Source organism: Megalops cyprinoides, chromosome 3 (genome assembly GCF_013368585.1).
Source record: "Megalops cyprinoides isolate fMegCyp1 chromosome 3, fMegCyp1.pri, whole genome shotgun sequence".
Taxonomy (NCBI): Eukaryota; Metazoa; Chordata; class Actinopteri; order Elopiformes; family Megalopidae; genus Megalops; species Megalops cyprinoides.
The window spans coordinates 32300751-32444929 of NC_050585.1; the positions used below are offsets into that span (position 1 = coordinate 32300751).

At 40.4% G+C, this 144179-nt stretch overlaps 8 protein-coding genes across 12 annotated transcripts in view; 3 read left to right on the forward strand and 5 right to left on the reverse strand.

Annotated features, from left to right (window-relative positions):
• Nucleotides 1-19088, forward strand: part of LOC118774465 (arrestin-C-like) — a 20009-nt gene extending 921 nt beyond the window's left edge. Inside the window, exons 2-14 of the mRNA XM_036523807.1 lie at nucleotides 15265-15345; nucleotides 15607-15667; nucleotides 15821-15865; nucleotides 15967-16160; nucleotides 16475-16534; nucleotides 16663-16739; nucleotides 17045-17180; nucleotides 17314-17398; nucleotides 17870-17942; nucleotides 18196-18333; nucleotides 18550-18633; nucleotides 18800-18823; nucleotides 19004-19088. Coding sequence (XP_036379700.1) covers nucleotides 15265-15345; nucleotides 15607-15667; nucleotides 15821-15865; nucleotides 15967-16160; nucleotides 16475-16534; nucleotides 16663-16739; nucleotides 17045-17180; nucleotides 17314-17398; nucleotides 17870-17942; nucleotides 18196-18333; nucleotides 18550-18633; nucleotides 18800-18823; nucleotides 19004-19088 — 1143 coding nt within the window. The remainder of the gene's footprint in view (nucleotides 1-15264; nucleotides 15346-15606; nucleotides 15668-15820; nucleotides 15866-15966; nucleotides 16161-16474; nucleotides 16535-16662; nucleotides 16740-17044; nucleotides 17181-17313; nucleotides 17399-17869; nucleotides 17943-18195; nucleotides 18334-18549; nucleotides 18634-18799; nucleotides 18824-19003) is intronic.
• Nucleotides 19089-22228: 3140 nt separating this feature from the next.
• Nucleotides 22229-30282, forward strand: LOC118774343 (ras-related protein Rab-6A-like). Of its 3 annotated transcripts, none has more exons than XM_036523658.1 (8): nucleotides 22229-22637; nucleotides 24293-24351; nucleotides 24766-24819; nucleotides 25291-25396; nucleotides 26927-27038; nucleotides 28448-28541; nucleotides 29014-29080; nucleotides 29358-30282. In XM_036523658.1, exons 1-8 carry the CDS (start codon nucleotides 22562-22564, stop codon nucleotides 29420-29422), a joined length of 633 nt encoding a protein of 210 aa, XP_036379551.1. In that variant the 5' UTR covers nucleotides 22229-22561; the 3' UTR covers nucleotides 29423-30282. The 3 variants fall into 3 exon arrangements, with proteins under 3 accessions (XP_036379551.1, XP_036379549.1, XP_036379550.1); XM_036523656.1 differs by lacking the exon at nucleotides 25291-25396 and adding an exon at nucleotides 26289-26394; XM_036523657.1 differs by lacking the exons at nucleotides 25291-25396; nucleotides 29014-29080; nucleotides 29358-30282 and adding exons at nucleotides 26289-26394; nucleotides 27902-27995 and having other exon boundaries at nucleotides 28448-28535.
• A 9082-nt stretch (nucleotides 30283-39364) lies between these two features.
• On the forward strand, nucleotides 39365-53819 carry LOC118775714 (arf-GAP with Rho-GAP domain, ANK repeat and PH domain-containing protein 1). Its single transcript, XM_036525757.1, has 24 exons — nucleotides 39365-39460; nucleotides 40033-40105; nucleotides 40333-40415; nucleotides 41010-41484; nucleotides 42014-42124; nucleotides 42610-42744; nucleotides 42887-42947; nucleotides 43082-43202; nucleotides 43454-43611; nucleotides 44024-44130; nucleotides 44566-44765; nucleotides 44902-44987; nucleotides 45126-45308; nucleotides 45754-45928; nucleotides 46037-46120; nucleotides 46580-46703; nucleotides 46895-46994; nucleotides 47926-48118; nucleotides 48619-48664; nucleotides 50065-50243; nucleotides 50638-50847; nucleotides 51261-51366; nucleotides 51714-51861; nucleotides 52328-53819. Exons 2-24 carry the CDS (start codon nucleotides 40035-40037, stop codon nucleotides 52379-52381), a joined length of 3210 nt encoding a protein of 1069 aa, XP_036381650.1. The 5' UTR covers nucleotides 39365-39460; nucleotides 40033-40034; the 3' UTR covers nucleotides 52382-53819.
• Nucleotides 53820-54247: 428 nt separating this feature from the next.
• LOC118774466 (complement C1q and tumor necrosis factor-related protein 9A-like) lies at nucleotides 54248-64825 on the reverse strand. Its single transcript, XM_036523808.1, is given in 9 exon segments — nucleotides 54248-54267; nucleotides 55224-56018; nucleotides 56637-56699; nucleotides 57125-57262; nucleotides 60633-60751; nucleotides 61300-61402; nucleotides 62326-62500; nucleotides 64242-64474; nucleotides 64747-64825. Coding segments are annotated over 9 exon segments (1725 nt in total).
• On the reverse strand, nucleotides 60221-65699 carry tagln3b (transgelin 3b). The gene is made up of 5 exons (XM_036523962.1): nucleotides 65542-65699; nucleotides 64242-64474; nucleotides 62326-62500; nucleotides 61300-61402; nucleotides 60221-60751 (listed from the first exon to the last, which is right to left on the reverse strand). The coding sequence occupies exons 2-5, from the start codon at nucleotides 64419-64421 to the stop codon at nucleotides 60610-60612; spliced, it is 600 nt and encodes a 199-aa protein (XP_036379855.1). The 5' UTR covers nucleotides 64422-64474; nucleotides 65542-65699; the 3' UTR covers nucleotides 60221-60609.
• A 7531-nt stretch (nucleotides 65700-73230) lies between these two features.
• abhd10a (abhydrolase domain containing 10, depalmitoylase a) lies at nucleotides 73231-80514 on the reverse strand. Of its 2 annotated transcripts, none has more exons than XM_036525236.1 (5): nucleotides 80389-80514; nucleotides 78141-78324; nucleotides 77778-77889; nucleotides 74702-74839; nucleotides 73231-74346 (listed from the first exon to the last, which is right to left on the reverse strand). In XM_036525236.1, the coding sequence occupies exons 1-5, from the start codon at nucleotides 80477-80479 to the stop codon at nucleotides 74005-74007; spliced, it is 867 nt and encodes a 288-aa protein (XP_036381129.1). In that variant the 5' UTR covers nucleotides 80480-80514; the 3' UTR covers nucleotides 73231-74004. The 2 variants fall into 2 exon arrangements, with proteins under 2 accessions (XP_036381129.1, XP_036381128.1); XM_036525235.1 differs by lacking the exon at nucleotides 80389-80514 and adding an exon at nucleotides 79160-79505.
• Nucleotides 80515-83921: 3407 nt separating this feature from the next.
• pan3 (poly(A) specific ribonuclease subunit PAN3) lies at nucleotides 83922-105323 on the reverse strand. Of its 2 annotated transcripts, none has more exons than XM_036525534.1 (18): nucleotides 104702-105323; nucleotides 102678-102799; nucleotides 101634-101700; nucleotides 101314-101384; nucleotides 100132-100282; nucleotides 98784-99025; nucleotides 95462-95566; nucleotides 94537-94594; nucleotides 91066-91227; nucleotides 90152-90268; nucleotides 88830-88931; nucleotides 87384-87549; nucleotides 87111-87198; nucleotides 86853-86992; nucleotides 86467-86596; nucleotides 85310-85374; nucleotides 84763-84901; nucleotides 83922-84547 (listed from the first exon to the last, which is right to left on the reverse strand). In XM_036525534.1, the coding sequence occupies exons 1-18, from the start codon at nucleotides 105039-105041 to the stop codon at nucleotides 84407-84409; spliced, it is 2406 nt and encodes an 801-aa protein (XP_036381427.1). In that variant the 5' UTR covers nucleotides 105042-105323; the 3' UTR covers nucleotides 83922-84406. The 2 variants fall into 2 exon arrangements, with proteins under 2 accessions (XP_036381427.1, XP_036381426.1); XM_036525533.1 differs by having other exon boundaries at nucleotides 83924-84547; nucleotides 87384-87552.
• A 17291-nt stretch (nucleotides 105324-122614) lies between these two features.
• gsx1 (GS homeobox 1) lies at nucleotides 122615-123705 on the reverse strand. Its single transcript, XM_036525689.1, has 2 exons — nucleotides 123229-123705; nucleotides 122615-123018 (listed from the first exon to the last, which is right to left on the reverse strand). Exons 1-2 carry the CDS (start codon nucleotides 123608-123610, stop codon nucleotides 122669-122671), a joined length of 732 nt encoding a protein of 243 aa, XP_036381582.1. The 5' UTR covers nucleotides 123611-123705; the 3' UTR covers nucleotides 122615-122668.
• Between the last annotated feature and the right edge of the window lie 20474 nt (nucleotides 123706-144179).

Here is a 144179-nt window from a genome sequence, read left to right on the forward strand (position 1 = left end):
GTCCCTCTGGCAAATAATAATGTATTTAAGAAGTCCTTCATCCCAAGTGCCATTAATATTCTTAACTCTACAAGTGACTGATAAGATTCAAGCCAAAGACACTGACAAGAACTGTTTTTATTTATTTATTTTATTTATTTATTTTTTAATGTGTAATGTGACCTTGTTTACCTGTTTGTTTTATTAACTGCCTGTCTGTTTCTTACGTTGTTGTTCTTGTGTTTTGGTGAGCCAGACAAATTTCCACCCTGGTGTACAATAAATATATATTCTATTCTATTCTATTCTATTCCATTCTATTCCAATTAAATGTCTTTGAGTGTCTCCCTTTCCCTACCCAAGCCCAAAGGTGTATGTCAATGACAGGACAATAACAGGACAAAAGTGCAGAGTGAGGAAGGTCAAACATGAATAGCGTGATGCTCTCCAGATAGAGGTGTTTTAACCTGTTACCCTAGCAGAGCAGGCTGTGTCACTGGTGTTCTGACTCACAGAGGGATAAGAAGGTGCATCCAGGACTGGTGTGCATATTCAGAATGGTAGTGGGGTAGGGTTTCTGGGATATTACACTGGGATCTTGAGCACAGACAGGATGAAATATGAAATCAAACTCTCATCTCAATTACAGCAGAGTTTGGTGAAACACTATTGAACTAACAGTGCAAGGTGTGGTGAGTATGCACCACTTTAACTGCTCTGCTATTCAGATGCAGTTCAAATGAGTGAAGGCCTGCACAGCAACACCTGTAGAGGGAGACAGAGAACTAACAGAGATCATCATCAGCCAGAAGTCCAAAGGTGTCCAGTCTGATAGAGAGGGACAGAGGTAGAGGCAAGAAGAAGGTGCTGCTGACTGCTGAGAGGGATAGAGAGGAAAGAGGATCATGATGAGAATGAAACATTGGTACTTCAGGATAGAGGCAAGCCTATCAAGCCAGCTTCAGCTAACAGAATAATAATTTCTAAAGTCTTTATTACATCAAACTGACTAGTGGAAACTTGATGGACTGCCCCTTCATCAGGAAAAGCATTCATCAGACATTTTGGTATTGTTTAGGACACCATTGCTAAATCTACCTGCGTTGTTGATGGGTCTTCTCACTGCATCTGCATGAAAAGAACAAAATTAACACTATGGAACAGCAGGATTTCTTAAACCTAAATTTAATTACTTCCATTCTTTTTTTAACAATTATGAACAGCTTTGTCCATATGTACCATTAACTCCAAGATGTTCATCAGTTTCTCCCCTAGCACTGGACACTGGGATTCTGCTTTATTTTTTTGTTTATTTTTTTCTGGGCACAAACACAAACTCAAGGCTGGTGGGAAGCAAGGTGAGGTGAGGTGAATGCCTAACTCCAGTACTGTTGTGTTTTCTGCCTCTAGGGGTATCCCCAACTGTGGATATACACCTCATTAGTATGCTACGTGCCCCTCACACATCAGACTGACCTTGGGACACCAGACGAGTGTTCAGGAGTAAGTAGTAATAAGACGTGTCCCATTATCATGCAGCCAGTTCCAATAACCCCATTACATAAGGACTAGCTGGCTTAATGTAACAGAGTCCTTATGAGCCACCAAACCTCACAACTCTGGGAGTCTTTCTCTTTGAACCGACGGAAAATTCAGCCTCTGCCACTATAAGTACAGTATGATTCAAAAACGTAATCACTTAAAACAGGGAACATATGTTTAGTACTCAACTTACTGTAAGTCCGTTGATTTGAAATATATTAGCCTCACTTCATTTGCTCACTGTCATTCCCCGTTTTGAGCAAAGGCTCTGCATGGAAATTACATTGTTGGCGCACACGTTTGTGTAACTTCCCCATACTTGCCTCACCCGTTTCTTACATGACCACCATCACAACTCATTGAGTACATTAGACATGTAAACATTTGCTGCTTTCACTCATGTGGAATTAGGTTTTATTTAGTTGTGTATTTGATTTGAACCATACCCACCACAAGGGTGGGTGCCTTTCGTTAGGACTTCCAGAGTACAGAATCTAACCATGACAGTCTGATGATATGCACGCACATTGAAGAAAGGAGAAGAGCCATAAGCCCGATACATACAGCATGTGAACACGCGAGCCTATTTCTCATTTTATTTTTAGAAGTTGTGACAGCTGCCCTTTAAACCAGAAACACTAATGAGCACATCGAACTGGGTAGGATTACACTTTAAAAATAGGGGTAAGGATGAGGAAAGCTGTTATTTTTAAAGATGGATGAAGGAAAGGCAGGAGAGCAGGTAGTGATACTGTGGCTAGAAATACCATCTCCTTCTCATCCGCACGGGAGGGCACAGGCTGTGTTTAGAGCACGAGTGACATAAGATGAAATCCAACGAATGAGAGACAAAAGTGTATGGCTTTTCCTTATGGACCTGATGATCACAAAAATTTTATTTTCATTCACTTCTTGTTTTGTCGGAGCTGTGGGAGGTTTGTTTTGTCCTGTTCTTCTCTGTAGTGTTTACAGAGAAACTAACAGGGAGGTGAGGTTGAAGAAGGCCTTCTACCTATGTACCCTTCAAGCCTGACAGTCAGCACTGACATGTGACATACATACACAGTCTTGGTAGGCTGTGCTCAAGACTTGCCCCAACTTGCAACATGGGGTAATATATTAATATACTGACACTCTTAAACAGACACATAAAAACAGTGGAGACAAAATTAAGAATAGAGATGGAAAAACGAGATCAAGCTGAATGTTTTATATATCAACATAGCACACAATAATTATGTGACAAACATGATTGTGAAAGGCTACAATGTAATTGAAAATGGGGAAATATATGAAAAGCTGTTATTGAAAGTGCACACAATGTAAGTGACTTTGACTGACCTGTAAAGCGCATGAGAGAGAGAGAGAGAACAGAGAGAGGGAGCTAGACTTCGTCACCACAATGTGGCCCTCACTTGCTCTACCCACTCACTCCCATTCCTTGGGTTCTCAAATTACAGGGTGTCACCTAGGTTATTCCACCTGTGCTGAGGCAAGAGGGGCAGAACAGTGCTACACCCCACACAGAAGAACCTCATTCACATTCCACACGAATGATATTCTAAACTGTCAAATTAAAAACCATAAGGTGTCCATTATAAACAGTCATTTTTGTCGATTGCAGTTTGTCAGGTCCTAATTCAAGGGCGGTGAATCTACACTAACCAGGACAGACAAGGTTGAGTCAGTCTTGAAACATTACTCAAGCAGACCCATGATTGTTATTCCTCCAGTATATGAGTGTACTCATACATATATATATTTTAATGAGAAAGTTTAATTTTGTTCAATGTAATTGAACAAACACCTTTAAATCAGATCATTTCACTTGGCAGATTGAACACAGAAAGCTTTTCTTGTTGTCATTTGGGTCTGTTACTGGTTGCACCTGACTGGATCTCTGACTCGTTGTCATTCTTGCAAAGATTTTTAAGGTTAGTTACGTCATGTGAAAGAAAAACAAAAAGAACTGCCATCATTTTGCAGAGTTCCTTCAGCTCCTTTGGCAATTTATTGCAATGGGGAAATATATTCCAAGGTTTTTACAAAAGGCTATCAAGGTCATTGTGTAAACCAATTACATTTCTACAAGGGTTACATATACTGCCAACACACATCCACCAGTTCTTGGTAGGCAAACTGCTTGGTTAGTAAAGTCTGTGATGCATGTAGACTAAGAGGGTTTTAAATAAGCAGCTCTATGCACACAACTCCAGTGCCAGAATTTGGCTCCTGATTATCTTGAAATCCCTTCTCGTTTGACTGGGATTAGGAATCCCTTGACCTTTTTTGAATGTTCATCCAGGAATAGAGGTATGGCGCTGTCTATATGAAAGAATGATATTCCTCTGACATGTTGTAGGAATTTCAATTCTATATTTAGAATGGCTGTTTTTGTGTGTGCATGTGTGTATGTGCTGGCACTGAGGCCCTGAGGCCTCTGGAGAAAGATTTGGGGTCAGATGACCTCATGAGGCCCAAGGGGGAGAGATACTGAACTGGCAATGAGCAAAGTTGTGTTTGGACTCACATTGCACCTCATGCCTGGCTCCCCATCCTTAAAATCTGCAGGGAGGATGGAACAGCAGAAATGAAATATTATTGAAATGAGCTTACTGTGTGTGAGAAGGGGTGTTCCTAGGTGTGTCTGGAGAAATGCATTGATTTAGTTTGGATCCACATATATAGCATCTTAATGATTTCCATAAGTAACAGACCCCAAGAGTCCACCTAGCTACTAGCTGTCAAGAAGAGGACATTGAAATGATGGAAGTCCTGGTCTGAATAAAAAAATAATCAGTAGCCTAGATACAATGGTGTCACTAAATGAATACATGTCTGTCTGTCATATGACACAAACAATATCCTGTATAGTAGAAAAAAGAATTCCATAGTGGGACAAAAATAAGGATCAGCATGAACTGCGAAAGGAACATGAGCTGAAGACAAAGGATAAAAATTGCTTGTTAAAAATTTAATTTCAACTAAGTTCAACCATCTTCATCTAAAGACTCAAGGCACTTACGTGGGTAGGAAGTCCATGACCATACTCTGACTAATAATTAAACATAATATGCAACACAAGGGGGGAACTACCCACAGATATCACCTCAAATAGCCTTCATCACCATATACAAAAATGAAAGCATTAAAGTCTCTTAACACCACTGGAACATTTACACTGAGTTTTCAGCTTTGAGGTTTTCAGGTTTTATATGAAAATACATTTTGACTAAGAATATTATGAATAAGACAAATCAACACAACAAATGACTGTATTAATAATGTAAGATTACTTTTTAAAATCAGAAATAAACACCCTCCCAAAAAATAAAAATAAATCTAAAAAATTGCCCAGCATCCCGCACCCCAACAGTATGATTAACAATTGTGATGCTTGATGGGCTGCATTACCATGTCATGTTGCTATAAATGTTTTTCATTTGCTGTTCATTTGTGTGTTTGTGTTTTTCAAAAAGTACTGCACTTGCATTCTAAATTGTGTGGTAAAAACAGATCCAACTTTCTTTGATCCAGGGGTGAGATATGTATGCTGACCACATTGATTATCAGTCATGCCTGTAAGCTGGAACCAGTTTATTAATGGGAATCACACCTGCAGAGAAATATTTTATTTTATGGACTGTTGCTGTTTGTTTTATTATATTTAAGCATGATATATATGCAGAAAAATACAGGATATTAAAAACACTTATTGATAGAATGTTGATGTTTTGTATGTAAATGGTACCATATATGTAGACGGATATTTGTATTTAATAAAATGTTGATGTTTTATTTATCAATGCATTAAATCATATGTGCACAGAAATATTTTTATAGTATGGAGTTTGTATATTAATATCTATGTTTGTTACTAGTAGTTATACACTAATTGTTAACACTATATTGTGTTAAAGTATAGGGAGTGCACCAAGTCTTTATTATTACTTTTTCCTAAAGCCATGGTACAGGTTATGCATAATACAAACAGGATACACATGGTACATTATACAGGATGTATCATACATAAAAGCAAAATTGGCTATTGTCTTTCTTTGTTTAATTTGCTCACTGCAACATGTGCGCCACCCAATTCATTCATGTTCTGGCACTGGGACACGGTGTAGAAGGGGAAGAGAAAGCAATTGCCAAAAAGCAAATACCTGCTCCTCTCACCGACTCACTGAAAACTTGGCACCCCTGTTCTGTGATCTCCTAGAACACTTTTCTCTACACCCCAGTGTAATCCTATTACAAGGTGATGGAGACAACTGACAGGCTGGTTAAGATTTATCTATTAAATTAATGTATCAAGACTATAGACAGATATATATCGCAAGCACTCAGACAGGATCAGGGTTTAATTAAGTTCCCCCTTTCACTCTGGCTGGAATCTATAGACTGAATCCCCTACACTGACGTATGCCACTGTTAGCATCACTGGCACCGCGGCAGGATGGCAGACAGTGTGAAGGCACAGGCTCTGGGCACTAACTCACTGTGACTCACTATGCATCTGCTTTTCCTCTGCATGTGAGACAGTATGTCCTCTGTGCCTGTCTGGTGTCCATACTGCTGTTACCAAGGCAGTGCCTTTACTCAACAGCCCAAACACACATGGGTAAGGGGTGAACTGGACCAGGTCTGGTGTACACTGCAGCTATCACTTTCAAAGTAGCAACAGAAGCAAATTATACACTGTTGTGACAGTTTTGGCAACCATACAAGCAAATCAAGAAAGTAGACTCTTAGGAAAACTCCATATTATACCACCAGGTAAAAGATACTCTATGTGCTAAGAAAATGAGGTACTTCCACCTGAATAACTACTGAAGTACATTATTTTTGCACATCAGTTGCTGACAGTAGCACATTATTGCACTGAAGCCTTTGTATGGCCCTTAGGTTCACTCACAAGCACTTCACACAGTGACCAAATAGCGCATGCTTTATTCAATGTGTTTTTCCCTAAATGATGCACGTACTTCACCACATGTACTAATCTCAGATAGCTGTTAATTTTCACTTTGCTTATATCATGTCTTCTCTTCTGTCTGTGATGTGTTCAGTGGTCCAGTCAGATGTATCCTACTTCAGGTTAGATTTACCTGGTGAAACAACAGAGGAGATTGTATTTCAATGTATGTACGTAATGACACAAAAGCTTATGAGAACTCTTAAAAGTCACTCATTAAGGGATACTGTGGCACAAAACATTTATACAGTACCCTAAAGCTTACTATAGGCATGATATATAATAAAAATATCAAAATAATAAATAATTCATCTACCAGTTCCACAGCCATCACAGATGAGTCCACAAAATATGTGTTAAAACATTAGTTTTTGAGTGAAATTCAGATTAACTTTAAATTGACTTCACTAAAAAGCTTACTAAAAAGTTTACACTTCACACTTCTGAACAATCTATGTAACAACCAAATGGTACAAGTGTTATTATCATTTTGTTCCTAAGACATCCTTGAGGTTGGTACTGACAGTCTCCACATACAGAAATATTCAGATATCCATAAACGTAGGTAATAGTACCTGTTCTAATGTTTTATTTGAAAATCAATTTCAAATAAAGAATTTTTGCAATTTAATGTTTTCTATTAAAATGTTCTTTTCTCTTAAGACTGACATAATAATTTCTCAAAAAGCATTGAATTGTATAACTTCACATGAAAAATCAGTACAATTAATGTCTATCATGCTATAAAACAAATGCATTAGTGTTCAGACATCTATCACTGCAACTGAATGACATCTTGTTCAGGTGGATAGCTAGCCTGAATAAAAGACCAGTTGTACAGCTGTGGAAACATCATTAGATAACTTTGTTTGTGAATTTGTCAGAAAGGCTAAACTGACTAAGTTGTTGATGGTGTTTTTGGTTAGCATAGCTGGCTGGCTTTCATTTAATTTGGTTCCTTCAACAGCAATTTCTGATGCATTAGCTTAAGACACACACAACAAGATTGCAATGCCCATCTCATTACATCAATGTTTTAATTGAATTAAAGTAATCATGTTTTGTTTGAAAGCTAGGTGGCTGGCAGTAAGATTCCAAATTGCATTTACATAAGCTCATAGCATTTTGGTAGACAATCAATTAAGTCTCTGATTAAACAATGCTCTCGATATTTTAGAGTAAAACCATTTAGAATCTGGAATTGTCTGTTTGATTTAGTCATTATTTGCTTCTGTCATTGTTTGTATACAAAATATCTGGGAATTGGATAAATATTACCATCAATTTTATAAATGTAACTGACTATATTCAGGTATGTACCACAAAAGGTGGTACCTTAATAAATCATGTTAAGTGGGGGGTAAAGTACAGCTAAGAATAAACAGACAGGCTTCTTGGAAAGTGATAAGGAGTCACAGCCAAACATAGTTTGACACTAGTGCTGGTGTCCCCTTTCTGGCTACAGGTAAAAGGAGGTGAATGAGCACTGACTAGGGGCGTACACATTGTTCCAGCCGGTGAGAGAAACTGTACATGAGGAGAGACAGCGTCACTTGTTAATCCAGGGAGGTTGCAGTACAGAGAGAGCACAGTGGTTATTACAATGCACAGAGTACCTTGTGCTAAATTTGTGACCTGTGTGATCTTTATCAGCATTTTTAAACAAACTATTGCTTTTGGAGGTGGACATATGGCCATGTTACCTATATATATATTTTCAATTAGAAGTTAAATATTCGAGGGAAATATACAAGTTGTCTTAACAGTTATTTTTGAGCATTATTGAGTTTTTTTTTTTTTTCTTTTTTCAATGAAGTACATTTTATAGTAAACTGTTAGATAACACTGGGGATTTGGTAAACCATCATGGTAAGTGGAGACTGCTCATAATTACTTATTGTACACGTAAATAACATTTTGACTGCACTATGGCTATTTCAGAGAGAGCTTAGCAGTAAGGTGATTAGAGTAAGTAGACAAAGGTCTTTACAATCACAATCCCCTTTGCAAAAACAGAATCAAGACAACCACAACACACAGTCAGGTAACCATAACGTCGCTCACAAAACAAAGAAAAGGTGACTCTTTCTTAGAATCCACCAGCGGAGGCTGATAAACCATGAGGAGCAAATGGAGGATGATTGTTGAGGGTGGCAGAAATGTTATTCAACCCTCAGAAATTTCTGTTGCTGAGGCATCACTGCCTTGCTCTCCTCTAAATTATATCCAGTCCTCTGCTTCAGAAACGACTTACTTAGTGTGTATTCATCGGAAGCATCTGATTGCTTGCGAAATAAGTTAACAAAGCCATCAGGAGGGAGAACACTAACGTAGCTTAAAAAGGAGTACCATACTGAAGGGACCTAATCAAGTTATGTAATCAAGAACTGAACCATGACAATGCCCAGAATTTAACACAATGTGCATACACTGCTTTAGAGCACTTGTATTTCATATAAGGAGGCAAAATGTAAAGTGTTTTTGTGACTCAATTTGCAATTAAATTATGGCAAGCTGTTTTTTATTCTTATGCTTTTTATATTCTTGCATTCTTTTCTTATTTTTTCTTCTTCCTTTTTAAAAGAATACTTTCTCTGCAAAGTTTCAGTTATGTCAAGTTACAAATGACATGTTTTAACTACTGAATCATATGTGTACATCCTACATTAGGATATACTACTGATAGTTTTAATTGTATAAATGCAGGAGTCAGTTATCATGTTATTTATCATGTTATGTTCTGTTGGTTCATTCAAGATCATTAGGTTTGTTTATTGTCCTTGAGTCAAGCAATTTTACCTCCACTGCTTTTCAGAACCCGATGGAAACCTTCAGACTGCAGGGGTTCCATAACTAAGCAATTGACCAATAACAAATAATCCCAGTCACCAGCTGATCCAGTTTGTGACCTTTTCACCTTTCGTGCATGAACTGGCTGGATTGTAAACTAACAGCAGGGCTGGTATAGTTAAAGAGATAAGTGACAGTCGTTAAGAGTTTCTGATGTGGCTAAATTCTTCCCCTATGTGAGTCAGTTATCATGTTATTTATCATGTTATGTTCTGTTGGTTCATTCAAGATCATTAGGAGGTATTTTTTAGCTGTGGGCAGTGGGTAAGTAATACACAATGTAAGTTAGAGAACCTGATTCAGGGACTGTTTTGTGTCTGTTAATTTGTTTTATGCCATTTGGACTCCAAAGCATTACTGTTACGTTTCAATAGTTTTTCCAGTTCCTGTAGTTGCAATTACATAATTAGCAGTTTGTTTGATTTCATGGAACAACATATACAAAGATTAGACAGTAATATAAAGGACATGACCAGCAAAAAAGGTCAAATTTGAATGCAAAGAACCTTGTACATGCATCTTGCATTAATTGCTGTAACCATACACTAATGCCTACAACATCCATGTTCTTCCTCATTCCTTAACTGTGTAACTGAACGTCATGACTCTCCTGTTGGGTGCAGCCTGGTCTTGGGAGTGAATATTGGAGGAATAACTCTAAACCTAAGATTATTGGAGGGGACGTGAAATTGGACCAGGTCATTAAGGTAGATGGGGGTATCACATGTATACATTTGAAAGTGAGTAGGAGGATTTTGAGATGTAAATGGAAGCTTTGTTGAATTGGAAGCTAATGAAGAGTTTTTCAAAACTGAATTATTAGGGAATTACAAGATGCTTATTTCATTATTAAGAAGGGTACTTCATCATAAAATCTAAATGGGTTATTCCCACGTAGGACTAACCATAGGACACTGTTATTAGAACAAACTGCATGCAGAGATATTATTAAAGAGAAATTGAGTAATTGTTTAAGGATATATTCTTTTTTGTGAACATGCTTTTGTCTTTTTTAATCATACACATTCAAACCAGGATTTTTCAGCCCTCAGATTTAAATTTAGGTTTGTTTATTGTCCTTGAGTCAAGCAATTTTACCTCCACTGCTTTTCAGAACCCGATGGAAACCTTCAGACTGCTGGGGTTCCATAACCAAGCAATTGACCAATAACAAATAATCCCAGTCACCAGCTGATCCAGTTTGTGACCTTTTCACCTTTCGTGCATGAACTGGCTGGATTGTAAACTAACAGCAGGGCTGGTATAGTTAAGGAGATAAGTGACAGTCGTTAAGAGTTTCTGATGTGGCTAAAATCTTCCCCTATGTGAACTTATTGTGTAAATCTGTAGCACCATGCTGTACGTATGGGTGTTACCTTAATATAAAGAGAATAAATACAGTGGATGGAACACACAGAACAAATATACTGTAACTCTCCTTGGGTCACTTACTTATCTCCTCAGATGAGATTATCCAAAATGTTGTCACCCATCATAACTGACACTTTCTCAGACTTGGCTGCATAGGTCCACTATTGTGTGCATTGAATGGGATGGAGCTACAGACTATCTATAGACATTGTTAACATGTCAAAGAAATATTGGCCTTATAGGAGAGATGATTCTTTTGTTTGTGAATTCTCTATTCAGTCAAATTAAATATGAAGGGTAAGTCACTCATACAGTATAATAATTTATGTCTAAATCTACAGATCCTGCAAAATATTCTGTAACAAGGTTATCTTGCTGTGGGGATTACCAAGATATCAATTCACTTAAGAGGCAATAATCTCACCAGGACTCACTGCCAAATGTACTACCTAAAGGTGTAAGCAACCTCCATCATCTGAGAACTAAACTATGAGACAAATATTATGAATGAACTCTTTGGCAATATAGATGACAGCAAAATGAGTAACATGAAATCCATTCTATGCCACAGGTAGCATACCCATTCACTGGAACATCCATCAACGTGGGCTATCTTATGATAACATAACTTTTATTGCTGCAAATAGTCAGGACCTCTGACGTGTGGCTCTGTGCAGCATCAGGATGATGCAGAGACTGGTTGTACAGCTCAAAAAGCACAGGATTGGAATGTGACATGTGGTACCCACGTGTTTGATGATTGGAACATGAGCCAACCTAACCTATAAGAAATTCATCACCACAGTGAATATATTCACATTACTATCAGTAGCCACATTTCAGACCATGCAAAAAAAAAAGAAAAATCCTTTGCATTTTCGAACCCCAGTTTGTCATACGTGTAACTGTGGTTTTATTGACTCATGGATTTTCATGTGTACACCTGGACATGTGTACAGGGAGGGATAAAGGCTCATGAGCCTCAGAGTCTTTTCCCCTTTTTAGCTATCACTGCAGGTCCTAAGAGGTGGCCAACTTAGAGGTACTTTGCTAGGCCTGGAGCTCATGACCTTAAATACTCTGTTATAGTATATGTTGTCTTCTTTTAGTGCATTATCCTTTCTGTTGCATAGTGCAGCAAGGGCTCACGAGAGAACAAAAGACTTGACAGGTGCAGCAAATAGGAATTTATTATGATATACATTCATTTAAATATACCAGTAAAACATTTAGACACATACTCATAGAAACAATTTTCTTTTTTTTTTTTTTTACTATTTTTCACACTTTAGAATAATAGTAAAGACATCAAAATTATGATATAACACAAATGGAATTATGCAGTGACCAAAATATTATATTTCAGATTCATCAAAGTAGACAAAATTTATTTTGAAAACTAATATTTTTTTAAAGAAACTTATACATAGGCATCAACTTCACTGTTTATATTTGTCTAAGGAGCTAATTTCAAGCATTTAAGCATAAGTCTTTAGATCAAAATGTCTTCAGATGCATGTTTCCTATTATCTTAATTAGTTGTGTCCAAACTTTTCACTGGTACTGTATATATATACACACATGCATAATAGTGCTCCTGGAGCTTGTAAACATATCATACGTGCACCCAACTGTTATTTTCCATCTAGCTGGTCAGAGCACTGCATCCATTTCTGCGCTCCCTCCCTTATATAAGTATCAGAAAATGAAAGGTGCATGTGCATTGTAGGCCTTATCTGGCCATAGCTACCCTCAACTCCTTTTATTTTCATACTGTGTTTATTTTTAAACACGAAGTTGCCGTAAAAACGTGTACTGATAATTGACAAATAGGATTGTGAGGGAAACAACAGAGACTATACTGGGCCAGGTAAGCCTTGGGGAGGGGGGCAGAGATCACCGTATAAAGACAGAGGACAGGGAGCAGCAGGCACACTCACGAACCACAAAAGCGTCATCACCTTGCTGGAATTACAGGGCCATCAGGAGTGCACAGTGACTGTGAGGAACAGGTAAGACCTCTCCTGGCCCATGTGTAGCCTCTTGACTGTTGCCCAGGTTGGGAGGAAGGAAAGGTGATTGGGTTTGGATGGATACTTTAAAAGCGAAGAGAAAGTGCGAAGCAGTGAAGCTAATTTAGAGAACGCTGATGAATCATTACATGTTTTCATTTGGGAATGTTGGATTATCCAGTTGCCGCAGCACACACATATTTCTATACAAGATAACATGTATAAATATACTAAATGCACATGCATGTTATTATATACGTGATGACATGGTTGAATTTGATATTTTCAGGACTAAATTTATTTAGCAAGGACATAATTTGAGAAATAACGTTTTCCAAAAAAGAGAGAGCCCATAAGGGATGAATGCTTAAGAAGGGAAATGACCCTGAACTCCTGAGATAGCCAGCACTTCAACTGATTGGAGAAGAGGCATGTTCACTGAATACTTATATGCAGACAAGAATAACAGTTTAACTTTTTCTGATACAACAACTAAACAACACTTTCTCATCTTCATTTTATTTTAAGACTTGGACTGTACTTAGGTGGTTGTTGTTTTTGAAAGTGAGACTTAGCTGTAATCCTCTAGTCTGCTGCTACCTAAATGAGAGGTTTACTGCTGACAATCACTTAAAATGTCATGCATGTCAGCCCAGTTGTAGAAATTCTGTATATTCTACCTACTTGCACATAGAACTTGTGTACACTTTGCAGTTACAGTTACCAAAGATGTGTTTTTTTTTCTCTTGCAGTCATTTAGCTATGTATCATGTTAATATACAGATTTCAGAATGTGCTTGAATATTTTTTTCAGGTTTTCTATATTTTTTACTTTATTGTAGTATATTGCATATAGTATTATAGTATAGTATATTTAATATATTTAGTATATTGTAAATTGTAGTGTGATTTTGCACATTTAAACTAATCCCAGATATGCTTATGATGAAATGCCTCTTTCATTGAAGAGATGCGGAAAATACATCAAAACATTTACCAAATATGATTCAGGGTTTGTTTGTTGATGCCATGGTTGTGTGAAAGGGAATTATGATAGGGTAGAGGCACCATTTAGGTGGTCACAATGATTTATTGCTATAGTTCTGTAGTTATGAATAAACTGAGGATGCAGGGGACAGCTATCCTCTTACCTGTTAAATAAATTAATACTGAACATATTTGTTGATATAGTACGTGCGTCAGGCAGAGATCTAACAGACAAGCGTTTATGGTGACATTGAGCTGGAATGGCAGCATGCTCTTTGACATAAATACAAGACACATACTCAAGGTTCATGTGTTACGTGCAATATTACCCAAATCCTCACAGCCAACGGGTCCTGCAAAGCATTTGTCTGTAATTTTGTTTGTAATTCTAAGATGGATCAGAGTTCCATGTTAATTCAGCTCTACACAGTAAAAAATAGTAATACTGTGGAAAATGCGGAGACTACTCATAGGGCCCTGTGCAAGTATGCAGAGTTGCACGCACCCCCCCCCCCCCCCCCCCCGCCCCTCCCCTGGCCGGTGCTGGTTGGCTGATTGAAGTCATAAGGATAAGTCTGCAGAGATGAGACAAGGTAATTCCCACTGTGACCTTTGGCTCAGATTGGGTGAAGGGAGTTCAAGGTTGTAATCACATTAGGGAGAGATTAGCCTCTCCGGGTTTATCTTTAATTCTGGAGGAGCTATAGCTGATTGCTGGGCGACCCTCTGCTGTGTTGCCTTTAGCGTAATCTGCACATGCCCAGATGAGAAGTGGGTTTATTAACATTTCTCCTGTTCCCCATTACATTAACCTGCTTACCTTTACCAATATTCTCATAATCATTTTTCCAAAGGGAAGGTACTAACAATAGTTTTACTCTTTTCACAGAAACATCTCCAAACACACTCAAAAAAGACATGTCAAAGTAAGTCTATCTATCTATCTGCCTGCCTCTCTGCCTGCCTCCCTGTCTGTCTGTCTGTCTGTCTCCATACACCATTCCAAAACAACATCATGCCAGTTAAGTTTCAATTCCTGCACGTTCCACTGCCTGTGTTTTGTTTCTGCATCCAGGCAAATGAGCACCTGCGATATTACAACACTCAGGGCTGCTTTTAAAGTAGCATTTCTAAGTCTGCTGCGTATAATCTGCTATTGACAAATTTGATGGGGTCTTAAGGGCAAGGCTAGGAAAGCCGTTGGATTAGGAGTAAGGACGGTGCAGGTCAAATGGTACAGGGTCTGCTCACGGGGTTAGGTAACACAGGGTTATTAATTCAAATGTGGCTCTAAGAAAATCAACTCTCATGGACAGTACTTTTGTTTTGCCTGCCCATTGCCTCTCTTGCACAGTATATATGGTATACATTCAGCTGGATTGCTCAATATCTTATTTGGTATTTACATGCCTGAGAAATACATTTTGGGATTATCTCACAGCTGTTCATTTGCTAACTGTAAATGATAAAACTTCTGGCAGTTCCTTTCTCTAAAACATTGGTAATGCATCATCTTGAGTAGCGCATGGCTCCAGACATTAAAAGAGCACTTACAATTCATCTCACCTGTCTCCGCTCCTTTCCTATTTGTTCAGGGTCTACAAGAAAACAAGTGGCCACGGCCAGGTAAGAGAATATGTACATAATTCATAAGAACCGACAACCTCCTTTCTATCACTAAAGTGAGGTTCCATGGTCCTAAAATATTGTCAGCTAGACACAAAACAAAACTGAGGCCATTGCCCCCAGAATTCCACCTCAGCCAGCATTCCAATCATTCAAATCACACACTACAGAATCTGTGAAAACACACATTATGGTATGTTAATAAGCATTCATGCATGTGACTGTATAATTGGTGACATTTGCCATCTCATCTTCCTCCAGCTCACCCTCTATCTGGGAAGGAGAGACTTTGTGGACCATGTGAATAGTGTGGATCTTGTTGGTGAGTCAAGCACGGTCATGCTTTCAAAACTTGCTCTTTTTGTAAAGGCATACATCTCCCCTGCTCAGCATGAAAATGGCAATGCATTGGGTACCTTGTTAACACTAAAGGTGGCCTATGTTTGATTCTCTTGTTCTTTGCTCTCTCTGGCAGATGGCGTGTTAAAAGTTGACCCTACAGATCTTGGTGACAAGAAAGGTAGAGCTCCCCCCTTTGTGATGAACAATTGAGGTTGGAGAGAAATTCATTGGAAGAGTATTCAGAGTAAAACAGACTGATCACACATCTTCTCCCCGTAGTGTGGATCCAGCTGGCTTGCGCCTTCAGGTACGGGCGTGAGGATTTGGACGTGATTGGGCTCTCATTCAGGAAGGACATCTGGATACAGCATAAGCAGATATACCCTCCCACTGGTGACAAGCAACCTAACACCCCAATGCAAGATGCTCTGATGAAAAAAGCTGGTGAACAAGGCCATCCCTTTGTATTCAATGTACGACATTCTTCTTATTTCTGTCCCTCTGTTTCTCTTTCCTTTCTCATTCTCTACACTCTCTTTTGTAATGCCAACCCTGAATTTAGCTAATTCATCAACTAAAACCATAGAGTGCATACATGGGCAAACACAGACACGCATATACTGTAGACACAAACCATTGACACAAGATGCAATTTCCAAGCCTGTGCTTGTTCCTTTTAATGATTCTATGATTAGTCATTTGAGAGATAAAGTTATGGTGAACACAAAGCGTGACCAACAGCTCTGTCTGAGCACAGGGGAGAATAACTTTGCCATCTCTGTTGTAGCTTCCAACCAACCTGCCCTGCTCAATCACCTTGCAGCCTGGACCAGAGGATAAAGGCAAGGTATGATCTCCACATCAATCTCTCTCTCAATTTCTCTCTGTCTCTCGCTCTCTCTGCTGGTCTCTGCTGGCATTTACGCAAAGACATAAACTTCAGGAGGTGACCACTTGTGCTCTCTGTCATTGCAGGCCTGTGGTGTTGACTTTGAAGTGAAGGCATACATTGCCAAAGAAGCTGATAACCCTGATGAGAAGATTGATAAGAAGTATGTTATGCCCAGGACAAACAATACCTCACAAGACATACAGACATACATACAAATGATGTCACTACACACAGGCCAAATCAGAGAGCCCCATTCCTTGCATCATGTACTAGATGGCTACTTCATATAACCAAGCAAGCGTAGACTTACCACTCCCAGTCCATATAAACCCCTCACTGTAACTGCAGGGAATGTAGAAATGGAATTTTTACACAATATCCATAAAACATTTTCTCCTGGCTCAGATAATATGAGAATTACCCCTTGCCCACACTTTATAAGAGTTGGCATATTTGCCCCTGTAGGGACACTTGCCGTCTTATCATTCGCAAGATCCAGTTTGCTCCTGACCAGGCAACCGCTGGGCCCAAGGCTGATATCTGCAAGCAGTTCATGATGTCAGACAATACGGTCCATCTGGAAGCTTCCTTGGAGAGGGAGGTACGTTGTTCAGTTGGGCTGCAGTGTGACAGGGAAATAGGCTCTCCTGCTGCAGCCGCCACCCTCTCAGCTGCTTCAATTCTTTGTTTTCTCCATTTATCCAATTCTTTTTTTCTCTGTTTGTCCATCCCAGACTTATTACCATGGGGACCCTATTCCAGTCCATGTAAAAATCAATAATGAGACCAATAAGGTGGTGAAGAAACTCAAGATTACTGGTAAGTAAGATAATAGGGGGCAGAAAGACAGAGGCCATTGACATAAACATAACAAAAGAATAGACAGAACAATAGATTAAAAAGGTTATGCCCATAATAACTTGTTGCGGCCATTTTACAAGTCAACTTATTTTATATTTACTCTTAAAACTTTATTTACACATCACGTCCTCATGCTGTTTGACTCACTTGTACTAAGAGGTTGTAGACTATTCAATATCGTCATGGATTGGAAAGGGAGTTAAAATTCAACTTATATTTTGCAAATATTTTGAAGGCTAGTTACTTGTGGAAGTTATGTTCCATTAAATTATCAAAGGAACAGGATAATTAAATCTGATGCCTATGGCTCAAAAATAACAAAACCCAAAGCCTCCCTCAGATGAATATATTTATGAGAGAGTATGTTTCTATACAGGGATAAAGGTAATTTGATTCATTTCTGTAATGGCCACATTTCTCTGCCCTCAGTTGACCAGACCACAGATGTGGTGCTCTACTCTGCTGATAAATACACCAAAAATGTGCTGACTGAGGAATTTGCGTAAGTAACCCATGTGTCATTGAATTACAATCAAAGGAGTACTCATATTTAACTTTGAGGTGAAGTATTGTAGGAGCACGTGTATTAAATTACAGTTGAAAGCATACATAATGTTATGTAAGAATCATCTTTGAAAGCATTTGCAGCATTGTCACACCTGAGTTTGCAGCTTCTGGCTGAGGTTCTTCAAGCTCTGTCAATACTGTATAATAACTGTTATCTGTTTCCATGTGAACCTGAATGTCCACAACAGGGAGACAATTGAGGCAAATTCAAAATTCGAGAAGGTTCTTTCAATCACCCCACTGCTGAGTAGTAACAAAGAGAAGCGTGGCCTGGCCCTGGATGGAAGACTGAAGGATGAGGACACTAACCTGGCATCTACTACGATGTTAGTTGCAGCTTCTTTGTACACCTGTCATAAAATGGATATGCCTAAGCATGTTCTTGTTTGCTCAGAGGATCCCTGTCACCTGTGAACATAAATTGCTTACATTCATAACATATCTTTAATTTTTTTAACATAACATTTTCCTGTTTTATCCTCTCTCTTTCTCTCATTCTCTGTCCCTCTTATTCTCTTTCACTTGTTCATTCCCTCTCTCAGCTTGCGAGCTGGCACTGATAAGGAAGTGCTTGGAATCCTGGTCTCCTACAAAATTAAAGTCGCCCTCATGGTGTCCCGAGGAGGGTGAGACACTTCTCCTAATTATTCTGAAGTGCATTTTTCCTTTAGGGTATTTTTTTAATTCATATATCAACACACAGAAGCATATAACCAAATTTACCAATGGTGAACACTGTATTGGGATATTCTTAAATATTGCCACTAATTTGTAATGGTATTTTTCCCTCAGCCTCTTGGGAGACCTGACAGCCAGGTAAAATTATATTTTCACTAAATGATTAAGTCAATTAATTATGAAATGGAATTATGAAATGATACAACATTATGATACCAATAATTATGTAGTATGATAAAAAGGGTAGCATTACAGCATTTAGGCAAGTATTGAATGTTTATGATGATATCTCACTGCATGCCTGCTCTGTTCTAACAGTGATGTTGTTGCGGAGCTCCCCTTGGTCCTGATGCACCCCAAGCCTGCAGGTGAGTGTCAGCATCAGGGGGCATGGGACATCTAAGGATTTGTACATCTTTCTAGCATTGTCTTCAAAAATCTCCTAATGCAGGCTATGGTGCTTTTCATATCTCGTTTTGTAATGATAGATTACATAGCTGATGATGAGTTGATCAAAACTGTAATTGGTGAAATGTTGCTGATGACATTGTTCTCTCTCCCCTTCATCCCTCTGCCACGTTAATCACCTTCCAATGAGAAGAAGTGTAAGTACAACATAAATTTTGTGTCAGAACCAAATATATGTGACTATTTTTTCAAGTGTTGCGCTCCAGCACACAATAAAAATTCAGAGTTGACAGACTGCATGGGACCATTTGACCTCTACAACATTACAGCTGAGATATGAGATTGAACTCATTTGGTTCATGGTTCAAATTCTGTAGCTTCTAAACATTAAAATAGCATGGAAACTTAAAGTTGTTTCCACGCTACGCTGGATGTTTTACTTCATTGGAGAGTGTGAAAAAGCTGTGCTCAACATCTTCGCATTTTCTTAAGATCAAGAGATTTTCAGCAACTGCTTGCATGTTGGACCTTTCCTTATTAAATCTTTAATTCAGTAACTTAATAGGACAGTAAACTTAATACTCCATAACATATTTTGAAATACAAATTATCTGAATAAATCAGTATTGACAACATTGCTTTGGTGTGTCTATGACACACAATTGATGTTTTCTTGTGTGTTTATGCATTTCACAAACTGCAGCAAACTGGAGTAAATTGCCCTCCCAGTAGTGAAGGTGAGGTCACTTCCATTCTGAGACATTTCCAAGCAGCTCTGTATGTTGTATCTTGACATTTCATTAAGTAAACAATCTATATTTTCTCAATACAACAAACTGAGAAAAGCCCAGACGGTAGAGATGGTGTTGATTGACTGACAGTTCACTGTTACTTTTGTATGTGTTTTTATATTTTATGACCTCCAGGTCAGACGTTATAATTGAGTAGAAGACAGATGAAAGAACAACAGTGACAAGAAGCCAATCAAGGAGATGGACAGATGGAAAAGACAGGCGGAGGGACGAAGGATGTCAAAAACCAAAACAAAGGAATACTGCCTACAGTCTAAATATGTCAAGTTACTGAATCCAAAAAAAACGAATAAAGTAGACATTTGAAACAGAGGCATCTTCCCTAAGACATCTTTCTGCCTTGATTGTACATCATTGTCACAGGCAGTGGTGATGCATAATATTATTGGTTTGTTATAACCATTGTGTAAAAACCATTAAAGAGTATGACATCAATTATTGGGAGATGGTATGTAATTGTGACTGACAGTTTTGCAGGACAACACATTGTGTCTTTACAGACTGGCACTATTACTGTCACTGTTCGCTAACAATGTTCTGTTTGTCTTTCATCATCCATCCCCTCATATGTAAAGTCAGGCAGCTCAAATGGACCACATCAGTAGGTGGTCAGTGTGTATAGTTCCCTGAGAAAAAGTAGCACAGCTCCTGGATAGAGCAGAGACTGTGGGATTTCAAAGTGGGTGAATTCATTCAATGGAAAAAGAGCCAGATGTGTGATTCTACAGTGGAGCTGGTGGGCATGGATTTGATGCTTTAGTTATTAAATGTTTGTCTTGAGAGCAGAAAGTTAGGTAAATTGTCAATATGACTGTGTAATTTGAAGAAGAATTTCATTTATATCTATTTTATTATCGTTGTATAAGAGGTCTTTTGGAATGAATCACTGTCACAAATAAAACATTATACTGTTTATCTTAACTTTTCATTTATTTCTTAATCCCTCTTAAAAGGGATTTCACAGTTTGGCATGTTGCTCAAACTGTGAAATGCACACTGAAAAGCAATGATCTGGTTTTTCAGAGGAGAAATCTCCATTTCCCTCCATAATAACATCATGTTCTGACAGCAGCGTGTGACATACCCCCTCTCTAATGCATGGGTCTCCACATGAACTTTCAGAGCATGCACAGGTGATTTCCCTGAACCTGAAGTTCATGTTGCCACATAAAAAACCAGACCACCAATAAAATGTATATACATTAAAATTCTATACAATAATACACAAATCTGATTAGTTTATAAATAGTAAACTTTATCTATAATTTATCCACCATATAAACATTTGGAGTCTGTAGGTCATAGGGATTATAGATCAACAAAAATTAGTAACCACATTGTCCTTTTCAGAGAAAAGCCTTAGATGCTTTCAAATAAAATGCATAATGGGAATAGTCTTAAATTATTTTATAATATAAGGATGAAAGTTCTGGCTGAAAACCAATGAAAATGTTTAAGATCTAAACATAAATATTAGCTTGTGAATATATTAACATCTGAATGCTGTAAAAATGAACAGCTATAAAACAGAATAGCTTTTAACAAGCTAGCTTGCTACCTATCAAGAGAGTTAGATAGTTTTGTAACTAACTAGTTGAATATTCAATTGCTGATATAAAAAAAGGCGTTGAACTATCAAATCAAGCTAGTTTGATAACACTGATTAGTCAGTTGATAATGTACTCCATTTCTCAAGGGGTTTGTTGTCCTACCTCTCAGTGCACAAGACTTGTGTTAGTGTCTTGTGTCAGTGTCTGTGTTACAGTGGGCTGAAAAAGTCATGGCTGATTGGGTAGTTCTTCCTCAGATTCCGCTGTAATGGCAAATAGGGTGCATCAAAATATCTTCACTGTCTTCTTTGTTTTGGTGTTGAGCTCAGGCTACTCTGATTGCCTGCTCCTATTTGGCTATGGTATATTATCATGGCTGATGCTCTGGTTTTGTGTATCTGATATCCTTCTTGGCAGGATAGAGGCCTTGAGTGAGAAGATATAGAAGATATAGTATTGTTTACTTCATGAAGAAGCCTCTTGTGTGATTTAAATAAAGGAGTTTTGGGTGGTTCATATATATAAATATATAAATATTCATGCAAATGTGTTATACATATGAAAAATATATCATTTTTACCAGTGGGTATCATGGCATGTTCTGTACTTAATTTATTTGTGATAGATATCATACAAAATATTATGCAAGAGTTATTAGATTTATTTTGTCAAGACTGGCGCGTAAGCTTTGTCTGTTTCGCGTGCTAACTCCAGGACGGTAGGTGGCGGTAATGCCTCTATCTAAATGTTATTAAAACGCCATTATTCCACTGAAGAAGACTGAAGACGCATACACATTCGGAGTGTTTCTGTCTCGCGTTTTCATTTGAATTTGTACCTTGTGTGTTTCGGTGAATTCTGCCCTGCGTGGGCCCAGTCTGACCCACCACAGTATTTCGTTCGGTTTGTGCTTGGCATCCTTTCCCTCCCTGCTGTACGGCGATAACTGGCATACGCCTTAATACGTGTTTCGTAGGTTGTCCTTGGCCGTCTTTTTGTTTGAAATCATAGCTGGCTAGCAAGCTAGCTGTCTAGATAACTGGCTTACCTGGCTAAGGTTATAGCTATTTAGCTATTGGTTAGCTGTACAGCAAGCTACATAAAACATGTCAACCACTGGCGGCGGAGAGTTCGGTAACCCCCTGCGGAAATTCAAGCTTGTTTTCCTGGGAGAACAGAGCGGTGAGTCTAAGTCGATTATTTCCACCCAAACGTGTAGTGTGAGTGTGACGTTAGCCTTGTAGTCTTAACATCGGCGGTAGTAAAGCGACCGCTTGTCGGTGGTTTGGAGGAGCGGCGAGTGAGGGACAGACTGTGTAGATGTCGATGCTACAAGCGTTATGTAGAGTAGGTTGCTCTAAATACCTTACGTGGCTGTCGGAGGTGCGAGGCCTAGCTAGCTTGCCATCGTTAGCCGCATCCGAAAGCCGATGAGTGACAAAATGAGGTGTGGATTGCTTCGCTCATCAGTAAAGGGTGGCTGAATAATTCAGGCTGGTACAATGGGTGGGGATGGCCCCTTTCCACCAAGACAATGCTAGGTGACGGCGATATCAGGTGAGGGCTTCATCTTGACCGAAAATGGTCCTAACACGATTTAATGATTGCTACCTAACGCTAAGTAATTTAGCGCACTAACTAGCAGTGTGTCTAGGTATGATTTTAGTTGTATTGTTAGCTAACGCTAATACCGATTAAATATAATAATTGTAGCGTCCCATCTAACGTGAAGTGGCCAGGTTGTTAGCTGTCTGGATGGCCATGCATCCTAGGATATTGCCAAGCTATCCTAGCAACGTAATATAATGGCGTGTTATTGTTTAGCTACTTAACGTTAGTTCTCTAGCTCTATGATATAACATTAGCTTAATTGGAATCAGATGATCTTGACAGGATGCAGAACTGCACCAAGTGCTAAGCTTGTAGCTAGGTAATGTCAGTGGCCTTCACAGCCTCTGACTACTGTAATCGGTTAGCAAGCTCCCAAACGTCATTTTATTTTATCATTGTGATGGTTGTCTGCCAGTTATATTATTGATACAGTTTTTAGCGTTGGTTAAAATTTGCATATTGTAGATTGATGTATTCAGTGGCTGTGGTCGGTGATCACCTGTGAAATGCACGTACGTTGGTTTTAGTTACTAGCTTGAAAAACATCTTTCAGGCTGTCTTGCCGTGACTCTCCATGCTTATTAATAAAGGTGACGTCACTGTTATTGTAGTAGTTAGCCAGCTGGTTAGTGGCCGTCAACCTCTACCAAGCGGTAAGAGGGTTTAAATCTTTAGCAAACGCTTTGTCATTTTCTCCAGATTTTCAAATGAAAGGAATATTTTTTTCTGCTCTTTCTCCCGTTTGTAGATCAATCCTTTACGTTACTCAAGTTTGGAGCGATGTAATAGTTGTAATACACGGGGTGTGTAATACAAGAACGTTTGCCTCATCTTTATTTCCAGTTATGAGAGTAATGCTAATATTTACAATATTACAACAGCTAACCGATTTCATTAGTCATTTTTTGTAAGGAAGCTTTTAACCGGCCGAAAAAACACAAATGAGATTTGTAGTTGGAACGATAATTGCGAGTGCTGTATGTATAATTACGTGCAGCAGGATTGGATGATGATAGCTACCCAGTTTAGGACAAAGGCCTAGTCTACAGCTGGTATTTCACCCTTTCAAAACATTTGTCCACCTACCAATTATCATTTATTACGTTCCTGATATTATTTGTAGCATCTTTAGATGACTAGTCTAACTGGTTTTTAGATAGTGCTTGGTTTACATAGAAAGAATTCTGCCTAATACACGTACTGTAACTTCTTTTTTTCCTTTGCAGTGGGGAAGACTTCACTCATAACTAGGTTTATGTATGACAGCTTTGACAACACATATCAGGTACAGTACAAATGTACTGCATCTAATGATGTGCAATTAAGATTGAGATCGATACAGTTTTGCTGCTCTCAGTTCAGTAATTGCCGTTGGGCTGTTTGCTTAAGCAAGTGGTTGCTAAATGCAGCCATGTTCAAACACAGCACACCTGGATGTTTGTTACGTGGGTTTGTTGCTATACCTGTCTGAGCCCAGTGTCTCCTTTCATAACAGAGCTTGAAAACTGACGGCTCACAGGGCCAGGCCTTTGAGAACAGCAGACATTCTGATGTGTTGGAGTAGTAAGGCATTAAGTATTGAAGCAATGAGAGTGATTAATGCTACCCACCTGCAGTGTTAAGTGCTGGGCATGCACGTTTTGAATGTAGCAGCTTTACTGTATACTTATTTCTAATACAAAAACTACTTGTTTTTCAGGCAACTATTGGCATAGATTTTCTGTCAAAAACCATGTATTTGGAGGATCGTACGGTAAGAGCCACATTCATGATGGTTTTTTGGTTTGTTTCTTTGTTTTTTCGGGAGTAGTGGTATATTTGGTCAGTCAGAAGAAAAAAACACACTGGTCAGGGTCTGAATGCTGCTGGCAATAAAGAGCTTTGATTGTGACCATTGCAGCCCGAGACAACGTCCAACTGTGTAGCTGAGAAGTTGGGTGTTAGGCTTCATGCTGTTTTCTTGCCATATTGCGCTATCCTTCAGCACACATTTTATGTATTATTTGTTTATTATTTGTTGGTGCCATTCCTGCCATCCTTTTTTTTTTTTTTTTTTTACTCGAGTGTTCATTTCTCATTGTCAATGAGCACCTAAGTTCCCATTGCTTTGTTTTTTTTTTTTTTTCTTTTGTGTTTGAATTTGGGTTTTGTCTCTGTGCTCTCCCCCCACTGTGGCTGCTTGCGCCCCGCGTCACTGCCCCGCGTGTCCCGTGGACGGCTGCAGATTCGGCTCCAGCTGTGGGACACGGCCGGGCAGGAGCGCTTCCGCAGCCTCGTCCCCGGCTACATCCGCAACTCGGCCGCTGCCGTGGTGGTTTATGACATCACAAGTAGGTACCACCACCCCACCCTGCCTCACTGGCCCCAGTCCCGAGGGTGGGGGAGAGGGGGCGTGCTCTGCTGCTGCTGCTGCTGCTGCTGCTGCGTCTGCTGCTGGGGGTGGGTGGTGTGGTTGCAGCCCTCCGAGCACACCGGACCCCTCACTGCAGCTTGCTGCAGCTCGCCCGCACCTCGTGTCATAAGGGAAGGACCTGGCACGCAGAGCGGTGTGGGACGTGCATAGCGCTCAGCATTCGCGCTGCAGTTAGCGGCCACAAAAGCTTGGCAGGTTTGACGGTTTTCCAGACTGCTGCCGTTTCACGGGAACGGAGGCTTTTTGAGAATAGCATTTGGGAAATTGGAAAAAAAAAAAGACAAAGAAAATTGAAATGGTTATCTTGTTGAGGCTGCATTCCCATCAAGCATCAACCATTTCTTGTGTAGTGATGTAGATGTTGAAATTTGAGGTGACTTTCCTTCTAAGTTCAGTGTGTCCAGAGGAACTTCTGCTGATGGTCTTTCCACCACCTCAATTTTGAACAATGACTGCTACCATGTTCACACATACAGTACAGTTTGGCCTATTCCAATGACCTATTCCAGGACAACAGCCCCATTATCTGTAGTTTGATATAATACTTTAGCATTATGAAATGCTTCAAAGGATGAAATCAAATTGGGCATTTGCAGTCTCTTTCTAGCTCTCTATGGTTTTCTCCTAATGCATTTCTCAGTGTCTTTCTGTTATTTAACCGATTCCTCTCTTCTTCAGAGGAAGAAATATAGCAGAAACTTTACCATTGTCTTCTGAAGGCTGGCAAACCTTGCCATACCTGTACAGCACTTTTACCTCTATGCTCTGTCTTTCCTTTTTTCCCCCCTCTCCCCTCCCTTCCCCCCCAGGTCCGGCTCCAGCTGTGGGACACTGCAGGACAGGAGCGTTTCCGCAGCCTTATTCCCAGCTACATCCGCGACTCCACCATTGCCGTGGTGGTCTATGACATCACCAGTGAGTTGTAGCTTCGTAGCCTGGAGACAGGGCCTCTCAAAGAGTCCTCAGACACGTGTGTCAGCAAGGGAAGACCGCTATTGCACAGCAGCGAGGCTGACAGCTTACTAAATGTAGGATGTATGCGTATACATTAAGGCCATGGTTATGTTATTTTTAACACCTGAGCTACCTGTGGGTATAATCTGACTTGATTCAAACTGCGGTGCAGTTTTGGTCATTTTAGCAATGCAACTGTGCTTCAATAATCTGGGGGGGATTTTTCTTGCATTCCGCTTTCTCAACAAACTCTGTCACCGTCTTTTGTTTTACTTCTTGCCCCTTTGTGAACATCTTTGTAACATCTGCAAAAATCTTGCTATATAATGGCTTCAGTGAAGATACCATGTGACATTGGGGGGCTCAAACTGTACTGTATGGTCTGTTTCTCTATTTATTATTGAGGAAGCATGCTGAAATATCCGTACTGTAAGATATATGCTGAAGTGGTCAGTATATATTTATATTGTGAAATTTTTTGTCTTTTCCTTAGACCTCAACTCCTTCCAGCAAACCTCAAAGTGGATTGATGATGTCAGAACAGAGCGAGGAAGTGATGTCATAATCATGCTGGTTGGCAACAAAACAGACTTGGCTGATAAAAGGTACAGGGCTTTTCTGATTAGGGGAAGAAAATAGGCCAAGCAGTTGGACATTTAGTTCCTTGTTGGTTGTTGTGTTGCTTTTTTTTAATCCCAAGATTGGTAAAACACTGGGCAGTTCATACCCTCTTAGTATGAGTCTGGTTCTCCTCTCTGCCTCTATTGTAAGCATGCTTCAGCATCACCTTATCCATCCTTTGATTTCACGATTCATTTGTCATGTAATTCCAGTGATCATTTTGAGCATGTGTTATCCAAATTGTTTTTGTGTATAATCTTCATATATAATTTACATTTTGTCCTTGGAAACAGTTATCTGTGGCTTGGATTCACTGTATTTAAGTTTGCTTTTTTTTAAATGGCTTCAGCCATTCATGTTGGGCAGAAGTACACTGTTATTTACTGGATTTCATAGCTTACCTATATGATAGCTTTACTTATCCTTACTTCTGAAGTGCAGTGTTCAATGAATCAAAATTGTCTAATGTATCACATAACCTAATTAGCACATGGTGAGCACCTCTCCAGAGTTTTTTTTAATTGACAGATAAGGTCACCTGAAAACACCACCCCAAAAACCTAACCAGCCAATGTGACATCATTTGCATTTGCATTCCAGCCAGACGGTGAACCGCCTTTTGTTTTATTGCCCAAATATGGATGCAGAAGCTATGGCTTTAGCAGATAACCTGAAACAGACACGCTCTTCATTGCTGCCATTGGTTTTGTTTGTCAACTATGATTTGATTTTCTTTTACGATTTTTTTTTTTTTTCATCCTCCCCAATTCTGCTCCCTTCCCCCTCATCTACCTATGATTTGGTGTCTGGCCCATCCCCCCCCCCCCTTCTCTTGGGCTGCAAATAGGCAGGTGTCTGTAGAGGCTGCAGAGAGGACAGCTCGGGAGCTCAATGTCATGCACATTGAGACCAGCGCCAAGACAGGATATAACGTCAAACAGGTGGGTTTCCACCTGTGTGGAAGCAGACGCGGTCAGGGGATGAGGCGCAGCGACAGAGGGTGTGGTTTCCCGTACAAACATGCCTCTCGCTGTCAGCTTTCTAGCCTCCACTTGATCTTGTGTTGGATAATGTGGATTGATTTGTGACATGCATTCAATCCCATCCACTTACCTTCTGGCTCGCGTTCAAGGCATAGACTTAGAAGGGCTGAATTAATTGGTTGTTCTTGCTTTGACGTTTAACCAGTTCCTTCCCCTCTAAGTGAAGGTGCCTTGAATGTTGCCATTGCTCTTTAAAAAAAGTGGAAAAGTTGAAGCATTTTCTTTCCGCTGACTTTGGCATCCGTTCTGAGCTCATATTTCTGCCTGTCTCCCTTTTTCTGTCTCCCCTTCGTCTGGTTATTTCGTCTGTGTCCCTCTGTCTGTCTGCGTCTCTGCTCTGGTCGGAGCAGGCAGATCACTACAGAAGAGGGTGAGCAGAGAGCTAAGGAACTGAATGTCATGTTCATTGAGACCAGCGCAAAGACTGGCTACAATGTCAAACAGGTAGAGACTGGCACGTTGACACCCCGGACACCCAGACCCCTGTCACCCCCAGCACTTTCTCTGAACTTTGTCTCTTTGAACTTCCCTTCTTCCCCCCTTACAGCCTCTCCCCCCATCCCTTATTTACCTCAATGCTGTGATGTGACGTGCTCTAATTTTCCACGTGCACCATTATGCTGTAACAATGATGACTCAGCAGTTTTGTCTCAGCATTAATGTAATACCCAAGAATCTTCTGACAGTCACTTTACAAAGGGTGAAAGTGACCCCTTACAATTGACCTTATGTACTTTGATTAGGAGACTCAAAATAAAAAATTACCTTATTGTTGAATGTTGTAATTTGAGATAGTATGAACTGAAATATAAATGGGACTTTACTGCTAAAATAGTGGAAGCATGCCAAGCTGTATGCAGACTGTTCTCCCGGTAACCACATACTCTTTCTGTCTGTCCCTCCTTCCATTGGCTAGTTGTTCCGCCGAGTAGCTGCTGCCCTGCCTGGGATGGACAGCACACCTGAGAAGAGCAAAGAGGACAGTATCCTTCAGATGACACTGCTCAGGGAGAGAGAAATGTTTATAGGATGGTGGGAACTTTGGGTGTCTCAGGCATTTTCATCTCTCAAATTATACCTTTAACAAGTTCAGTGAGGACTTGGGCCATTCGTTTTGTGAGAGTGGCAGTATGATGAGATTTAGACATCACTGAACTTTGAGTAGGCTTGTGTTCATAGTGGGTGTTCAGCACCAGTCAGTAAAAGTCAGTTGAAGTGTTTGTTTTTGTTTGTGTGCATTCCTTAACCACACCCTCACAGTGATTGACATAAAACTAGAGAAGCCTCCAGAGCAGCCTGTGACTGAGAGCAGCTGCTCCTGCTAGTGCCTGCCTCCTTTCTTTCTCCAACAGCTCGTCTCTCAGTGGCCACTTGCACCAACCTCGTAAAAACGCCGTTGGCGAAAGACCCTTCCCCTTTGATTCAATGACTTTTCAGAGTAACCTTGTGGATGTGCTATTAATTAAACAATCAAGACAAAAAAAAGTAAAAAAGCTGAAGTAGTTAAATCACAGGATAAGTTAAATGCAGATGTGCTCAAACTCTCATCTATTACAACTGCATGGCGTATATAGGATTGAGACTGAGATAGCTTCTCCCGCCACTTCTGAGTTCTTGCACTTTTATGGCGCAAAATCGGTGTCGTCACACTTGTCATTGTTGTAAAAATAATGATCGTTTTTGAATATATAGACACATATTGTGAACTTCAGTGAAGGCCTCTGCTTTTTATTTGGTTGGTGAGGAGGGAGAACAGCAGGTGCTGTAGTCACATTGAAACTAACGAAAGCTTTGGTCACCATTACATTTAATGAAACGTCATTAGCTTTTCTGCGGCCAGACTCAGGCTGACTGGAAATATTGGTAGTTTAAATGGTAACGGTTAGCAGCAAGTGCTTCTGCACCTTCATTAGTCTTGAGTGGTTTGAACCACTGCACTGCTAGTCGTTCTGTCCTGTTTACAGCTGAGAGAGGTTTGGATCCAGTCGTGGTTGGCATATTAAATTAATTAGAATTTTAAAATTGAACTGTAAATGGTCAATAGGGCTGTACAAAGTGGTACCCTGTAGAGGAAAGCCCATTGTCTCATGGTACATTACCTTAAAAAAGGGTATGCTGAAAAGAATGTATATCAGAATAAACAGAAAACCAGATGTGCATTTTAGATATTAGACATTTAGCCCAAGTTTGCTCAAGTTTGACATTTTCGTTTATATTAAACTGCTTTACACGCCCATTTTACAGTAGTGCTAAGGCATTTGTCCTTGTATTCTATCTTGTATAACTGGGAGATGTTTGTCAGTGGAATGGACAGCTGGTCCCTCCATCCCTCTACTCACATTTAAGGAAATTTACTGCGTGGACCCTGCTGTCCCCTTGCTCCATCCCATGGTCACAATGACAGTCTTTGCTGTTTTCATCAAGCTAATGCAGGGATGCATGACAAAATGGCATGATTTGTAGAGGCAAATCACCATTGGGTCTGAAAAGGCTTGCTTTGTTTGTTCACCTACCTATTGTCGTGACATGGAATATTAGATTTTGTAAGCAGCCTTAAGACTTGGAGTGTGGATTTTTGATGTTGAGATTGTGGACTGGTGTGCTTAGTTCTTAGATGCAGCTCCTAGGCATTGCTCTAAACCATTGCTGAAAAAAATCAGATGCGTATTAGCCAGCGAGGTATTGCTCATGAGCAAAGCATCAGTTTTAATTTGTTGTTTTGTCATTGTCCAAAAATAGCATTGTTTGCTTGACCAAAACAGTTTTAAAAGTTGCTTGCATGTGAGGAGTAAATATTTTCATCGTTATTTGCATAGTCTGTCTTTGGACACTGTCGAGCGTGGGAGCCTGTTCTGGTTATGCTGACCTTAGTGGTAATACTTGAACACATGGGCTCTCTCTCGTCCCACAGCCTGTGTAGTCAGTCACATTAGAAAGCAATGGTTCGGTATCAGCCAGTGGGTCTTCAGTGGGCAGGAACCAGCACTTGCATTCTGCCATTTTCTCACATTCATCATGAATATTCCCCACTGCCACTGACACAGGCACCAGTTAGCTAGAGTTTGCAATTGTTGAACTTTGAAAATAATGGGAAAAAATGTACATAAATATTGAATTATCTTGTATGAAAGAGCCCTCTTTATCTGAATAGGTCACTTACTGTTGTCACTGAATACTCAGCCCTGTGCTGTTCTGGAGTGTGTCTGTCCATTTGAAACATGCTGTCTACTAGTCTTTAGCAAAGTTTGTGTGAATAATGTACTATTGCTATCGGCTGTATAAGAACACAGAAGTGTATCACAAAATAAAGTTACGATTTCACCACATGTGTCTTCTCATCTATATTTAGATGTAGAATATTTTGGTGAATGAGGAGATGACAAATTTGCCAGCACTTTGTTAGTGTTTTTAAAGACACATAAGCAATATCATGCAGGTCCCCCCCCACGACAAAATTTAACAGCTACATATGCAGGGCCAATGCTATGGGGGTGCTTAGGAGTATATCGCACCCCCAGTCAGACCTCAGTGCACCCCCAGTTGTCTCCTTATATCCCAATGTCTACATAGTATTTATTACGTTTTGTGCCCCCAGGGATTGCAGTTGCACCCCTCTGTATTTTCTCCTGGGGCCGAGCCTGTACATACTGTATGTCACTATATGTTACAGTGTAAAGTAAACTTAATTTACTTTATAAACTTTGAGATGTTGCTCTGGCAAAGACATTAATTTTTTTCTGTGAATGCAACTGTTGAACTTCCTGTAAGTTGCAACCTGGAAATTTACAAACAATACAGGTGGTATGCTCAGGAAGTCAGGTATTCCTCAGAACGTCGTAATATAATCTTGGAAGTTAACCAGGATCAGTACCCCCTCACTGCATTGTAAACAACTGTATATAGTCAGTTATGTTCACCTTGAAGGATAACAAATAATGTTGTTGTCCTTTGCCTATAGCAGAAGCATAGTTGAATGACAATGAAATCTGTATTGTGGCTTGTCCTCTCTCAGGCGTCCTGTTGTGGCGTCACTAAGATTATTTTACATCTTTAGCTTGACCACTTCTGCAAGGATTCAGATGCCCCCCCTGTTCCCCATGATCCTAAATGATTTCTAATCAAAGGTTAATCTTTTCTTATTTGCAGTTTTTTACTAAGTATGGGTTTAGAAAAAACAGCACAAATGATCAAGTTTATTAGTTCACTTTTCTCTTGAACCCGATCATTTTCACATCAAAGGTCATGGTCACAAAGCATCCTGATGTTTGTTTTTGTCTCAAACTCTTATACATGGATTTCTGGAAAGCAACACACATGTTCTCACTATAACCCAGAGTCATGCTCATCTTCAAATAAACAGTTTAAGCTTCAAAGCCTCTTAAAAAAATGTTGGGGATAAATAAAGTACTCTATCTATCTATCTAAATTCTCTTACTTTTGGATATTTTTTTAAATTGCATCATCCACTGTACATTTAATACAGTGAGTATCTGCCTACTGGCAAAGGACAAGGTCTTTGAAAATGTGATGGGGCATCACATTCAGCATTGTATTTTGTTCACACTTACCTCCTTACTGTGCTGTTTTCTATTCTGTAGCCATATCTGAGTGCTTTGGCCATTTCTTTGCTGGCTAACTGAAGAACATAAAATACGTTTCACGGTTATGTTGTTTTTACTGTACTGTACTTGAATGTACTGCCTCTGTAGCACATTGATCAATGTGCTGCTTTACGTTTGCATTTACATTTTCTCACTTGGCAGATTCTTTATACGGTGACTTACAAGATGAGTACATATTACATTTACGTTGTTGACATCAAGTAGACGCTTACCCAGAGCGACTCCAGAAGGCAGGCACAAAGGGCATCCAGCAAAAGGACACGAAATGCTACACAAACGTCCACACAGAAGCAAGAGTAAAACACAAGGCCAAGACCACAAATGTGCACTTGGCCAAACACGCTAGTGCAATGTAATATACCCGACAAGAGTGCACCGTTCCAGTGCAATACCAATACCTAGGGCCTCCCCGTGTAATGGTATGATAATGGTAAAAAAAAAAAAATATACTCCCCTTGTGGCCTCCCTAGATGGACTCCCACTGATAGACTCCCTTGACTTTGTACAGCTGAGTCAGTACCACAAGGCTGCCCTTTACCCAAAAAATACCCTTGCTCAGACAATGAGTGGATAAGCAACCAGTTAAGAAGAGGAAACAAAACTACTGACTAATGAGCAGTGAAATGCACCCTGGAAACTACCCAAAGCAGAAAACAAACACCTGATTCATAGCCTAAAAAAAACAATTCCAGATATGTAATTAGCTGCAATGTTAAGCAGTACATAGAATTTTTATAGTTTTATAGATTACAGTCACCCTATTATTTAGTGACAAATGCAAATATGTCCTGTTATTTGAATATGAACTTTAAGAAGCAAGACCTTACAAATTCAGCTTTAGAGTTCTATGTAGGAGCCATGAGGCTATACATGTAAATTCTGTCATAAAATTGGTTTGAGGAATGTGCAATGCGAGTCTAATGCAGATGGTGAAATTTCAGGAGTTCTTGTAAGCCCTGGTAACTGTAATAGTATCCATGGCAACTCCCTGAATAGGGAAGACCTGTTGTTTTTTCCCCTTTCTGCAATGACAGATTCAGCCTGGTACACTGTGAGCCTAGGTGTTCTATCCATTTAAAGAGGAGATTGTGGACTCAAAACCTTGACATTTCTAATAGTAGTCTTCTGAATGCTTCCTTTTACCTTTCCTTTCTTTTTTCTGTTCAGATATGAGTATTGATTTTGGCAGAGCTGTAATAACTCTTAAATAGAGGTAATTTACCTCTGAAAATAATTGCATCATGCCTGCTCTTTTTAACATCTTTGTATGATTTCCTGATTATGTTCTCATTGCTACTCTCATTCATAGCCTGGAAAGAACTCCTACAAGGAGGGAAATATTCATTTTAAGCACATTCTAATGCAAGGGTCTTTTACTAAATGGGATCTTGCTCCAGTTAGTGCAGACGTATTATGTCCTAATTAGTATCTGTCTAAATATCTAATTAAGGCTGGTGAAAGTACTATTAATCTGTAACTGGGCAATACTGTCAGTTACATGTCACAAATTTAGTTTCTATTTTAGGTGAGCAAGTATAGGGTTCAGATAATATGTGAACTGAGCTGTGATCCTGCAGCCTCAGGCCTTTGGCTTTACATCTTTATTTCACTTCTCCCACACTCCTGGCAGGTGAGGAAATCTGGATACTGGGACTAAACAAAACTACCTGTAGTGGATTAAGCCAGATTTCCAAGATTCTACCCTGGGCAGAATGAGCTTATCCACATCCTTGGAGAACCCCTGGAAAACAGGAAAACATGGACAAGGTCACTGCCTGGGGTATTCCCGAGTCAGGTAAAGCTGAGTAGCAACTAAAAGTGGAGGATGCAGACAGAAAACAAGGAAGGGATGGACAGACTGACTGATGAGAGTGCATAGTGTTGGATCATCATCATCTGTGAGGTGGCAGTGGAGCATAGCAGTAAGGAGCAGGACTTATAACCAAAAGTTTGCCAGTTTGATTCCCTGCTCGGTTACTGCTGTTGTTCCCTTGGGCAAGTTACTTAACCCAGAATTCCCTCAGAAAATACCTAGCTGTATACATGGGTAAGTTGCTTCGGATAAGACCGTCTTCTGAATGGCAATAATGTAATGTAATGTCTGTGAATCTTTGAACATTGCAGCCAACCTCACAATGCACCTATTGACCTGCTTACCTGTCTGTGCAGCTCTGTCACAGATCTGTGAAGAACACTACTTTTAGCAGAATTCAAGTCCAATTTCAGCTCATGAGCGTGGAAAGTGTTTTCTTTTCCTGTTATTGGTCTTGGCCTTGAAGGCCTGTTTGGTCTTGGTATGAGTGCTTTTCAGTTACTGTATACAATGACTGTTAGATACAAGACATGATGTTGCTGACTATTTTCCAAAGTATTTCTAGAAACATCTCAGTTCTGATTTTTTAATCTCAGTTCACAGCCAGGCTAGCTCTAAGCGTAAGCAAAATAAGTGATTGTGAAGGGCTCCACTTCAGGGGCTAATTGAACTAATTAACTAACTAAACTTATCATCACTTTATAGTCAATATTATCATCTTTTGGCTAATATCAGAATGAAGCCAAGCACTACCTGCTGAAATCAGTGTCTATGCTACAGCTAGATATATACGATCATTTGTGACAGGTAGGGTGCCAAAGAAGTATTATGAAAATTGTACAAAATAATAATTGGTCTGAATCATCAAAAATAATGGTGCCAACTTGGTGCTATCCATGGGAAGGTGAAAAGTAAAAGGAAAGAAGACAAGGTGAGATGCATTCATTCAAGAGATATAAGTTCTGGCATTCGTTGATCAATTTTTCTTTGTACATAGTTGAGCGCAGTTTAGTGTCAACATTGCTTATGCAATGTAATATATTTGGATGGGTTCCCTACAGCAAGCCAGTTGGAGCTATGAGTACGAGCTGACATCTTTTTATTACAGCATCATGGATGTCGGAGGGGGATACAGACATCGCAAGTTTCAAGAAATGGCACAAAAAGGTGCACTAATATACATCTCCACTAGATGTCAGTATCTAACAAGCAAGAAGTGTATGGCTGAGCCTCATACGAATACATTACATAGGTCATTCAGCTTTATGGCCATATAGGGTGGCTAGCCTGGTTAGATGCATCTCAAGGGCCATACCACAGACACCTCCAAATAACTAATTCCACTCTTGTGTCACAGATGTCACAGCAATCTTAACCGTAGATAATATGTATTATAGAAGGTCTTAACCCTTTCATATTCTACATTACCATCCCCACTTTCATGATCCAGCAAAATTTGTCCAAATTGTCAAATTAACATTCTTTTTCAATAGGCTTCAATGGTGGCATTAGTAGCTACTTCTGTCAGAGCCACAGCTGTAGCTAGAGACAGCGATGTAATGAGCAATACAATGCTGTCACAAGGTTGTTGCAAAATGTCTCATCTCTGTTCATCTTTCCAAAGTGAAATTAATCCACATGACAGGCCACACAGAATGTGTACACATGCCACCATTGGCTCCCGGGCTGCATTTTGTTAATGCTTGAGTCTGATCATGGTACAAGAGTTACAAACAGGCAAAACTGTGTCTTTTATCAGAACACAATGCACAAATGTTTCATCTGTCTTGCATTATTGAAAAACCTTCTAAATCAGCTAGGAATAGGAAAGATTAAACTTGATTGGAGGTTTCATTTAATTCACAAATGAAACCATTAAGAGTTTCCTTTCAAACTGGTTTCTCTTTGCTCACTTTGCTCCACTTGCAGGTGGAATGTAAGAGAGCAGGTCTGTGTGTAATATGACTGAAGGACTAAAGCAAACTCATTCTGCAGAAGCACCTGCATTTTTTTTTATTTCAGTGCTGTTCCCAAATGGTGGAATTCCTGTCTTTTCATGTTTGAGGTAAATATGTAAAAAAAAAAAATACAGGATAACACGTTTCACTTCACAAAATGGACAAAGAAATAGCAGGGGTGACTTACTTTCATATGTGCAGATGACACATCAAGATATTTTATTAATATCCTAATTGTTTTATGTAGTCCACATCAATTTCTGAAGGGGAAACAACTCCAGCCAAAGGAACAGGTACCTTACATTTTGCACAATGCCTCTCCTCTTATATGTGTATTATGGAACAGAAACAATATCTTGAGAAATCTTCTTATACACTGTTGTAAGTGTTAAAGTTAAATCGTCTAGAACCTCAACTACTAGCATACAAAATATAAACATCAGATGCAAGTTAAATAGAGATCTTCTATTCACTCATACAAATACAATGTCATGTCTGAGAATGACAGGATATAAAATACACGTGTCCAGTACAAATGACATGTTTGTGTCTCCATCTAATTAAGGTAAACAGACCCAGGGCACATGAAGGGTTAAAGCAAGGCACACATATGGAATGTAATGATACTGCTTCACTGCATTCCTGGCAGATAAAGTCAGATAACTTGATATCACAGGTGCAAACAGAATGTCTACATAACTCACCGAATTTGAGGAACACTTAGACACAGAGGCTATGGTACAAACAACTGACCATCTCCATTCTATAGTACTTCAATTATTTAAGTATCCTCTACATTGCTGTAACAATTCACTGGAGTCATGAGGGTAGCACTCCCATGGAAGACTGTTAACACACTGGGCTGGCACAGAGGTCAGCACTCTCAGCATCAACACACAGGTGGCACAGGAAATAAAACACACACACACACACACATTATTTGCTGATTATGAAATGTCAGACACCGAAAGACAAATGCAACTTGGTCAAAAGTCATGATTATCAAGAAGCAGTAGGAGCATGTGCAATCACAAATCATTTACTTTTTCCTCTTTTTGCATGGGATCAATTCTAGCCACAAGATGACCGATCACAGCCACAAAGTTTTCATCAACCATCCATTGAAATGCCATCAAATGAACAACAACTGGTCATGGAATCCCTGGTTTTCATTCCACATGAATGTTACCAATGAGTACATATCAAAATACTGTGTGTGTCTAAGACAACGACAGGCCTGAATGTATTCTGTGACTGGTAAAACAGAAAGTAAAACCTACAACTAACAGTAATTTAAAGTTGAGGTTATACTCTGCACTGGACAAACTCCACAATAAGACATTTTAGTTGTTTTTTTTTCCACATTTGGCATCAGGTTGTCAGATGGGGAGATGGTTTGCCAGGAATGTTGCTAATAGATTTTATCCAGCCCTGGGGAAGTCAACACAGTGCAAGAAAATGGTATATTCATAGTTTCAGATAAAGCTTTGATTTGGCAATTAAAATCTTGTTGATTGCACTTTGCCCCTGTGTGGTCTTCTCACCCACAATGATTGAGTGACCACCTCTTCAAAGTTGCGCTGCCAGTGGATGACTTGTGACAACCTCACAACATGATAAATATGATGTCTCATGATGAATATGTTGGTCTGCTTTCAACATACTGATTATAAAGTCTTTCTGAGCAGTCTTCTTCAGTTCCGTCTTGTGGTTAATTATTATTATTAATTATTATGATTATCACCGAAACATCTCAAATCATTCATATTAATATCACTAACCATCGCCAAAAAGACCATATTACTGAACTGGAAAGACAGAACCAAGATATCCATAGCTCACTGGCTCAATCTACTAATAGACCATTCAAATCTAGAAAAACTTACCGCATCTTTGAAAAACAACATTAAATCCTATGAAGATAACTGGTCCCCTTTTCTACAATACCTTCAACGGTGAATCCTCTCTCCACAAATGACCCTTAACATTACTATTCTTTTTTATTTATTTGTATATTTTTTTCCTTTCTTATATATTTTTCTCTTTTCTTTCCGTTCCAACAAACCTACATGAAAACACAGTGTGCAGTTTGTCCCGCCAGTCTGGTCTTGTCTGTCCTGCCCCATCACGTCTTGTCAGTCTTGTTATGCTTTATGCCTCAACCTTTAAACGTAAATACATATATAGAAAGAATGATGTATTCATTTTATTTATGCATTTATTAAATGTTATTATGTTTTTTTTTTCCTTTTCCTTTTTTTCTTCATTGCTTCCCTTTGCTCTTTGTTTTTTGTAGTTGTTGTTGTTGTTGTTAAAATATATATATATATATATTATTACAATTATTATTATTATTATTATTATTATTATCTTGATTTTGTGCTTACGTCACAGATAGTGGGTGGTAGCCAAAATCAGCCATGAAGCCATGCATAATAACTTTATCAAACTCAAAACAAAAACGCACTGTATGCATTACACATTTTGGTAAATATAAACTAGAAGTTCTTTACATTTTTCGTGATAGCACTTTCAAAAAGTGACTTGCATGTTTCCAAGTATCCGAGTGGATTTTCACAGGAGTAAATCAATGTAATGCTTAAGGATTAACCATAATTCTTCCACAAAAACATGATCACATATAAATTTGGTCAGACCCTTACAATCAGGAACATTTCCTTAGGAAAAAATGGTTTGTTAAATCTAAACCTCCTTAACTATGTTTACTTATTTGAGCGGACGCAACACTTTCATTATGGGAGACAATTTGTTTTCCTTCTCAGAAACCTTTGTGTAACTCAGAGGGCGTGAAGAATGATAGCCCTACCCTAGCTTTTAGCTGCCTAACAGGTAATACAGGTGAAACCGCTGCGCTCCAGCCCTGTCGAAGATTATCTCACTTTTCACCGCTTCGGCTGGCTTCAGTTCACTTCGCGAGACAGATTCAAACGCCCGGCGATACGCTGCCAGGTAAGTAGAGTTATTTATTGATTTTTCTTGAGACCCGGTACCAATGCATTAAAGCTTTACAGTATGGACACTTGCTAAGCTAACTTAAAGTCGTTGCTAAGACATTTTCTATACGGACCTAGTACAACACCATAATGTTCACAAGCGATTACTACCCTTTCTTGGTTCACTTAGTATATCATATATTTCCGTTTGAGGTTTTTTTCTGTTACCCTTTTTATAATAAGGTTACAAAGGGTATCTGCACTCAATATCCAGGGAAACAAGATGTTTGTCATTGTTTCCTTACGCACTTAGTAGTAATACATGCAATGTGACAAAGGTCATATTGGTCTTACCTTTGAACACGGTAAGAACGGCACGCGCTGTGCTGTGGGCTGAAGTAAATGCACAATTCCTTGCTATGGGATTATTACAGTCGATGTCTTGTATCATCACTGTGTCTATGAAAATCTTTATGTACCCCTGTTCTCTCAATAATAATAAAAGCCATACAAGGGCTTTTTAGTCTGCCCTAAGGGACATTATCTGTGGTTCTGATTTCCTCAATATGCCATTTCTAATCAACACAGAGATGACAACACCTATACCTAAACCCAGAGGCTGCTACAGGCTTGGGGTGGCCATCCGGACATCTGTAGAAGGGTAAGCCAAATTCACGTTTGGATTTATTCAGCAAAGGATAGGTCAAGATGTATTGTATGTATCTATGTAACCTTAGTTTGGATTCAATTAGCCCAGTATGCTGTGGGTCAAGAACTTTAAACTCAAACATAAATTCAGTCTGTAGTTTGTTGGTCAGCAATCATTAATTCAAATTTGGAGATGCCTAATTTTCAGATGAACCTAATCTAATGTATCTTTCATTCTAGGGATCTGTTATATGATGTTCCAGATTCAGAAACAGCTGGAAAACAAGATGGACTTCAGGGAAAATTGAATTCTTCCATTACAGGTAAAACATGGCTCCCTCGGACTATTTTACATCACTATTATGTTGGACAACTGGATTTGTGGTACCTTAGACATACTAAATAGTTTCACACATAATCCAAAAAATGTGAATTGTGGATTTAAGATGAATCCAGTGTGACATTCTTCTTTATTTTTCTGTGTTCATATGAGCAGTAGCAATTTCAAATCGTGGAATTTTAATGTCATGAATCTGATGAACTAGATAGGAATCCTCCATGGTCTGATCTGATGGAATGTTTGCCACTTGCTGCAATCATCATTATAGACATTATTTCCACACACGTCACTCAAGGAAGTCCCAAAATCTGAAATGAATCTTGGGTTGAGCTGCACTCTCAGATGAAACATTCCTAAAGCTTAAAGACAGATTTTCTGTCATGTTGAAGGAAAATTCCCCACTTGTCACAGAGGACTTACTTTTTTCTGTTAAGTTTAGAATGTGTGGGTGAACTGGTATTGCAATGCTGTCTGTGCCTCATGACTACATTACGACATCAATAAGTTGAACTAGCTGCATTTATCCTTCATGCCTACATACTGTGATTTCTAGTTTTTTTATGATTTGGGTCTACAGGAACTTCTTGCACATCTGCTTCTGTGGGACTTGCTGAAAATGGTGACAAGCCTGTCATCCTAAACAGTCTCCAAAACGGTCTTCAAGCCATCCCTACTGTCCAGGACACCACAGATGACAAGCGACTCTCTGACATTTCTGACCCACGGTCTCGGCCGATTCAGAGTCATGAGAGCCCCAGCCTGAATCCCTCTGCTCCACCAGTGGATTCCAGCATGGGCATTAAGACTGCTGATGAGTCCGGTCAAACTTCCAGCTTTAACTGGCCCGATTCTCCTCCACCCAGTCCTACTGAACACCTGGACTGTGTCCTCAAGAACTTATCTGAGTGGGCCACAGACCCTGGAGATGACACACCCAACGAAGAGGAGTTTACCCTCACCCCTGCGACCCCAAAGTCAGAGGATGATTCTGCTACTGGGACTCAAGTGAGAGAAGGCACTAAACAGCCAAAAGAGAAGTCTCATTCTGACAGGTGAGTGTCAAGTAGACTAGCTGGATGGCAACACCACCTCTTGTTGATTCCATTATCCTCTTGTCATGAAGTGTCTGCAGAGAAGATATACTTGGTCAAATTAAAACCAAGCAAGACAAAGTATTTAAACAATATGTCTCATCGTAAGAGGAACTGTTCCCTCTGTCTCAGAATTTAATATTGCTGCAAATAAGCCAAGGTTTTTTTCACAAGCTGAACTTCCATTTTTGACTTTCCATACTTATACTAAGGGGGTCTGTTAAACTACTGTGATTATTTATGCAGCCACATCCACATGACATATGCTATGGGTCAAATGGCAATTTGTTTGGATACAGATTTCAAACAAGGCAATAATTTTGAATGAAAACAGTTTTTTAAAAGATGCAGAATCTTTGACATAACTGTTGTGGGATTTTGTATCATACACCGAGATATTTTCCTTTCTATTGATCTCAACAATGGATACAAAGTATAACAGTGGCAAAATTTCTTCTCACTTTTCCTTCTCCTGCTGTCTCTGCCTTAGTTCTCCAGTGTCCAGCAATCAGGCCAGTGTCACCAACAGCGGACAGCCCCCTCAGCCAGGCAAAGAGCAGGCTACCATGCAGACCAGACCAATGAAACAGAAGGCGCCCCGGTACGTTTTGGGACTTCCAAGATCTGAAGAAGATGGATGAGATGGGATTATATGAACATTATTGCATTATGGCCGTTTAATATATTACAATTTGGAACATCATATCCATGAACTCCTGCTGGAGATTAGACTTTTAGACCATTGTACTGAATATGGCAGACTTGTCTTTGAAATACCAGCCAGTCATAGGGCCGCAAATCTTGTATTGTATGACTTAACCATCAGAATGAACTATGCGAGTCTATTACAAGTACAGAAGTGGATTTTTTTTACTTCATTTAAAGAGAGATCTGAAAGTACATCTGATTTAGTTGTTGAACAAGGAAGACAAGATTCAGTGTGTAGGACAAAGAGCTTGGAAGTCTTACAGGGGGTGGTAGTGGGTATAATTCTGATTGGGGGGGGGGGGGGGTTACAGAGGGCAGGATGTCCTGGTGCTGATACTTTATCCTTCAGGGGAAGTTTCTATTCTGTCTGTTCCACAGCACTGCCACCATTCGAGTCAGCAGGAAGAAACAGGGCTTGGTGGAGTGGAACGGGGGCGTTCAGGCGGGTGATGTACCACACAGGGAGGGTGTGGTGTCTCGATCCAGCTGGCTGGACGTGTGGCAAGGCCGCAAGTATGACATATCATATGGGGCTGTGACCACAGTCTGTCTTACCCGCAGTCCACAGCTGTGATATGGTGTCAATTATCTGTGTAGTGTGTGACGTGAAATTGCCCTGTGTCTGTTTTCTGATTTTGGCCTCTGCGCTCTTAAGGCACCATGTGCTGTGGGCCACATTGGACGGGCAGCTGATGTCTCTGTGGAAGAAACGCACTGTGAGTAGGAACACTCCATCTCTGTCCTTTGGGCTTTTACATTTCAGATGCTAGTTCTGGCACAATGGCTTGGATGCTCCCAGTCTGTTGTGTCATATTTTGAAGCTCAGCATTTGGCCTCCCTCCTGTTCCAGGAAAAGTTCACAGAGGTGGTGTTCCACGTGTCAAGCATCACCAACGTCCGAGCACAGGACCGCAGCCGCTTCTCCATCTACTTCGGCAAGAAGCACATTGAGTTCATGGCGCACAGTGAGGGTGAGATGAACGGCTCAGTGGAAGAACTGGCCTCTTTTTGCTTCCATTGTTCTCACTGTAACAATAGCACCCGCACACTGAAATTGCTCAGAAAGGTTAGTGGATGTTTACCATGCAGAACAGCAAAGAGGCAGTGTTTACTCATTGTTTCCATGTTTGCCGTGCACCTGTGGCAAATATGGACGCACACCTGCTCCTTCCGCTCTCACGTTTTTCGGCCTCTGCGCCGTGCCTCTGCCCCGTCCCTACAGCTGTGCAGGATGGCTGGGTGAGCTCCCTGCATGCCTCCCGGGGACAGGACCCCCCGCTGGGGCCCGAGCAGCACGGACAGCTCACCATGAAGGACCCCCGCACTAAGGTGTATGCAGCCATCTATGGCCACAACCTCTGGATCTACCGCAACAGAGAGGTGCGCAGGGGAGAAGGAGGAGTCATAAAAACAGATGATCAGATCAGTGATTTGCAGTCCAGTAAAAGACATGAGTCTTGCATGTTTGAGAGATTTCTTGTCAGTTGGAAACTGTTTTGTACCCTGTAAGGTGACTTCCCATCTGAATAATGACTTCAGTTTGGAAAGACAATGCACAGTAAAACCAACAGACTCTGTGAACCTTGAGAAGTTGAGTTGCTTATCCCATCCTCACTTTAGCTCCAGTGGAACATCGTTATCGGGAATTGCACTTACCAGTTTCTTGCTGTGTTCTGTTGAAACATGATTTAAATAAAGGGTGCCTGAATCACATGGTATCCCATGCAGTCTTTTCAGTCTTTTAACCATTCTTTCATTCTTCAGTTAATCTATCTATGGTTGTACATGACAGGACTTTGGCGCGGGGCTTGGTATGCTCTATGTGTCTATGAATGTGGCATCAGTGAAGCAGACGGGCCGTCACAGTTTCAACCTCATCACACCCTACAAGACCTTCAGGTGAGTTCCTTTCTGCACCAGGGTATATCACTGAAAGTCGTGCTTATACAGCTTTGACAAGATTTTGTGATCTGTATACTCAAAATACATTTCTGTATCTGCTTTTAAAGATACAAGCACCCTGATATGACCATTGCACTGTTAAGAAGCCTGACCTTACACACCAATATAACCGTTGCACTGTTAAGAAGCCTGACCATATGGTATGAGATGCAGTCTAGCGCAGAGATGCAGTGTGAACGCTGAGATGAGATACACTGTGAATGTCCTGCGCTGTGATTGCTGTCTCTGAAGTGAGATACACCGGAAATGCTGTTTCACAGTGCAGCTCTGTGCTGTGACAGGCTGAGTGAATGCTGTGCTGTCACTGTGGGTCTGTGCAGTGTGGTGCAGAGTGCACACCACTTACTTTTCATGCCACTCTCCTTCCCCTAGTTTCTCGGCAGATTCGTCCCGGGAGCTGGCGGTGTGGCTGGGGTGTCTGACCCAGGTGATCCGCAACGCCTTGTCCTGCAGCGAGGTGGCGCAGCGCCTGTGGGCCAGCCCCTGGAACAAGGTCTGCGCAGACTGCGGCTGCGGCAACCCCGAGTGGGCCTCCGTCAACCTGCTGGTGGTTATCTGCGAGGCCTGCGCAGGTGAGATCAGCCTGGGGGGGCTGCTTTGCTGTTCAGACAGTGTCTTCATTGAGAGAGGGCGGAGATTTGGAGCTTGCAAATGCGAGCTAACCGGACTTGCCTGTCCCTGATTGCTGCTTTTCTTTGCTATTTTTAGGCCAGCACCGTTCAATGGGGATAAACATATCTAAAGTACGCAGCCTGAAGATGGACAGTAAGGTGTGGACGGAGCCCCTAATTCAGGTAAGAGATGGATCTTTGTGCTCCCCCCAACATGCAACAGGCATGTACCTAAAAATACGTTGGACGATAATATTAGTTCCCAGAGTTTCTGAATACAGACTGCATCATTTTCACAACATCTCTGTGTTCTCTCCTCAGCTTTTTGTGCTGTACGGGAACAAGGTTGCCAATGATGTGTGGGCCCACAATGTTCCCGCTGCTGAGCAGATCCTGCCAGATGTCACCCCAAATGAGCGAAATGCTTTCGTTAAGGCAAAATACATCCAGGGCCGCTACAGACGGGCACATCCTCTGGCCTCTAGCCAGAAATTGCTGAATCAGGTGAGGCTGCTGTGCTGCCAGTTTTCCCTGGTAGAGTGCAGTAGGTCTCTGCAGCAAGTAATGTATCTCACCCTGAGGCCGAGGGACCTTTTTTCTGGTGTTATCTGTGACCTATAGATGCAAGTCATTCAGCTCTGAATAGCTAAACTAGTCTTTCTGGTATTGCATTGAGCCAGAGAAGTTTCCTAATGGAGAATCTGACTTGGTTATTTGTCAGTGACATAATGGATTCTCAAGGGCCACTGAACATGTGACTGTGAGTAAACATTATGACTAATTGTAAAGGGACTCTCCAGGACCATTTGAGCACCATATGGAGTCCTGCTTGTTTACTAGATTACATTATTTTTATCGATAGTATAGAGTGTGGATTGTATCTACATGGATGTCAGATGCATTTGGGGTTAAAATGATCACCGCCCTTCTGCCCCATTCTGTTTTTCAGAGGCTGTGTGAGGTGGTGGTCGGCCCTGACATCCCAGAGACCATGTCACTGCTGTGTTCGGGAGCACGGGTTCTGTGTCACTCAGGGGACCCCCAATTCCCCTCGCCCATCTCATTGGCAGAGCACGCGGGACAGGCCATGCAGACAGAACTCCTGAGACACAATGAGTACACAGGTACTGGGAATCATATCCTCACGACTTGCCTTCACTTAGAGTATGTGGGGTCCCGCCATCGCTTTGAAACGTGCTGAAGTGCTGGCTCTTGTTTTTGCTTGTTGACAGATGCCCCTGTGTATATCCAGAAAAGGTCATCCAAAAACCGCCCAACATCCACCTCCTTTGCTTTCGACCCATCCTCTACGGCAGGTAAAACCACAGATTTAAAATGATAATGATAGACACAAAGCGCCACCTGGAGTTCATTTATACACATTACCCAATATGGCATCCTTGATGGGTCCAAATGCAAAGAAAGTTATGTTCTATAGCCCATTATTAAAGGGCAGCTTTTTCTGTGATAGATTTAGAATACTGTTCCTTTCCAATATAGTGGCCTGGCCTGTAGCTTGTCTACAGTGCACTATAGGTGCACTATATCTAGTAATATTACATGTGTGTTTAATATTGAATCTCCGCTTTAGCTAAAAATATTTTTGACATCCTCTAAAAATCAAACTCCACAATAATGAACTGATCCCACCAGCTGCCCTACACAGGAAGTGCGCTACTTGCAGACTGACAGAGACAGAGTAAACAGTGAGATGTCAAAGGCAGAGTCTGGTCTGTCTCTCCTCCTGATGAAGTGTGTCTGTGTGTGAGGAGCAGGGCAGGAGGAGCTCCACGGGAAGTTGGAGGACGACCTTTTCCTGTTCTCTCAGGAGAATGACTCGGCTGCCTGTGACGTTCTGGACCTTAGAGAAGTCATGTCCATCTTTGACTACTCTTCCGGGTAATGAAACTATAACCCGTGGAACCAATCTGTGTGTGTGTGTGTTTGTGTTTGTATATGCATGCGTGTCTGTGTGTGTGTGTGTGTGTGTGTGTGTGTGTGTGTATGAGTGAGTGCAAATGTGTGTGCACTGTTTGCACAGTGAGTGCACTGTTTGAAGAGTTATTCCTGTTTGTTTTCCTTTCTCACAGAGGGACCCACAGGTTTGAGATGCTGACGCTAACAGACGAACTGCAGTGCAACACTGACACCAGGGAGGAACTCCTGTTACACCTGACACACATTCTGAAGGTACCAAAATAACTGCTCTTTGTAAAACATTACACCCATTTTTGTCAGAGGCTACTGACCTGCTGGGACTCTGCTGCTTTACCCTTGAGCAAGGTACTGAATCCACAATTGACTCAGGAGATACCCAGTTGTGTAAATGGGAAAAAAAAACTGTAACTGATGTAAGTTGCTTTGGATAAGAATGTCTGCTAAATGCTAATAATGTAATACTGTAATGTGAAGATATGTAAATCTCTTTGTCTGATACAGTACTGTACATAGAGTGTACAACCATAAGAAAAAAGTTACCTTGAAGATGGCTAGTATGCTTTCTTTCAGTGCACAAACTTGGGCCCTCCTCCATACATGCAATGGCTCTGTAATATTCAATACAATTTCCCTCATGTATTTTAGTAACTTACTGCACCCATTCCCTATACTTATACTATACTTATATAGAGAGCCATTCTGTAGCATGCTGTACAGTGTGATGTTTTGGTTGAGGAACAGGATTTATGACCAGCAGGTTGTAGGTTGTAGGTTCAAATCCTAGTTCTGGTGCTCTTCCAATTCACAAAGCCTGAGTTGTCAGCTTTGTAAACGGATACTGTGTAAAAATGCAAATGGCCCTAAGTAAACAGAAACACTTAATGTAAAGTACCCACAACCAAAGAGCTTTTTTATTTATTGAACATGTAGTTGCGACAGCATCCTGTGCATAGAATCTGCTTGTTGAAGCTTATAAAACCAGGCAATATGACATGTCAGACCTCCACTGGCATAAAGGAGCATGGCTAAAGAAAAATACTAAGTTAGAGAGTTAATGTAAGTGAGAGTTAGTCTAGTGCAGCAGAGGTTGGCATGGATGTTCTGAAAGCAAAGTGAAGTCATGGGAGTAAGTTTGGCATTGTCACACCTCCTCACTTGTGTTGTATTTTCTCCCCTCTGCTAGGTGGTTCTACCAGGGTCTGTCCAAGACGAGGAGCTGGAGGGGGTGCATGCTGTGTCACGGGTCTCCATGCGAGAGGGGGGCGGCCTGCAGTATTCTGAGGTTTGGGTGGCCCTCAGGCGGAATGAAATGCTCATCTACCCCACAGGGGGGCGCAAGAAAGATAAGCTGGTGCTGACCCCGGACACTGGCCTCAGTAAGTACTCCTACATCAGTGTGAGTAACTGATTTTGGAGCCTTGTAAATCCTGCAATACTGTATCAATAAGAGAAAATAAAAAGATAAAAAGTTTATCATGTGTTTAAGTATATTATGTCCTCTTAGGATCAGTTTTAATTGTTTGACATGCAAGTAAATTATGAGTGATATATATGTTAAATATTGAAGTTGTTCAATAGAAAGACACCTTAAATCATGTGCAAGCATCCTATGTATAGAATTCACTGAGCCAGAAAGTCAGGAAAGTCAAGACAAAATGGCAATTCACAGTTACTGTTTAAAGTTTTTACTGTTTGCAAGAAGAAATTAAGCCAGCAGCAAGCAGGTCAGATCAAAAAGGTTTTTTTGACTCTGGGTAAGCATTTGTCACAGGATCAGGTTGTGCTCTGTAATATATCTGCCAGCAATGACTTAACGTTCCATAAGAATACCGAGTTCAGTGTTCACAAAACTGATGAGGACCTTGTGTGTTTTCAGACCTGGATTCCTCTGAAAACACCATTGAATTGGTCATGGCAGAGAGGTTAGTAGAGTATGGACACAGACACCTACTGTCCTTGTATTATGTGTGTATTTTATATATTGTCTATTTATGTTGTCTGTGCATCTTACATCTGCCAGATGCATTTATGTATTTTGCATATTATACATTTATAAAGTTGAATATTCACTGCAATCAGGTACTTTGCTCAAGAGTGCAGTTGCCAACCAGGGCATTTAACCCGCAGACCTTCACATTAAAATCCCAGTTCCTTAGCCACAAAAGCAATCATAAGAAATGTTAAACTCGTTTAAACTAGTTTAGAGTTCTATATTGTTAAAAATAATACCGGGGGAAATAAGATAATAGTTACCCCAGTGAATAACCATGGTCCCTACATGTTTCTCTCTCTTTTTTTTTATGAAGTTTGTAAAGCGATGTAGTATTGTTCCATTGGGACCTGGCCTGTTTTGCTTTCACACTCCTTTTTAGGCGATACTCCAACTTGTGTTAATGGAAAACATGTATCACAAAAGTAAAACCATTTTAATGAGGTTGCCAAGGAATGTTTACTTCATTTCTGTGTAATAGGGAGTCCTTGATTCATATCCTCCAGCCATATCTTTATGTGGGAGAACATCGTCCTTTTTCTGGCTCTGCACTGTTCTCATAGCACTCATCTCCCTTTTTAAATTGTCTCATTTGTATGCTATTTGCTTTCTACCTCTGCTATTTATGCATCAGAGGCAGAGCAGAGGTTTGCTATTGTTTTTCATACATTTAACAAGATATTTCACATAAAGTGATCATAAACTGAAATACCATTATGTCAGCCTACTCAGTAAGCAGTAATTGAAAACTTTCCAAAGTTACCATCCAATGTGGCAAGTATCTTTGTATCTTTGGTTTAAATGATTGAAAGTGTGTGAGGACTACATATTTTAACAATAGATGATTACACATTTTCAGGTGATATTTCCAGTGACACGCCTTAAAGTAGGTTTAGGTCAGCTGGAGGCATTTCCGCAGCTAATTGATCTAAACTGAGAGTACTAATATGCTAGTAGGTAGCCCTAGAGCCCAGGCAAGACCAACTGAAATAGGTGTATTTTTTGTGCTTTACTTTATAGGTAAAATCCCACTAACAAGAGGTATTTTTCAGTGCCTCCTCAATTCTATCTGAATGATAGGTTTATCTTGTCAGCTAAATGTATAGTGGGAAAGACATAAACATTTTGTCTCCTGAGCTGTATGCCTGTATATAATTAGCACCATTTGCTACAATCTTTTGTTGTGATTAATTGTTGAGACCATTGCGTACATCACAAAAAAACAGCATACCTATCGGTGTGTTGCTTTGAAGGAACTCTATGTGTGGCCACAAAGTTTGCAGAAATCTGCCCGTGGAATGCCTTAATTTCAGTCACACGTCCCCTCTGCAGGACCGTGTCCATGCAGTTTGAGCGCGACGACACCTGCTGCTGCTGGGACAGGCTGCTGAGGAAAGCAGTGCCCCCCGCACAGGAAGCGCGGCGCAGGTCTCTGTACCAGCTGCCCACTGTTGCCAACGGCAAAGTGCCCCCGGCCGTAGAGAGATGCATCTCCCACATCACACAGCACGGTGAGAGCCGCAGTGCACACATACAGTACCAGACTGAACTGAACCCTTTCACCTCAAAACAGTCAAAGAGTTATCCTGAGAGGAGCTTTACTGGGAAGGAGATAGACACAGCCATCTACAGAAATTACTTACAATAGAATACTTCATCCATCAGCGACAAGTTCATCCTTTATGAGTTTAGCTGTTCGTAATTTATGGTATATCTATGCAGTTGAAAAATGTGCTGAGAAGCAAGTAGGACTACCCAATCTAATTATGTGGTATTTTGAGTAGCAGCACAGACTGAGGTTCAGGCATAATTACATTGACCTTGAATTATTGTGTCAATATCCCATTAAGAGAGTTGCTCCTTACAGTTTTGTGCAATTAGAAAAGCGTCCTTTTCTTCTGTCAGGCCTGAAAGTGGACGGTATCTACCGGCGCTGTGGCATGGCAACCAAGATCGCCCAGCTGGTGGAGGAACTGACCAGCTCACCCACCGGGGCGCAGCTGGAGACCAGTGAGATGGCTGTGCTGGACACGGCCGGAGCCCTCAAACAGATCCTCCGCCAGCAGGTGGTCCTGATCCCAGAGGCGCACATGGGGTCATGGGTGAACGCAGCAGGTACCTCTCTCGCCTCCGCCACCCGCAGGCTCTCTCCTCCTCCCTCCTCCATTTCTCTGTCCAGTCAAAAGTATCCTGTATGTGTTCCCTAACACCACAATGTCATATTTCATAATGTATTTTCATGAACGATAAAGCTGGTAAACATGGTTACATGATTTGGTGATGTACATGATGATGACACTGACACTGTTTTGAGAGCTATGTTTCAGAACCAAATGTTAACAGGCTTACCAGGAGTCACTGTGTAGTTAGAACAGTACACAGCGTTGACTGGATCCCAAATGAAACTCCTATCTTTTAGCATGAAGCAACACTTACCCCAGTATTCTCTTCGCTCATCCATGAGACAAGGTCCCGTGTGATTTCCTGCAGCTGACATGCCCCTTAATGTCCCTTTTGCACCCTTCCAGCACACACAGAAGAGGCTCAGAGACTGGACGCATACCGCAGAGCTCTGAACGACCTCCCCCCTGACAACAGAGCCACCCTCAGTGCCCTCTGTGAGCACTTCTACATGTAAGACTGTGGTGTTATAATGGCCCGAACGCAACACCCACCTCAAATAGACTAACTGCACACCTATGCATTCTCAATATTGTTGAGGTCACCTGTAAGTTCTGTACCTGCATGAATGCAGAGCACCCAGCACACATGGCCCTGACCTTCTCTGCACTGATGTTATTTTAACACACATCAACCTCATACTACAATCAAACATCTGGTGTCACGGCTTTTGTACTGGTACCTTTGCCACTAATGGTAAAGGGGTAAATCAACTGCCTAAATTGTGGGTCTAAATGCTGTTGCAGTTTAATTAGAGGTGGAAGAGCTCAAGTGTCTATGCCTCTACATTTTCCTCCCAGGGTTCAGCTGTACAGCCACGAGAACCGGATGACAGCTCAGAACCTGGCCCTGGTGTTTGTCCCCACTCTGTTCCAGGACCTGGCCATGAACACCAACATGGTGCGCCTCACCCGTGAGCTCATCATCCACTACACCCTCGTCTTCCAGGCAAGTGCCCTGTGCTTCTTCCTCTGATAAGAGTCTGTTCCTCTTTCCACAAATGACTACAGTGCTCCGCCTCTGTAAGGTCCCCGGTCTGATGTTTAAGATAGCCAGCTCAAGGATAATAGAACATTCTGCCTACTAAAGATATTAATCTGTTGTTTGCCAGGAATAAAAGGGGTGTATGTACATAAAATGGCATTTCTGAGAACTGGCAGATGTTTTGACTGTGACCAGCATGAAGGCTTTTCTTTTCTTTGTAGTTTTGCTGGTTGACGTGAACGGTCTGGCCCACTGGTTGTTGATAACACTACTGTATTTGTTGTTGCTGTGAATTTGATTCACTCAGAACCTGCTGTAATGAAAGCATGGAAACTGATGTTTTCACTGCAGACAGTGACTGACTGCTTTTGTCTCCAAGCTGAGTAGTGGATGCTGTTTGTGCACTAAATCTATTGGCTCTGCCCTGTAGGAAGGAACAAATGATACATATATGGAGGGTGAAGAAATGGTGACTGTTTTCTGAAATGCGGAGAGATGAGGATCCATACCGCCATACGGATATGCCAACACAGCAGAACTGTATATGCAATCAGCTCATCTCTGAAGCAGAAACACTTGGAGGTGCTTTCTGTACTTGAGACTGAACATGATTTGGAACTTCTGTCTACCCTAGAGTGCTGACATTTGTGTCAGAGAATACTGAATTTGTGCGTATGCCATGACACAGTTTGTCATACTTGCCTTATAAACCTCAATATGAATTCATCCAGGTAAAACAAATAATCTCCAGATATATTCAGCATGTTTCTGCCTACACTTACTGCAAGTTCAGCTACATACAGATGTCATCAGTCAGTGTTTGAACCATTTTGCATTGGTGTATAATTTATATGGTTTCCAGATAAGTGTTTGCTGAAAGTAAGTTTTATATCATAAGAAGTTTCTGATTTTAATGTTTTTCAGAAGCTAAGGGCAACTTGAAATTATTTTTTTGACCACACCTTTGGTTGAGCCAAGTTTGAAATGATATCCATGCAGTGTTTTTTGTAATATACCTATATAAAAGCAACATATTCTGGTTTTAAAATGGGCGTGTGGAGGTTAAAATGTACCTTTGCTCACTTTGTTCTAAACAGGAACACAGGTAGTTTTTTTTTCTTTGCTGGTAGGCACTTTCTTCACTCATTATGTAGCTCGTAATGTGACGTTAAAACAGGCTAGGCACATATACAGGTGCACACAAATGGAAGATCTGCAAAAAAGTGAGCATTTTATTTCTTTTCTGAAAGGTCAGTCTTGAGTTGCTTCTCTGATTTGCTCCATATGATGCTGCCTCATTTATTTGATATGTGTACCTGGAGTACCTTTGCAGAAACTGAGGCATTGCTGTAAAATATAGTCATTGTACTGATTTTATAAATAACGACCAATATTACAGGTTCTATAGCCTTTTGTCTATACCAAATTAATATCTGTACGTTATTGTCTATTCTAGTAATTCCTCTAAAATGACAAATATCAAATGTAATATCACATTTATCGTAAACCCAGACCTTGAATCGTGTTTTTACAAGAAAGGGGGAAATGGTTTCTCCTCCAGACCTTCAGTGTTCTGTTCTGATTCTGCAACATGCAGAAATGCAGTGCACTGCCTGATCCAGATAATGCTATTAGCAGCCCAGTGTGGTTTGTTCTGTTTCCTGTATTTGCAACAGAATACTCTGTATGTAAGTGTTAATCATTATTAATCTCAATTTTTGTAAGGTGATCAGGGGTTATTTCAGAAAGTGCATTTATGCAATAACTCTTCTCTTATTTTTCAATAATATTTTTGTGCTTGATGATGATGTATTTGAAGGATAATGTGGGGTTCAAGTAGCCAGGGTCATAAAATAATATGGATGGCCACTGGCCTTTTGTACCGTTAACAGATTGTTAAAAACTGTTATTAAACACATGCTGAAAGGTCGTGGGTGTGTGCTTTTTTAATCTTGTGGATAAAAATGTGTTAAAGTAGATTAGAATAACGTTAGAGTGTGAATACTATGTAGCTGTAGAATGCTGTTACACTTTGTTGAGAATGTGGTTAGGTTGAAGACTGAAATGCGGTTGAAATTTGATTGCAGTGGTGATTTGAAAGTTACATCATCGCAACCAGAGTGAATTGTTGGCCAAACATTGTGTGTAGAATTTAATGAAACGTCCCAATTAGATATATAGTGAAAGAGAAATGACACAAAGTATAGCAATAACAATCATCATCATCATCGTCATCATTATCATCATCGTCTCAGGGAATTTGAACAGTACACACACCATCAGTGCTTGGTGTCCAAATGACAATTAAACTCAAATGATTAATTCTGTCTCAGATGTACTGAATGCCTTTTCAGTATCTCTGCATCAAATCTTTATGAGAGTGAATATTGGGAAGAATACCAGTGGAATGAGGAAACAAATGGAGCAAAAACATACGAGATGAAAAGTGGTAGCAAAGCAGTCTACATTTTTCCCCAATCTGAATTTGATTTTAAAAATTGTACGATGCAGGGTGCATTCATATGTCAAACATTAAACATATGCATACATATTGAAAGAATTAGCCATCAGATATTTTACTCATACATATTTGCTCCCTGTTGTCTGAGTAAACAACAGTTCTGACGAGAGTTTGCTAAATGTTTAAGGATGCACATAATAATGATTTAGAATAGGAGGTTGGCAAACAATGGATTTTTACAGAGAAGTATTCCAATGAGGTTGGCAAGAAGCATCTTTACAACAAAGGTCATATTGTGACTTGAAATAAAATATTTATTAAATCTTATGAATTAAAAATGGCCATTTGTGTGCCCTCTGCAGGATATTCCACTCAGCTCTAAAATAGAAAGATGATTTTAAAACATCAGCAGTGTGGTCTACCCAAAAATAACAGGCAAATACATATTTAACGTTCCCTTTTCTTTATTCTAAAACAGAGTTTATTGGATGTTCTGGGATATGCCAACACTCTCTTAAGCATTGAGGGAAAGTCCATATTTTATAATGGCTGTAATATTTAAAGGAACGATGGAAGATAATGAATGTTGCAAGGTATGTTGTAAGACGTCTTTGCTTTATCTAATCTAATCTCAGAGTAATTAGGCATAATTTTGTTCTATTTATGTATATTCCCTATTTTTCAATGTCATTATGTATGTATTCAAACTCTGAAATATCAAAATGTATATATTATCTCCTAAGGTTGTCTTTAAAGAGTTATGTCACCCATGGATATTAAATGCACTGTCATCGTTCCTTGACAATGATAAAAAAAAAAAAAAAATTGATTAGAATTAGTGCAAGTGATTTTCCATTCCGTTCACAATTGGACGAATGGAAGATGTGTGTGTTCTGCCGTCAGTCTGCGAACAAGAGAAATCCAGAGAAGGTGGTGTCATCGTCCTCATCAGCATAGAGTCCGTTGAATAGCTCTCCACCAATCACCTGAAGCCACACCTTGTCTCCAACCTCCAGATGCAGCACAGTGCCTCCCGCTGCCTGGTCCTCGCTGCTCTGGTAGTTGTCCATGGTGTGGATAATGCGCCTGCCGTTCCTCATCAGGGCCACCTTCACGTTGCGAGAGTAGACTGTGATGTGGTAGGTGAAGTAGTAGGCCCCCTTGATGGCGCAGCTGAACCTGCCGGACTGAGGGTCGTAGTGGCTCTGCTGGTTGTAGATGATTTTGTCGAAGCGTATCGGAGTGTTCGTGGGAGGGAGTTTGCTGTGCTCGGTCAGGCCCACGGAGAATGCGCTCTTTGGTATGACGGGCATGTCACCGGCAACTCCCTTTTCTCCTGTTTCTCCCTTTGGCCCTCTCTCCCCTCTGTATCCAATGTTGCCCTTCTGCCCTGGGAGGCCTATGTCCCCCTTAGGGCCTTGTCGTCCGGTGGGGCCCATAGGACCGGGGAAGCCTTTCTCTCCCTGAAACCCGATACTTCCTTGATGACCCTTAGGCCCTTCAGGACCTACATCACCTTTCTCCCCCTGAGGGCCAGGTAGTCCCAGCTCTCCTTTCTGTCCTTTAGGACCCACAGGCCCCACAACCCCCTGTGGGCCCAACTTCCCGGGAAATCCTCGCTCCCCATTCTCTCCTCGTCTGCCCTTGATACCTGCAGCACCTGCCAATCACAAGGTCGACATGATTACTATACGCACGTTAATGTACCCCTATTTGCTGGAGGAGAATTGAAAATTACCCACTTGCCAGTTATTTTTGTAATAAATCATATAATCAAGCAAAGGTTTGACATCAAGGTGACAATTCATGTCAAAATGTGCGCCTATCTTAACAGCAGCAATAGGTGACTAGCTAGGTACAATTTGCATATACATATATATGTAAATGTAGCAGTGAATCTTAATTGTTTTGCTTTGTTTTATTCTTTGATTTGAATGTATATTTGACCTCATTACCTTACTGCTGGTGGGTCATGGTGTTAGATGTACTGTCTGAGACACATGACTGATCAGTGTGTCTAGCCTTTGTAACATTCTCAGTCAATGTTTAACCATACCATGTTCATCCTTGATTTGAGTTTAGTCAGGGATATCTCGGGGCCCGTGTATGAAGAGAAAAAGAATCCCAAAAAGTGAAAAATGTTGACCAGAAAAGTAGTATAGTAATATATACAGTACATAAATATGTAGGAATGTTGCAAGAATACAGGACCGTCCTCCCACTGCAATCTGAAAACCAGATCAGCGGTGTACATTCACATCTGTTCTCAGGTTCCTACCTGGTTCTCCTTTGTCTCCTTTGGTGCCATCCTTTCCTGCCGGACCACATGTCCCAAGATCACCTTCCACAAAAACAGCATTGAAGTTCTTTCACTACTCATGTATTTATAGTCTTATATTCACCTTTCACAAAAGTAAATGTACTCATGTATTTGCAGTGACACACATCATTCACAAGAGCAACAATGTGTATGTTCATGCATATATAGTGCTATGCACACCATTCACAAAAGCAGCACTAAGCATGTGTACACTTGTGTTCTTGCATGTGTTCTTGTTTTCAGTGGTACACAAATGTGCTGTACATACACTGCTTATGTTTGTAGTGTTGTATATACTGTACACCTTCCACAAAAACAATCGCTTACATACACTGCTTGTATGTTATAAGGTGTTATAAACTTTCAACAACAGAAACAACTTCTGTGTTTACAATGTCACACACACTCTCATGAACAGTAGTAATGTAGCAAAGCTTTGGTGTTACCGTGGTCTCCTTTTTCGCCCTTGGCTCCGTCTCGCCCGTCCCGGCCTGGGGCCCCATTGTGGCCAGGGTCACCTGGGATTCCGGGGTGTCCACACAAACAGGTGTCCCGCTGGACTCCTTCTTGCGCTGTGTCCCCCACTGTCACGAGGACAAGGAGGAAAAGCCCTCTGACCAGCAGCATGGTCACACACACCTAATGTAACCCAAACACTGCAACAGACACACCTGCACACACTGTGATACTATAATACATACAGGCGGACTATAACACTATACCCCAAAGACACAGCTGTGTGCTCGCAGCAGTGCAGTGTGGTCACGGAACACAACCCAAGCCATGAAAACAAAACACCACAGAGGAGCTGTGCTATTGGTCATACAAGTGCAGCTCCTTGGTTACTTATTCTAACCTGACTAGTTGCACATCCACTGTTAGCTATTCGTGCTGCTCCACTTGCACTGTAACTCTCATCTGGGTGGGTAATGATCAGCCCTTCTGGTGAGGCCCCCCTAAATGTTGCACACAAATCAGATGACAGAACCTTATCATAGCTGGTTTAGCATGGTGCCTGTAAGCGGAGGAATGTTGCAGATGGTTTTGCACAATGCATCACAAAGAAAAATGTTTGAGAAGACTGGGCTTGAACTTGTAGCTTCTGTGCTGCAAAGTAATGGAATTTGAATTTTGCAATTTGGATGGCATTTTCTCAAACTGTTTACCCACTAACAATACTAGGTCTAGCCTTTTAAGGATGTCAACTAACTTTCATGTTGCATGTGTATAATGTCCTTTTCTTTTGGGCAACTCAATTCAAATTGTCTACATTTACATTCTACATCTACATTCTGAAATGCACATAAACTCTAACAGACACATTTCTGATATCTTACAAACCCATAAAACATTAAATGCTAAAAGGATTAGGAAAGGTTTCAGTTACATTATGATTTTGTTTTCCTTTCTCAACAACATCATAATAAAATGTATACTATTTTTTGTAGCATAGCTCTATAATAAACCAGTGTCAAGTTATTGTTTGATTTTACTGTCTGATTGTGGCTGGTATTGGTTGTTGGACATTGAAATGAGAAAGTGGGGTAGATGTTTCACTTAATGAATGCAAATTCATGCATCTTTCTCTCATTAACTTTTCCACATCAGTGGGCCAAAGTTATAAGATGTTTTGACCCCATAAATTAAGAATTAATTTGCATGCAAACAGCTTTATTTGAGGCTGACCTTTTCATCTTATGTTTAAATCCCCACCAAGACACACACACACACACACTCACACCCACACATGCCTTAGGTCATCCGGGTAATATTTTTATTGGTAAAAGGTAAACTTTTTATTGTATTGCTTAATTTACAAGTATCAGGGATATTGCCCTTCAAGCTTTAAAAATCTATTGTCTGTATTGACTTCATTGGGCTGAGTGAATATAAATAGTGTCAGTATAAGTCATGGCCTGTATGTTTCTTGTCAATTTCACATTAAACAGAAATAAAGCACACATAATCATTAAATCAGATTTATTATTAATATAATTATTATTATTGGTGTTGCCAAGCTGATTACCGTTGGTTTGTTCATATGTATAAACACAATTCACACTGGTAAGAAAACATATTTAGCAAGGCTAAAAAATCAAGATGAAATCAACGTGTAACAATCTGTTGGCAAATCAAGGTGCAAGTTGATTGACAAGTCATGATGTGGAAACTGCAAAAACTGGCATCATCACAATCTGTACCGCAAGCCCACAATGTAAAGAGTCTTACAGAGCTTTTCAAGAATCATTTTAATAGAGGATGTATAAGCTCATACATTCACCATTACAAGGAAACACATTTTACTATAATTACCAAAATTATTTAAAATAACAAACTGGATCATGGGCTCAACACAGTAGAATGATCATTATTACGCTTTCCATATAACACTGTAATTCCATTGGAGTCCTCCCCCAATCTGTCTCCACATGAACATACAAGTGACTGAATTTATTGATGCCATATAAGTGCCATTGATATTGAAAGGAACATAGGTGCAAGGACAAAATATCTGCAGTCTTTTTCATTCACTCAAGTAACTCCCAAACATGCTGGTTAGTGAGCGCAAATGAGGATAAACTATACTTAAATATTGTATGCTTGCTTATATTCGCAAAATTGCATCCAATAAAAGAAGGCACTAAGGAGTAATTAGTTAAACTGTACCAGTAACACTTTGTGTTTTATACACAAGACAACAACAGAAACAACAAAGCAATGTAGAAACTCTTGTGACTGAAATTATCTGTTAGAGTATAGATGTAATATAGCATGCGTAGCCTTCTGGCCAAGTTTCCATTCAATATCTCGTTTGGTTTTGAGTCACTACCAGCACTGCTACAGCACAAAACATGGCATTAAACTGGAAATAAAATTTCAATATAATTCCAGTGAAACCACACGTCAAATCCCAGGCCACCTCTTATCTCCACTCCCAGGAAACACAAACACTGTGAAAACGGAAAAGAAAATTCCTTGGGCACTGAGTAATGAAAAACCCATTTACCTGTGTTTAAGCATTGCGCCATGAAGAAAAGAAGGTGCTATGCATATCTTTAAATTAAGTGAATTTGTCATTTGGCTTTTGCTTTCAGAACATTTGATAACAGTTGAGGTTAACAGAGTTGGCAATGTCTCTACGCACAGGTTGCCAGGCTTACACAGGCAGGCTGCTTCCAATTCCTGTGATATTTAACTCTTAAACACAATATAAACATATATACATATAGAACCAAAAACTGCCACATCAGTGCCAAACACTGCCACTTTTAAGCATGCAACATGTCAATTGTCAAATATAAGATATGCTGAGGGGAAACAAATGTGAATAGTAACATTCAGTACACATCAGAACCATCTTTGTACCATAATCCAGAATACTTTCAAGTGATTAATAAAACATGTTATAAAGAGAAAGCAAACAACAAATGAACAAATAAGCACATAAATAAATAAATAAATCCATACATACATACATACATACATACTCTATAGAAAATGAAATTAACACTTGCCAAATTTTTGTACTCACTAGTGTGGGATATTCCTATCTAGGTTGCCTCTGTGTCTGACCATGCCATAATACTACGTAACAGTAGCCCCCAAAAAAAATACCAGGTAACAGAACGGGCCAGTACTTTAACAGTGCTGTAATACCAGTAACAAAATGGTGCCTATACTGTAATACACAGTAATATAATGGCCCATATATAGTAATACTGGGTAACAGAGTGGCTCGGCTCAGTACTGTGCCAGTGCTGTAATACTCGGTAACAGAATGGCCCAGTACTGTACCAGTGCTGTAATACTGAATGAGCACAGGGAGATATAGTGGGAGCACTGGGGGAATGTGGAGCTACCTGGGGTGCAGAGGAACAGAGGTGGGTTTGGGAACGAGCCTTGGCTGTGTAGTTGGTCTTGGGGAACAGTTTTACATGATCTGGCGAGGCATGCCATAGCCCGTCATGCCCGACTGAGACGCCCCGCGATTGCTGCCCATCTGCAGGCCGATCAGGCTCTGGCCCTGACGAAGCTGCTCCTCTGAAAACTCACGCCGATGACCCTGTGCTTTCCTGAATGGCACAGGTGAGACAGGGCAGGTTAATGAGTGGAACAGGACAAGTAATCACACAGGTGAAACAGGACAATGCTGTGAGAGTGCTGTCATACTGGATCAGGTGAATATAGTGAGAGCACTGGGAATATTCTGAGCTATCTCTGGTGTAAACGAATACAGGTTTGAAGGTGAGCATTGACTGAATTTACATTTCTTTACTTGGCATGTGTTTTTATCCAAAGAGACTGGAAAGGCCATTATGGCAAGCAACGTTCGTGCAGATAACAAGAGGTAACCGTAGGGAACAAAATAAGTTGGTGGTAACACAACTGAGGTTCAGGGTTACATTAATGCTGAGTTTGCATACAAGTGAACTTTGCCAGACAAAAGTGTATTAGCTATTTAGTATGAAGTGCTACAAGAGAAGGGCAAAGGTAGATGTGGACACAGGACTAATGGTCAATGACAAACTGCTGATTCACTTGTTCACTTGCTTGTTGATAAAATGGCACCAATACGAGGTGTAACAAATTGTAATATTCATATATATGACATCCCTCTTACCTGTGGAACCAGTCACGGTCGCCACGGTAGTACCCATCATCCTTTGTGAGGGCGACACTCCCCAGAGCCATCAAGGTTCTCTGCACAGCAGCCATGTCCTTCCCTATAAACAAGGAAACGTTAAAAAAAATCAAAACTAACCGTGCACCTCTTTTACTTTGGGTCATGCACTAGAGGGGACACTGAAGATACTGAAGAAGCTAGAAATGTGAACTGCTAAATTCCACCTTACTGCTAATGGGCTTCCTGAATTGCCAGTACTAGAAGTGAGCAGGTTACATTAACTCAATGCTTTATTTCTTCCTGTATACATATTTCCATGCACATTTTCATAGTAAAGAACTCCAGGAAGTTTCTGAAAGATGCAACTGAAAGTGAAGACAAAAACACATCGCTAGCAAGACACTGGTAGAGCTAGAGATCCAGGAGGACTCTTACTTTGATGCATTTTGGTATATATCTTGTCAGGTTACCAACCACCTGAAACTATACTGACAGACCATAACACAGCATTATTTCATCCTGAACTGAACCGTCCATAAATTCTAGAGACAGACACTCCAATAACAGTGTATTCACATGCTAAATCTGTTAATACAACACAAAATTACACAGCGAAAATTACAGCGAAGTTTTCAATGTTTTTTCCTATTTATGCATCCCTGTTTGGAATCTCCACTTTACATTAGGCTTATCTCACTGTGACAACCCCTGCAGTCACGCAGCAACACTGAAGTCAGACAAATGCAATCTTCCAAGTCATTTTAGTCACACAGCGCAACAGAAGTAGGCGCCAACTGGAAGATATGTGCTACTCCACTGACATCATCTGAGCAACACGCAGGTGCCTGATAAATCACAGGGTTCCTGAAAGCGGTAAGATGAAGAAGCCCTGGCTATAGCCTACCCACCCCTATCTCCTGCTAAAACACACATACGCATATCAAAGAAATGAGGTCCATGGAAACTGGAAACAGTAGTTTGGCATGTCAGACTTATCAAAATAGATGAGCTCTTTCTGCACACCTTCCCACAAGTCAACGGTTTGAAAGATGTCGGTGGAAATCACCCCGTAGGCCTCGGCTGCTTTTAGGAACTGTGAGATCTTCTCCATCTGTCTGAAAGCCATCTGTGTCTCTGGGATCTTCTTTATGGGCTCTTTGCCACGAGGATACAGACTGTTAATGAGTCTGCAGAGAAGCTGTACAGGAGAGACAGAGACTCTGTGTCAGAAACAAACACGGCTGTCCACAAAACTGCAAGTTGTACTGAATAAATAGACTGAATTGTTTGCTGCTGGGGGACAACACTACAAATGAACAGGCAGCTAGGAAATAAACTTCCTCCAGTCAGTCTGATATTCAGGCTCAATCAAAATGAAAGTCTTTGTGTGGACTTCCGGTCCTGTTATTGATCTGCCTTTTGGCAGGTCAATTGCATTTCATAAGCCGTCATAATGATCAGGCTTGAGGCTTGTACCGGAGCTGTTTCCCGATGCCTTCCCCAGGGTGCTTTCAGAGAAAGCAGCGCCGTACAGGGAGGGAACACAGGGGAGTACTTAAGACAATTTCCTGTAAGGGATGTGATTGGTTGGCTGGGTATAGGCAGCAAATCAGAATCTTGGTTTTAATGGTCCTAATTTGAAATATGGCATCTCCAACAGCACAACGATGCCCTTAACTGCCCTCAGACACTGCATTTATTTGATCCAGAGGGACCAGTCCTCCCTAACAGCTCGCAGATGCCATTTACAGCAGCAAACTGATTTCACCAGGAGGTCTCTTATCTAAGTATAGCACTAACCAAGTCCCCTAAGCTTTAGATAACTGGCACAAGCAACCTACAATGTGGCATGGTGGCTGGCATGCAAAACTGTAATAGAGGGATAAAACTGTAAAATAATTGCAGATGACATGGAAAGGATCAAAATTACAATATCAAAATTAAATCAAGAGTATATTCAATCACAGTGCCATGCTTTCTATGAAATGTTTTTGCCAGATTAGCAGAGACTGGGGGAGATTTGCTGCTACCCATTTCATAATTCAGAAATAGTTATGCATCTGGTTTCTGGGATTATTTTTGGCAGTAAACAATGTAAGATGTCAAAATTTCAAAATCTATATGTCAAAATCTGGGAAACCAGCTGCCCTTGAATGTATTCAGAAAATTACAGAATGTGTAATTTGAACAATTTCCCTGAGACTGAAAAATACATTAATATCTAATATTTAGTTTTCCGTAATTTTTAAGACACATATATAACAAGGGGCATAATACAATGATTGTAAAATAATGTAAAAAAAAAAAAAAGAAAACCAGAAAAATCACATGTATAAGATAAATCTTACCCCTTTCTCTTTGCTTATTATTCTATTGTCTTTTTTTCATGTTTTCCACCTCTTGTTTTTCTAAGGTCAGCTCTCTTTGCTGTGGGATTTTAACAACTGAACAATGTAAAATATCCTAAAACTGTAATTTACCCAGTCATTTATATCAGTTACAACACAGACATCTTATATACAATAAGGTCTGTATCAAAGTCAGTACAGACAATGAAACTCTGGTCAGTTATTCTAACAAAAAAGAGGATGATTACAAAAACAAACATGAAACAAACAGACCCCTATATCTCCTCAATTGTGTACCAATTGTCAATCAGGTGTCAATCTGATGCTGATTATAAAATGGGGGTTAGAGATAGGGTAATATACTCATAACCAGCAGTGAGGGTCTGCAGTGAGAGCTACAGGGTCATAGTGATCGGTGTGAGGTAAGAGTAAGTGTCATAGTGTCGCAATCAATACTGAGGAGCTGAGGGAAATTTGGCAGACTCATAGTATTCTTTGAAAGGTTACAGAAAGTTTAACAGTCATAGCTTCAGTTTAACAAAGTCATGGCTAGCTAGAATGGGTTAGAGTCAGGATTATGAAAGTGCTCACTGTTCCATCCATTAGCCAGTTCTGGAAGTTCTGCTTGCCAGGCTGTGGTCTCTCCACATTTCCCCCACACTGTGCAATGATCCAGTCCACCAAGCGGGCCTCCAGCTCAGGGTCGTACTTCTGATCTATCTTTTCCTGCACCTCCCGACTCAGTCCGTAACTGGGTCCTCTGTTTGCCATGGCTGCTGTACTGCTTAATATTTCTGCCCGCTCAGCTCTTCTGTCCTCCAAACCTGGAATATGATGATAGACACAACAAATTTAGATAAGGTTTGTTACAGTTGAAAACAAAAGTAAAAAAAAATGGCGTCACACCTGCGGCCTGCCAACTGAAGAAAGCATAGAAGGGCAGCATTAGATTAACTTCCTCTAAAAGGAAATTGCCATCTGAACCTCATGCTCCATAGAAAATTCATTTGCTGTGGCAGTGGCCTGATCTGTCCAGAGTGTATTTTCATATATTATGTATTCATATATTATGAAGACAGGCAGCTCTATCCAGTAAGACATAGGGCCAACGCGATCCTGTGAATGGACTGGATGTCCGTAAGTCTAATGTAGATTATTGAGATTTGTGAGAACATAACGTCGGTACAAAATAACTCTTGGAAGAGATTCCCTTATCGCCCAGACCTGCCTCTGTCGCCTGTTGCCAGCGCCAACTGAGTGTAATGGACGCTCGAACCATCTCCAGGGACCCACGCGCGTGCTGGGCAGGGTGTGGCCCTGGGCGTCCACCCCCATCGGGGTTTATCACCCCTCCTCACATCGTTTACAATTTACAATTCTAATCCTTTAAATCCAGTGTAAAATAAGATTAGAAAACGTATGCTGAAGTTACCGATTTTACGAGTTTTCTATATCCTTTACCTCCGTAGCCTACATCGTATAGGCTATGTCGTAGTTTCATTTCATCATCTAATAAGTAACATGCGTGAGAAATGTATGCATGTAGGTAAGAGGTGCCACGCACCTCATGTAAGAAAAATGAGTTGTTGTTGTTGTTGTTTTATTTTTTTTTCACTAATACTAAAAGTATGTTTTAAATGAATAAAACTGCAATGTGATTTACTCATGTCTCCACAGCATCGATGCCCTGACGTCGCAAAATGGTTTTTGCAATTCATCAGGATTCAGACATGCTTTTGCACATGATCACAAATTAAGACGTTCGACACATAAAAACCTTTTTTCATGTGCGCATATAATGCATATAATACATCGTTTAGAATAATCGGCAAGAACTGCCTTTTATTCATTTCTTCCGAATTTCGTACGCACATTCTATAATAGTACTTACGATAAAATCGTGGAGATGTGGTCTACGTCGTCTCGATGCTTTCTGTGTTCTCCACTCTGCGATGACTTGCTGAAGAGGCTGGACAGAGGCGTGTGCGTGGGCGAGGCTGCGATGGGCGATGAGCTCACTGTCCGGAGGTGGATAGCGCGACGTTTTATACGCAGGACGCAGCTCCGAGGCCCCAGACATTATTTATTCAGTAGCCTTCCCTGTCCATTTATATATAGGAGGAAGCAATTCTGATCAAGTACGTCAGGGGTGCAACCGCGCCAGAATTTGAATCTTCGACGCAGTTATCACGAGCTTTTACCTAGTAACTTTCTCCACAATATCTTCATTTTTAAGAAGTCGTCACTATGGAAAGAGTGCTAGAGAAGGGAAGGCTACAGATCCCCTTGGCCGCTATAACTATTACCCATTGCATTCAGGTTATTTATAAGGGAAATATTCTGTGCAAATACGGTATTGTTGTATTTCGTTCGGCCAGCTCTCTTCACATCCTACAGGGTGCGTGATGGATTCTGATCAATTTCCTCTTCCCCCTCCTCCTCGTGACCTGAACTCTTCTATCGTGGGTAGGAAACGCATATGTCCCAGAGGTGTATCTGGATCTAAAACATGGAAGTCTAGCCTACCCAAATGTTAAGTAAATATAGGTAAGAGTAGAATACAAGAATAAAAACAGTGCTTTAATTATCCATTTATTCATTGTCACTATCACCATGTTAATAAGCACTGTCAATCAGCAGTAGTAGGTAGTAGCAGACCCCGCTGCAAATGGAAATAACTGAATATAGGTAAATTTAGAAAAGGGAAAAGTGCCTTGTTGCAATAGTTTGTGACTTTGCTTAAAGGTGCATCAATTTATTGACGTGACTAAATCAACTATTTTCAAGTATGGTGTTGACACAAAATTACGTTTTATGAATGCAGATTTATTCTTGTTTACATGTGGAATTGCTTTATGCAAACTGGATCTAACATGTTGTTTTTCCTAACAAGCACAGCACCAATATTCCAGCAGACATCTGTGTCACGGTCTTAACTTCTACTGTCTTGCTGTGAGCCAATTACACCCACAGCATGGGAGGAGGGGGGAGGGGTTTCAGCAGTTCTCTCAGCATTCATCCATCTGTCCATCTTCAGCATTCTCAGTGTCTGTCTGTGAGTCCGTCCAGATGAGCTTGAGCATTGCGAAGCATGTCCATGTACATCTTGGCATTTTCACTGGGACACAGAGCAAGACACATATCAGTCTCTCTGTATAAACATTTAACTCTCATGTTCACATAAATCTTTACTTTAACATTAGATAGCAGATGGTGATATATGCAGAGCCTTCAGGTCAAATATTAATGAATATCTGAGTTTAGCAACATTACAGGGGTATAAATAAAGGATTTGCATATGTTTTAAATATAGGCTACATTTTCAGGTTGGGATTCATGATTATTCAGGATTCCTCATTATTTCCCACATCCCATTGTCACTGTCATTTCCTTGAATGAAACCACAATTTTCCAGATCAGTTCTTGTCATGAATGGAAGAGCATGACTAAGGGCGTCGGTTTAATGAAATATCTAAGTGATTGTTCCAGGTATCAGTGATCTCCAAATGCTCAGCTGGTGAGGCTCATGGGAGATCATTTTACAGTATCAAAATGAAAGATGTAGGTGGCACCTACATAAATATGCCATGGGTAATTAGGTTTCCAGCATGCAGGAAATGTCAAAAGGAAATGGGCTGAGGACATGACCCTAAGGGACCCTTGCTTTGACAGGTTTAGTGGAACGTTAAAAAATTAAAATCACGAGTTAAGATACTGGGTTTAATGGATGGATTTAAATCATAGGTCTGTTGGAACAAACTGGTTTTTGGGATGTTTATGATGTCTGTGGTGATAAATGCTTTAAAGACTGCTGGGAGCACAAGCAGTTATAGAGGAAATGCAGGCAGAATGAACAGTGAATTTGATCTTAGCTGCTTAAGTGCTATGTCCAGACTGAAAACCTGGCTAGACCTTCTCCAGAAGACTGGATGGGAAGTGGCAGTGTCTCAGAATGTTAGGACAAACAAGTTCACAAAGGCTGTAAGAACAGCAGGAAAGGCTGGTCTGTTGTTGATGACCATCTATGTAATGTCAATGTAACATCAACACAAAGTCTATTTAACATGTAATTTACTTTATAATATACTTTCTATAATATACTTTATATTTTAATATTTTATACTTTATAATAAATTAAATACAATTATTGTTACATCAATGTAATGTCAGTGCAACATCAATGTAGAACAGGAGGCACAAGTGAACTTGATTTTGATCTAAATGAGAGAAACAGTGTCTTTCATCACCAAAGAAAAGTGTATGCAAGGAGGAGGGGGCAAAAGTTGTGACAATATGGGTGAGAGTCCTTGTTCTGAAGTAAGGATGGCCTAATACAAGATAGTGCCAGTATTCAGCAGCAGGCTCAAAAGCTCGAGCACTCACTTGGCCACTGATCGGTCAAACATCAGGGAGCTCATGTCAATGTAATATTGAGCGTTCGCTCTGAGCATCGTCCAGTACTCATTTGCCTGTCGTGTACAAAAGGCAGAATTTAACACACAAATACACATGAACACACAAACCCACACACGTGCACAAGCACTGACCTCCATGAATCAGCATAGAGCACATAGCATAACATTAAACACAAAGACACACATACACACATACCAACTTGCACACATCCACACTAGGGAAAGCAACACACATGCATACTCACATTCACTCACATACTGAAATGAACAAAGTGTCACACAAATGCATACTCACACAAACCCATATTCTGAAATTTCAGTACTTTTTAATGTCACTAACATCTCACTCACAGTTTCACTGATTAGTGTGTTTGTCACTGATGTCTTTCTATTGTAAGAATTGGGTACCAAATGTAAAGCAGAAAAAATCTAAATGAGGATGAAATGCATTTCAATAGAAAATAATATTTATTTATGAAATCAAGATTTATTGTGGTTTAAAACTGAAGATAAGCCTACCTATAGATATAGCAGATATATTTTTATCCCACTTAAATCTGGAAAAACACTGATCTTTAACCTACATTTAGAAAAAAACGAATGAGAATTTTTCAGTGTTGTGCTTTACATTTGGCACCTGATATGCCAATGTTGTTTCCAATAAGAGTGTCTTCCAAATGAATAAATGTAAATGACTGATGTCGTACCTGCTCTTGTCTGGTGTATCCCCATTGGTTGTGCGCATGGTAGGGGTCCCAGTACCCTGTGTCCGGATACTGGGCTTGCCTTTTCAGACGGATGAATTGCTTTGCTTCCTCCTCTTTCATGAGTGGAGCTGTAAAGACTCCTGTTGAGGAAAAATACTGAAGGATCTATTTATGGATCTAAGAACACGTTGATTGCATTTCATGAATGCTACTCCTAGTTATGAAATGCATATTGGAGAGAGGAAATGATGCCCCTTCAGCAACAGTAGTATGTACTGAGGTGACGTTCATGATCTGATTTTTACACAAAACACAATACTGAAGACTTAGCCTGGAGTGGCTTCCATGAACTGTCTAGATTGATCATCCACATATCCAGAAGTGATTCCTTTTGGTGCATTGCTCCCAAATGAAACATAGTGTTTCCTATGAAGGTCCCCACTAAAGGATTTATACAGTTAATCAAATTATATCTTTTTGTAATTGTTACATTTGTCAATAAATACAGACATAGAATAAATGAACCTAACTGTGAAAGTGAGACAAACCGATACACATAAATACTACAACCATTGGAATATCACTATTGTTATGCAGCACAGTTTCACATCTTCAACAATCCTCAGCTGCCAAAATTAGACATCTCTTTAGTATTCAAATGCCTGACAATTTCTGAGTTTTCTATGACATTCAAAAAATGTTACTGCGAGATAGAATAAGGCTGATGGAAAGACTGACATCAAATGCAACAGAAGAAAATAAAGTACAGTTATGTTAGGCCCATTCTCATCAATGGTATTGCAATGTTGGTGCTTGCACTGTCCCCAGAAATGAATGACATGACAATATGCCATCTGAACAATCATGACCTATTATTTAATGAATAGAGTCACATACAATTCATTAATTTAACTATTTCCAGCAAGAAAATGTGACTGCTCAAAGTTTAAAAATTTTGAAAGGCAGCTGTGAGAAGAACATTTTACTGTGTTGTTTAAAAGGATATTTTTAGTTAAACTTAAAAATGCAGTGTGATTGAACTAACCACTTATTAATTCTGTTTCAATGCGTGTATGATTTCTTTTCATTCACTGTAGTAGGTGATCTTGGGAAATACTAAATTGGTAACAGCTGGGATCATTTTGCGTATCGCTTCCATTTTCATTTTCCTGAATGTATAACAGGAACATGAATAGGCCCATCTCTATCATCTGTATGCCTGCCTCTTATTGGACTTATTTTTCACCAGTGATACCAGAATCCTCACATCTTTCCTCACTGTGCCAATATTGTCAAATATTATGTCTATAAACAATATCTTACCACTCAGCAAAGTCAACAGCAGCGCAACTCTCTTCATGTCTGAAACCTGCAAAACAGCAGAGGGTTAACCCAGTAATTTAAACAATTTGTGTGCGTGTGTGTGTGTGTGTGTGTGTGTGTGTGCCATTTTTATCTCGTCTTGAGACTACTACAGTACTGTGTGTCTAAGTGTGTGTTATCTGAATCCGGTCTTGAGGCCACAGTGGTGTGTGCGTATGCATGTCCTGTTGCCCGATATTGCTTAGATGCCCTTTGTTTGTGGGTTTGAACGTAAAGCTAACTTATTGCCTCTCTCCGGCACATGACTCTGAAAGGTCAGCAGAGCAGTTAACAGATCCATGCGACCTTTGAGTCAAAGCTAGTTACTGCAGCAGGGAGATGATTCGGCCCAGTGAGTGCAGCGTAACGGCCAATCGTACGGGTTAATAAACAACATGCTGGTGCCTGGAACAGAGCGCCACTGTGGAATCACTGGAGGTGGGGCTGACACACCACACAAGTCTGGAAGTAAGGGAATCGTAATATGTGTCCCCACCTCAAGTATGGCTACAATTAATACACCTCTTACTATCTAACAAACATTAGTCTCTTGCTATTTTCCTGCTACTACTGTCAAAAGTTGAGTGTGTAGAAAGCAGAGGACATCTCTTTAGCATTAGTAGCAGGCAATTCATATAGCATGTCATTCACATAATTTCACCTTTCCCTCCTGATCTCTAGCACATACTCCTCATATGCTCATTGTTCTTACTATCCTAATGTGCCTTACAGTACTCCTGATTTATGCTGCCCCTTTTGAATAAATATGTCAGCTGACATCTAATTGAGGACACATATGTGAAACATGGGCCTTCACAATAAAGGTCCTCAAGAAATTGCATGGCATTATTCTCCATACATGAGAAATACTGTGCACACAGTACAATACTACTCTTCAGGAATAAAAATTGTGCAGTATCATTCCCAATTGCTTAAGAGACACTGTGCAATATTTTCCTTTAAAAAACAGCACTTTATATGCAGTTTTATTTCCCTCAAGTGAAACATTACAGTATTACTATATAGAAATGGTGCTTACAGTTATTTCCAAAAAACAAAACTGGAATTTGAATCCTGGAGAGGTAAATACAAGAAATATGAACATACAAAACTTCCTTTGGTCTAGATACTTACAATCATGACAAGCACAATTCATAGCAGTCCTCTAAAACTGAAAGAAAATGCACGACTACTTGGAAAAAAAAGCAACTTGCCTGCCCCTGGCGATGTGAGGAACGTCACTTCTGCTTGTCCAAATCTCTCCAAACTCTGAAACTGGGAGCACATGTGGTCCTTCTTCCTGATACTTTCATTTTCATCCCCTTGGATGAGTGACAGGAATGCATCGAAAGGCACACCTCTATGGCTACCTGTTATTGGACACACTTTCCATCACTAACACCGGGATCCTTTCAAAGTTTTTCCCTGTGTGCCAATATGGTCAAGTTTGGAATCTCACAGTCGGCTGCTGCAGGGAACAGAGCCTCCTTTCACTAGGAGAAATGTCTCTTTAGCACACCAACCTAAATCATAACACACTGGTAGAGTTTATGTGCCAGCAGACTTAGAAACAAGAAACAGCTTTATTACAAACTCAGGCTCAGCAGACTTTTTCCAAAAAACACATCCGTCACACAAAACCAAACAGGATGCAAAAAGGGTACACTTACAAGGGCTCAGATAAAAAGGTTTTAGTTTATTTCAAAGCATTCCATATAATCATACAACAAATAAAAAGCAGACAACATCAGTATTCCACATTATTAATGAATGAATTAATGAATAATGAAAAAATTTTAACACATGGCACACATCCACTTTCTCTTCATAACAGTTTTGGCGATACTTAACCTGAAACAAATGTGGGGCATGGAACCAGTCATTGTGTGAAATCACAGTGATACCAGAAATAGGAGAAACTGCATAATATATGTAACAGGAGAAACTGAAGCTTAGTGTCAGCTTTAGGAAAACTGAGGTCACATGAGGTGGTTCTCATATAGCTGTCTGTCCAACTCATTGTTTGCTGTGAAAGACATGTTTCCATACCTAAGTATCTAAAGATATTAAACAAGATGTGTTGCAGGGTGAAACACTGTAGATGGAGATCTGGAGTCCACAGCACTGGAAATCAGGTCTACAGTTGTCTACATTCATAAAACTGCTTCTCTGCAAGTTTGTGGCGGGCACTCACTGCTGACCTCTACTGGAGGACACTGTAGATATTTACAGGGCATCCCCCAAGTCCCATCTTAGGGGCTATCAAATTTTTACTTCGTTCAGGTTGAAAAACATACAACGACTATTATGAAAGAGTGACACTCCTCAAGTAAATGTGGTCTGATCTTTTAAGCCTTGTGTGTTCAATAAACGCCCATGTATTTGTGTAGTGATCATCTTTACAGCTGGTGCACAAATCACACTCAGACACGTGCAGTAACTATAACCATTCTCCAGTGTACAAAAGAATAATCATAGCAGAAAACATCCAAGAACCACTGTGACATAAGGACAGAGACTGACAGACCATTAAAGTGACAAAATAAAATATTGTGATCAGGTGGTTGATTGTAATACATATTTACATCTGTAAGAGATTTTGAAAAAACAAAGACAATAACAGTTTCTGGCACAGCGTAAGTCTGTAACATTATATAATGCCAATCACAGCACCAATTGGACCATGTGGTTTAGCTCAACTCTACTGTGCAACTCTACTGTGCTAGAGTGCATTTAAGGTAACCACATGGGATACTGTATAAAAAAAGCTTAACAGAGTACAAAAGTAGCATGTGACAAAGAAAAGCACTGGATGCACACGGTTATAATCCGAAAATAAAAAAACCTCTGGACGTATGAAAATGACTCATGATAAAGCTGCTGTGGGGTAGTGTCATCACAGAGCAGCTGTGAGAATGCTTCTTTACAGAGGGCTGCCATGCCACTGCTTCATCTGAAAGAGGAGCTGCTGCAAGAACACTTTACAAAGAGCAGGTGTGAGAATGTGCCATTCCCGAGCCTATAGATCAGACAGGTGTAAAATTCACTGCTGTGGGCTGTTGTGACACTTACTATCAAGAGTTGCTGTTAAAAAAATAAAAGGTAGCTGTGCAAGTGCTTCATTACAGAGATCCGTTGCAATGGTTCACTACAGAGAGCAGTTGTGTAAATGCTTCATTACAGAGAGCTGCTGTAATAATGCTTCAAGACAGACAGCAGCTGTGTGAATGCTTCAGTATACAGCTGTTGTAATAATGCTTCATTACAAAATGCAGCTAGACCTATGCTTCATTACAGAAAGAAGTTGTGCCAATGATTCACTACAGAGAATCTGTGTACAAGAGCTGTTGCAATGATGCTTCATTACAAAGGGCTGCAAATGTTTCTTTACAGAAATGTAGTGTGAAGATATTACATGTTGTGAACATATATGAACACCACAGTGCTCTCCACATGAGAGACACAAACTCTGGGATACAAATTGTTTTATTGGGTTCATCAGCATTGTGACACTATGTGAAGTGGTAAAAAAGGCACAGGAATTATGCAACCTGGTGTTTATCTGGAAAAGGTCTCCAGCAGGATATGTACTTTGTCAAACAGATATAGCAGCATTCCCAAAGGTATACCATCTCAACACTGAACAAAGTAAACTGTAAAAAAAAAAAAACAAAAAAAGAAAATCACTCACAGGGCCCGTAATATTTCAGATAAGTTTCTTTTCTCTCAGCCTGCTGGCTCATGCTGCTCCTCACTCATATTTGCACACTGGGGTCGAACCGGCCATGGGGAGGAAGACTACGGTCATCTGAGGACAGGAGACGTGGGGGTGGAGGGGGGGGTCACCAAGTCATGCACGGCCCCACCCACTCACGCTAGCGTGGTCAGCTTGTCTATGAGGTCATCGATGGTGTAGACCATAAGCTTGATGTCGTCCTTCTCCGCCATGCGGTGCTGTCCGTGCTTGCGCAAGATGACGTCCACGTCTGTGCTGAGCACGCGGTCCGCAACCTGCATGGAGATGTGCCAGGGTATGTCCTCGTCCTTCAGGCCGTGGATGAGGCGCACGGGGCAGGTCACTGGGATGGGACACTGCAGGACGCAGTGGTTCTCGGCCTCCTGCAGGAACGTCGTGCTGAGTGTGTAGGAGCCTTCCTCGTTGTGCTTGGTGGCCACCGTCCACTCCCCTTTCTCTTCGATCTCCTTCCTCGCCTTCAGCACAAAGGCAACGTTAAACGCTGCACTCAAAGTCATGCAGTGACACTCATAGCCACACAGTTACAATCACAGCCATACAGTCACACTCACAGTTATCTGGTTGCACTCACAGCTGTCTGGTCACAATCACAGCCAGTCAGTCACCCTCACACCCTCAATGTTACCCTCATACACAGACACTCGGGGTCACATTTCACAGTCATGCAAGAGACAAACTGTACGATTGTAGTAAAAGATTTGGAAACTCTAATCAAAGTGAACTAGACAAACCTGGTCTTTCAGTTTGACAGAGTTGATGAAATGTGGTCATCAACATTGGCAGCAGTACTGTACAAACATACTACTTTACCTCTAAAGGAAGGGACTTGTAGGCTGTGACAAAGTGATCAGCGGCAGTAGCAATGCCAACCAGGGCTGCAGTCTTCTCTGGACGAGCAATGGCTGCCAGGAGCATGAGCCAGCCACCCATACTGGAGCCAACCAGGATCTGTACCAGAGGATTACGAGAAGCCACTGATTTCTCTGCTTTATTGGATAAGTTGCAATGACACATATATGCAGATGTCCACCACACCAGCGTTCTTTCCAGCAAAGTAAACATACATTAGATTCACAAAATTACAAACACGAAATGCAAAAATCAGCCAGATTCATGACTATTCTTTAGAAATTCATCACTGCCTGAGTGCACTGAGTTAGCAAACACTCAGTATTAAAAACATCCAGTAAGAGGATGTGTTCCCCATTGCATGATCATTAACTGGCATAGAAGTGCACAGCTGCCCATCCAGGGTAACTTCGCTTTAGGAGACTACCCTAACAGGTCCCACTGAAGTGTGCATTGGCTGTAACTATACCTCCCATGACTGCTCAGTCTCCAACCTGTACTACCGAATGACTTCTTCTTCTATGAATGATAATCAGCATTTTATTTGGAAAAAATAATACTATATTATCCCACCAGAACAACTGCCATATTAGTAACTACTGATATTACTAACAATGTATTTACACTGCAAATCTAATCTACATTATTAATTAGAATAGAGGAGAAATGCTGACACCTAGTGGACAGTCAAAAAATTACCTTTCAGTTCTCAGGACTTCCCTGATTTCCTTCCTCCCTGTTAACCAAAAATACCTTCAGGTTGAACTTTGGTTCAGAAGCTCTAGAAGTATCATTAAATACATAAAATGGCAGTAACAGTAAATACTACAAGCATCCTAAATGCATCACTCAAAATTATTCTGAAGTGACGGAGGCAAGCTATTTCTGTTTACCTGTGAATTACTGTCTGTATGATGAAAAATATCCCTACACTTAGAATTGGCATTAATTAGACATAGAAAATGCCAAATACTACAGACTGTACTTATACAGTACTGCTGAGTCTCATACACTGCACATTATCTCAATTCTCTCACAAGGCTTTGTGAACTGATTTAAATAAATAAGCACTGAACAATTAACTTTTGCTCTGAAGCAGGCCATTTTTATCATCATAGGACTTAAAACAGTATATCATCAAAGTTATACACTATTTATTTAAGTAAACATCACATGTGTCAGCAAATCAACTTGGAGCTTGGCTTCTGAGTGGAAATTGGAGGAGCCAAACACACTCCACACTCTCGCAAAACCGCAGAGCACTATCAAGTTCACTTTAAGCGGAAGTGATAACGTGTGAAAAAACTGTGGAACCTGCCAGGTATAATTACAAATTCATCACTGTACACAATACATTGTATGATTACTTCATAACACACCCAGTGGCTCAGATGGCTGGCAACCTGGTATAGTTACATATTCACTGCACAGTGTTCAATTTAGTGAATCTACACCGGGCGAAATGTCCTATGTAAAATGTAATTTGGTTATAAAGATGGAAAAGGTTAGCAAGCAAACAACACAGCACACTCTGGAATGGCCCTTTCCTTCAAGTGCATTGAGTAGTTCAATGCTTAAATCTAACCTCAAAAAAGAGATGGATCCATCTGAATATTTCTGTCTTACAATGCTGAAATTACAGCAGACAAAAATGCACACAAGCAGTAGTTTGGCATGAAAAGAAGACATAGAAAACCTGTTTAAAACCTGTCTATAATTTCCATCTCTGATTCATTTGTAAAACAGACGTGTAACTGATATGCAGCTTTGATCACTGTTATTTGTTGCATATGCAAGCCATACATCTAACCATATGAATAAATTTAGATCTAATTTAATCAAACTGTATAAATTTGTGAAGAGAAACATCCAGAGTTCCTCAAAAACAAAAAGCAGTCCCTGTAATTACTCTTACTGCCAAATGAAAAAGTCTGTACGTCTCCCATCAAAATATTTTGCCATTATAGTTAACTTATGCACAGCTTTTAATTTTTTCTATTACATATCCAAGTAAATTTCATGGCCTACAGTAAATGATATCTGCACCCTTCGATGTAAATCTGCAACAACAAGTATTCATCAATAAGTATTATGATTACATTTCCTCCTGTCACTTAACCATGCTAACGGGTGACTAAAAACACTGCCGAATAAGTCTCTCACTGTCCACACATGCAACTGGTTTAATTGCATACGCCACTCACTTGCCATAAACATTACTCAGTTTTGTATCAGTCTCACTCACTGGTCCAGCTCAACCCTCCCAGCTCTGCACCAGAGTCACAAGTTCATACCATTTTCCCAGGCAAGCTTGCTACCCGGCTAAGCAGCAGCACAAATACCTCCTACTGAGGCAATGACAGCTGAAGGAAATTGGACCACTTTTTACAGCCATTTACATTTTTGAGCGACTTGGTCATAACACAGTTAAAAGGAATTTGCAAAAATGTATGAAAGCTTTGCACTTTGGAAATGCTGAAGACCGCATTAATTGTACCTGCACAACACAACTTACCTCCATGTTATTTTTTTCAAATTCGATGTGAAGTCCATTGATGCCCACAGTATTTTCACCACTGGAAGATAGAATTGTCATTGGACTGCAGTAATTCTCCTTGTCTTTTAACTATAAAATGTGCCGGGTGCTTCCTCGAGCTTTTAGCTGACTTTCCTGCGACCACAATGCCAGCTTTTAAAATGTAAAGCAAACAACTGCAGATTGTGCCAAAGTGAAAAAGATTAGAATCAATGTTGCAAAACTGCAGAGCCTTGTAGGTTGAGGTGATGGCAGAGCTTGGACCACCGTGCTGTAATGTAACAGCCTTGATATTCATGGCATTTATTTGGACTAATGGGTTTACTATTCTGAAACGCCATTACATGTTTTCAGTTACTCTCCAACCCTGCTGACCTTTCAACAATCAACAATTAGATAATATGTTTGTGGCGAACATGGAATTCATCCTCACATTCAACAGCACACAGGGAGGATTTCTTAGCCTTTCAAGCAGAAAGCATAGTCCCAGGACAAGCTCACCTGTGGTCCATCCACAAGTTCGTCCAACACAAACAGAACATCTCTTTTCCAGCTGCCGACTGTGCACTCTGCCCCCACGCCCTCCGATGCCCCACATCCTGTGTAATCAAACCTAACAAACAACACGTACATCACCGTCACCACACTGGAACTCTATACATCAGCCCGCACAGGATAATGCATGACAATGGGCCCCCATTTAGCAATGCATCAGAAGTACGAAACTACTAATAAACATATCTGCAGTCACACTTCAGTTACTATGAATATTATTTACACAAACAATTTGTTTCTTTCATATGCTGTTTCTGGCTCAGACAAGTGTGACTTAATAACTGACAGAACTCATTCAAGGTGTCCTACCTTAGGTAAGAGTGGCCCAAGGATCTGCAGAACTCCTCCAGGGCCTCTGCTTTCTGCCCGCCCATGTTGGAGGCAAACCCTGGGAGGAAGACCACCCCCGGGCTCTTCCCCTTCACCTTCCTATAGGCCAGCTTTGGCAGGTCGGGTCGTGATGCATACTGAACTGTTGACTTCTGTCTGATTCCTGTTAAAATGAAAAGAAACAAAAATTTGAGTGTAACACACATATACAAACTTTGAGGAAAATGCAAGATACAAAAAGATACAAAAACATTACACCTTGACAAACATCTTTGTTCAATCTGTACAGCATTAAGAAATTATGGAGGACTAGACAGTGTAGTATAACTGTATTAATAAAGGGGACTACACTCATCTAGTGTATAGTGAAGTCACCATACATCATGGGGTTTCCTTTGTCATTACACAAGGCCAGGTATAGTTCCTGGCCAAAACAATTTACAGTCTCCATTCTGAAATTCCACAGCTTTTCTCTAACAAGAGTCAGTTCAGTGTGATTTCACTCTTACAAACAGCTGACACTTAAAGGTGGTCTTACAAATGAACGGATAAATTGCATTTTATGTTTTTCAAAACGTTTTTCTTGCACTGAATGAGAAGATGTCTTAGAAAGAAAGACGTGACCACAGCTAAATTGCCACCTTTCTCATAACAAAGCACAGAATCTCTTTCGGTGATCTTCAGCAGACTATCCTAAAACGAAAAGTTGTAACCTCTAAGTTAACTGAAACTATGAACGCTGGTGGTAAGACTTGAGAAAGCTGCATTTCACAAAGCACGTTTCTTTTCGATACCATGTCGACTGGCATCCAGGCAATGTAAGCATCGAGTTCTAAACTGCACTTATTCTCGTATTATTTTATGTATTTTATGCGGTTGGTACACCGGCAATATAAGATAATTAATGCAAGACATAACGTTCACAAAATCCAAAACGTGCTTTTCTCGCATCATTCGCAAATGCACTCTGACGTGTAACGCTAATGTTATTGCATTACCTGCATGTAGTGCGAGCTTATATTGCTTATAAGCAAATTGCTTCGTCCTCAAGATGATCTTGTAAACAGCGTCAGTACATAATAAGACTATCCCAAAGTTCATGACCACTAGCTACGTATGTAGTTGCTTATTATAACGTCATCGATAATAATAAACAAAGTGCCCTGGATCACTGCTTTATAATCCTCCTCTAGTTAACCTAGCGCTCATGCTGAGTGAGTGGCGCTGCCCAAAAATGTAACGTATCAACTTGGTATATCTTTCATTTTAGCTCAACGGGTAACATAGGCTATCTATCCAGCTAGATATGTCAGCCACAGAGCCAGAAGGATAGCTAGCTAGCTATCAAGGACTGTCAGGGTCTTTCGTGTCCCCTGGCCCCGCCCAGGTGAGAACTGGTGTCCTTTGATATAGCCGTCACCCTTCCAAAACACATTCAGTGCTGCCTAACTAGCTGGCCAACAAGGGTAACGTCCAAGTATTATGCGTTTCTGCTTTTACAACACAGAATGCACTTAAAAGACACAAGCTAGGGGGCAAGGACGCTACACAAGGACATAAACAGCTCACCACTTATTAATACACTGTTAAGATGGTTTCCTGGTGAAAGGAGAGAAAGTGGATAACTAACTAGCGTTAGTGTGTCAAAGTTCATCATTACGATTGCGAAATAGCTGTATTACATCACATTTATCTTAGCAAGGTAGGTCCCTGTCGACCTCGTCCTGCAGAGGTATCTTTTCGACCGAATAGCTGGCGAAATTAACTATCCAGTATAACGTTAGCGCGCTATCATCGACAGCTAGCTACCATTAACTCACGGTTGTCTAAAAGCTAACTAACAGAAAGCAAACAGCTAGCTGACCACCAAGTATTTACCAAGGAGACTGGCACTAAGGACAAGATAGCGAGTAGCTAGCTAGTCATCAATAATGCTAGGTACAATCTTTACCATCGGTACCCCAATATACAGGTCAGTTTATCCATTTGGCTAGGATGTCACTATGCAACATAATATAAAACACACATTCAAGCAACGGCGTTTTTCACGTCTTAAGTGACAACGGTCACCCTGCCGTCAGCTGACAGTAGCTAGACGCTAGCAGCGCTGCCAGGGCCTTCTTCGATCTCTTTGTCATCTATACTCACACTTTAGTAACATTGGCTAATAAGCAGTAACCGTCATGGGGCGTTTGTGGTGACCACTGTTTCAGTTAAGGGTACTGACCTCCCAGACATTTGGGTGAAAGAGCAGCGGTCCCTCTGGGTCCTATTTTCAAAATAACTTTCCCGCAACTCCTCAGGACACTGGCCGCCATACTGTTACGCCACCACTCTGCAGCTAAAACATTGGACTGCGGTTCACCTTTCCATTTCCGGTTTCCTTGACAGGAAAAAAAAAAAAAAAAAAAACACAGACGGATGTGTCCTTCACGTCCATTTCGGAATGCGGAACCACAGAGGGACTTGTTCATGTTCTGTTCGAGGAACAACCGTTTGGAACATGTTTTACTTACATAAATGACAAAGATTAAATATACGTACGTTTTTAATGCATCGTTACACAAGTTGCTCCTTGTTTACTTTTCATATTAATACCACGCATGACAAATGTAAAAATAAACAAAGCAAAGATACGTGTAATAGTTTCTCCCTGTAAGATTTTACCCGTTCAGCAGTTTTTGGATCTTAACAGCAAATATGGAAGATGTCTCATTTATATTGTCTCACCAAGAAAATTCAAGGATCCTCCACAATATTTAATAGAATTTACTGTGTTATACGCATCTTGAAGACATTCTTATAGAATGTGTTCGTGTAGAATAACCGACTGAAGAAGCCATTTTTATTTGCCTGCATATTTGTGCAAAAATATTGCTGTTAAGAATGTTTTTAAAATTAGTTTAAAAAAAGTAACAAACAACAAACACGTTAAAACGAAAAGAATTTTCCATTCCAGCCTGCCAAATCACACCAAGCCATCTTAACCCACTCCTATCCATACATTAGTTTAAATATTCACATTCTGACATTTGTGGCACAGAGGCATTGTGTCTGCAAATGTGTTGGTTTCAGGAGTACCACAGGTATTAAACACTATAAACAGAAGGTTTCCAAATGTTGATACCATTCTCAAGATACAGTGAATTCCACATCCAGTGAAGTTAAAGTTATTTCTTCCATCAATACAATGAAATTCATTAAGCCAAATATGTGTGGAATTGGAAAATAATTTAAATATAACCATTTTCTGTATTCATGGCATTTTACAAATGTAGTTTATTGGCCAATTTAAGAACTAAAAAGAAAGTCCATGAAAAATTCCAGTTCAAGTTCTTTTTGAGTTTACCCCAAAATCGATCAACTACGAGGGCACATTCCCTCAGAGCTCTCACCCTTAAAGACTGTGTCCACATCTCCATTTTTTGCTCACTTGTTCTAAGCATTTCCCTTCAAAATGGCACAAGTAACACGGTCAAGTCAGAATAACTAATACTTATAATTCATATTAGATTTGGTAAACTTCGGGATTCATAGTTAAATTGCCACTCCAATGTCAACATTCTGGTGTTCTCCATTTTTTCCATAATTAACCTTGTTTTTGATTCCCTCTGAAAAACATAGCGTTTAACATACCATGACAATGTCCACTGCAAAATGATCATTCACATTACATTTGTGGTAGCACAATTGACAGCTATGTTGCCTTTTTAGTTAAAAATGCCTTCAAATTGCATCTACGGCTGTTGCCTTTTAGGTAGTTGTGCATTATACTGTATTATACTGTATTACACTTGCATGCAGTAATTTCTATTAATTGTTTATTTGGTTAAAATATTTTTGGCTTTGAACATACCACAGTGAATTCTCCATGGGATTCTACTTCTCTATTGTCTAACAGTCTGTAAATCAACCCAGATAAGGACATTGGGTTAACAACAACAGTGGTGAGAGACACCATGTGTGAAGGGGGGGAGGTAGTTTGTTTAAAAAAAAATTATGCTGTAACTGCTACCAGAGCAGAGAATTTCCTGCATTTTTGCATAGCAACACAGCACAGAAAGCCCCAAAATGTCTTCAATTCACCATCCTACATGGAGAGAAGGCTACACAACTTATCAGCCATTTACAGCTGGACATCTACCAAAGCAATTCATGTCAAGTAACTTGCTTAAGAGTACAATAGCAGCGCCTGACATCGGAGTGAAATCTGCAACCTTTGCAACCAATACATGATCCTGTATTTATAGCTATGCTATAAAAGACACCCACAAATGACTGGAAATCAAGTGAAGTGTTTGTATTCTTTATTAAAATACTGCTGTACACACAAATATTGCAAAATCTGAGACGAACACAGTAGGGTCATGATACAATTTTGGGGGTCGGTGGCACAAATATGGTGGGTGTGTGTGGGTGTTTGTGTGTGTGTGTGTGTGTGTGTGTGTGTGTGTATGTGTATATGTTTGTATGTCTGTGTTTCTGTGAGAGACAAGATCTGGTCATTTACTGAAAAAAAGACAAAATGCATGATTCAAACCACCTGTTCCTCCATTGCTCCTCCTGGGATCAGAATCGAACCCGGGCCAGCCAGCAATCCAGGACGTCCACTCGGCAAACACAGCCATGCTTCTCCACTTTACAGCATTATGTGGGGCCAAATCACACTTAAGAATTTCTTTCTGTTCAGAATACAGCTGGGCTCATTGGGTCAGCACAGCTGTCTGTCACCTTAGGAGATGCCAGCCACCTGGCCCAGGTCATTAAAGAGACACTTAAAAGCACATCATCTGCAGCTGTGAGTATTTTTAAACTGACACAAAATAAATAGTCCACAGGATATAGCTGGAAGGTGGCCATCTGTGTCCCATCATGCCTATGTGCATGGTCGCTGGGAAGAAATCCCAATGTTCCTTTTTCTATAAAATCACATAGGTCTGAATTCTCAAAAACATACAAAAAGACAGAAGATAACTTAAGCCAGCTTGGCTTATTCTGGTTTCAAAAGGAGTTTGGAACCCATCCTGGATAGAAAGGATTTATGTCCAGAGAAAAAAACTGCAGCAGTTCAAGGGAATTTTCCAAAGACTGACATCAGTGCCACCAAAATCCAACCGAGACCAAAGGCAGAAGAATTACTTACATACTGAGGGGAGATGCATTGCATTATGCATACCTCTGTCACACGAGTGCTCCTACACACAGGTGGATCAATACTCCACCCTCACGCCAGGCCAATTCTGAAACCGGAGAGAAGGTGGGACATAGGGAAGAAACACTGACTCTGAGTGGGTTGAAGACAGAGGCATGGTGGAGGGAGTGAACCTTCTTACTCACAGGGCCAATCCTCCCTGATAGTCCAACTTTGATTTAGTCAAAAATGCAGCAGAGGGCTTCAGTTCATTATGGTCAAACCCTTGGAGACGATACAGAGTGGCCACTTCAGGTGACCACATCCTGTCCAACAGGAAGAAAGATCATATCTCTGCTCTCCAATAGGAAGAAAGACCATGTCAGTCCACTCCAATAGGAAGAAAGATCATGTCTGCATTCTCCAAAAAGTAGAGAGACTACATCTCTCCACTCCAATATGAAGACAGATCATGCCTCCCCACTCTATTAGGCAGAAAGACTATGTGTCTCCACTCCATCAGAAAAAAAGAACAGGTCTCTCCACAGCATTTGGAAGACCATTTCTATGTTCTCCAACAGGAAGAAAGACCATGTCTCTGCTCTCCAATAGGAAGAAAGACCATGTCTCTGCTCTTCAATAGGAAGAAGGACTATGAAAGAGCCAGCTTTCTCCTGCACTCTGAAGACCACACACAAAAGACTTTTAAAAATAAAATAAAATTCAGTGCATCAACCACAGGAATATAAAACCCCAAATAAAAAAATAAAAAGCAGGAAAAGTGAAACATCTGGTTTTGTTCCCCGAATCCAAAAAGATCATCACAGCCCCTTGTGTCCAGTACTGATGCTCTAGGGTCAACATTTTGAAACTTTGAAAAAAGAGGTCTGGAGAAGGACTCTCTCCAGAAAGAGTGTACTAGGCTGTGGTGCAGCACTTCCCCTTCTGGCTACCTGGCCTCTGGACCTCAGTCTGTCAGCTGCAGTGTAGCCTGCTCCGGTTCTAGTCCTCAGTGCGTCCTGGCCCCAAACTCTGCATCCATATCCACAGCTGACAGCTGACCGAGGCTACAGCTGACCATTGACTAAGGCTACAGATGACCACGGGCCGAAAGCTACAGCTGACCGTTGGCGGCAGCAAGCAGCTCCTGGAAGGTGCTGTCAAAGCAGCGCTTCAGGTCAGAGTAGGTCACCACCAGGATGCTCTTCTCATCCCGAGACACCAGGCTGATCTTCTCTGGTACACCCGCATCCAGCTATGCGCACACAGCACAGGAACAGAAGTACATGACCAGAGAGGCACAGAAGGACAGATGTGAACAGAGAAAGACAGAAAGGTCATTAGTCAGCTGAGGCACACACCCAGGACTCAGTCTCAGTGTCAAAGAAAACAATTACAAAGAGCATGACATCATATACATAGTCATTACAGAATTACAAGCTAAGACAGAAAGAGAGAAAAAGAGCTCACTTTGTTGAGACAGGAGACAATGTGGCTGAGGTCGATCCAGGGCGTCCCTGCATCAGTCACCTGGTGGAACAGGTGATCTCTAAAGAGCTTCAGCAGGTAGCGGTCTCCTGTCTCTGACCAAGTGGGATCCTTCTGAAACCTGTGACACAAGCTCAGTCATTAGAGGGGGTAGCTTTTAGAGGGCACTCATTTTAAACCACCATCATAACCCACATACCTTACAGCTGTCTCACAGCACAGGTATCCCACCGTTGTACAAACTCCAAAATGGAGCACTTGAAATAAATTTTTTTACAGTCTATTTTCAACCAAGCGCTCTGATACCCTTAATCTAAGAAGGAAAAAGTTATGTCTACAATTGAAAGCTGGTACCATGCCTTATGGTATTTAAATAAGACACAATAATGCAACATAAGGTGTAACTTGTAGCCTAAACCACCAAATAATATTCACTATTTAATGGCCAGTGCTTTATGAGACAATCTATTATGGTACGAAAATGGTTTGTTCAGTTAGGCTGCAATGGAGAGAAGGACCCTGGTCTTACTCTGGTCTCTCGTTGATCGTTCCCAGTTTGGCCAGTAGCCGGAAAAGGCGTCCATTTTGCACCTCCTACAACAGGAAAAGGCAGTTGACCACAAGGCACCGGACAAACTGAGATTTCCTTTTAAGGTCTCGGTTCAAAAATGCATGTTTCACAGGACACAGCAAGTACTTGCATGCACGGTTCAGCGTTCCAAACCATATCCTGTAAGTTTAGGCCTGACCCTCCAAGTTCAGTCAAAACCGCATGACAGTCTTGCTATCAGCTAGTGATTTTCATGTTACTTTTGAAAAAAGCTGCTTCTTTTCAGAGGGTAGCACTCTGATCACAGACACTAGAAATCTGAATAACTGCAAAACAATTTTTTAAAAATATTATTGATATATAGATTGTGTATAGCGATGACTGTATTGTCTAGAACTGTACTGTGATGCATTCACAATAAGAATCTACATGATTCATGACAGTGTAGAAGAGCAGTTTTTCCAGTGAGGTTTAGTATCTAACCAACTCACTAAAACAGGGTGCTTGGGTTCTAGGTTTAAAGGGTGCAGTTTTGGGAATGTTTATTCAGTGAAAATAGTTGATTCATATTTTTAAGATTCTCACTCTCTGAAAGATGTACATATTGGCATCATATTAAAGCACAAACACTCCCAGCAGTCCATTTTTAAGAAATAAGAAATGTGCTTGTTTTAAAGAAATAATATAGTTAATTTGTTTTTATCTCACTACGATTACTTGCAACATTTGTATTTGAAATGTATGCAGAGGAAAAACCTAAATGACCATTTTTATGCGCTCAGAATATCTCCCTGATGTCAGCAGAGTGACTCAGATGCCTGACACGTTGCAGACTGCTGAACAGCAGCAGGATGAGGGGACCCTTCTGAGACACACACCCCTAACCCTGTGGAACGAGCCCATTAATTTTACCACCATTGGCTCATAACAAGGCTGGACTCAGACTTTAACCACCTCAGTTACTCGGAAGCCCCAACTACTGCATGCCCTTAACCGAGAATGGACCCAAACCAGCAGAGATCAGAGATCATGAAAGAAAACTCCCTGTAAGCGCCGGGCAGGTCTGCTGTTGATACTACAGTAGGAGTGCCTGTGTGAGGCATGGCTACAATAGGTCAGAACGCAGGCCCCTGTACCTTGGCCAAGTCTTCCTCTATGACATCATTTCTCATCTGTGAAGCATCCAGCTGGGTGTAGAACCGGGCACCGATCATGGGCATGATGTCATTGACACTGCGCATCCGACTCTGCTCTGTCAGGAGATACCTATGGGATCATGAGCTGTTAGCGAGTGTGTGTGTCTCCACGTATGTCCATGTGTGTGTGAGTGTGCAGGAGTAGTAACACATCTTAACATCGGCTAAGCATGTGATGTATTGTAAATTTAGACTATCCTGTACATGTGGTATTACAAGGAGACTGGAGAGGAACCAAGAGATTTACAGAAAGAATTCGCGAAGAGAACATGGTGTCACTGGGGGAGACTGAAGTGGAACGCCTGGGGAGGAACCCAGGGTCTTACAGGATGAGGTTCTTGAGATCGGAGGAGTAGTTGATTGACACCAGCTCCATAGCTTTCTGCAGGTTCTCCCTCTGAATCCCAGCCAGTGAATTACACGCTAAGGCCAGCACCACCTTGCCCAAGGAGATGAGATCCGCTTGCTGCCACAGAGAAAAGGAGAGCACTTCACAAATCCTATAATTCTGCAACTTCTGAACACACATGAACACTAACACATACTGTAATTCAGATGCAAACCACATCCAAGCAATGTTTTACCTGGTACTGTGCCATGAGAGCCAGGGGGTTTGCCTGGCTGCTGTCAAATGTTAACACGTCAAAGACTCCAACACAGTTAACCCGTAACCTGCACAGGTGACAGCACACAGAACACGTGTTGGTTCTTTGCTTCAAAAGGGAGGATGTTATTTATCTTGGCTTGTGTAGCTACGCACACTACACCACATTAGTAACTTTAGTACACCAACACTACTACTTTTTTGATTTTTAACAAAAACTTCATTTTGTGTATGTGTGCACGCCCACGTGTACCTGGTCTTGCCAGTGATGAGGATCTTGCTGGGGTCCATAACCCTGCAAGCGAGGCCAGCAGTGTGGATGGTGCGCAGGGCAGAGCTCAGCTGGACGATGTAAGCCCAGATCAGAGATTCGGGCAGCAGGCCGGCGTGCTGGCGGGGAGGGGGCGGATCCGGCTGGCCTGCTGGAAACACAGCAGGCACCATCACCTAGCCGTAACACCTCTCAGTCTCACTTTCTCAGACAGTAACAAACCAGCATAACCCCACTGCTGCCATCCTGAGTTCACATCTCTCCCTCTCACGGTGACAATGCCCTGCTATACCATGTAGCAAACCACCAGACTGTCCTGCGATTGGCTGTGCCTTGGACCCTTTCAGTATCACAACGCTGACTACACCAACAAAAAAGATTAGACAACGTAGTGTTCTTTTTGTGAGAAACCGAGTAAAATGACCCATAGTCCTGTTCTATGAGAGAATCATCTTTTGCAAATTAAAAGCTGTATTGAATGTCACCTGTGTTGTCACCCCTCCTGACCTGCCACGGGGTCCACCTATCACCCACCTACACAAAGAATAAGATTCCAAACACTGCAGAACATAATGCTCCTTAAAAATTAAGCAAAACTCAGCAAGATAGCTTGAATGAACGGACCATAAACAATCATCTTCTTTGTTTGTGCAGAATAGACAATGCCTTGCACGTAGAGTATTTCACACAGAACGCAGGCTGCGTTATGCAGTAAGCGCTGCGGGTTCACGCGCGGCTGCTTTCATCCAGCACCACTTCCTATCCAGTCATCATGCTGCCGTATGTTGTTTTAATGGTTCTTCATTGGTCTTCATAAGTCAGAGATCATAAGCTTTTTCAGCTGATGGGCTGAATTCAAACTGATGACCTTGTGTGTGGGCAGAGACAGTGTTTTTCAACTGCACCATCACAGACTTTATCTCGGAGGGCACAGTCTTATTCGCACTCTGCACTTGGATGTTTTACGCTCTTTAGGTTTCCCTGGATGAATACTAATAAAGAGATGGGGGTTGCCTGCGTGGGGAAATGGTTATAGAAGAGCAAAGTTTCCATACTTCAATGTCAAAATTATGTTTAAAAAAAAAGAGGAAGAGCGGGCTACAAATCTCACAACTGTACGTGTGCCTCCAAATGCATACCGTCTGAAGGCAAGTGCAGAACGGGGGGGGGTGACTGCTCAGTCTGTTATTCATGAAGCAAGTTATTCATGAATGAATGCAGGACACAGCCTTAACAGTTGATATCTAGATGTGACTTTCCCCTAGGGCTGGGAGAAACGCATCCATCCGTTCTGGCATCTAATTTTAAAAACCACCGATGCACAAAATATGAACATTGTCATTAATGTACCAATGCACCGATGCATTTTTATTCCAGACCACAATGCACAGACAGTTTTAAAATCGCCAGAGCCACAGCCGAACTCACCCCATTTCCTCTTGGTGAAGTATGAGTCAGCAGTCGGGTCGTTGAAGTGGCGGGTGAACATAGTCTCCGCCCCCGCGTGGAAGTCATAGGAAAACACCAAAGCTGGCAAAGAGACAGAGCATTTTTACCAGAAAACATTCTGACATAAGATTTTTCTGGCACGGAATGAACTAAATAAAAACATTTCTACGTTTTCCCCTCAAATGCAACATCAATCTCTTTCAAGCTCACTAACACACTCTCCTGCATACTCACTCACACAAACCTCCTCACTATCTGTTTTTGAGTCAAAGTTCTCTTTGCAGTCTTCACTGCTGCTTCAGTTGCTTTGACAGTGTGGGCATAAGGCAGGTGGTGAGCTAGATTGCTAACAATAACTAAAAAGGGTGAAGGATGAGAGGAGCCAATTGGAACGGGAAATACTGTAGCAAATTGAAACGAGAAAAAAAACCTACATAATAGGACTGGCGTGATAAACTCGAAAAGGCATTTATCGAGAAAGCTTTCATATGTTTCATATTGTTATACAATCATAATCAGAATTTCATACGCTTTTTGTGAATGTAATTAGTTTCAGCATAATCTTGCAAATTGTGTGCAATTGCAGCATGGCTCTGGACTATAGCTATAGCTGTAATGTATAAAATATAACAGGGCTGGCAAAATATCAGGGCTGCGATGCCACTTCTTGTCTAGTTATTGTGTTACCATCATCATGAACCACAAGCACAATCATAAGATTCCATTTTTTAATTTCAGATGGTGGTTGCATGCACTGTAGTTATCTAGGTTTACCGTAGATTCATGAGCTGCAGCTTATTATCTTCCAGTCAAAGGCATCTGAGCTATGATAATGTCTGTATTACACATTGTTGGTAGCAGTCCCCCATACAAATGCCTACACTAACAGTTCCCACCAAAAATGTCTTACTATGTTCTCAGATTACAGCCCACTCTGTGCTTAGGTACAGCTGCAAAAATTTGGAAAAAAAAAATGAGCTTTATTAGTAATTTAAATGTATAGCATGTCTTTTTAAAAATGATTTTCTGGCAGTAAACAGTGCGAGTCAATTCACACTGCTATGCAGAGATGTATGTGGTGCTTTTGTGGGGTTGGTGCACCTGTGCCAGGCTCAGGTGAGTGGACATCCTCCCACATAATACAGAGCTGTATTATTGCACGTGTACTACAGTATTAACAATTACTGTACTATTAATACCTTCGATACAGAATGATTCTGAATCCCCCCACCCTATCTATCCCTCACACTCTGTCACTCACACACAGACACACACAGACGTGCACGTACACACACACTCACAGTGGTCTCCAAAAGCCTTGGTGGTAAAGACTTCTCGCAGTGTCACAGCATTGGAATGCTGGATCTTCTTCCACATGTCCACCAACATCATACACTTGGTGTTCAACAATCTGAAACCTAAACATAAAGAGAAACAACACACACTGAGAGTCAAAAAAAACAAACAAAAAAAAAAAAAAACACGGGCCTCTGTTTCCTGAACACACAATTCAAATCGAGCACCACAGAACCCACAGTCAATTCACACTACATACCCAGAATTTTTAATACTGCTGATGTTAAGTCTGCAGATGTGATGTATATCTCGGACGTAACAAGTGGTCACTAGAGAGGCTAGACATTGCTGTGTATTCTGTAATAAAACTCCTTATTTGTGAATATGACTTTAAACTTAAAAATGATCATCATAAAGTATATCACTTTGGAAATTTACAACTGGGTACATAATCTGGTAATACCAGGCAGGAGAGGACATTTCTCCTCAATTGCCCTTGGACTGCTTGAGCAATTTTCCATCCATTATTAAATTATCCACTAAATGATTTGTATATTTTGTGGCTTCAAAGTAGGTTTATGAAGTCATCTCAAAAAAGTACAACAAACAATAAATGCATTGTACCTATTTAGTAGTGAAGAGAAAACTAATCTAGAATTCCTTCTGTCTCCTCAAATCCTATTACCCTAACTTATCCCCAAGGGAGCCAGTGCAGATGTTCGTCTGACGTCCAATGAAACAAAAATATGAAATGAGTCCTCTGGCTGCAGCTGTTGGCAACACTCAGCACAAATATGTGCACACAGTGGACACAAATTAATCAATTTTGAATTCTAGCCTATAGCAGAAAAGTAGAGCACTGCGTATCTACTTAGTGTCTGTGCATGAGTGAGTGTGTGTGTGTGTGTGTCTCTCTCACCATGTATCCTCCTCAGACAGTAGGGCAGGTCGTCTTTGCTGTTGACGGCTTTGTAACAGGAAGTGATGTAACTGAAGTTGCCAGTTTTCTGCAAGCGATTAGGTGGGGGCAGGGGCTCGAGGGGGAAGAGGCTGTGATAGCTGTCCACTTCCGCGGGGACACCTGTAAGACAAAACCGCTTCAGAACAACACCCAGATCCTAGCACATTGAATTTACCACACCCACCTCTTACACACAATGTGCACACTCAAACCTTTTGCCCACCCATACAGTGTTCTTGCCTTACATCACATCAGTCTTGCACATGTGAACAGCCACACATTTGGCAGACTTAAATTTCCTTTTTGCAGTTATCTTCCTCTTTTTGGATTGTATTGGTATCTACCTGTATTGTATTTACACTCTGGCAGACGTTGTTATCCAGAGCGGCTTACAAAAGTGCATTCAAGAGGCCAGGCAATTAGCTACATAGATACTAAAACATTAGTGCCATGCTTGAAATGTAGTGCCACTGGGGGGGAAATACTGCCACAATGGATTAAGTGCTGTTGAAGGACATATAACCGTAAACTATTCCCACAGAACATGAAGATTAGACTGAACAACCAACCAAACGCTACAGGTTTGTACTGTCATAACACGTCTGCAAAGTAAGCTAATGCCACTGCAAATGCCTGAGGTGCCCCTACGTTTAAATTGCAATTATTTACAGCTGCTACTTCGTAGTAGCATTGGGGGGTCATAGAACAGAGCATCCAGGTGTGTTCTGTATAGCTGAGTTTTTAGTCTAGTATTATCTCAGTAACTACAAACCTGTACCTCTCCCTACTTTTGCAACTACTTAAAAAAAATCCTGGGGATTTGTTCAGCATGATCTGCAATACATACAGACTATCCCCTCTTACATTATTCTGCAGGAATAACACCTCAGCCAAGACTCAATTCTTCCATGCAATTCATTTTAAATTGTTCTATAATTATACAGTTCAGTGCTTTCAAATTTTTCACATATATTAGTAATATACCTATCTTCTGGAATGTCTCCAAAGTTCTTCTTTTACTTTGGCTTTGTAAATCATTTATTCATAACACTTGCATATATGGTCGGCTACTGATAAAGGCATGCACTGAGATCTGTGATAATGTTATCCGCTTAAACAGAGAATGAATATAAAATGACTACGTAAAGATTCCATATCAGTGTTCCAAAACAAAAAAAAAATGTTTCTACCCTATCAGAAAGCCAGCTCCCCATCTGCGCACAAATTTTGAGCTGCTTTACACACATGCAAATGTACAACATCAGATATCTTTTACCAGTAAATAAAATGGTTCAGTGGCACCCAGCTCAAATAAGTTTACCATTTTGAGTCAACAATGCATCTTTGTGAAATAGTTATCATAAAGCATTTTATTGGTGGTACTCAGCCTAATACTAGTTGGCCCCCCTTATTTTACTTAAATCAAAGATTAACAGTTGACACATAATGCTCAGTCTGTGAACTGACAAAGTCAAGCCTCCTATTCAAGCTGTCATCTCACGGCATCCTGAAGCTGGAGGAAGAGGGACATTTGTGGGATTTGATATTGGAGCCAAAATGTTTGATGGGAAAGCGTTTGAAAGTGTCTCTGAGATTAAACTTTTGACATACGCATTTATGAAATGGAGTATTAAAGCTGGAGAGCACGTAATTGGCTCATAGGCCAAATAAATTTAGAAGTCAGACTCAAAGCTGTCATGCACAGCTGTGAGAAAAAGTTTGTGGACGCTTTGGAATTACCTGCATTCCTGCATTAACTTCTCATAAAGTGTGGTCTGGTGTTCATCTAAGTGATAATAATACATAAACGTTACTTGTTTAAACAAATCACACACAAATCACTGTACAATTTCATGTCTTCATTGAACACAAGGTTTAAACAACAACAGTCTAGGCTGGGAAAGTATATTAACCTCTAGGATAATGACTTCTACGCAAAAAGGTAATGGAGTCAGGCATTCCAATAAATGAGATGACATTAAGTTGTGGGTTAGAGGTGCCCTGCCCTATAAAAAACTCTACAAAGTTTGGCTACCAACAAATTCTGCTTTTCACAACAGAGATCTGTTGAACTGAAACATGCCCTTATCAAAAAAGATTTCAGAGGACCTCAGAGGAAGAATTGTTGAGTCTCAAAATGGCTACAAAAGCATTTCTAAAGACTTGGGTCCCCACCAATCCAAAATCAGTCAGACACAAATGGAGGAAATTCAGTATTCCTTAGGAGTGGGCAACCTGCAAAGATCACTGCAAGGGCACACGGTACAATGCTCAAAGAGGTGACAAAGAACCCTAGGGTAACAGCTAAGGATCTGCACGCATCACTTGAGCTTGCTAACAGCTGCATTTATGAGTTCACCATAAGAAAAACACTGAACAAGAGAGGAGTTCACAAGAGAATACTACAGAGGAAACCACTGCTCTCCAAAAATCACTGCCGCCAATCTCAAGTTAGCCAAAGACTACCTGGGTGTTCCACAATGCTACTGGGACAATGTTCTGTGAACAAATGAACCAAAAGACATAACACTTCGTTTGGAGGAAAGAAAACACCATACCAACGCCAGAATCGCATCCCAACCATAAAGCATGGTGGAGGGAGCATCATGGTTTGGGGCTGCTTTGCTGCCTCAGGGCCTGGACAGCTTGCAATCATTGAAGGAACAATGTATTCTAAATTGTATCCGGAAATTCTTCAGGAGAATATTAAGGTAACTAAGCTGGGTCATGCAGCACGACATTGAGCCTAAACGCATAAGTAAATCTACAACAGAATGGGTTGAACCGAGCAAAATTTGCATTTTAGAATGGCCAAGTCAGAGTCCTGACCTTAAACCTATTGAAATGCTGTGGCATGACCTGAAGCGAGCCATTCATGCAAGGCATCCCAAAAATATCAATGAACTCAAACGGTTCTGTAAAGACGAATGGTCCAAAATACCTCATAACTGTTGTGAAGGCCTAATCAGCAGGAAACATTCAGTTAGGTTACTGTTGCTAAAGGAAGTTCTGTCAGTTACTAAATGTAAAGGTTCACATACTTTTCCCAGGCTAGACTGTGAATGTTTACACAAAGTGTTCAATGATGACATGAAAAAGCACAATTTTTTGTGTTATTTGTTTAATCAGATTGTGTTTATCCATTATTGCGACTGAGATGAAGAACGAACCACATTTTAGGAGTAATTAATGCAGAAATGTGAGTAATTGCAGGTTTGCAAACTTTTCTCACAACTGTGATTCATTGACTGTTTTCTTGTATGCCTGCTTTTGCTGACTAGTATAAACAAGCACAAGTCTCAAGCTGTGAATCTAAACGCTGGTCATGTCTGCGCACTGTCAAAGTCAAGCATCTAAGTGTGCATGTTATATATCCCTGGTGCCAACCAATAAAAAATTTAAATCAATAACAGAACTTATTTTTTTTACCGGGGTTTTCTGTCTGGTCGATTTGTGCCATTGTAATTAGATGCCTGTTGATCAGCTCCTGTGGAATGATGAGAATGACGTCACAGCCATTATCAGCCAATTAGAGACAGGCATCAGTCAACACAAAGACAGAGAGGAATAAGGGATGGTGGTTGAGCTGAAATACAGAAATACTTCAGGATGGTTCCTGAACACATCATAGAGTATGTGAGGACAACAGGAAGGTGGTGAGGAAGGGAAGAGACAAAACAACAAAAAAAATTCTTAAACATTATGTTATTCTCAGAGGCTTTGTCCATCAATCAACAAATACATTCAATTTTATCTTCCGCTTGACTCCGTGTACCTTTTCATAAGGTATTTAGAACATCTACAATTACTCTTGTCCTCCTAAACCAAATTTCTCTGTCTGCAGGTTCATAGGAACAGCTCAAATAACACCTGAAGGGCTTGACTAGCTGGACTAGGATGATTTCTTTTCCACATTCAGATCCAAAAAAGGCACACAAGATCTGGTATCATTTAAAAAGAAGGAACACATTTACTACAAATACTAATCCCTACTAAACCAACCCTCCCCTGTGAGCACATCTTCTAATGAAAGGTTCTGAGGCTTACAGACTTAAACCGCACTGGAACCAGTAAGCTTCAAAACATAGTCATTTACAAAAATAATAAAATTCAAATATTAAATAAAAGAAACATTTAAAAGGATAAACAATCATACAGCCACTGCAACACTCAAGTTGCTGAGACTGAGATGAGAGAGACAGAGACAACCTTTCAGGCTGCTTAAAAACATCAGATCAGATGGCCAAATGTCATGTCCTCCCTTGATCACACTCAAGTGTTCACGGGATGAGAAAAATGGAGAAACGAGGAATGTGACAGTAAACGAAAGCGAGAAAGAAAAAGAATGAGGTACCTGTCGGAGCTCATCTGCCATGAAGAAGGATGGAGCGTTGGCTTTGGGCTGCATGTACGCCACGTGAGGTGCCGTGGGGGGGTAGATGTGATAGGGGGGAAACACCTGCAGGAAAACTTAGCATCAGTGATACTGGTTCACCAACCCCCACAGATCATTAGGTACCTATTTTTCACATCCGAGACGCACATGACCATTACTAAGGTAACAATGAGAATTAGTTATCAGTCACTGATGTCTAAGTACGTTTATGCAATTTAGATTGTCTGCTTTTGTTTTTTGTATTGTAGCTCTTGAAATTATTTTTAAAAAATCATCTGCTTGTGATTATGTTTTATTAGTATATCCCCTCCTAGCAAGGAATATACCACATAGCTCGGGGGAGCCAGGGAGAAAACCTGGAAAGGGTGGGAGTATTAACTGCATAGTAAGGCCATATCAACCGAATGAGAGAGAGGAATAAAAGAGCAGGGGGGGCATTAACCAAAAAGGACAGGATATTAAAGGTTATGCAACTGAAAGAGCGGGAAGATAAACTGTAAAAGATGAGAGTTGAGTACGGTATTAACCTATCAGCTGGGGATTTTTACATATCAGATGGGATATTAATTGGATTTAAGGAAGACAGTTTCTCTATACCTTACTATTTTTACATAAGTAAAACATTCTGATAACTATGCACTGCTGTAAATATTTTATTGCATTCCTGCATTAAGTACACTTCAACTCACCTGTTATACATACATATATATTAGGGCTGAGACGATATGCGTTTGTCACGATACGATATTATCACGATACTTTGCTGCCGATTCAATTCATATAGCGATTCCGATATATTGCGATTCTACAAGTATTGCGATTCGATAGTATTGATTATTGCGATTTTTCTGGCACTATTTTTATTCGTGTCAAAGTATTCAGCAACCCAAGCGTTTAGAAGCACCCCCTACAGGCCTGGTGGAATTCTCGGCCACTCTTGGCTCACATTTGTCACTGAAAGCAATACAGTGGTGCAGCGCCACTATTACACATATGACATCACAGAAAGTATCGATTCAGGGAAGAAGTATCGATATTTAGCATCGTGCTATAAAAAATGGCGATATATCATGAATCGATTTTTTTCCCCCACCCCTAATATATATATTTTATTCTGTAATAATCCCCCATTGACTTTAAAGGTTGTTCTTTGAGCATCACTAACAATGCTTGCACATCATCAGTAGAGTTGTCACTTTGATCTAGTTATGAGGAATGGTGATACATCTTCGAAGTCGAGATAATGGTGCATTCAGTACACCTGCCAACAGGTGGCAACAAAATTCTGTGCTGTACTGCTGTTCAGTCTCAAATCCTTCCAAGCCACAGAGCCTGCATTCCTCCTTTTGAGTCAATGAGACATATAACTTTACATTTTATCTTGTATAAATAATTACGGTATAGTTATTGTTTGCAAAGATTCACGTACAAAATTGTACCATATGAAAATGATGTACAAAATCTTATCATATTAATGCTTTTTATATCACTGATTATATTAGCCAAATGGAGTAATGTTTCTATTTTCCAAAACAATATTCATATTTTTATATCAACATCGATTTTACCCTTTCAGCTCAGGAGCTCATAATGTTAAATATGACCTACTGTATTATGCAGGAAGGAGTGTCATTAAAGGCAATACAACAGTGCAGTATAATTCATAACATGCAAAAATACTCCAACCTGAAAACAAAATGTATCCTGAAATGACTGCTATCAAGCAGAAAATCTCTCTGGATCCCTTGGAACTTTTTTTTTTTTTTTAAGTCAACAGGACAGGGTTTTTTTAAAAAAATATGGATTGGGACATACAACATTAACTGTGCTCACATGTTTAGAGAAATGTAAAACTAAAGCAGACAATGAAAATGAAGAAAGGAAAAACATTTAAAATTAATTTCATTTTCTATTCTTTTTTCTAATGGTCCTGATTTTTCTGGTCTTCTCTGGTCTCACTTCTCATCATGCCCTGCAATTTAACTTTTCTCATTTGCAACTTTAATAAAATCACCCTCATGCAATCTTATATTAACATATGGACCTAGCTAGCTACATGAAATACTCCAATTCCAACTATTGATATTAATGTCAAATCAAAGGGATGATCAACCTATCTATACCACCTCTGAAACTTGCTTGCTTTCATTTTCAAAGAAAAACAAGCCTGCTTTATCCATGGAAGCGGAAATCCAATCATACTGGCCAGAAAGCTGAAGCATACCCAGACATGCCAGCAGTTCTCCAGTGAATACTAAGTGCACTACTAAGTTCCCTCCACAGAAATTTCTTCAGAGCCTTTTATTGACTGTGTAGTGCGGACATACAGTGTTTGTGCACATACAAAGAGAATGCAATTTGCTCAGTGCTTCTCTCTTATGTGAGATGTTAATCATGTGACCCTGCACATGGCTGGACACTGGCAAACCACAATCCTCCAAGGTTCATCTCTGAGCAGACAACACTGTACTTCAGGCAAATGAATGTGCAAAAAGCTGCAGGTCCTGATAAGATTCTGAATTCCCACTTTCAAGAATTAGAACAAGGCTACATGTGCTTCAGTTACACTCCTGTCCTGAGAACTACTACTTCCCAACAGAGTGGAGGGAGCCTACTGTGTGCCCCATGCTCAAGAGAAACATTCCCATGTTTCCCCCGGGAATACAAACAAATTTCCTTGCTTAGCGAAATTTGAGGGACTATCGAGGGACACTCTGACAAAGGAAATGGAACGTGGTCACCAGCTTCTGAAGGAAGGGCAAATGACAGGCTCCCTTCTCCAATGACTGGAATTAAACATCAACCAGCTGAACGCGTGGATCATCTGACCTGTTCTGGCATGTGCATGCATGCTTCCTTTTGACAGGGACTTGAATCAAGACTGTGCATGACAAACTGGGTGGACCTCCCCTCTGTGGATCACTCTAATGACTTATTTTACACTACCTCTCTCTTTCTTTTGCATTTCCCCATGCAAAAGAGAAAAAGAAATGGACATCTATGCTACACTTTTCTTTTCTCATTAATTTGAACAAAGTCACCCTCCATACTTCACTGTATGCATTTTTTACAGTTTTACATACAAAAGCTTTCTGATGAAGAGGTTAACTCAGTACATACATGGCATGGAACATGTACCCATAATGCCATCAACACCCTGAACTATGCACTTTCACAGCATTCAAACTCCACTGAGAGTCATGAAGTTTTAATGTAGCCCCCACAGTCAACAGTTTTCACCGTAACCTCTGGTCTTATTATTTTCCTGTATGGAACATACCATCCCAGCCATTGGTGCAGGGGTGTTGTCAGTGTAGAAGTAGGTGGTCCCACCCACAGTCTCCTTCTGGATGATATGAGCGGCTGCTCCCGGGTCGGCCAGTGGGGTGGAGGCACTGGTGGGCACCATGTAGCTGGCAGGGTTGGGGTTAGGGGTGTGGCTGCGCCGGCGTGGGGCTGGAGAAGTGTGAGGGGTGATTTTGGGGGAGTGGAGCGGTGAAGACCCAGCTGAGAGGGACATCCCTGCAGGAAATAGAGATAGAAAAATCTTCTCCATAACTATCTAGGCAGTAGAGGGCAACACCACCTTACTGCAACTCATCACAGTTGTCTGCACACAGTACTGCTGTTGAATTATCTTCCTGGATCTTAAACTGCGCATTAACCATTGGTCATTTATCTGACATTAAGGGTATGGTTTTATCACAGAGACTATAAATAACATGAATGTAAGATGTCCATGTCATCCTGAAAATTAAAAAAAATAAATAAATAATAGGTTTAGGAAAAAATAAAATGGAAACTTCTTCCAACTCAAATGGGCAACAAAAATTCTATAAATAAATAAATACACTTCTCTCACTGAGACAACTTGTGCTGCACCCTATCTGGCTTAAGCTTGAAGTCTAAACCCATAACCTGCTTAAAAATGTAAGAGGATCCTGTTTTTCTTAAGAGTAAATGTCTACACCAAGTACGTGCAAAGAGTTACTGCTAAATACTCAGATTGGTAGGATTGACATTTGAACAGCACTTAATGCAAAAATGACTTTGCAAGAAGTATCTTGTAAGTGCTTTTGTATATAAGAAAAATAACCCTTTGGCTGAAATAGCACTATATTTAACTGATTCTGATGGGCGTTGTAAACCTGCAACAAGCTTTATTAAATGCCTGCAAAACACTTTATAATAAATCAGGTCAATAAAATGACTTTACAATACCAGCTACAGAGTTTGACTATATTCCCTGTTTGAGGATAATCTGGCCATAACAGCAAAGGGGGACTTACTGGTGTTATTGAAGAGATTGCACTGAAATGTTTTTCAGGTAAAAGACATTGAAATTTTCAGAATTTAAAGTCAACTAAAGCTACAGCTCTAAGTAGGGAAAACAACTTAAGAGTCTGGCAAGTGATATCAACAGAATTGCATCATGTGCTTATGTTTCAGTGATTTTCTGCATTAAGGGTGTCTATTCCTGAGACCTTCTGGGAATTGCTAAGCCTTAACCATACATCATGGCAATCAGCAGTCTGAACTTGTGGTCCTATGGCTGTATGGCTACAGCGGAACTCACCTGGCTTGTAACTTTCATGTGTACAAGGGGACTCACAGGCCGGGAGACTTACCTGGCGCGAGGGCGGCCGCGGTGGAGCTGCCCAGGGCAGGATGGGAGAAGAGAGGGGAGGAGAAGGCGGGCATGCTGGACTGAGAGATGGACGCCACACGTGACCCTGTTGTTCCCTTTGGAATAAACTCGGTGGCCGTCGGGTTCGGAGCCTGAACAAAGAATCACGCGAACGCCACTTCATCTGACTGTCCTCTTCCGACTCCCTCTTCATCCCCTCCCCTCCGCTCTCTTTCCCCCTGTTCTCATCCTCCTCTATAAAGAGCTGGAGTCACTTAGGCACTACAAACAGACTTGTACCCAAAGGACTACAAGCTGACACTGATGACCTGCCTTTGTGTAATTCAGCATGTTTCCTGAGACAAACACATTCAGCAAAGTTCCATCTGAAGTCACTCTGGATTAGGTGGTCTGCTGAAAAAATAATTGCACTTTGCAGTGATGGAGTGCAGTTATCTGTTGCAGCTGACTTTGGGTATACACTGTACATACACACAACTGGTTTGAGGATCTCAAGTGCTCCCTTTCACACAAGCCACCAGCTACTCTGATAGAAGACTTCAAGAATATAATCAGACCCCCCCCCCCCCCCCCCCAGTTTATTATAAATAACTACCTTCCTAACACCTGCATAAATTGGTGGAATACAAATCTTTCTGTCCATATAAACTTACAGAAATCTTATTTCAATATTATTTATGTCAGACTGACTCCCTTTCAAAAGGACTCGTTTGTTAGCTAGGTGTTAAGAGAGCAATGTGCTTAATAATGTAAAACAAAAGGTATGTAGGCAATTTATCTGTGTTATTATTGTGGTTGACAAGGAGTCACAAAATGAAATGGCAGTTGAAGGTTTCACTTCTTGTGTATTGCCACTGAATGCCAATTACTCATAATACAAAATTCTGTGCATCCAATGCCGTCTTTTTTATTGCTTATTTCATACATATTCATTTTAAGGACTTGCCACACTGCACCATCTCAGCTGTGAAACATTTCCATAGACTACAACAGTTAATTGTTTACTATACCTACAAACTATTTACATGTTCAAGGGGATTATTCCGGCGATCTGAACATCTTATTTTTTGGACAAATCCTTTTAGGTCTCTGTGTGGGAACATTCAGAGTGCTGTGTGGATATGGGTGAGTTCAGTGTGTCAGTTGTAGGGCTTGCTCTCACCTTTCTCCTCTGTGCTAGGCTTAGTGCACTGAAGTCACTGAAGAGGGTTGATGCAGGTGAACTCACTGCATCTAGAGAAGAGGGACAGGAAGAGTGGTCAGATTTAAGACTGCTGCTATTTACGTGAGCACACTACCACAGTGCTGGTGTCAATTTTTATGCAGCAGCCCTGACAATGCATGGAAACATTCTGACCACCAGCCAAGTGTTGACCACAAGTGAAACCCTTGTCGGTGTAAAGTTGATGTGACTGCAGGTCTTGTGCTCTTCTCATAGTGTGGATCATTTGGTCTTGACCATGTGTGTGGAGCAGTTCTTACCATGTGAGGTGTAGCTCTTGGCACTATCGTTCAGGAGGCTGGGAGAGCTGCTGCTGCTGGCCATTCTCTACAAAGCAACAATGAGACGATTAACAACACTACAGAACACCTCCAAAAACTAGTAATGTAATACTAAACAACATTTTCAATACAGACAACACCACACTACACAACTACAGCAAACAAAAAAGTATACGTCACACACTACACATTGAGTTTTGCTGGCACATTTCACTATTTAACTGTGATTTTTTTCCATTAGGTTTGGTGTCCCTCACTGCTTGTGAAACCATACAGTGTATGGGAATGTACCAAAACTTCAAGACTGCTTGACATCCACTCACCCTTTCCATGGAGTTATAAAGAGCTATTATTGTCACTTACAGGACTTGACACAATTGTCCTATCTAGGATGTTTAGCTGAGGCACAATTTCAACATGCATGTAATACAACTTGCCAAGAAATGTGAAACTTTCAACACAGATAGAAGAGCAATGAAAAGAGCAGTAAGGTCTAAAATTGTAATGTGTGTATGAGGAATAAGGCACAATGGCTGCAAAGCAGGTAATACGACCCTACACAAAAATAAGATACAGACCTTCACAAAAACCACACAGGTAATACTACCCGACAATTTCAAGACAGGTAATGAAGCACTACACAACAGTCACAGCACAGATAATATAACAATGCTGAACAACTGCAACATAGGTTATAAAACACTAAACAATGACAGATGTAATGGACATTACCATGACCTTACCATTCTATTCTCCATATAAAAATTTATAAATGTTACTGTTTCACATGGTCTCAGTAAATACACAGATATTTAAAAATCCCATTACTCTTAGTAGTACTACTAGTATTTTTTTACATTCTCAAATCTCCCTCAAAAAGATGTACCATGAAAGTGAATGGAAAACACATACCTGAAACACAGAATATTTCTGCCTGAGTCAGAATCAATATATTTGGGTTTGCAGGTGAGTTAGATAAGGATTTGCAGCATTGAGTATCTGAGTTCCAAATACTATTATTACCTGCATCATGGAGTATTTGGGTTCGGTGGGGCTCCCAAACCCATTGACACCAATGAAGCTGCTGCTGAAGTAGGAGTTGGTGAGATTGGCGTCAGTCAGAGCTCCACCTTCCATTCCTGGGACTGCAATTACAAATAGCAGTTTTACTGGTCACTCTGAACAGGTTTCCAGGTCTTTCTCACCATTTACCTCTACAATGACCACTACTCACAACAACTGTGATCAAAGTTGATCACTACATTGACCACAATATTGACCAGCCGTTGAACTGTCCCTGACTTTATGATACTTCCAGTAAACATTGAGAACCTTAATTAAGGAGCCCTGTACCCCAAACAAAATTAAACTGCAGCAGTGAGCCCTTGAACTGCTAATACAGTGAGATAACTCACATCTATGGATCAAAGTTGGGTCGCAATTTTCCAATCTACTTCAATAAAATCAGAATTAACACCATAGCTCATAACTGTATTCTATTTGTATTCCTGTATTGTACACGTGCTGTCTAACAAAATCATGACAACAGATGACATCACATGTCTAATTCTATTAAAAAACCTTTTGGTCTCACAGAGTTCAAATTTCCAGCCATGAGAATAATAACATACCCACAAAATCACATATCATCAGATTAAGAGTACAGTATCCTGCAAGAAATCGTGAGGCAGTAGCTATTACAGCTGGGCAGCCTGTACAAATGAACTAGTTCATAAAATAAAGTTTGCCTGGTAATCTAGAATAACACTGTTTTAAAATTGGGATGATGCAAAATCACTTGACATCTATACACACACCAAAATGCAATGCCATGTTATGTGTCGTTTCTCATTTGCGTAACTTTTTATTTTACAGTTCTCGGTGTCCCCCAGGGAATTCTATAATTAATGGCGAACAAAGCGATATAGGAACCTTTTTAAAAGGATAAATAAACATCTTTACATTAGTTATTTGCACTGTCCATGGTACTGACCAGGTTTTTCACGAATTTAGACTGTCGGGTTCTTTGAAAAGATTACATTATATTTACGCTACTCTGGTGACTGGTATAATTTCTCCACATAGTTACAGAAGAAGGGTGATTGAACAATGCGGTTTGATAAGCACGAATAATAAAAATCCCTAAAAATGTTAGATACTGACCAATGTTTTTTTCAGATAGGGTTCTAAGATTGCTAGCGAACTGCCAAAATAGCGTCTGAGCCTGTGGGCTATTCTGTCAAAGCGGTCTCTAGCTAGTCAGCCAATCACAGAGCGACTCGGGACAGACGTAGACAACTTTTGTGTCCAAAATTAAATACAAGCACGATTTTAAAGCTAACAGACCGTCTATGTTAGAGCAATAATCGCATAGCTTCACTGTACCTAAACTCATTTATCCAACTATGTAGCTTTCAGTTAACTTGCAGGCAAGCAAACTGCCAACAACAACTACAGAATGTTACGCTATGTTGTGTTTGTAGCTCGCCACTCTTAGCTAGCTGGCTAGTGATCTAACGTTAGTTAACTCGCTTAGCAAGTCAATATGATATTCTTCAGAACTAAACACCTAGCTACCAAACATTCATTAAAGTAAATGAAATATCCACATAATCATTCAGAACATCTACCTCGTTTCCTAAATAAACTGGCTACATACATTATAAACGTACAATGCAGATATAGCTAGCTAACCCATTTCCCTTTGCCTGTTGATAGCTAGCCAGTAGCTAGGTAGCTACGGCTGGCCAAAAGGTCAGCGAAATCAGTAGCAACTTGAAGGGTTATTGTAGCATGATCTTTCGTCGTGTGTTTTTACAAAACATTATTTTTCAATAAATGTTAGCCAATGGCTAAATATTCGACGAGTTCCCGTTGTGCGTGGAATTAAGGCCTCGAAGAAGCCTCGGTCTCAATTTCGAAAAATGGAAGTAGCTAGCAAGCTACCCAGCAACTAAGAACAGCGGGAAATTCGCTGCAAAAGACAGGGTGTCTATTGGCTAGGCCTCTGATGCATCGATGGGTGATAAATAGTGAACCTGGCTCACTGGTTAACAGCTGTCCCTCCAGACCCGTGCCTGCAGGCCCTACAGACTCGTTCTTTTTGGAGACACTCGCTCCCCCGCCGCCCGGACAGGCTACCGCAGTTCCACCGATAGGGTATCCAGCTGCCGCCACAGCTCCTCCAGCCATGGAGAGAGGGACAGGGCTGGCTCCGCCACCATGCAGAGGCAGGCTAGCAACGGACGGGTCTTCATGCAAGAACTGACACTCGTCTCCATAAAAGCAAGTCTTGTCCTTGGCGTAATACCGACAGAACTTCACCTTGACGCTGGGAATCCCAACCCCCCCGAGTGGAGCAGCTGAAGCTGGGAGCCCACTATTCATGGCACTGCCGCTGCTACTGCTGCTGCCACCGCTGCCGCCGGAAGACACTCAAACATAGAGAGGAGCCAAGCATACACCGAGCGGGTTCTTTAAAACTGCGAAGAGTGTACCGATCGCTAACTGCAATAATGTAAATCACATTGGTTGTCGAATCGATAGCCACTTGCGTTGTATTTGTACGATAATTCCGCCGCAATATCCATGCACATTGGGTAAGCTAGCTAAGTTTCCTTCTCTCACTGTGTTGTCTGTCTTCATCCTTTGGAGCCACTTCATTTAGCATGAGCGCACACCATTGCATTATGGGTACGACACCAATCCAAACAAAACTGCACTCGGCGCACGGTTGAGAAAGTTAGGACTGTGTAGTAGTAGTCGATGTAGATGTGGATTGAGGAAGTATATTCGTCCCTGTTAGTGCGATTTCGAAAGCCGTTAAAATGAACTCTAACCATCGATACATCGGCTACTAACCAAATCAGTTTGGGTTTTTATACCTTGAGAGCGTAAATTAAAATATGAATCCTTAAATTGGTGGGACAGAATGAGGAAGAAATGTCACATTGTGTGGTGCGTTTGTACACGGCATAGTTCGCCATTGCCGTCTGTATGACCGAACTTCATTAAGGTTCGTTCGCAATCAAGGCAACATGAAATATTTGGGTCGATCTGAATGCGTTGACAGATTTATTGATTGCATGAAGGTATAACTTATAGCTGCTATAACCGTTGCAAAATAATTCATGTTCTCTGTCTCCAGTGCTTTTCGCTACAGTACCACTATGAAGAAGTGCTCCGAGTTTAATTGCCCAGATGGAGATCTCTCACAGTATTATGCACAGTGTTGCAATGCTCTGTACAGCCTTGGAATATGAAATCCTCCCTGCAATGTTCAACATTAGCACAGAGTCCACCTCAGGGACCACGACTGGCTGCTAACTTTATAATGGACGCTGGTGAATAATGGAGAGGATAAATCAGTATGTGGTGGGTAGAGCAGCTGTGTGGGAGTGGAACAGTTGGAAACTACATAATGTGGCATAGTTTTAATAATTGTTAAATTTCCCGGCAGTGAGATGTTGTTATATTTGGTGTGGAATATTGCAAACTAGTCTCCTAGCTTTTATCCCTGGCTTGATCTTTGACCTTTAGTACCATTTGGGACAAGTCAGTTGTTCAGGGTTTACTAGGGATAACCCATGCATCATCAGAGAAATGAGTTAGGTGTGTACATAAGGCACTTGGATTCAGTGTGCTGTATGATAAGTGTAATGGAGAAGGGTCAGCATTGTTTGTTTAAAGGCTGTTATTGGGGATGGCAAGTATGCCAGCTGCTTCTCCGTCTTAATATTTTTGTATTGTACGTTATCACAAATCCTCTGGTGCCTTTACATTACATCTGAGCATTGATTGGCGTCAGCTATCTTTTCAGCCCTACCTAGATTAGTATGTTGCTATAAGCTGCCAGTGTGAGCTACTACTAGACACATAGAAACTACCATTAGTTAATGCCACTAGTGAGCAGTATGGCTACATGGTCAATGTACAAAGCTATGTTTGAAAATGATGCATATATATATAATATTTTGAGAAATATTAGATGACAGGTATGCAGGTTAACATTAATCATACAGTAAAGGGACAGTGCAAATCCTCAGTAAGGATCACATGTTAAAGTTATTTGTGTGTTTGCAGTGTAGAACAGGGATAACATATCAGCTGACATACAGGCTTCAAACAATGTTCTATGTCTTTCAGAGAAGTGGAATATATCAGAATTGTCTGAATTATCAGAAACTGTGCAGAATTCAAGATGATAGCAACACTGGGAGACATATCTACACTATTTTTGGAGGCTTATCCAAAGGCCTATTACAAGCGATTTGGTTAAGTTTTTTCTTAAGGCATTAAGGTGATAACTACCTCCTCACACACATTCGGGATCTCTGTTCCACACCTTTGTCTTTGACTTTATCCACCAGTTTTGTAACCACATTTTGATGTGGTGCTTGTGAAGGCTTTCCAGCTCCTTCAGCTGGACATCTGGGTCTGCTCTCTACTGTCCCTTTGAACCCCGTTTCACGCGCTGAACATTTGCCCTGGCCACTGACTGCTCTGAATGCACTCAATGCTCACACTGGCTATTGCCTCACGTACTGAATTATCATACTGAACACTGTCACACTCTGTTTGGTCATACTGATCACTGCCTCAGCTACTGAATAATCTCACTGCCACCAGCCTCAGACCGAACAGTCATATGTATCACTATCTCACACATTAAATGCTTACACTGGCCATTGGCTCACATACTGAACAGTAAGACTGGCCACTTCTTCAGACAGTGAATACTCAAAGAACTCTGCCTCCACACTAAACACTAATGCTGAACAAGGTCTAATACACTGATTACCAAACAAAGTCTGGTTTTGTAGCACTGTATCTAATTTTGCTAATCTAGTAGAGTATTCCTGCACAAAAATTAAATATATTGTAATAATATATATGGGGAATTATATTATTCATATAAATGCATTGCAAATACATTTAAAGTTAGTTTTAATTTATAATCATATTAATGCAAAGCAGATATATACTGGAATGTACCGAAAAATGCCAGTTATTTAGACATTTTAATGTATTGATTGAGCTAAAAAACATTCTCTGAAATATATTCTTAATAATTTTTGTATGGGTTAGTAGGAATGAATGTCAACATAAGAGACAAGTTTAAATGTTTGAAAGGTAATGCGGTTGTATACTCATTGAACTGAAAATTGTATTTGGCCAGAATACAAATTCAATACTTAGTTGAAAATCACTCAAGACACAAGACTATGAGAGCTAAGGAATTGCTTTTATTATAAATTGGTTAAACCCATATGATGTGTCGTTGGTTTTATATTCTCAAGAACTGGTGAAACAAGCATGCTGTTGTTGGATCAAGAGACTCTCCTGCTCATTGTAGTTTGGGAGAGGGCAAACCTCTAAAGAAATTTTAATCGACACATACACTATATGGACAAAAGTATTCGGATGCCTGATCATTACATTATAATGACATTGTATTCAAATACATATACTTTAATATGGAGTTGGTCCCCCTTTTGCAGCTATAACAGCTTCCACTCTTCTTGGAAGGCTTTCCACAAGATTTTGGAGTGTTTCTGTGGGAATTTTGCCCATTCATTCCGTAGAGCATTTTTGAAGTCAGGCACTGATGCTGGACGAGAAGGCCTGGCTCGCAATCTCCGTTCCAGTCCATTCCAAAGGTGCTCAATGGGGTTGAGGTCAGGGCTCTGTGCGGGCCAGTCAAGTTCTTCCACACCCAACTCATCAAACCATGTCTTTATAGTCCTTGCTTTGTGCACTGGGGCACAGTCACGTTGGAATAGAAAAGGGCCTTCCCCAAACTGTTGCCACAAAGTTGGAAGCATAGCATTGTCCAAAATGTCTTGGTATGCTGAAGCATTAAGATTGCCCTTCACTGGAGATAAGGGGCCTAGCCCAAACCCTGAAAAATAGGTGTGGCGAAATACTTTTGTCCATATAGTGTATCTTTTTAGTCTCATTTCAATTAATGTATACCCTAATCTTGGAGCTGGTTTGTATTTGTAGGTAGACAAAATGGGAGGAGCAGCCCTGGAGAAGATGTATATTTGCACAGGGGTGAATGGTTAAATATTTTAAATAAATATTTCTGCTATTTCTGTTGATAGATTCTGTTGAGTTTGGGAAAGATTTTTTTCCAGATGATATAAAGCTTTGTGGAAGAGCTGCTGTAAACCAACACTTTGCCTTCAGAGGCGAAAGATTGAGGAATTTGTCACAAGTGGTTAACAACTGCATATTGACAAGTCATTACCATGATACATACCCATTCACCTATGTTTGGGGGGGCAGGAAATTTAACTGGTTTGAATCTTCAGTAATGTGGGTTATTTAATGAAGGTTACTGGGCATTATGCATATATGGCACAGAATCAAGGCCACCCCCCTCTTGATTGATTGTGTCTTCTTATCTGCTCTGATTGAGACAACACCCATATAAATACATGTCTTACCTAAATTCCAGTCTTGTCTTTCTGTGTTTAGTTCTTGCTATTTTATGTTAATGAAGACATGGCTGATGTGGAAATCAAGCATTACCAGAGTAATTATTATACAGCATACATATTTAGAGAATTACATATTACTTCAGTACATTGCTTTGCACATCCTAGCCCTACATCTCAGTTCTAATGATATACCTGAATTGCTGAGAAGAGGAAAAGAACAGTTCTAGGCTTTTGACTAGCCATTCTTTTTGAATGCATTGCAATGGAACGGGCCTCTCAATATCAAATAAAGGTAATACTGCAATTTCTACGATACATTTTTAATACAAATATAAATACGTTCGTCTCAACTCAGGAAAGTACGAAAAATCTATTTCAAAAGCTTTTTGACGATGTTCAAAGAGCTGGAAAACATCTGTACCCTTGCATTGCCACCTAGTGGCCAAAATGTGATTAACAAGTGACGTCATAGTAGTCTGTCCAGCACGAACTAGTTTATCTTTTAATCATTTTATTTTGCCTTATAACGGTTATATTTTATTTTTTGGTGGGCAAGGAATTTGTGCTGTGCAGTGTTATCTAAAGGTGAAGCCAGAATTGGCTCCTCTTTCTCTTTGTTTCAACAATCCTGTTTATTCAAAATGGATGGGTAAAACAGTGTTTGCTTTAACTTGTATCTGGTTCCAAACCCCAAATTCAGATTTCTACAGAATTCAAGATCTTCATTTTCTATGTAGGTGTAGTAACTACACATAAAATTCTTGAAAAGTATCCAAGTTCAACTGTCAAGCCTTCAGACACAGACAGGCAGCCACAGACAATGACACCACCATATTTAAGCAGTAGAATCTTGCGAAGATCAAGATTGGGCTCAGGGAGATCAAAGTCCACCTGTGCCTTACCAAGCGGAGAACAAAAGAATGGAGATAAACAGTTCATTCTATTGCATTCTATTACATTCCGTAAATGTTATCTCTTGTAAAGGCAGAACAGCCAAAAATGTGTCCTTTTCTATTAATATTCAAGAATTTCATAGAATTAATATGTAGTGGAATGAGATACGATAAGAAAAGCTTCCAAGAGGAGTGAATGCAAATGATATAGCAGGAGAGTACCTATAACTGTACCTATAACTATACGAGTACAACTGTAACTAAGGCTGTAACTTACTGCCGTGAACGCTGTGTGTCTCCTGTTCCAGCTTTCCTAAGTACTTGTTTACTTTACTATAATGAGGGGGGAAATGAGTGTCCTCACTGGTCATGTTCAAGTATACTTACACCCTATTGTGTATTTTTGGTGCCTTTCACAAATTCCAGTTAATTCTAGTCAGTCAGATAAGTTGGCACCCATGAAATGACATGCAATTCAATGCATTCAAGTGTAGTTCTACAAAAACAAGTGTAGGTAAATAATCAATTTAAATCTGGTCATTTATTGTTTGATAATGTATGACATCTATGTAGAGTATTGCTTGTCTCTGGGTCATTTCTGTGGTTGCACAGCCAGCAGCAGAACACTTGTGAAATTGCAACAAAATGTTCCTCAAAATAACACAGTACATTTTTAAAAATAAATTTCTACCTTGATCATTCATGGGAGGTAGGGTGAACAAAAACATCCATGTTTTACAGAATGCATGTCCTCTTCCACCTGGCCTGCTTTGAACGCTTAAAATATCATACTGGGAACTGACCCAGTAAAGACAGGTCTTGGCCTGGGCTTAGATATACTTAGAGATAATGCAAAGATGACAAAAACCACAGGCTAGTGTAAACCAAATTAGCCTAGTATAAACACACCATTACCCTTTTCACATTCATGCTTTGAGTAGTGAGCAGTATGCTATGAGGCCCAAGTGGGAAAACAGAGGTAGTTCACATATATCATCACCTGCGACTCTGGTGCGTCCTCTCAGGACAAATGTCACCTCATGTCATGCGCTAGTGGTCTCTTGAAAGGCATAATGGGACACATGTCATCTGCAAAAGTATATTTTCTTGGCTGGTGATACCAAAATTAATTTATTTTCTTACCACAGAGCAGCACAGCAAAGATTCTTCACTTTGACCATATTTGCAGATAATGTTGATACATTGAATTGCTGTAGAAATCCACACTGTTGACAGATGTTGACAACTGATTTCCTATCTTCCTTACTTAGATGTTGCTTTGTGGATATCTGTATTTTTGTTTACATTATTCTGAAGGATTTTGAAAGAGTCACTTCAGTGCCTTATGTTGATGTACAACGCAAAAGAGAGATGCAAGTTCCCACTCAGCTAGATTGATCTGTATTCTTCTAGGTTGTCTCAAGTTGGAACAAACTTGAAAGGGAGAGAAAACAATTTTATTATTCATTATATAATCCCTTAGTCTTATCCAACCAATGTCCCAGGTTTCTTATCTGGGTCCTGTTCTGGAGGCAATTTCTGCCATTCAAATTCACACGTTAAAATTCATGTATTGAATGAATGACATAGGTAGGTAAAAGTAAACAGGCTGTTATGAAACCGAGGAAAAGGTAGGTGAAAATAAAAAGTTAGGTAAAGCTGAAACGTAAAAGTAATTCTAATCTAGCTCGTGCATCTCTTGTGGTTCCTTTTGGGATAGCTAAAATAGTTTGCCACCTGGGGTCTGACAGGGGTCTCTTGAAAGGCGTGAAGGGACTATCATCACCAGTAAAGCAGGGTTTGTCACATCAACAGTTGTTTGCTTATTCATAACAGACCAATATGAGTGTTGTTTGCTGATTTCCAGCACCCTGGGCATTGATGAATGCACATTTTCCACAACAATGACAGAAGAAACACTTTCTCTCCTTGTGTTACATTTCCATTTAGTCATTTCGTAGGTGCTGTTATCCACAGTGACTTTAAGAACTGCCAGTGCAACTTCAAAAAGTGTCAAGGTACAATTGTTAAAAGGACACACCTGTGGCTGTTCTGTCAGATCAGCCTTTATTCTTCTGAGTCACCCCATGCTAGAATGAGAACGAGAGTGGCCATGAGCACCTGCCAAGCTTCTGACCTCTGTTTTATAAATAATTCTCTGATGGCCACTCTAAAACAGACAGAATAAACAAGTGTACAGTGGCCTAACTTTGCAGTTTGTGTTTGTGTAAACATCTCTCAAGTGAACGTATGACATCTAAAATGTGGAGACAGGTGTTTGTTCTAAACACCTAATTTCAAAAACCTAATTTCATAAAGTCCCACCTACTGCTGTGTGAGACCCATAGTGTACTATGGAAGAGCCAACACCGATTGGAGGATTGGTACATCTCTCGTAGATGGATTAATCAACACTTAAATCCACCTTAATGAGTGGCCTGGCAGAGTTTGTGCATGGTTAAGATGAGGAACCACCCAGCCATAGCAGAATGAAGTAAGTGATATCATGCTACTGCTAGCTCCTAGCTCCCAGTCACAAGCAAGCAAATGCTTGTCTTTAAACAACTGCCTGTTTTTAAACCACTGACTGGGACACAGTGCACAGCCTGTGTTTGGGGTGGGCACCTTTTACAGCTTTGGAGCAAGATTTCCCTTTTGTGTTTGATACTTGTGCAAGACAGTGAAGATGCTGGGGGAGAACCAGCTGTGATGAGTCCCATAAAACATCTGTTGGTCTCATTACAAATAGACCAGGGACAGAGACAAGAAACTGTAAGATGATCATGCCTCATTCAAATCCAAAGCTATCAGTAATGAAAGAGATACCACAGGAGGTTCTGGATTAAGCTAGTAGACTATTGACAGATTGCATGTTCAAACTGATATCCATCATTTGTGCTTGTCATTCTGTTTTGCTTCCCTTCAAATGATTTATTTACGAAGTATTTTTCCTCCACACATAATGGTAGTGGAGATAACCCGTAGCCCCCCTCCTAGACAAACACATACACACACACAAACACACACACACAAAATAAAGTGCTTAGAAATCCAGGGGGAAGCAAAAAAACAATGCAGCTCCTTTTTTGTGTGAAAACAGGTGGAGCGTCTACCCTGGGGAGAACACATACATGAACAAATTAAAATAAAGTCAACATTATGGAGAAATTTTGTTTACAGTCTTCTCTGTAAAAAAACAAAAAAAAAACAAACATAAATTGTAAAGAATCATTGCAAATCAACAAGTTATAAGTTCCGAAATGTGTGTTTAATAAAATTGGCCCGCTCTCAGATTATTCTGGGTTACATGATTGCATATCACTTAGACCTATCTGTTGAGATCAGCCAAACGTTATTTTCTCTTAATTTCAATAACACTATGCTCAGAGTGACCAATATTCAGATCATTTGCTAAATTGTGATAAGTAAATAGGATTAAATAGGGGAATAAATGACATCAAAATCAAAATGTATAATTTTGCGGGCTAAAAAAATAAAAGGTGTTGAGAGAAAGAGTAACGTTCAAGCCTAACTGATACAACATATTTAGCATATTAAGTTGCTGAAGAGGACACAGTTGAGGAGACAGAACGTCCCACATTCTTCTTTAGGACTGAATTCGTCTTTTCAGACAAAACACTTATGTTTCCAAATTTGTATGGATCATCATTTATTCAGGATACTCCTCGAATGTGTTGGTTTCCTTTTAACCAAGGAGCCACTGCCTTCTAATGCCATCGATGTATTTTGGAAAGAAGTAGCTATACGTGATTTGAAGCCGTTTCTAACATGCATTTTATTCCAGTATGCTGTGTGCTGACTTCAATAAAACCACCAGGTGGCGTTCAAGTTCCAATATTCACTACATGCATGTCTCGTCGTGTTGGGTTTGTGGGTGGAAGCGCTTTGCCAGCGGAAATGCCCGGTGACAGTGGGCAAAGGGAGCGACTTGGAACAATCGACGGTAAATGCTTTGCTTCGCTCTGTGTGTTTTAGCTGACAAGTAGACGTAAATCCCCAAATTCACTATCGACGGCACATGCGATGTTAGTTGAAATAAGTAGATTAGTGATTCCGAACATGTTATGCTGACGGACCGAGTTCTTACTCTTTCATGTCTGAGACGTGTAGCTGTACATCACTGAATACTATCAGTATTGTGTATGTTCGTCCCTGTAATGTTTTGTTTGATAATCCTGCTGTCCTTTTTGCTTGCGGTATATCATAGTGTATTTGTAATGTATATATTGTGTAACCAGTGATGTTTTAGCTTTGTACAAATACTCAGTATTTGTTTATACAGCTTTCCAGACATGGACATTCAGCTACCACCATCATTTGCAGACTGAGAAAACTGTTGGTGCTGTTGCTGTTGTGACCTTATTTCGCAAGTGAATTAGTTGTCTAGCCACTTAGAACTACGTGTGCTTTTTCCGAAAGTTGAAAATGGTCCTTGAGCCTTGTAGTTGTTATCTGTACGTGTGTAGATGCAACACGTCCGTGTGTGCACTTATGTGTACGCCTGTATGCGCATGTAGGGAATCTGTAAGTTCGTATTTATTTGTGAGACACAGCACATCTGTATAGAAAGACATAACCAGACAGTTTACAGGTACATGTTAAGTAAATGGTGTGGTGAAAGCCCGTTGACGTATGACTGGAAACCGATCCGGCTAGGCGTTGTCAGTTTATCACATTTTCATTGGTAAACATCGGGGAAAGTCGAGGTCTGCTTTTGTAATGTAACATAATAACATGTTTTAGCATTCTTTTCCCAAAAACTCACGTGTTGTGTGATGTTTGTGCGTAAATGCGAGCGAAAGGTAACTTCATGGGTAAATTCTTCAAGTCTGTTACAGGTTGCTATTGGGGTGTGTACGCAGGGGGCGCTACGTAGACTCCATCCGTCCACTCTCAGCCTGTGTGTGGACGACCCTAAACGACAGGACAGGTTGTCTTGTTTAACGTGTTCATTTCTACCCAACACAGTGTATGAAAGGCTATAGGCAAGGAGCCACTGCCCCAGGGGGACAATGGTTAATTTAAGAAAAAGACAAGTGGCTAAATTGGTATCTTGCATTATAATGATGCAAGATATAAATTTAGGTTACTGAAGACTTTTGTTCTGTGCTACAAACTGTTCAAGTCTATAAGTCATTTTATCACCATAAAGAATATGAATTCTGGCTACTGTCAACCCTTCCTAAATTAATCTACAGCAGCAAAAGATATAGCTAGTCAAGTCTTGCACTTCTTATTCATATCTCCAAAACAAATTGAATAGCCAGCGCTTATACATTTACATTTATTAATTTAGCAGACACTTTTATCCAAAGCAACGTACAAAAGTGCATATAGCGGGCAAACAACAGGCACGAGGGCAAGATGTGCACAGGTCATACAATGCAGATAGTGCTGATGCTGAGCACAAGGTCAGTGTAGCGAGACAGAACTAATCTGGTCTAAGGTTACGTACAGGTTGTACAGCTAGGTAAGTAGCTAGCAGGTAACACATAAACATAGGTTGCACAACGACACTGTTGCCTTAGGGATATCTTCCATAACAATCAGATTTTCTTTGGGACTAGCAAGAACAACTTAAGGTATACAATGAAAATACATAAACCAAAAGTTATATACTAATGTGTCAACATTAAAAGGAAATTATTCCAGAACCCACAACTTGCTAAGTAGTGCAGGAGAGTATTACCCCCTAGCGGTGTTTTGAAGACAACATTAAACCTTGCTAGCCAACTGATTGCAATCAGTCTGATGGTGTCTCTGTGTTAGCAAATTACCTAAAATTTGTCAACCAGTTATCTCCTAAGTGAGCAACTTGCTGAATGTGTAGTTAAACAGGGGATTTGAATATCATTTAGTAGTAAGTAAGTTAGTAAGTAAGTAACATGTAAGTTACACGACTTCAGTTACCTAGTCACTACAAGCTGTAGACTGTTTGACAGGCACAAAACAGGTGGAAACTATGCAGAAACCTTGCCACTCATATAGATTAAGCACAAGCGAATATTTGTTGCAGATTGTAATAATTCTGTTCTCTGACAGTCTTCAAGATGGACATGTTGTGGGGCACATAACAACAGCATCAACTATTATTATTACTATTGCTAATAGTAATAATAATAATAATAATAATGTACTATTACTGCATTTGATAAAGAATAGTAAATGCAGGTTGTACTTGTGTTAATCCTAATGATAACTGACAGACACTACTGTAATTCTGGGTGTAATGTAGCTATAGTATTATTATAGTCTATATAGTCTTATTTTTTTATAAATATATATTGTGCCATAATAGGCCTGGAAGCACCTTTGGAGAAGAGCCTTTGTCACATAAAAATATAATAGCAATAGCAGTATAAACCACAAATTAGGAGTAGTTGCTGTTGTTCCAGAGGTAGCAGTACCCAATATGGTTAGTAACATGCACCCACCAGTTATAGTAGGCTATGTGTGTGTGCCGGGCAGCATCAGTTAGTCGTAATTACTGTTGTTTATTTTTCAGTATCTGATAGTCAAACCTCTTTCAGAAGATGACAACATCGCCAGGAGTTGATATCACCTCTGAACGCTTTAATTTTCCATCTCCGTTGGGTTGATTCTGTGGTTACACTGCGCAAGCCCAGACGGGCGCGCTCTACTCGCGTTGCAAACCCCTGCTGCTCACCCCTTCTCATTTCCAGATCAGTTTCTTGTTATGACATCTCGGTAAAAGACTGCCAAAAAAGGTCTCTCACCTCGCCGCTAAATTCAAAATAATGAATGCGATTTTCTCCCCCCTCTCCACGGTGAAAGGAGGCCAACAATTTAGCAATTTCTGCAGCTTGTGTCATGCTTCATGACTAATTCCCATATTTAAATGTGAACGGGCAAAGCTGGGCTATTTGACTGCAGCCAAGCGCGCTTTATCAGGTCAGAAAGCTTTGAATAGTGGCGAGGGTAGGAGGTGGTTGGAATTGTTTAACTGTGCAAAATTTAATCAAAAAGAGAAATTTTAAAACTGCCAAAGTTCGGCTTACACTGAGAAATACTTGCGGACGGAGCGCGAGGGTAACTTTTTTACGGCTTGGTTGTATTATTCCTTCCTGCGTCTTTATATCACTTACAAAGGTTAACACTTGAAAGAGCAGTTTCAAGTCAGCGCAGTTCATTATTTATTGACCCTTGACACTGCAGGTGCAGACTCACATAGCTGGAGAGTGTTCCCCTTTCATTGTTTCCTTATCGCTTAATTAAATTTCTCCATGAACAACATTATATGTTACAGACAAAATACTAGGCTATTAATATTGTGCTTAATTCACTTTAGATTTTAGATATTCTGTAGATGAAAGTATTTTGCTACCATGTAACCACTATTTTTTTGTTTGCTCTCTCTCTCTCTCTCTCTCTCTCTCTCTCTCTCTCTCTCTCTGTCGCTGTCTCTGTTTCTCTCTCTCTCACACACACACATACAAACATACGCACACATATCTGAGGAGTTATTAGATATAGGGAGAAGCTGGGTGTAGTGCAATAATCGGTAAATAAAAAGATAAGAGAAGTCCCTTTTCATTCCATAGTTTTCCACAGAATGTGCGCCCATACGGCATGGTGGTTTTGTGGCTGGGAAGAGTTAGTGGTTACAAGGTCATGATCGATGACAACGCTGTCGGGATGAATTTCCTGACTGGATGCGTCGCCACAATCGGAGCTGTATATATAGCTGCTGACCTCGGTATGTCCGCGTGCTCTCCCACCAGCCACGTCCCAGCTCACCGATTGACTAGATCTTTCTCCTGGTACTTCATTTTTTAAACACAATAACAGTCAACTGAGAAAAAAAGATGTCATTATACATTTTCAAAATTAGATTTAAATAGGTTTCCAAAGATATATTATTATTCTGGTTATCTTGCTATATTGGCACATTTGTGACCAGAGGCAAGCTTTACAAGAAAAAGGTATTTATTTCAGCGAACGTAAGACAGCCACGTAATGTTGGACATTTCGAGCGCACAAAAGTGTCAGCACTTTTTTGGTTAGTCTAATTTATAAAATGTTTGTTACTGATTTAAAAATATATGTTTGTATGTAATGATCACCAAATAAAAAATTAAAAGTGAGGACATTCACACTGATAATTAACTGACTGGAACATGTCAGAGATATAGAATTTCAAGTGTTAGAAAGATGTATGTATTCCTACAGGAGCAGAGTTTTGTAAGTGTTCTTAATGATTTTGGAGTGGGCACGGGAGCGAGCAACTTGTTCTTTACTGTTAAAAGCATTTAAAAGTATAAAAATCGAAAATAAATTTTAATTTATCATTTACACTTTATAATACACATCGAATGATGTTTGTGGATTGATGTTTGATAAAATCATTACAAATAATAAGTGTGATTCCCCACAGTAAAACTTGGTGGAAAACCGCCGCCCCGCGGCACCTTCTAATTCATTCTGCTACATTAGCATTTAAATAACATGTTGTTTAAAGTTGTGGAAAAAAATCACCCTTAAATTTTATGAACTCAGCTATTTGTGCTGAATGTTTTATACTTTACTCTGTTGAAATATGTACTTTAAAACCCTTTCAAAGTGTGCAGTGCAGCCGCGATCCACGCGAGTCCCAAGGAGTCTTCATTGAGAAGCCACGTGTCCGTTTCCAAAGCCCTCTCCAACTTAACCACCTCCATTGTACGTCCAACCCACATCGGCAGCGTCCCCCACATAAAGGGATTTGCAATTTCAAGATATTCCAGCTTAAATGTTTTTGACAGTTCCCTCGCTTTTGCTTCGGCCTGGTTATTTTAGCTGTGCCAAATGGGTCACCTTGGGTAGCTGTCTGCGCGCAAAGGGCTTTTGCGCGCATTCAATCTGAATTTTTTCCAACTTTCCTTGACGGGGAAACCAGCTGCTGGTCGTGAAAAGACGGCTTATTAATTGTCCTTTGTCATGCAGAATTGCTTGATTTCTAAAGAAACGTACAAAGGCTCTTTTTCAGGATTCAAGTATTTTGTTTCGTGCGCATTTTCAACCCATCGAATCAGCTGCAACGCCGCACCGTCTACCAGACTCAGGTACTGACGGCCTGCTCCTTTTGTCTGCTTTTAATGCTCTTGTAAATCGGGCAGACTGATTTGTTACAAGCTGCTCTTTTAATCTGATAGATAAGAGACATGTCTAAGAAAAGCCTTAAATGAAAAATTAGTTGGAATAAAGACAACGGCGAGTCTGCTAGATGGGCGCCTGTTGACTCAAGCGGCCCTCGAGCGCCCGGGAAGCCCTCTCAGCAGCCCGTCAAGGTCACATCAACAATCCGCTTTTCTTCTCTTAAAAAGACACTGTAGCCTTTTTTGCTTCAATGAATTGATCGGCACAAAATTAAGAATAAATAAATTGAGCATTTTGAGCACCAGGCTTATAAGCTCCCCCAGGGCGCAAACCCCGAGCTATTGAATGGATAAAGGACGCTTTGCGGAGGACGCACTGAGCAAAATGGGGCTCTATGGTGCAATTAACAAAATGGCCTAATCCTATATCTTAACAAATGCAAATATTGGAGTTTTGTTAAAATGTTTAAGTGAACAATTAAATCAAAGTTTACAAGGGCAACTTCTCAGCCCAACGGCACAGTAACTGGAATAATTTAGTAAATGTCCAATTCTCTGAGGACCTTTTGTTGTGACGGAGGGCTGATTATAAATTGGCAAAGAAGTAAATACCATTTAAATCCTATTTCAATAAATTAAATGTAGTTTTGAGAACGCTTTATGAGCGGAGGGAGCAGCGTGTCGCGCACCGCTTAAGCGTGGAGCAAACTTGTTTACAGTAGGCTTGAGACAGACTCCAGCCTGGCGTTTGTTTTAAGGATTAGTTTTGTTTACTTGTTTTTAAAGGCGAATACGAATTTTTAAAAGAACTTGCTTTGTCGACAGAAAATGGGGTCAAATGTAACAAAATATTCCCTCTCTTTTTTGCCTTCGTTTGACATCGTATGTCACATTACTCAGTTGAAATACACTGATATATTCTTCCCCACTACGACTGCATTTGCGCCAATGTTACAATAATTTTCTAAGAAAGGCAAGCGTATGAAGTCACCTCCCTTGCGCAATAAAGTAGAGTCCATCTAAAGAAATTGATAAAGAAAACGCACAGTGCGCAACCATGATTTCCACGTGTTTAATGAATAAATTGATTGATGGGTCCAAAGATCAATCAATTAATTAATTAATTCGTGCATTCATTCACTAATACTCTCGGTCAGTTTTATTAACTCCCTCGCACGAGACGGCTGGTGTGGTGCGGATGCCTGAAAACAGCAAAGAGCTAAACTGTCTTTGGAGCTTAGAGGGGTCCCGCGCCAAGGGAAAATAAGGGCTTTTATTTACCTTCCCAAGGGAGAGTCTTAGATGACCTGCGTGAATGCCACTCTGGACAGACTTCTTGACAGAGATTCTCAAGCTCATAACAGTTGAGCTGGGAATTAGGACCAAAGATTTTTTTTTCTTTCTATTTGTAACAGAGTCTTATAGTCGCACGGGCATCCCTTTCCAGATAATCCTTACAGCTACGGTAAACGAGATGTGCCTGGCGGGGGTAAGATGTGCAGGGTATGGTTTGCGGAAAGGAAGGGTTCACCATGCATCTATACACAGATTTTCACCATTTTCATCGCAATAAACCTTCTTCACTACCGTCGCTTTCTTCTACACTCGGTTACAGTGTCATCCTCTCGGACTGAACTGTCCTTCTTTGTTTGACACAGTTTCATCTTCTCGGTAGTTCGGAGTTTTATTGCATAGTCCGTGGATAAACAGTCTGTGAGCACTACATGCAGTAGTAAGCACTGTGTACACGCACCGTAAGCACTGTGTCTCCACCCCTGTCCTCAACCGATACAAATATTCTCTAATTGACCTTATTAAATATGGCATGCGTTTGACTAAAATATCCTTTAAAACTACAATAACAGCATTTAGCTGTTGTCTGGGTTTGAGCTATAGAAAATGCAGGCTTGGGCTGGATGCCCTGGTATTGAACCATTTTGCAAATAAACGTGTTTTACAATTAATCGATGGATTCGTTTGATTTTAAAACTACATTATTGTTTTCAAAAAAGGAATTTTACGCCACATCTTTTACTTAAGCATAAACAAAATCTAATGACATCACTATAAAATACAGCAGGTATTCCCGGGGGCCTTGTGGCCCCTGTAGCCTTGGGGCCTCTTGGGTTGCATGGCCCTATGTCATCACTGCTCATTAGTGAAATGTCACAGTGGAGTGCAAGAGCATCCATCTCCAACTATATAAGCAGTCCATGTTACCACCAAGACAATGAATAAGTGACAGACTGTGTAAATGAATATGCATACACTTATTAATGATAACGCACAACAATAAATAGTCCAGTTCACATACAAAAATAGCTGATACACTTGGGTTCGGTTCAGCGAGGGAGGTGGCATACACACTAAACGTTGGAGGAAGAAACATTAAGACTACGAAGCGCAAAGGAAGCGATAAAAGAAATGATAAGCTTTCAACGAAAGTAGAAAGTAAAATATTCCCAATATATTCCTTTACGCAATATATTACATTCATTTAGCACACGCGATTATGCGTGGCGACTTTCAGCACAAGAGAACAGAAGTGTATCCAAATTAAATGACCAACAGGCTTTTTCAACAGACATTTATATATTTTAAAAGGGAAGTCATTCCAAAATAGCTCCTTGGGTATTTGATCTAGTCCGGTTTTGACACAGAACTGTAAAATCGTAACTAATCAAAAACGTCTTTTGTTCGATGTGCCAAAATCATATAAACATTTTGGCTAGGTGAACTATCAGCTTCAGCTCAAGAAAACAGAATGTTTCTGACAATGGAAATGGTGAATAATATATTCTACATGTGACTATGAATTGTATGTATGAAGAATGGATTGCAAATGGACTCAAAGATTGCTAGTTGGAGAGAAGAATGAAATAGAAAGACAGCCAAGGCTGTGGTTGTGTTTATGCTTGTATTAGGTTTCTATGAAGACCAGGTGTGGGTGCGCGCGCGCGCGCATGTGTGTGTGACGTGCAATTAGCAAACCATTTGACACAGAAATGTACTTCGTAACTAAGAAATATTGTTTATTTATTATCGTTTTTTTAAATAAATAAATATATTCAATTACACTGACGATACAATAACAGAACTGTTTCATTTAAGTGACATCGTAAGAAAACATTGTTAGTCGTTTCCAAACACATTCCATACTTCAGTTCCGTCCCCATCCAAGTCCATATCCATAAAGCTAAACAGTATTCACCATTGATACAAAATACGTAACTATTATTTTCCAAAAATAGATAACACTAACAAATTTGCTATTCATTTTTTTATCATTTGTGATATTTATTATACAAATATCAAACCGCTTTTAGCGATTATAGAGAGAATTTGGATAGGCAACTCATGGTTGAGATGAATCGTTTTCAGAAAACTACAAACTTACAACATGTAGTCAATATACAGCGATATAGGGATTTACAAACTCCCTGCTTATATATCTTTTTATTTACAGGTGACAGAGTATGAAGTCTGTACAGTTGACTTTTTGGCTGCTTTCAGAATTCCACAGGTGGCACGAGGACCGAGTCTCTGGGTTCACGGAAAGTTTAAGGGGTGACAGATAGCTCTCCGTCCTCTTTCCCTGAAGATGAAGGAGACATGGGTAGGTCGTCTTCCTCCTCGGAGCACCTCGCAGATGACAGGGAGGAACACTTACAATTGTGAGAACCCGTCCGGTGCGAGCCATTCTTTCCTTCTTTCTTGTGCTTGACTCTGCGGTTCTGGAACCAGATCTTGACTTGCTTCTCAGACAGATTCAGATACGTGGCAATTTCGATGCGCCTCAGTCTCGAGAGGTACATGTTGGAGGTGAACTCCCTCTCCAACTCCAGGAGCTGAGTGCTGGTGAAGGCGGTGCGCATGCGCTTACTGCTCTGGAGTTGACTGCTGTTGCTCTCTGCAAAAATATACAAAACGCATATCAGTAATCCAAGCATGAAAATTAAAAGGTTAACAAGTTTTTTTAAATACCAGTTTATTTTTATTTTCGAACACTGAAGTCAATTTGACTAAATGCACATTGTGTGCGTGGTAAATAAGCAGATACAAGTACATGAAAAACTGATTAAATGGAGAAGTTTGGATGAACTAGGGATGAGTTACTTACCAATAGAGATGCAGTGAAATTGACGCGGATCCGGTACTGGGTATGCTGCTTGGTATATCCCCGGGCCGTGGTTGAGGTTGACGCCGGTTGAGGACGTGTGCTGTCTCGCCAATGCGGAGTGACAGTACTGAGAACCGAAGGCGGGGAAGGAAGCCTTGAGGAGCGGGATGGCTGGAGGTGATGGATGTAGCTGCGATGCGGTCACGCAAAGCGGACAGAAGCACAACAAGCCCGATTTCCTAGAATGGCAGGACCCAGGGGAAAGCCCATGGAGAGGGTGCGAGGGGTGCACGGCGTACGGAAATAAGGGTGGATTGTTTTCATTTCCTTTATCATTCGCCTCTCTCAAAATCAATGAATCCACAAGAAACGACCTTGGCATCTTTGTGAACTTGTTCCTTCTCTTCACCAACTTAGTTTTCTTGCGCCTGTCTTCTCTCTCTCTCTGTCTCTCTCTCTCTGACGTGTAGTTAGCGTGGCTGGACAGCGGAGTGGTGCTGAAGGAGAGTGTTGCAGTTTAAATAGTGTGGACCCGGTTCGTCCATGTGACAGTTACGTTGGGAGCGCCTGAGAGCCCTCAATAGGGTTTTGTGCCTTTTCTCTCGGTATTCACACTGCACGCTTCCCTATTATTTCACTTGTTAACTAAATGAACTGCATAATGTAGTCTATTCTTGTCAACCCCACCCACGCTGAAAAAGGCGGCACTGCCCCCTCCCCTTTTAGCTTTCGTATAATAATAATAATAATAATAATAATAATAATAATAATAATGTCAATATTTTCTCCGTTTCCTCTGGGTTCCATTTTATTCATCTCTATTGGATGTTTTGGTTTAGTTTCATTTTTATCCGGCTTCACATATTATCTGTACAAAAACAGTTTTGTAAAAATATCTTTCTTTTAGACTACCATAATATTGTTGGTGCATACTAATTTCAATTTCAACTTGTATTTCAACTATTATTTCAATTGCTACTACTACCACTATTCCTGCTGTTGCTTCCCGCTGCTAATACCACTATTATTACCACAGCTAATGATAATGCAGTTTGTTCACGAATACAATTATTACATAACATTACATAATAAACAATTATAATATAACTGTAGATGTATATATAAAAGTAAATTAGATTGCACAATACAAGCGAACTTGGACATACTGCATGGAGAATTGTTTTAGTGTTATGGCGTTCATGGAGGGCACCGTCGATACTCTCTTTTTTACTATCCAGTATCGTCAGCTTTATTCGATTTATTCGATGCATTTTTTTCTGGCTTTCAGTTATATGTATTCATATTCCGTGCAATTAAATGGAGCGTTCGCTGACAGATAATTTCAATAAAGTATGAAATTTCGATTTTAACAACTACTCTGGTGTTCGTTTTTGATTGTTGACTGCTTCTTGATGATTTTTTTCAAGAGTCAAATAATTACAACTACAGAGAGTTAAGTTCGTGTGTGTGTGTGTGTGTTTTTTTTTTCTCCCATTTTGTGTCAATGTATCACTTTTAGGCACTGAAAGGACAAGTCACAGCCTCCAGGCAATGCGGTTAAAACCAGTGATTAATTCCTGCGCGCGGGCCCCCGCGGGGTCCGGGGAAGCATATATAAAAATAACCAGGTTTTCACTCGCAGGACCTTATTGAATGTCATTGTAGAGAGTTTTCAATGCGAGAGAAAGAGGCTCGAATTAAAGTGTGTGACAGCGGCGGATAGGCTCACACAAAGGAGACTCTGTCACAGAGAGGCCGAATGCGTGGCGCCTGAAAGCCCCCTCCTCGCTATGATTGAATTAAGTAATAGGAAAACATTTTCTTTCACTTTAGGACCGCTAAACAACACCTTCAAAGCGACGGGGACTATTAATGTGCGGGTAAACACTGGAATGTGGTTTTGATACCCACCCCCTCCCTTATTCCAATGCTTTTATCTCGTTTCTGAATAATTTCAAAAGATTTTTTTTTTTTACTTTACAAACGATTTAGCTCCAGACTTTTATGCTGGTCTGATGTGTTGCCAATGGAAAATGTGCTTTTGCTCAAATTGTTTCTACAATCTGCAAAGTTTTGCTGTTTGTCTTTATTAATTTTTATTCCATCATTAAGTACCGATAAAAGTATTCAGCTTCTAAGGCTGCTAAATTTGAGAGGTTTGTTTCATAGATTTCGCTTAACCTATGTATGAGGTTCATTTTAAATATATTGAGCTCGAAACCTTGAATATAAAATACATCGGTAGATTGCGACAGAAATAGCCATGGTTTGGGATTTGGCGGCGTGTTGAAGTGATAATTCGATACTATTAGCTCAGCAATAATGACAGTAAAATATAAGTCAACAAACTGCATTGTACATTTTTTTATTTGTACATCCCTCCGCAGCTCCACAGGTTTTGAAATCTCCGGTGTTATGTGGACTCACCAGGTGTATCCTGTGGATGGGCACCGCTCTGTTGGTCTGCCTGGGTGTAAAATCGCCTTTTGATTCTCACAACGCTCACTTTTTCATAATAAAATATTCGTTTTGAAATACAATAATAATCCTAGATACCTCTAAGTGTATCGCTAATGTAGACTTTTTATTGTGCCTGTAAGGACGTAATCTACTGTCTCAGAAAAAAAAAAAGTTATCTAATCATTTTGCCGTCCAGTAGTTGCGGGATTAATAGTTTATGTCGCTTCTCGGCTGAACTGCTTATATTAATATCCGTGAGCATTCCTGTTGTTTTAGGCGAATCCTGGCATGCTAATGTTCAGGACACACAGTAAAAACTCCCTCTTTGCCTATACCGGCCCTCGTGCATGACAATTACCGGACCGCTCAGTGCTAATGTTCTTCAGTTCAGAACCGAACCCGCCCGCGTAATGGCCAGTGGCTATTTGTTTTATTTTCTAAAATGACAGGAAACTCTCTGCTCCATGGGAAATACCACTCAACCGGTGTAAAGGGTATAATTTGGCCCTAACTTCGCAGCACTATAATAGCGGTTATTTACTGGTCAAATTAGGACCAATTAAACCCTTAAACAAGCAGCAGGTACAGAGTCACGCGGGCAAGAGCCTGTTATCTGCAAGAGAGTGGGATTAGTCCTTTCACTATCTGGGCTGCCGCGTGCCAGGCGTCGTCCATTAACTAATGGGGGATCCCGCTCTATCTTCTTAATTCCCGTTTCATTCTAAACGTTAATTACAAAATGGCATAATGATGTTGTTATAATCTAACAAAGAGTTCATTTGAAGCATTTTTTCTCTATTTGCATAACACCAATTTAAACCTGAGTCCTCTAATAGCCGTGTTAAGGTATGATCCTCTAAGAGACACTGAAGACAGTTTGGTGCTGTTTCAACACAATTTCCTGTAGTGAAGTTCAATATTTTACTCGAGTGTTGAACTGGCTTTAAATCGAATAGTCTTCTGTTATCCATACCATGTCCCCTGTAGACAGTATAAAATCAGAGGAAGTCATTATTACAATGATTGGTGTGGTGTGATATTTTGTGTTTTTGTGATTGGTATGGTGTGGTGCATTTACAATACATTTTAATGTATTTGAAAGTTTCCTGGTGATGTAAACATTTAGTGTGTCTCGGTCATCGCCACAGGTGCGGGTTCTCGGCGCAGGCTGACATAGGGAGAGGCAGCGGGCTCCTCGGCTCAGGGAAGCTCAGGCTCATTTGTAATCCCAACTGGAGCTCGACAAATAGCTTTGACCTCTCGAAACTATGTGAAACGGCCCTCTTGGGGCGAGAGTCGGAAGCGCAGGCAGAGTGACTGACTCATTATAACCTGTGCCACCAATCTTTACAAAAATCTCTGTAACTAGCGAACTAAAGCTATTATTAGTGGTCGTAAGGAGCGCTGAAATACTGAGAAGAGTAATTACCAGGAGTATAGCTGGGATGTCAGATTTCTTTGACTTCCCTATGAGGTCTGATATGTTTTATCTGATTTCATACTGGCTCATGAGATTGATGAATTATTCCTGAAACCCTGGCATAAATCGTATAACACAGGGAAGCACTGCGTTCTAAACGAAACAATCCTTTTACTCCCCCTGTCTCTGCAGATGAGAGGCATATCGTTGCATTGTGTACTCCACAAAGAGAGGGGAGTATACGCTCTCAAGGGAAACTGTGGTGTACATATTACAGAATCAGATTTTAAGACACTGTAGGAGCACACGTGTTGACTCTGCAGAGACACAGAGAGACCTCTGTGGCATGTTACTGTCCAATAATTAAATGGATACAAATTGATTTTGCGAGACTGAAATAATACAATTCATATTCGAGGGAGTCTGGCTCTGTTACATATCCTGTCAGGTTATTCAATGCATTTTATAACTCTGTGTACAGAAGTACCTCCTTATGTTGATGTGAAGTTTCCATCTGTGTTTTGCTCTGTACACAGTTTAATGTTAAACAACCTATTTACTCCACTTTTAAAACTGGAATAAAATCTTCATTCAACCCCTCTCTGTTGACACCGAGGCGTGTTAGATCTTGTTTCATCTCTTCAAGACCTGGTAGTAATCTTGTGTGTGTTCTGTGTATTTTTGAAAGCATTTCAATATGTTTTGTGTAATTTAGGGACCAAAACAGAGTGCAATGTTGTCAATGTAGTGTAAGACACCTCATTATTTTAGGGTATGAACTCCTTTGATGCACATTATTTACTTTTTGACTTTTTCCCCCAGCATCCTTGCTGCCCTTTTCAACACAAGGTCTAGATGCAGTGTTCAGTCTACTACAATGTCTTTTTTTTTCTCAGTATTCCAACTTTGTGCTACTCAGAAAATATATTGTTTTACCTTTTAATTGCAGGGTCTGGATGGCAGTCATTTGGGACCCTTAGCTGCAAAACCCTTGATTCCCACAGTGCTACTTCCAGTTTATCTTTGCCAGTCTGTTCTCAGGGCGTAGAGTCCCCTTAAAACCAGAGCAGCTGCTGGTGGGAACTTCCTTTTAATTACAAGAATGGTAATCTAATAAACAATAATCTAATAACCCAATAATCAGAACTCTTCATCTCACTGATCTAATCCTGGAGACAAGCGTGAAGTCCTGCATGGACCAGGAGGTGGGGGGGGGGGGGGGGGGGGGGCTGGCATTTTGTCGAGGGGGTTTTTATGGGATTGATTTCTGTTTGTCTGTGTTTTTTGTAACTCGCTCCACATCCTAAGCTGTTGTCAGAACAGCTGAAATAGCAGCTCTTCTGCATTATACTATGAGTGCATATTAGGGGGAGAAATGAATGTTGTCTGTTCTGAGCCCATCATCACTAACCAGACCAAACACTTTCCACTGGGATTTATTACACTTACCTCAGGATAACTCGCACTGAGAGGGAATGAGTGTGTCCATCAGTGTCTTTATTTGTGACTTACGAGGAACGAAACACCTTCAGAACTTCACTTTTTCAATTTTCGTTCAAAATTGTATGCATTTTCTAACCATTGTATTAATGTATTTATGGCACAGTTTATCCACATCTTTCCAGTAATCTGTTGAAACTCTCAGCTGTTTCACGGGTGTTTTCTGAACAGGACAGGAGCATAATATTCCATCTGTTCCTTTATTTATAATGACTGTGACTTTTCATGCCGATCAGGTGGACCCCACCCCAGAGAGGGTGTTTAGTCATGCATCACACCGTCCGCGGCTGGACCGCACCTCCTACTGGTACCGTTGTCACGGAGCTCTATTTTGACTGTTGAAGGCATATTGTAGATTCTGCCCCTAAATACTGATCTTGTATAAGGAACAGCCCCCCCCCCCTTTATGTAAAATGGTTGTGGTGAGGATTAGGGCTGGGTAAGAAGTTCCTGGATTGGTGATCGTATGAACTGTCCCATTGCACATAGAATACTGGAAAAGACATTACATTACACTAGTACAAGAAGAAGTCAGTCAAGGAATGTTTGGATTACTTGAATTGTACAAAGATTTTATACACAATACACTGAGCATGTTGTGTGCACACACATATACAAGCACACACCAGTGTGCACACAGGCACATACACACACGCACACACACATGTTCCTCAGGCATAGTGGTTAGAGTTCACAATATAACAGGATTTGGATTCCCTATGGGCCGGTGACTAGGTGGATTAAATTTTGGCCTCGCTGGATGGATGCTGTGACTGTCAATGTGACATCGAGGGCCTGTTTTACCCCCCTAATCCTGCCCTGGGGGGACATCATGGCCTGCAGGTCCCTCTGCACTCTGAAAGAAATACAAAGACCAGATTATCATTCATATGCTCATCAAAATTACTTTCAGTCACACAGACAACCCAGCTGACCCAGGAACAAACTTAGAAGGTATTTTTCACGTTATATGATGTTTTTCATCAGTACATCGGAACTTTACTTGCAATTGTAATAATGTCTAATAAGCAACACTGGAATCTCTGCATTTGATATGAGCCTGTTTCTTTGAACACTCAAATCCATTTACATCTACTATAATTCCACATATGTAAATCAGTTTGTCTTTATTCTGTTATTTATCTCTTCTGTTTTTCATGTTGTTATTATATCATTAGTAAAGAGTAAATGAATTTGGGATATTCTACATGTTCAGATACAGACCTGATGTTTAGAGAATGTTTAGGTAACATTGATTTTACTGGTTAAGGCATAGCTGTTTAGGTTCTAAATAAGACTTGGGTCTTTCATGGAAGATGAACCTGTCAGACCCATGGCAGGTTATAATGTCCATCATCTAATTAATACTAGAACTATGAAAGATTGTGTGAAAGTGTGTGTGAAAGATTAACGTGTAAAGTTTTGTTAAGGACAGTATGGACCCACCTGGAAAGTCAACTTTCTGTTCACAGGATGTAAATTGTAGTGTATCACAGTATTATTGGCTTTTATCTAATACTTTACATACTATTATTTATGTGTCCAAATGTATTCAGTTTTCTTCTAGGTGTAGCTCTCCTCAGAGCTGTGTGATAAATATTTCTTCCATGGTGTTGAAGGAGTATGCTGCAGCTAGGATCTGGATTAAAATTACCATACCATATTCAAACATTGCCACATGAAACCTGTTAAAGTAATGTTGCTCAGGTGGCTATCAATGAAATACTAGACCTACTTTAACATTGCATCGATTCTGCAAGGCATTGAATGGGTTTGATCCAGCGAAAACAAACAAAAAAAAAACTTCTGAATAACTTTTACTGCCCTACGTTGCACTCATGTGGAGTCCATTGTCATTTCAAGCTCTGAAATATTCAAAGCAGGCAGCAGAACCCTGGCTACCTAGCCTATTCCACCTATCTGTGGAATCACCTGCATTGTTATATTTGTGAATCGGACACAATTTCAATATATTTAAGCATAGACTGAAAAAAGCCTTTATTTCTGAACAACAGAAAATATATTACATTGCATTATTGTTATTTAGTAGACAGTCCTATCCAGGGCAACATACAATTTTACTGTCCATTTATACAACTGGACGTTTACTGAGGCAATTGTGGGTTAAGTACCTTGCCCAAGGATAAAGCATTAGTGTCCCAGCAGGGATCAAACCAATGACATTTTGGTTATAAGGCCTGCCTCTTACCATTACACCACACTGCTGCCCTATTTCATTATATTACAAAACAAAATACATTGAGATGGTAATGCTTTCTGCTGAGAAATCCAGCACTCACACCAAATTTAACTAACACTATCTGTGATGCCTAAATTAATCTCCCTTCTTAACCACCTTTTTAAAGCTTATCCTTAATAATTTTGCCTCCCTCTTCTCCCGTAAACTTGTAGTCATCAGTAAATCCCTTGATCCTTCATCTTTTCTTTCTGCAGGTTTATCTGACCTGTGATCCCTTTGCCTCTTCTCTTTATGTCTGCTTTCAATGTTTCTTCCTTCTCTTGTTTTCAAACAAGCTCATGCTATTCACCTCCTTTGAAAAGATCTTCTCTTAATTTATATGTACACTTACCATACAACTTCACTGTCCACTCTCTCCAAAACCCTTTAACAAGTGGTTTAAAAGCTTTACCTTTTATAAAATAATTTCCTGGACCCAGTTAGCCTGGCTGTCACATTGGAACCTCACTATCCTTGATGATCATGCTCCTCCCTACACCTGAGTCCCCACATGTTGTCTTTTTTTCACCAGCTCACACTCTGCACCTTCTCATTCAGATAGCTCTGTGGTGTAGTGGTGAGAAATAGAGTTGGTAACCCCAAAGTTGGTGGTTTGATACCCAGAAGGGGCACTGCTGTTCTACCCTTGGATCAGGACCGATACTCACCAACGTGTCCATTTGAAAACAGGTGGTTGATATACTGTGGTCAAATAATTGTATTATGGTGTTCAGCAGGGATCAATTCTTGGGTCACTCTTAATTCTGGCATATGTTAATGATAATCAAGTGAAAATGACCATTGTAAGAACAAGTGCATTTGAATATCATTAACAAATGACAGAATCTTTAATTAGCTGTCTCTTGAAAGCAATTGTGTTTGTTTTAATCCATTTTGTCTTGAAACTATCTTTCAGAAATACAGAAAACCGAGGTCAGGGTTGGAGTCCATTGGTAAGTGATGGAGAGATGAACAGAAAATACCACTTCAAGTGGGGAAAGTACTGTTTGGCTTGAATAACATTGTAGAAAAAGAGGAGTTTACATGGTATGTTTAATGGACATGACATTGAATCAAAACAAAATGACATATTTGGGACCAATGTCTTTCAGGCCCTTATTTTACATACAATGCACCAGCAGCAAAAATGAAAGAAAAGGAATCTGTCTCTGAATCTGAAGTGTAGGTAATAACAATAATCAAGAATCACAGACCGTCATTACCAGCCATTGCCAGGGCAGAGAAGATGCAGACTTGGACCAGCTGCCAGCTGCTTGTGAAGTTTCTTTGGTCTGATTTCAGGGTATTTTTCCTCACCCCTATTGCCTCTGTCTCGGTCACCAGTGACTCTGGAGGCTCTTTTATCTCCTATCAATTCATATGCTTAAAATACTGTATGTCACTCTGTTTAATTGGTACATAACAGTGTAATGTAGCATTTGTTTATTTTTCTTACATTTCAGAGATTTTTCTTCGTGAATGCGGCCCCAGCTTTCCTTTAATCTCTGAAGCCTCACTCCTGAACAAAACCAGTCCAGACACCTTATCTCACTGTAAAACTTTTAATATGGGATCTTTCTAATGACAGGACGTTTTCTCGTTATTTTATCCACCTGTTGTGTACTGATAAGACATCACCCCATTGGCTTTTTCACTTTTGGTGATTTGTGATTACTTACTATATTGTATCATTAATACAGTCAAGTTTAAATTTAGTTTCTTGCAACCACACTTCTGTCTTTACATTGGTCTGACAGGTCAGTGGATAAGTGTAAGGCAGCATTTATGAAATTGAATTGACAGCTGAAGTGTATATTTTGTGATGAAAATGAAACTGAACATACTTCTATTATCACACCATATCCTGCTCCATCCTCTCCCGTGCTCTCACCCTGGGACAGAAAAATGAACTCTCTCCCTCTCTCACACTCAGACAGTCGCACATAGAAATTCATGCTCTTTTGTCAGTCTGAGTTAATCCTGGTGGTGTAAACTCTTCCCCAGACTCTTTCTGTTGGTGGATGAGGCATTCTTCCTTTTTAGAGATCAGTCGTTGCAAAGATGCATCTACAAGAATCCTCTCTGTGTGCAGACTGTGCCCCCCCAACTTAAATAGACACCCCGGGGGGGCAGCAGAGCTACCCTGTTTCTCTCTCAGCTGTGGCGGCTTTCTCTCTGACTTCTTACTGTCTGTTTTTCAGGACATTTTCTATCAGTGGGCTATTTGATGAGTGCAGAGCAGGCTGTGCTGAGGGACCACCCATCCTCTTCAAAACGCCTCTGCTGCCGCAGCCAGAGACAGAGAGGAGCTCAGTGCAGTGGAGCACGCATTGTCTCACCGTAACCGAGGCAGCCATGGAAGGGGTCACAGGTCATGATAATCTAGGGATGAGCTGTGCCAATCCGCATACATGCATCTGTAATGTATGTGTGTGTGTGTGTGTATGAACAAGTGTGTGTATGTGTGCATGAGTTAGTGTGTGTATGCAGTGTCCATATGTATGTGCGTTCCTCTAATGTAATTGTGACCTCTGACCTCTCTGTCTGAATAGGAGGATTAGACTCCTATAATAGACTGCTTTACGTACAGATTCAAAGTAGAAGAGAAACATCACTATTGGCTATGCTGTCCAGTTGAGCAGAGACAACATGACATCATTCTGATCTGAATTCAGAAAGATCCACTGATCTCAATGCAGGCAGGTCCTGTAACTTGGAGTTGGAACAGATTCACTGGACCCACTGATCTGAGCTCCAGCATCCTCTGATCTGACTTCAGACAGATCCAGCAAGCTGAGCTCATATGGATGCACTGATCTGTGTTCGGTAATGTCAGTGTCCTCTCCTCCTGCTGCCACCAGAGTCCTAAACAGACTTATCACCTCTGGATAGCAATCATACCTATCACTAAACATCGTACCTCTCTAAGGAGTTCTCAACATCAATTATGTGTTCAAATTGTTCAAACAATTGTCAAATTGTTTGCTATAGGGCAAATGTGTTCTAAATCTTTATCTTTTTCCTTTGCTTTCAGACAAAAGCAAAGACAAGAATCTGAAAACGTTTGATTTCCCCAGCTTCATGGTCTGAGGAGGCCTAAAGACTGTGTAATGTGTCAGATTTTGTATGGGTGACTCACTTTCACCAATTCAGTGGACTTTTGGGCTTTAAAATCACAGGTCAAACCAATGAATTTAATGAACTCCCCTGGACACAATGGATGCGTCTTGCCATTTGAGCCCTAATAAAGGCCTGCAGCCAGGTCACCAAAGTCTTTCAAGGGTTTGTACACAAATGTGACAGAATGCTTAGAATGTGGCCACTTCAGTGTCCCCATTGACAAGCTGTTCAAAGTGTCAGTAATTGTGACCTCAGCTAAGGTGCACTTTTGTCCTCCTTTCTGTGGAAGCTCCTTATTCACACCCAGATACTCTCCAACAGCACAAAAAGTCAAAGAGTGTGAACCACATTTCTCTCCATTCACATCTCTCTCCTTACAAAAGTCACAAGAGATCCTTAAAAAAGCAATGTACACACAGCAGAAGAGCTATGAAGTCTCTCTCTCTCTCTCTCTCTCTCTCTCTCTCTCTCTCTCTCTCTCTCTCTCCTTCAGAGAAGTCCACACCCACACACATTACAATCTCTTCTTCCCTCTTCTTTTGACCCTATCATTATCACCATCCCGTCCACCACCCTCTGCCACTATCTCTGCCACTTTGGCTTCAATTATTTTTCTCTTCCTCAACCCACTTTGTCCATCAGTTTCCTTCTCTCTCTCATACTACCCCTCCTTAACCTGGGTACTTGCCCTGTTGTTTTTTTTCTCATCATCCGAGAAACACATAGAGAGCCGAAGGGGATCTGTTCTCAGCTGTCATGCCTTCACATCTTTTATCCCTCACAGATACCTTACCTAGCCAGCAATACACGCATTATGTGCTGTTTTTGACAGTAATTTATAAGAATGTGTCATATTCATTGTGTGTGTATCTTTTGTGTGCACAGTGGCCATTTTACATAGAGCTGCTACCTTTAGCATATTTTTCATAGAAGTGAACAGCTGGAAATCACTGAAGGGCAGCACATCTTCACTTAGCCTCATCAGCAGGGGAGATCATCCTCTGTCATAAAGTTCTGCACATAAGATCAGACATTACACATTACACTTTTATGACATATTTGAAGGAATGTCACATCATATGATTAGCAAAATGATTTGTATTTGGAGAGTGTAGTTTGGAATTGAGTTCATTCCTCTGTGTTTCGTACTTTTCTTAACACTTTACAATACTGAGTGATATTGAGTATGCTTTTAGCATTGATATAAGCCAACACTGGATACATTTTCTTCGTAATAATCAGTTCGCCCAGTCACCCATGTCATCCATGTCACTCGTGTCAGTTTGGGGGCTCCTCCACTCTCCTGGTGTCCTCAGTGAGTATGAAAAACCCTCTTGGTGTTTTTATAGGTGTGACGCTTCTATAACACTGTAAAGCTGTTAAGAGAGTTCTGCATGGGTGAGACAGGCTGTTGCCATGCTGAGGGTGACAGTTCCAGGGTGATAAATGAGAAAACTGGTGGGGACATTTGCATGAGCAAGGAGGCCCCCAGAATATTTTCATAACCAATATCTTCTTTTCATCCCAAATCTCTGTGGATGGCTTTGTGTTTTGGGGGCAGCTTTTGTTAAAGTTTTTGTTTGATTTTTCTCTCTTTCACTTTGGCATCTGACTTCTCCCCCACAGCAGTGACCGGAGGGGGGGCACTGCTCTCGCTCTCGGTCTCTCTTTCTCTCTCTATCTCTCTCTCATTCCTGCCGTATCTGACAGCAGAGGCCCCCTTTCCTCTGCTCTTTGTCTCTGCATTATGACGTAAATGATGAGAAAAGGCCCAGCTCCCCAGTTCTGGAGTATAAAATGTGTTAGTGTTTTTGTGGGTGTTGGAGATGGGTCACTGCCCATTTAGGGGGGTCCCCCATTTTCTGCAGATGCGTTCTATTCAGGAGGCGACACGCGGCGAGACGCTAGCAGGAGGGGCGGCTGTTCGCCCATTGCCATAGAAACCCAAACACTGGCTTTCAGCTGGGCCGGGTCGGGGGTCTGCTGACACCGACCCTCACACAGCACCGAGGCCCGACAGAACCCAAACGGAACCCCTCTCTCTGAATAATACCCATTTGTACCCAGTTTGTCAAACTCAACAAGAGCTGCTGTGGTCGCCATGACAGCCTGTCGGAGTAGATGACTTTTATTAATGAGAGTCTGTCCCCTGGCCTTTCTCTCCCATATCATCAGAGTCGACCAAGAACCACAGACCCAGTCTCCCTGCCTGCATGCTCAGAGCTCGAACCCATTACAGTCAGAGCTGTGAACCCGTTATAATGAGAACCTCAAGTACATCACAGCCAGAGCTGCAAGCCCTTTACAGTCAGGGCCTAAAACCCAGTACAATCACAGCTGCAAACCCATTACAGCCAGAGCTGTAAACCCATTTGATTCTGAGTTAAGCCAGGCACTTTTTTCCAAGAATAAGCATGATTGATTGAACATTTAATTGTCTGCCTAGACTGTTTCAGTACTGTCTGTGAGCACACACATGTGTGTAAGTGTAAGTGTATGTGTATGTGCAAGACGCTTTTACCTGTCTAAGATCACAGGAAAAAGAATCATTTAGGGGAACACCATGGGGTCAGAGTTCACTGTTGTTGCCCGCCCCCCACCCCCTCTGGCAGGTGCACTTCCCAGGGGCGTGAGGGGGCGTCCCGTGCCTCTTCTACCTCTTCACGCTGCTCATCCATAGAAAGAGAGGGGTGCGAGAGGGGTTGCAAGAAGGGTGCGTTCTGAGAGCCATCACCTGCTCCCCCCCAATATTGGCCTTCCCACTTCAGCCCCCCCCTTTGTGTGATTGGGAGAAGAAAGCTGGAGAGAAAAAGAAGGGTGTGATGGAGACTGGCAGCAGGAGAAAGGTCTAGGCTCATCAGTTAGGTTGTTTATTCATGACGGCCCCTCCCAGTCAGCCCCTCCATTGTGGCCTTCACACAGTGTGTCCTCCAGCACAGACTGCAGGAATGCGCCTTCTCTGTAACACTGATGGATGGAGGCTTGTACTGCACTCCTCCGCCCCTCCCTATATATCCCTCTTTCTCTTTATGTGCCTTTGATGCTTTCATGGCTTCCTTTCATTTTCCTCCAATAAAAGTCACAAACTGCAGCCCTTGCAATTGTATGAGAGGACTGGCTCTAGTGCCTTACATCTTTGTGATTGGTGGGAGAATCCAGTTTCACAGACACTGCAGGTCTGTGATTGGTTGATCTGTGATTGTCTCTCTGTTCTGATTTATCTGACTATCTTAATAGTCTCTCCAATTCTGACCAAGCATCTACCCTTATATTCATGCATAGACACAGACACACAGACACTGGCACACACACACACACAAACACACACACACACACACACAATTATCACTCCATTATCACGGGTGATGGATGAATGACAATTACCAGCTCTGTCCCCCTGCTCTGTCAGAGAACATTTCACTAGTTTTCACTACCCATGTATTGCACTTCTGGACTACCATTTTAGGCAAGTTTCCTACCATTGGCGAAATAGAATTAGAATTAGTTCTTCCATTGCAATGGTGCTTACCCTTGGTGCCAGTAGATTCCAATTCTTACCAGTACTCCAGCTTCTGTGACAATATAGAAATAAGCAAATGTTTAAAAAAAAAAAACATGCCACGTATTTCCTGGGGAGTGATCAGTGATAACATTTATCCTCCTCACGGCTAAATGCAAACTAAAATGCAAAATGGAAGATAATGGAATGGAATGGAACGGAAGATAATGAATCAAACCAAAGTTCCATGGTGAGGAAACACTCAACCCGCAGTGGTCTTATGTCCTGTCCATCATTCACTTGCTCCTTCACTCTTGTCTTAGGAGTCAGCCTCAGTTTCTGTAGCTTCCTCAGTATCATGACCTCTGGGATCAGTAACTGCCCTAATACCCACCATAACCAGTTATTATTTAAATACTGATACTATGATTTGTGCTTACAGTCCCAAAGTCTAACATTTAAAACCCAATAACTTTTTTGCCCTATAGTGCTTTACTTTAGATGAATTAAGAATCTTCACATCACTTTGAAATAAACGTTCCACTATTTTGAGTGAAAAACACACGATATATTTCACTTGTCTCCAAATTGTCAGGATCTAAAACTGGCTGAAGGATGGGTCAGGAATGGGAACTTTATTTTCAAGGTCTATAATATAATGAGGATACCCTTTTTACTGTAATAAACAACTGTGAAAACAAATACTATATCTCTTTGAAAAATGAGAAAATTGGACATGTGTAAGGCTAAAACATGGTTATCAAAGCCATTCATTCTACAAAATGTAAGAGAAGTCTTCCATATCAGAAGGTCAGAAATCAGCATATAATGTGAACAGGAAAATATACTGCATAAATAATTTGTAAATCCCGATGTCTTGTCTGACTAATATTATTCAGCATGAAGCAGTCCTCAGTGGGTGGGCGAATATGCACCTGTTCTAAAATGACATAATAGACTGTGAAATGTACAAAGTACCAAATAAATATGTAATGAATGTAATACGGAGAAAAGAAAGTTTTCAATGGGGTACCTACATGTTTCCTACTGTGTGTCATCTCCTCTATGTAAATGTTTCAAGAATGCATAACACATAAGGGTGGATATAAGATGAATAACAATTGTAAATGTGCAAGTGAAAAAAAAATTACATTACAATAAAACTGTAATGTAAAAAATTATCAGAAGGCACTATGACCTTACTTGAGGATCATAAAGGTTGTGAGGAAGGATGTGGAGAACATTTTCATTTCCTTAAAATTCAAACACAAATGATCAAGTTAGAAATTTACTAACAACATAAATTGAAATTATAAATGAATTACTTATCTGAAGTTTTTGTAACTTTGACCTTAAAATTTTCACTTCAAAAGGTCAATATGGTTTTTTAGGGAACAGTCAGGACAAGAGTTGTGTTACGTTCTACCAAAATCTGTGCATAATTGACTAAATTTAATACTTGAAAAAACCAAAAAGAAACTGCTAGACGTGGACCTTGATCTTTGACCTTGTGACCTGAAAATCAATGGTACTCTGGGGGACATTGGGGACATCATTTGTGTCAAGTTTCATCAAAATCCATAAAACTGGCCGAGTTAAAGACCGGAAATCAGAAAATAAAACTATCAGCAACCTCTGTGACCTTGCCCTTTGATCCTTTGTAGCCTTAAAATTGATAGGGTTCTGGGGATCAGTGAAGTAAACCTTTGTTTGTGTGTCAAAATGAACAATAATCCATTCAAAAATGTTTCAGTTAGATCTGTGAAACCACTTTTTTGGAGGTACCAAAAACAGAACTATAGAACTACAGATTCCTATTTACTAACTTTATCAGTGGGGCAGAAAAATAGGCTTGCTTGTCTAGCTTTGAGAGGTATTGCTGCACCCTGCTGGTTTATGCATGACTGCTTGGCCAAAAACATTTCCTTTCATTATTGGAGTCTGCTATGAAAAGCATGCATTGATTTATTATAGTAAAATACTCTAAATAAAAGACTCTTTTAGGTAGTAAGTGTCAAACATTACTGTGAAAGGTTTTAGTTTAAATCCTGAAACTAAACCAACAACAGTGTTGTATTACTATGTTGAACCATATTATCCATATTATCCATCCATATTATCATTGCAAACATTATCTTGAGAGTTCCTGGATAAACAAGCTCCCCAGTACGTTAGAGAAGTGGCATGGCACATGACAACCTGTTGGTTCAGATCGCTGTTCAGATAATAGGTGCAAAATCAGACCCTATATGATTAGTTCTATTTAGCAGCGGAAACTATCACTATCACAATTATGGCAAGTGTGTATGGTTCTGTGACCTATTGCTAATTGCCTGTAATCTGCCAATTACTTTTTCCCAGAACAAAATTATAGCCTTGGGAACACTTACAAGATTGATGTCACCTACATGTCAGTATTGAGCCCAGAACAATATTAATTATGAATGTCTGATCTTGCAAATATGAATGTGTGCAAAGCAAGAGCGATACACTACAATCTTTGGCTACCCACTCAGAGTTACTTCAAGTACTGTATGAAGTTTAGTTGTTGCAGAGGTTCATGAACAAATAAAAAGGCAATGCATACATTTTTACTAACAGTTAAATCCAAAACACATGTTTGGGAAACTGTATTATACTTGTAAAAATATTGAAGACCTGTGCCATGCTCTTTCAGAACTCCTGCTGACTCCTGCTGACTCCTGAATCTTGTGCCATTCTGGCAGTTGGAGGCCTAAAATCCTATTGGAGTTCCATGTTTTTAGTCCACTTGGTTTTTAAGCATCAGACTATAATACTATCAAGCAAGCCATGTTAATCAGAGCACATGATTCTCACATTTTAACATTATTCATTATTGGAATATTATGAATATCTTTATAAATTTAAATGTGCACTTATTATGGCATGAAATTGTTATGTTGCAAAGCAGATAACATTTTTTCTATATATCTGGCATTAACAGTATCATGGGCCCCTAAGAAGAGCCTCCAATTTATTCAGAACTTTAAGAAAAGTAAAAGTTAATAGCCAATTCAACAAAGTTTCAATTAATCACATCAATACTTTCATAAATATGTTAACAGCATACAATTCAAACTGCATACCCACTCAGAAGCCAGGTGCATCCTCTTCAAAGCATTCATGGCAGACATTGAAAGGGCTTTAAATCTGACAGTTGGTAAATGTTCTGTTTTTTGTAAAAATAAATAAATAAACAAATAATACTAACTGGTCAAAATATCTACTCCAATAATATCATAAATTAAAAAGGTGTGATTTTGAGACCCTGTATATTCTGTGTAACAAGATAACATTTTATCAATTAGATGTTTACAGACTAATTAGATCTTGGGGAGGAATGGAACTTCACTGTGAAGTGGAGCACTGTACATTTAAATGCTCTTCATAATGCAAAGATTTATTGTTTTTTTCTCTCTTTTAACAAATAAGAGCTCCATTGAAAGGTTAGATGTGGCCTGTTAAAAGCTATTATTAGTGTACAGTTCTGTATCATGCTGACAGGTCCCTTCGATTCACATATTTTCAATATTCAATGTTACACAACCATTCTGACTCAGTCCTCCCACAATGGACAGCACTCATCATCCTTTCAACATAAAGATAAAATCAGAATGCTTTAAATCAAATGTTTGTCTGACCAGGTTAAGGTGGGACTAAGTGACTAAAGAGGGAGTAACAATGACACAGACACAGGTGTACATACACACACACACACACACACACACACACACAAACAGAGCATTAGAGAGGAGGACTGTTGCATTGTCCCTTCAAATGATACATGGAAGGAATAGGTAGAAAGTGTGGGTTATGTTACATCACATTTTTATATTCTACAAATTGTGTAACGGTACGCTACTCCTAGAATGAGATAACGATATTAAAATACCATTTTCATTTTTAGTTTTTGCTATATTTCATTGGATATACAGGAGTTATTGCTTAGTCACAAAAGAACCCTCTGCATAGTCTTGGTCTCAGAAATGAGGGGAGATCGTTTCCTGCTATGTAACATAGCAGTGTGATGCTTGTTGGCTTCTCTCTGACAAGGTAATTTGTATTCTCTTGATCCCTTCTCATTTTGTTAAATGCTTTGAGTGTAAAAAAGCAAAATGCCAATACGACTATTTTTAATCCTATGTTTTGAAATACAGAGGCATGTTAGTGTTTAATGTATATTAGGGTCTATGCTCATGCTGACTCCAATTTAATTGCTGTTGGCAACTTTGTTTATTGTACTGTAACTGTAAAAGGTATTTACCAAATTATTATGAATAAAACTGCACTTATTTTTGATTGTAGTTTGAGAGGGCATCTCTCAAAAATGCACATATGGTTGGTCTTTATAAGCTGTAAACATTGATGTAAAGCAATACTCTGACAAATGTGGTTTTCATGTCAACAAGGTTGTGGTTTTGAATGTAAACTTTAACTTGTCAAAAAACTCAGTCTTACTGATCTGAGGTCAGCAGTAATTGCTGTTGAAAGGTGAAACAGAAGACCCCCCTGAATGCTGCTCAAGAAGACAGCCACACGATACCTGTTAACAGCAACTGCTCATGAAGACCATAATACAGTTCCCCCAAAACACAAAACAGACCTCCAGTCTGCCAAGGACTGGAAAATTTGAAATGCCTGGGTTGTGTAATAAATAAATTGCATATGTGTACACTCAAACTATGGCCTGGATCTTTCTTAAATAATGTAGCAAAGCATATAAAATGAATTATTAGCCCAATAATTTGAGGATGAGGACTTTTAGTATCATTAAGATTTTTCAGCACAGCACTGTATTTTAGAGAGAGTAGGTAAGTAGCTAATGTAAGCCAGCATGTAAGTCCCTTGGTAATATGAACATTATCTTGCTGATACCCTCTGAAGAATTTTACCCAAAAAATGAGCTCACTAGCCTAGGGTCCTTAGATATCCTTTTCTTATCCATAAAGTCTATAATTAATTACAATTATTTAGGCTGATTTTTGTCAAAAAAATTCACTCTTGTTTGTTTCTTATAACTCTAGTTTTCTTGATAATCTGCCAATGATTTTATCATTAACAATTATAACATCTAATATGTGGAGTGGGTGAAATTTAATGAGTCATATCATTGAATTAATTAACTGCCATTGGATGTAGCAATAAATCAGTTTTCTATGAGTAAGTTTTATAAATAATCTAGCTATAAACAAGTTTGTCACTGTCACTATTAAATTGTAAGCACAATAGTATATGGAAATGCATTACCCAAAATTAGCCAGTTAGAAGAATAAATCACTGTAGCAATTGCACAAGCAGGCAATAAAAAGTAAAAAAAAAATCAATTTAACATGGAAGATCACCAAATTAATCAATGTAAGTTTGTGGTGCAGTGTGTAACTAACAGAAAGGTACAGGGGTAAAATGCTGATTATAATTAGCTCCTTGTTACAATATATAATATGACTGCAATATCATTATTACAGCCAGTATGCCAATTAATAGATGGTAAGACAGCAAGCTAAATAGCTGGATAGTTAATATATATACCTGAAGATGACTTTTTGATTCACATACATCCAAAGTATCCTGGACTCACAGACTCTTCTTTGTTTCCAACTTTGTTGTAAGTTGTATTTTCTGCACTTGTTGATCTGACAAGCAAAAAAAAGCAGAATGGTGTCATTGCCCGATCTTGCTCACGTGATTCGCCTCACCTGTAAACACCACACTGCAGTAAATTAGTGCTGACGTCAGCTTCAGCTCTGACACTCTGTGGCCCATATGAACTGGGCTACAGAGGTCCTGGTCCACACATGGCCACTCGAACCTCAGTGCTGCATCCAGTGCACAACAGCAGGCACGGCACTCAGTGAAGTGAGCTGCCCAAAGGCTTTGACCTGGGCACTGAACACTGTTGTAACCACAGCTCCCCAAAACAGGAGGAATTAACCTATTACTATGTGACAGTAACGCCAAGATAACCGAAAGGAGAATTTTTCTTTGTTTGGTCTAGGAAGACATTGTTCTGATAACTTATGCAATAAGGGGGAGTTAAATTTATCAACAATAGCTGTAAAATATATCAACAACAGCAGTCTTGGACTGGTATTTACAGGGCCCCCGCAATATGTTTTATACAGATAAAGCACTGTGTTGACCTCTGTAAAAATGGTGCCATTGGGCTCTTGAGTAGATCAGTGGTTAAGGCACTTGCTTTGTGTATAAGCTGAGCTCTGTGATCCCAGCTCTTTCATCAGCCAACAATGACCAGGACACCACAGCAGCAGAACAAATTGGCTTAATTTCACCGGCAATAGGGGTGGGTATGCTGGCAGGGGTTGCTCATCTTGTCACTCGCAGACACTCTGACTCACCAGGAGTCAGGAGTCACCAATTAACTCACTATAATGCACTAGGAGAACTGCAGTAAGAAAAATTAGTCCAGTGGACATTGCAGTAAGAGATCACAATATTCAATTAGCAGTTCCAAAAAGAAAGGTGCATAAATGGGGAAAAAGCAAAAACAAAAAATTGGTGCCATTGGGTGAAATAATGTGAGGCCACTGTGTAGACTGTTCTTTTCCCCAAGAATTATCCATATGTCTCATTAACATTTTGTTCTCTGTAGTAAGCACATATTTATGGCAGTTTTCAGTTTCAATTCACACATATCTTTTCTTTCTTGTCTTGTAATACAAATATCATATGTG

Excerpts from the sequence above, each read along its gene's own strand:
- LOC118774343 (XM_036523658.1), top strand. The coding sequence starts at position 22,562 with ATGTCAACCACTGGCGGCGGAGAGTTCGGTAACCCCCTGCGGAAATTC. Across the intron at positions 24,352-24,765 it reads GCTTTGACAACACATATCAG|GCAACTATTGGCATAGATTT; the intron begins GTACAGTACAAA and ends CTTGTTTTTCAG. Across the intron at positions 27,039-28,447 it reads ACAGACTTGGCTGATAAAAG|GCAGATCACTACAGAAGAGG; the intron begins GTACAGGGCTTT and ends TGGTCGGAGCAG.
- LOC118775714 (XM_036525757.1), top strand. The coding sequence starts at position 40,035 with ATGACAACACCTATACCTAAACCCAGAGGCTGCTACAGGCTTGGGGTG. Across the intron at positions 42,125-42,609 it reads ATGAAACAGAAGGCGCCCCG|CACTGCCACCATTCGAGTCA; the intron begins GTACGTTTTGGG and ends TCTGTTCCACAG. Across the intron at positions 43,612-44,023 it reads GGATCTACCGCAACAGAGAG|GACTTTGGCGCGGGGCTTGG; the intron begins GTGCGCAGGGGA and ends TGTACATGACAG.
- tagln3b (XM_036523962.1), bottom strand. The coding sequence starts at position 64,421 with ATGGCAAACAGAGGACCCAGTTACGGACTGAGTCGGGAGGTGCAGGAA. Across the intron at positions 62,501-64,241 it reads ACTGGCTAATGGATGGAACA|CTTCTCTGCAGACTCATTAA; the intron begins GTGAGCACTTTC and ends TCTCCTGTACAG. Across the intron at positions 61,403-62,325 it reads AACCGTTGACTTGTGGGAAG|GGAAGGACATGGCTGCTGTG; the intron begins GTGTGCAGAAAG and ends CCTTGTTTATAG.
- abhd10a (XM_036525235.1), bottom strand. The coding sequence starts at position 79,262 with ATGAACTTTGGGATAGTCTTATTATGTACTGACGCTGTTTACAAGATC. Across the intron at positions 74,840-77,777 it reads AACTTGTGGATGGACCACAG|ATCCTGGTTGGCTCCAGTAT; the intron begins GTGAGCTTGTCC and ends CCTCTGGTACAG. Across the intron at positions 74,347-74,701 it reads ACAAGTCCCTTCCTTTAGAG|GCGAGGAAGGAGATCGAAGA; the intron begins GTAAAGTAGTAT and ends TTTGTGCTGAAG.
- pan3 (XM_036525533.1), bottom strand. The coding sequence starts at position 105,041 with ATGAATAGTGGGCTCCCAGCTTCAGCTGCTCCACTCGGGGGGGTTGGG. Across the intron at positions 94,595-95,461 it reads TGGCAGATGAGCTCCGACAG|GAGCTGATCAACAGGCATCT; the intron begins GTACCTCATTCT and ends ATCATTCCACAG. Across the intron at positions 90,269-91,065 it reads CTGTCTGAGGAGGATACATG|GTTTCAGATTGTTGAACACC; the intron begins GTGAGAGAGACA and ends CTTTATGTTTAG.
- gsx1 (XM_036525689.1), bottom strand. The coding sequence starts at position 123,610 with ATGCCAAGGTCGTTTCTTGTGGATTCATTGATTTTGAGAGAGGCGAAT. Across the intron at positions 123,019-123,228 it reads ATTTCACTGCATCTCTATTG|AGAGCAACAGCAGTCAACTC; the intron begins GTAAGTAACTCA and ends ATATTTTTGCAG.